Raw genomic sequence first — 119,139 nt, forward strand, 5'->3', positions numbered from 1 at the left:
AGATATTTATATATATGCACAAGATAAGAGGGTGAGGACCAGAAATGGCACATGCTACTGCAAGCCTACGGCCAATGTTTGGGGCCGTCCATCTGAACATTCATGAAAAGGAGAACAAGCCAGTCTAGGCAATTTGCTGAGAAACGAACAGAACAAGGCTTCCCACTAATGGAAATGAGTGGGTATATCAAGGGGAACGTGACAAAGTTTCCCACTTCAAAGCGAGAAATCCATTGCGTGGACGGTCAACAGACTGAATATAGCATTTCTTGGGATCTTGGTAATCTAGCTTGGTATCTTTGACATTCATATCTCACCTCAATACTACTTCTTGCAGTTTGACATCTTACCTGCAAGTTAACAGCTAACACACGTTCGGCGTGAAAGTCAAAGAGTGTCAATTCTCTAACTCCACGACACCTTTGGCTAGTTGCCTTTCATGCATCCAATGTGGTAGACTGAGGTGTTCATGCTTTGATTTTAGTGGCACTCCACTTATGCCATTTGGCTTTGCCAGAGTGCGCTTATAGCGAACGACACTCCCCGTAAGCACACTTAAAAGACTGGAGACACTTAATGTTGCCTTGGCATTTTCTTCTTTGTAATGATGCATAAATCATTACACCAAGTAGTATTCATCAACAATAATTGAATTTATAACTGAATTTCAACTACTATGGTGCTTCAGCTCGAGTTACATCAACCAAACGATGGTTGTCATGTGCAAGATTGTCATGTTTGTCATGGTTGTCATGTGTTTAAGTCATGAAAAAACTGCACTATTACAGTCTATACGCCTTTTTTTTCCTCATTCATTCCAACTCTTGAAGCAGGCTCACTTAAAGGAACACTAAATGGGAACACTAAGTGAGGCTAGACTGATAGGTTAGTGTCATAACAACCGAGTCATTTTTTTTTTGGAAAAAAATCTTTTATAAGAGAGAAAATTGCGTAAAATACGCACGGAGCCACCATGCATGAATTCCTACAACTATGGCTGGTGATGTACTCATGGGCTTTCTCAAGGGACGCTATTTTGCCTTCAATGGACATTTACCACTGAGGTACCAGAAAAGCGATGCAGAGAGCAGAGCTATGAATGCGAATAGTCTCACAATTAGAACAGCGCAAAGCAGAACGTGGAGATAAAGGCTGAATATGAATGCAACGACAAGGGCTAAATTTTCCGTCTCACATGCTAGGCGGTCAGTGAAGCAGTTTCGTTATTAGCTGCTGCTACTTTGTGCAGCGCTGCTGGCTACTTTGTGCAGGCTATCCGCGTTTCGAAATTGCAAAGTGTTGGTTTATTTTTTTAAACATACACTCATATACATCGTCCATGTGTGAAGCATACCGCTAGTGTGTGGCCTCCCTTTTTCCTTCACAGTAAGAAAAGCGGATATGCTTTGAGAAACGCTGAAAAAAATATCTCAGAAATACCAAATGCATGTTCCATCACGTCGCATTTCGTTGAATAAAGAAAAAAAAGTCCCAGGTGAGGTGTATGTGAGGTGCCGACACGCAACACCAAATTTTAGCACCTATCATTTGAGTGCTTATTCTCTACGGCGAAGCCATAGCACACAAAAGCGATATCCAGCTAAACTAGGTAATAAAGGTACACGCGCGCCCACAAGAAAAATGTTCAACCAGCTAATGTGTGTTCTTGGTGGATCTGGTGGTGTTTCTGGTGTAATAATCTGGTGGGGGTTCTGGGTACTGTAAACCTGCAACACTCCTGAAGATGGAAGGCAATGCTGCGTCATCACCGCTGGTTCTTCAGCAGCCACGTGATCCTTCTGTACTGAGTGGACAGACATCGAGGGATCGTTGGACCAGTCTGAGCACATGGCGACATTCAACAGATGGGAAGACCAAGCAAAACTACGGTACGTCTTTTTTGTCCTAAATGGTCCAGCTTAAAACTGGTACGAGAATCACGAGGCTTTCCCTGCGAACATGAAAGGAATTTAGGAAGCAACGCATGAAAACATTCACAAGCATCGTCTGCAAAGAAAAAGCCAGATTACTGCTTCGGACATAAAACCAACTGCCAAATGAGACGCCCTAGCGTACGTTGAAATGATGTGCCATCTATTCCGACACGAAGACCCTCAAACGTCAGAGGAGAAGAAGGTGTGCTTCTTGATGCGGTGTATCAGAAGTAATTTTTCGCCGGATTGGTCCGAAACCCACCTGCTTTTTCCAAGCGAGGATTGTCTCCGTTCTGTTTACAGAATGATGGCCTCGTGAATAACTTTGCAGCAAACAAAACAGCCTACCTCCTTGCTGTACCTGCCAGTCTTCGCGAAGAAGTTCTACAGCCTTCACACGACGAGCCGATAGCTGGACATCTCGGGTTTTCTTGCACCCTCCGCCGCATTGAAGATACGTGTTACTGGCCCTGACTGTCCGCCGATGTCGCACATTATGTGAAAACCTGCCGAGACTGTCAGCGACGAAAGACCCCTCCAACCCGACCAGCAGGATTTTTGAATCCTATGAACCCCCGATATTTCATGACATGTAACATAAATACCCCCCAAAGTGGAATGTTGGACAGCTGCTGCCGTAGCTCAGTTGGTAGAGCACCGGACATGAAATTCAGAGGTTGTGCATTTGAATCCTGCCAACAGCATGTGGTTATTTTTTCTTCTCCTTCCTAACAACCTTTTAACCCAACCCCCATCATTTTCGTTTCCATTGCAGGATACTTTACGATGAACTCCAAGGCTTGGTCCAAACAATAATTACTGGCCGAATGAAACTGTTACATACTTTCTTCTTCATAGATGTCAGCAAGCTGGTTCTCATTACCTTTAGGAATGCTTGCTAAGTGCACTTAAACCCATTCTTGTTCTCAGACCATCTCCTTCACGCAGTCTGAACCTGCAGTCAGTGCTCCGTACATCATGCAGGAATCTTGGTCCAAATGATGTTTTAGTTGCTACAGACTGCACTAGCTAAGATATCCTGACATTTTTCCGCACTTTCCTAGTACCTCGAGGCTCAAGACACTGCAAATGGCCCAAACTAGTCTGTGCGCCTGTGCATGCAGTCTCTACATGTGAACTCATCCGCATGGCATGGAAGATGAGTTCTACGGCCAGACAAACGTCTCTTTTCCTCAGAGTGCATGGAGCATGCAAAGCCAACGCTTTTATTCTGGGACCACCTTGCGTTTGGGCAGAGAGAGTTGCACGCAGACGAGACACAAATTACAAAGAAGTCACTAGTAAGCGCTTGTGAAGTTTTCCAACAACAGAACGGCTGAGAAGGCTTTTAGTCGACATGCTAATGATGTGTACCTAATAAAGGCTAGAACGATGAACCATTCTAGGAAAAAAACAAAAACAAAGAGTTGGAATTATATCTAAGCCTCAAATTAAGTGTTCTTTATTGTATTCAAGTGATGAAACTTTTCTGCCCAAAGGTACACACACTCCTTAGTCCAGAGACTTCAGTCCCAGCAAGGTTGCAGAGGAAGGGGAATGATTGGCTTTCACACATAATCACTCATTGTTGTTTTAAACACACTCAGATCGATGATTAGCTAAGAAAATACTCGTGTCTGCCCCGAATACAATGCTACATCGCCGATGTCACCCATCACTGAAGGCGACAGCACTAACTGCAGACGAGAGGTGGTTTCAGGGGACTACCGACGAACACCACGTTCAAGGCGCATACAACCAGCAACGTGAAGGGTGCTCGACTCTAAACCCTCTGCCTTGATGAGAGGAAGAACACTTATCGCAACGACCGCGTATCCTTGTCATTAGGGAACGGCTACCAGTGCTTTGATCAGTGCTCCGGAATCCGACGATAACAGCACCATCGATAAACCGTCGAGGCCAGTCCCTAACACTTATTTTTTTCTCCCGAAATATCGTTTCCGTCCATCTCTCCGATATCGAAAGCGACGATTTCGTTTATTCGTAGCGCCGTTTGTTGCCGTGCGGGTGCCGTCGGCATCCCGTCCACTGTGCACAGTGGCACCCGGTCTATTTTCGGGCACGCGCAAGCAAACAACGCGCAGCTCTGCTGTCGGTCATCGCACCGGTATCTATGTATTAATGACCGCAGCATCGCACAAGACACCCACAGGACGGACCTATTCGGGTCGTAAACAAACGGGCGACCACGCGACTGCTTCCTAACATGAAGGGACAGGTCGCGTTCGAAAAGACGCCAGTCACGACGCGCTTGCCCAACGCCGCGCTTCCGATAACCCGATACGCGTGAATCAGCGCTTTACCGGGGCCGCCACGGCGGTCGGAGCGCGCTTTCAAAGACCCGCAAGCCGCACCGCGAGAGCCCTATCGCCAAAAAGTGGGGCATCGCCGTGCGTATGCGACGAGAACGCGCTTTCGGGTCGTCGCTGCGGCACCGACGATCGCCCTCGTGAGGGCCGACGCGATGTTAGGGCCCGTCGGTGACAGTGGACCGCAATACGTGTCACTTGACCGGGCGGCGAGGAACGCTACGACGGTCACCGCACAACCGACTGAGCAAAACATTGCTAAGCGTTCAGCGAGCGTGACTGGCCAAGCAAGCAAAAACGCGAACCCGCGGCAATCCGTTTAGGCCTAAGTCGCCGCCTCTGTCAAGACTTTGGGGGAAAAAAAAAATAATACACATTCGCGTCATAACACACCACACTAGGGGGATTCGGCGGCCGCAGTCGCTGCTACGGCGCCGACCAAAAAAACCGGCGCGACTCACCGTTTCAGACGGGTCCACTTCAATTTTGAACGTCTGCTGCTGCAAGGTCTTTAACGTGACGATCATTGTCGCCCAATTTTCAGGCAGCCACGGCGACGGGAACGTATTAGTTGGACGCGATTTAAAACTCTACCCTTAGGAGACGGACTCTCGCCAGGAGAGTAGAGAACGGCCCAGCCGCACTGTCGTACTGATCGGCGAAAGTGGAGAAAGCAGCGTTTTAGTCAGTTTCGCACGCGAAATGATAACTAGCCAGATTTGAAAAGTGTGCCGCCTTCAACGTGCGCCAATGGGAGCGAGATGGTTGCCGAAACGATGAAAAACATAGAGGGCGCTGTCAGTCGCAGGAGCGCGTCAGAAGCGCGTGCGGCACCGAAGAAACGTTTGAGGCGTCTGCTCCTGCGGCTCGTTTCCTACGTTGATTCCGTTGCATCGGGTTGTTTAACTATGGTCTCAGAGTCGCGCTATGGTGCGATGTTGAGTGAAGAGAGATGATTGCATGGATGATTGGTAAAGCAGGAAAACACGTGTCTGCAAAGACCGCAGTCACAGTTCCAGTCCGTCTCGTTTAGCTTTCATGCAGAAATCAAAATGCAGTACTTGTTCTGCTCTGCGTATTACATTCCGAGCAAATCGTGCGCAATACAAAAAGAAGACAATGAATTCATCTCAAATTTCGACCACATAGGTCTTCTTTTTTCGTCTGTGGGGCTTGCAAAGCTCGTACACACGCTAGAAGAGTCTCAATTTTTTTTTTCAGTTCAAGGAATAATAATGCAAATTGCATGCGTGAATTTGCGATGTTTTTGCAAAGCGCAGAAGTTCCCAAGCTTAGATGCTCTGCCCATGACAGAGAAATGGCGCTTCGCATAGAAGAGTTCTATGTCCTCATTGGATATTTCGTTTTTATGTGAAGTCACCAAACCAAGAGCAGATCACTGTGGGGCGAGAGGGACCCTCGACCTCATTATCTGGGAATGTGCTAGCTCCCCAGGGGCTAAAGCAAATATAAATTGTAGAGAATCCCGGGAAGCCCTGCTGCGGAGCGAAGCCCCTGCTCCACAGCAACAATTGCCATATCCGACTGGCAGAAGAAGCCGCGAGGAGTCAAGACCACTTTGCCTGCTATGATCGCGCAGGTCCCGTCCCCCGTCACCCAGGCCTGCCTGCCGGGGACGGTGGAGTAGGTGGGCCTCCTTATCTGGTGGAAAATAAAGTTGGTATCATTATCATCATCAGCAGCAGAGCAGGTAATTAAAGCACCTGAAGCTGAGGAGGTGCAGATAATCGAGTTTGAGGGCTGTATTCAATTACTGCCTCTGTCTTACGTGTGTTTTCAAATTTAGCAACTTAATTCATGTGCTTCTAGTTCATCAGTGACATATTTTATGATTCTGTCGTGTTCTTATGCTGGCACCATATACTTGAACTATTTATTTATATTCACTTAAGTTGAATTGCTTATCCTGCTGGTTTTCGAGGTCGTCCGCTGTATTGGCTTCGTGCATTTGAATATGAGCTCTCGCTGATTTATTTCGTTTTGAAGGCAGGTATACCTGTTCATGTATACAACTATTATTCTGCATATTTATCGTGGAGACTTCAAAAAATTTTCTCGCCTCAACAGCTGGCTCGTTTGCGGTAAAACTGAGCTCAGAGCTTGCGTATTATGTAACTTTTTGTCTCGTAACAAATTTTACAACGATATTTGCTTGATTTGCTCGCATGATGTAACTCTGCAATCTTCTGCACCGAGATCGACGAACTGAAAACCGCCTGTGCCGGATTGCCGCGAAGGGCGGCAGTGGCGCCATCAAGGGATCTGTGCAGCTTGTAATGCTGACCTCTGCGCCCTTTGCGTCATGGCGCTTTTCTATGCAAACAACAGGTGGCGCCGCTAACGCCCTTTAGAGACGGAGTTGGCTGCTTTCGGTTCGTCGATTTCGAGGCAGACAATTACGAATTCGCATCATTCGAGGCTGAAACAGGTAAGTACTGGTGACAAACTTACTACGAGACAAAAGTTACCGCAATACCCAAGTTCTGTGAGCAGTTTCGGCGTAAACGAGCGAGCGGTTGCATATTTAAATAAAGTATTCAACAGCCCCTATTACAATTTCTCTCTCCATGCAATCTTCGCATACCTCTGTCTACATGTGGCTCAAACAAAATACGCTAGCCTAGAATAAAAAAAAAAAACCGTCCACTGAGTATTTAGCCTGCGCGAGAGTCGATGCACGACGTCAGTCTAGCCCGCATAAACCGGCGCATCCGATAACGTAAATTTATGCGATCATAAAAATACGTTAGACATTCGCCATTGAACCTTCCGTTAACGTTCGAGACATAAAGTACCCAATACGTACACGAAATGTCTTACTGTACTTATCACTTCATCGGTAATCAGCACCTAATTGGCTGTGCCTGCCACTTGTAAGTATTTTTCACGAGACGGCCGTTTTCATAGGGAGCTGTTGCTCCTTTCTTCAAGCACAGAATCAATTTTATACATCTAGTCAAGCGTATGAGAGCTAAAGCAACACGATTTGTTGCGCGCCTTCACGGTCCGAAGAACTAGCGGCGACGGATGCGGTTCATCCAGCTGTCCGCTCGGCACTCATCGCGCTCCACTTGCACGCAGCGCCCCTCTCATGCCGCACGGAGAGGTCATCGCTGAAACGACCAGCTCGCCGGCGGCACACGCCACACTTTTCAGTTCTAGCACACAGTAGCTTTGGTCGTACTGAACCGGACCGCAGCTGGTGACTAGAGTAGCAGATCTCTATGATTTATATGGTGCTATGAAGAACATATTAAGAGTATATAAAAGTATATTAACTCTATGGCTGTAAAAGGTATGCTGGCGCTACCTCGTGGCGGAAAAAAATAGTTGGCTGAATAGTACCAGTTGTTAGTACCAGTCGGCAGCACCAGCACCTCCGGCTCCAGAAAGAACTTGAGATGCTTGGTTGGAAGTACATACAGTTGGAAGTACGATAGAGGACGGTGGGGGGTGGGGATGATTAACGCAAAGGAGTTACACAGGGGAAGGGGAAAAAAGAATAGGAACTCTATGGGCTCCAGTGGCTTTACTGCCGTAGGAATATATGCTGTCACCGCGCCTGGCGGGCGGCGCGACCAGATCTTGTTCGCTGCTTCTTACTAGGGGTGTGCGAATATTCGAAATTTTCGAATATAATTCGAATAGTATATTTTTAGTATTCGTATTCGATTCGAAATCTAAGTATTCGTGTTGTTTCGAATATTCGATCCGACGCGATTATTCGTACCCAGCCGAATATTCTATTGCGATCACCGGCGTTCATTTCGGTCCGCAAGTCCTATCAAAAGAGACATAACAATATAGCGACGCCCAGAGCAATGCGTAAAGTTGGGCCATGCAGTAGCTGACTACGCTGGTGAGCTTCTTTGTGGCTATGCCTGCGAAGCTGGTATAGTCAGAGCTCTGCACGAAATACCTCGCAATACGTGCTTGGTCAGTGCCAAGTGAGAGGGCATTTTTGAGGCTGGAGAAATCGCTTCAGCTAGAAGGGAACTACTTCTGCCTGACCGTGTGGAGCAGCCGGTTTTCCTTCACAACAACCTTTTATGTTCATCCCGGCAACACGCTTTTGTGCTTATGGCAAGCTAGCCTTAATCAATGCTGTGTACTAGCCATCTTCTCTGATATTTCCACTCTTGTATGAATAATGTTCGAGACTTTGATACTTTTTGTGCAGCTACACACATCTTTTGCGTTCATTTCATCACTGATAGTTGAACAGTGATGTTCTTGGGTGCTAAAATAATGTTTTGTAGTGATTAAATGCGTCTGTCCTTGATTATTTGATATTCGATTCGATATTCGGAACGAAGTATTCGTATTCGATTCGTATTCGAAAAATTTTATATTCGCACACCCCTACTTCTTACACTTCTCTCGAACGCGGACACACGACACCACACGTAGGAAGCTTTTGCAAATGTTGCGTATTAGGTGCGCGCCTGGACAGGGCTGACCAAGAGAACACCAAACTAGCGTTACGTAAGGATGCTCTAGAAAGAGAGCCACAGGTAGAGAGGACAGAAAAGCGCAAACTTCAAGAACAGCTTGGTCAACTGGAAGCAAAAATGGCTGACACCGCCATCGGAAGCCACACTGGCGGACATTCCAGCGCCAGCCACGTGGATGGGGCTTGCACTGGTATGGACAGCGAAAAGAAAGTAATCAAGGGCAGGTTGAGATAGGAACAGCTACGCACTGATGGCAGCTAGGAAGTCTGGAGGCGATGGAGAGAAGTGGAACAAGCCAAACCCGAAGAATGAGGTCTGGGCCACTGATAAGCGGCAGCAGAAGTTAGGAGGGAGGAAGAGAGTACCCTAGTGCTTATCGCTGGTGACTCAAACATGAGGAGGGGCAAAAGAGATATAATGGAGCTTGTGAAGGGTGATAAGCGAGAATCAATCCGGGTGTTCCCAGGGAGGACAATGGACGCGGTACTGAGAGAGACGAAAAGTGAACTTTCTGAGGATGTTTCAGGGCGTAATTTGGTAGTGGTAGCGCGGTGCTTAATGAGGTCCTGAATGGTGACGCTGCACAAGTAGTGGAAAGATTAGATGAGGGAGTTGGCGATATAAGGGCAATAGCACAGCAAGTGCAGATCGTGGTGTGCACTGTGCTGGAGGTTCAAGGCCGGAACGGAGAGGTTGCCAAGGACGTGGTGATTCTTAATCGAGCGATAAGGAAGTTAAGCCTAGAAAAAGGCATTGAAGTAGCAGACATAAACAGGGAAGTGCATAGAGCAGTCTTTGGCAGAGGCTTTACACGAGATGGCATCCATTGGAATCCAGTGGAATAGTAGGAGCAGAGATCGACTGGCGCCTGGCAGGCAGGGCAGTAGCTTTTTTAGGGGGTCCACGGCGGCTCAGGGCGTAGGGGTAGGTAGAAGCAAAGTAGAAAGTGTAACAATGGTGGCCACTAGGAGGCCTGGGAAGAAAACTACTGTGACGACCCCACATAATGCGCAGGTCCACACGGGACGGAGAGGCAAGAAGACACCGTATGGCTCAGTTTAAACAAAGTGATGTATTCAATAATTACACATTGTACATCAGAGGCTGGGGCGTCCGAGCTTACGTGGCGACGCCTTCATGGGGGCGATGGAGGGGCTCCGGAGTTGCGATCCGTCGGTGGCTGGCAGAAACCGCGCGCCGTCCGGCTTCGGCGCTCAAGGACCCTTTTCGTGAACGATGTTGTTCTGAGCGTGCTCTTCGTCCGCACTCTCCAGCTATATCTGCTCCGCCGGCCACGCCCGATCTCCTGTCTTCCAGGCTGGATTGTTTCCTTCTTCCTCCTTTCCACGGCGTATCCTGCGGCACCCCCGACCTCCCTCGTTGGGATCTCGTTTGTCTCCCGCCGGCACCTTTCTTCTTTTGTCGGGTTGTCAGCCTCCCCTGCCGACCTGCCTCGTTGAGATGATGTTTGTCTCCCGTCGGCAGCTTTCTTCTCTTGTCGGGTTGTCAGCCTTTCCTGTGTCCTTGTACGGCCAGGCAGCCTAATTGGGCTGGCTTTCCCTCCCGCCGGCGTCTTTGTACCATTGTACCCCTTCAGTGGCTTTGCTGCCTCTGGGGGCTCCGTCAACGAGGCGCCGACGAACGCGGACCGTTTAAGGGGAGACGTGGGAGTAGGACGGAACGAGCCCAGAGAAAATTCCGCCGAAGGTATGGGCCCTGGTAGCTCACGCACGGAACGTCACACTCGCTCACCCTCCAGAAGAATGTTCTCCGAACATTTGAGTCCAGGCAGCTCCCCTTCTTTTTCTGAATCGCCTCGCATATTCCGTCCGACAAAACACTTTTCGCTGCACACAACACCACTGCACTGCACCATATGCCGCAGCTGTCATAACTGGCGTCTCCAGGGGCAGCACTGATCTTCTTTCACAGACAAACATGAAACTCAGCACCCAAGCCTCTCCTTGCTAGTCCAAACTGGACGAAATAAATTTACCACAGTTACAAAGGAGCTCCCACTTCCAGCACAATCACGGCACAGACAAAAAATATATAGATAACGAAAGGAAGTCGGGCATGTTCTGCATCCTGTGTAAAAGTGTTACTTAATGACAGAAAGGCTTAACTAGCAACTCCGATATTTTAACACATAAGCACATAGCAATGTTATGAGCTGCAGCATTACACAGTCTTAACCAGTCCCCAACTCCGCTCTCTTTACGCCATTAGTCCGACTTAGCTTTCCGATTTCGAAGCGGATATCGGCGTTCATGAGTCGTACCAAGTAATTCTGTGACCCCTTGTCTGCTTTGAGACTCGCGAGGGCTCGTGGCAGGAGCCTCTCTTGGCGTTATCTGCGCGGCAACCTCGCGCGCTCCTTCCTCCAGCAATGCATGAAGTAAATCCGGTGGCATTCCTGCCGTAACTTCTGGCGCTTGCCGAACAAATGCAGGAGAGGGCGTTCCTTGCGAACAATCTGCGCGCTCCGCTTCACTTCGGTCCCCATCAAAATCTGCGCTTTCCCCCTCCTCATTTCGTGAATACTGAACCGGTGCCGACTTGAGGCGATTTGCGTGTATCCTTATCAAGCGGCGGTTCACGTCTCGGACCCTGAAGTTTACCGGAGAAAGCTTCTCGACAACCTCGCACGGTCCTCTCCACCTCGTCTGGAACTTACGAGCCAACCCAATCTGTCTTTGGCAGTTTTCGATGTACACGCTGTCCCCCACATCAAACGGCGCGTCTCTAGCACCGCGATCGTGCACCTCCTTCCTGCGCTTCGCCGCTTTCTTTAAGGTCTCCTTTGCGATGTCCCTCGCCACTTGCAAGCGCGATTCTAGCTCAACCTTATAGTCGTCCAGTGAAGCGTATGGGACACGACGGGGGCCCTCTGGCACTTCACTAGGCTGGTCCGGGTCTCGGCCGTAGAGAAGAAAGAATGGCGATTCGCCCGTGCTCTCGTGTGCTGCGGAATTGTAGGCAAACATTGCATACGGGAGCCACAAGTCCCAGTCCCGCTGGTCGCGCGAAACAAAATGCGACAGGAACCCGGCCACGGTTTGGTTCAGTCGCTCCACCGCGCCGTTGCAAGCCGGATGGTACGGTGTTGTCTGCTTCTTAGTGATCTTAAGCAGCTCGCAAACTCTCCTCATTAGCTGCGACACGAAGTTTGTTCCCCGATCTGTCAAGAGTTGCCTCGGAGATCCATGTCGGAGCACGATCTGTTCGACAAATGCTCTTGCAACCGTGTCTGCTTTCTGATCTGGGAGTGCTACCGCTTCCGCGTATTTTGAAAGGTGATCGACAAATACTAAAATGTACCTGTTTCCAGAAGTGGTCGTGGGCAATGGGCCCATTATATCCATACCTGTCCGCTCGAAAGGAGCCGAAACCTCAGGGAACGGCTGAATTGGTGCTGGCCTGCGTCCCTTGGGTGTTTTTCTTTCGAGACAGGAATGACACTTCGCACAGTAGTCTCTAACATCCTGTCGCATGCCACTCCAAAAGTACAAACGCTCGACGCGCCTGCGTGTCTTCGCTACGCCAAAATGACCGGCGCACGGCGCATCGTGGAACGCGCGAAGAACCCTTTCTGTCCACGACCGAGGTATGACGACTCTCTCCCAAGCGGTTTTCTCTGGTCTCCCTTTCCTGGTTGGCCTCGTGCGCCGACACAGGGTGCCGTCTTTGCCAATGAAATAACCTAGCTGTTCGGGGTGAGATGGTGCGCCCTCTAAGCTTTCGATTATTCGCTTCAGGTCAGGATCTTTGCACTGCTCTGTGCGTAATTCGGCGGGGTCGACTACGGGGACAAACTCATCTATAGCTGACACGGCAGCTGTACGGCTGAGCGCATCAGCATTCAGATGTGTCTTTCCTGACTTGTGCTCCACCTCAAAGCAGTATTCCTGCAGCTGTAGATTCCATCTAGCGAGTCGCGAGCTAGGGTCCCTGACACTCATCACCCATTTCAGAGGATGGCAGTCTGTGACTAGCTTGAATTGGCGGCCGTAAAGGTAGCATCTGAAGTGCTTTACTGCCCAGACAACGGCGAGGCACTCCCTTTCTGTAGCTCCGTACTTCTGCTCTGTGGGGCTCAGCTGTCGGCTAGCAAAAGCCACGGGATGTTCTTTGCCCTCGATAACCTGAGATAACACAGCACCAACTGCGAACTTTGACGCATCTGTGGCCAAAACGAAGGGCAAATTAAAATCCGGGTGGCGCAACAGCGGTGCACTCATTAGCTTCCTCTTCAGGGCCCCAAAAGCATCCTCCTCGTTTTTGCACCAGCGAAAGGCGACATTTTTGGCTGTTAAGGCAGTGAGCGGCTTAGCGAGCTTGGCGAACTCCTCTATGTGCCTTCGGTAGTAACCGATCAGGCCGAGAAACTGCCGGACCTGGCGGACACTAGTCGGGGATGGAAAATCCGAGACACACCTTAGTTTCTCAGGGTCCGGTCGCACGCCGTCAGCTGAAACAACGTGCCCGAGGTATTTCACCTCGTTTTTGAGGAATTGGCACTTAGAAGGCTTCAGCTTGAGACCAGCTCCTCTTAGTCGCACCAAAACCTGCTCAATATCGCGCGTGTTTCTCAAAACTGTCACTGTATATGATTATGTCATCCATATACACGAAGCACAGCTTCCCCAGAAGACCCGCCAGGATAACATCAGCGGTTCTCTGCCAGACAGCAGGGCTGTTGGCCAGACCCATCGGCATTCTTTTCCATTCATAGTGCCCTGAGGGCGTGTTGAATGCCGTTTTCTCAGCATCTGCCGGATCCATTGCTATCTGCCAGAATCCCGCCGCCATGTCCACTACCGTGAAGTACCTGGCAGAGCCCAGCTGAGAAAGCGTCTCCTGTATATTGGGAATGGGGTATGGATCGATGCGAGTTACGGCATTTAGTTTGCGGTAGTCCACCACCAATCGATACGAGCCATCTGGCTTTTCCACCAATAGTGCCGGTGCTCCCCATGGTGACTTTGAGTGTTCGACAATGCCGCGATCAATAAGGTCCTGCACCTGCCGCTCCATCTCCTCACGTTGGGAGTAAGGAATCCTGTACGCACGTTGGTAAACGGGCGATGAAGTGCCGGTTTCTATCCTGTGCTTTATAACGCCACAGCAGCCCAAATCCAGGTTGGACGCGGCGAATACCTCTGAGTAGTCTTTCAGCAAACCAGCCAGAGCCTCCTTCTCCCTGGATTTTACGTGGGAAAGATCGAACAACGCATTTGGAGGAGTCGAAGGACTAGCATGCTCTACAGTTGCGAGTACCGTATCGGTGGGCTCATGGTTCTCTATCGCAGAGGTGAAGAAAGCCAATGTTTTGTTCCTGGGAAGGCTCAGTGGCTGCTGGCTACAGTTAACCACCCGTAGGGGCACTCTGTGGGCGTCATTAACAGTCACGAGGCACGCGGCCGCCTTCAGGCCATTACTAAGAGAGTCGACCGGTTCAAGCACTCCCACGGCGCCGCTCTCTACATCTGCAGGCACATAAGCGTACAAAATGTGCTCCGACCACGGAAGGACGACCGCCTCATCGACCAGCTTTACGGCAACCCGCGAATATACCTTCTCTAATGATCCCAATGTTTGACGGGTGTCAATATCGGTACTGCGAATCTCAGCCCTGCTCCTGTTCAAAAACGGAACTTTTGAGCCCCCCGCATTAACTTGTTCCTCAGAGAATGAGACTACTACCTTCCCTTTTCTCAAAAAATCCTGCCCTAATATACCTGACACTCCGTTTGGCAGAGACACCGTGTCCGGGCATACGTAGCAGGGGTGCTCCAAAGCAATTCCGCCGAGAGTGAAATGTAACCGGTAGAGCCCACTTATGCCAAGAGGATCCCCCGTTATGCCTACAAATTTGGTTGCCATACCACCAGACGCTTCCAACACCTCGCGATCCCCTTTCCTTCGAAGCGTGTTAAAGCTGCTTTCCTTAAGCAAGGTCACCTTTGACCCCGTGTCTATCAAGAATTCCATACAACAACCATTTAACTTGCAACGCACAACAGGGCATGCCTCGTCGGCCACACAAACCACCACCACCTCATTACCCACTGCTCCCTCCCCACACTCATCAGGATGGGGAGGACAACCTAGTTTTTTGTCCCTGTATCTGGAGCCTCGCTGTAGGCTTGCTTAGGGCGTGTCTCGCCTGCTTCTTTTTGTGGCTCCCCACGGCACACGTTTGGGCAGAACCTTGCGATGTGTCCGCGACCCTGGCACGCGAAGCACGCGATTTCTTCGAAATCTCGCATACCGCGCCTGTAGCTTTGTGGCGGTCTCCGGTTTCCAGCGAATGGGCGCCGTTGAGCGCCCGCTTCAACCTGGCGTTCCACCTGCTGAGATAGCAGCTGCTCTAAGCGATCTAACCGCTCTGTCAAGAGAGCAACCTCAGGGTTGGGCACCGCTCTCTCTATGACGCGTACTCTCGCTGCGGCCGCCGTTAGCGCCTCATTTCGCTCCTCATCCAATGCGGCCGCCACGGCTTGGTCGAAATTGCTCGGCTTGCGCCGAGAGCACGAACCGGCGCACGGGGTCTTGCAGACCAGCCACAAACAAAGCGGTCATTTCCTCTTTAAGTAGTTCCTCCGCGTATTTCTTCTTTAGCTGGTCTCCTTCCTCCTCCCTACTCAGCGTATCGCGCGCTAGGCGCTGAAGCCGCGACGCAAACGTTCGCACGTCCTCCCCCACCATCTGTCCGGCGTCACGGAACCTCTGCACCCGCACATGACGTGGTTCAGTGTCGAAATGCTCGAACGAGAGCTTCTTAAATTCCGCAAATGATTTTGTGGATTTTACTTTTTCGTCTCGCCAAGCAAAATCATGAGCAGCTCCTGCCATCTTACACCTCGCCATTCCCAGCATTTGAGCATCGGACCATCCCCCCATTTTCCCAATCTCTTCTAGCATGGAAAAGAAATCGCAGATTGGAACCCCTGTCTTATCCCCCGTAAACGTCGGAATGACGCTTCCTAATGCCAGCATGCTTGCTCCGAGCGACGGCTGTGGAGTGGGAGCTCCGTCAGTTACAGACATTTTTTCCGCTCCAGCCCTCCGGTGCCTCAAGCCTCTCAAATGGGGGTCAAAGTCCCACAATCAGTCCCGTGATTCCCCTTTCATTACAATTTTGAAGTCATGAATGTCGCAGCATTCAGAGGACATTTGCTTTTGAGACCCCACTTCTGACACCAGTGTGACGACCCCACATAATGCGCAGGTCCACACGGGACGGAGAGGCAAGAAGACACCGTATGGCTCAGTTTAAACAAAGTGATGTATTCAATAATTACACATTGTACATCAGAGGCTGGGGCGTCCGAGCTTACGTGGCGACGCCTTCATGGGGGCGATGGAGGGGCTCCGGAGTTGCGATCCGTCGGTGGCTGGCAGAAACCGCGCGCCGTCCGGCTTCGGCGCTCAAGGACCCTTTTCGTGAACGATGTTGTTCTGAGCGTGCTCTTCGTCCGCACTCTCCAGCTATATCTGCTCCGCCGGCCACGCCCGATCTCCTGTCTTCCAGGCTGGATTGTTTCCTTCTTCCTCCTTTCCACGGCGTATCCTGCGGCACCCCCGACCTCCCTCGTTGGGATCTCGTTTGTCTCCCGCCGGCACCTTTCTTCTTTTGTCGGGTTGTCAGCCTCCCCTGCCGACCTGCCTCGTTGAGATGATGTTTGTCTCCCGTCGGCAGCTTTCTTCTCTTGTCGGGTTGTCAGCCTTTCCTGTGTCCTTGTACGGCCAGGCAGCCTAATTGGGCTGGCTTTCCCTCCCGCCGGCGTCTTTGTACCATTGTACCCCTTCAGTGGCTTTGCTGCCTCTGGGGGCTCCGTCAACGAGGCGCCGACGAACGCGGACCGTTTAAGGGGAGACGTGGGAGTAGGACGGAACGAGCCCAGAGAAAATTCCGCCGAAGGTATGGGCCCTGGTAGCTCACGCACGGAACGTCACACTACTAAAAAGAAATTTATCACCAGGATCAGTTACATAAACATGCAAGGGGGTAGAAAGAGTCCAAAATGGTTAGAAATAGAACAGCAGTTAAAAGACGATATAGTAGGCGTGTACGCGCTATGCGAGACACATCTCAGGGATTTACAAGATCCACTGTTAATCGATGGCTATGTCTGGGAAGGCAGCTACAGAAGAAGGGAGGAGGGATAGGTACTATCGCGCGCAGTATGAGCTACTGCGCTAGCGCCTGCCCGGGCACTCGCGAGGTGTAGCTCATACTGAGCGCGATAGTAAATCAAGGAACAAATTGGCAAAGAATAAAATCAAATACAACGGAAGATACAACGTTTACGTTGTGTTTTCAGCCCCGAGCAAACTTCACCGTGCATGGGGATCGTAAAAGCGAAGGGAACAAACCCAAAAAAGAAAAAGATGAGTGGTTGACAGATCAAACATCACAGTCGCTTTGTCATGCAGTGTGGGGGTGGTGTACAGGATACCTTGTACTTGCGGAGCGGTTTACATAGGCCAAACGAGGCGATGCATAAATGTTCGTCTGAATGAACACTACAATTGCCGCTCCAACGATCCTTCATGCAATCTTGCCCGTCATTGGAAGAAGGTGCATGCACTCCTCTTTTCTCTACACCGTCATCATTGCCAAACATAAAGACACGTGAACACGTGAAATTAAAGAGACACATATTCACGATAACAGTGGCGGGTGCATCAGCGATCCTTCTATCGCTCTCAATGATAAATAGTTGTCTTGTTTATCCGGGAAAGACATGTGACTGTCTCACGCGCATGCGCCACGGCCATGACGTGTGTGTCTTGTCACCGTTATGTATGATCAGTAGTTTTGGTTGTCTTCTTTACTTTTGTGTTTTCCTGGATAGGAAAGCATTTGGACGAACGTTTTCGAATAAAAATCAGTTGCGAGTCAGCTATTGTGTTGTGTCATTCTTGTGTCATTCGTCTCGTTTTCCCGCGGTGTTTTCACTATGAATAAAATCAACTTGCAAAGAACATGTCTGGGTATCAGTCACAATTTCCGGTAAAAGGGGTAGTTTTCTTAGGGACAGGGGACAAATGCAGGCAGCAAAACAAGGATCTAGTTAAGTGCCTCCATGACGATATAAAGTAGTTTGGAGACGGGTATTATTCTACTGGGTGACATGAATGACCACATCAAGGATCTGGATGGATACACGGATTGTAACGGGAAGTTAATGCTAGACTTCTGTGAGCGCACAACCCTAGTTATTGTCAATAGAGAAACTAAATGTGAGGGGACAAATCACGTGGGAATCCCGTAACAGGCAGACAACCATTGGACTACTGTCTAATGCCGCAGGGCATCTACAGCAAGGTTGCAATAATGGAAATAGAAGAAGAGGTGAAGTACAGCCTGGGAAGGGATCATACACGTATTAGTCTACAGTTGGAAGCCCTGATCAAAAGAGAAATGCAGAGAAGTCAAAAATCGACGGCAAAATTAAACGACGAACAAATAGGGCTAATAGCAGCGAGGGCACACAGGAAGCAATAGAGAAACACACCATGGAAAAATGGGATTACAATCAGAACTATTCATCAGTACAGAAATAATGGTTTGGTTTAAGGGGTTGAACGCCCCAAAGCGACCCAGGCTATGATGGACGCCGTAGTGAAGGGCTCCTGAAATTTTGAACACCTGGGTTTCTTTAAACGTGCACTGACATTGCACAGTACACGAGCCTCTAGAGTTTCGCCTGCATATAATTTCAACCGCCGCCGGCCGGGATCGAACCCGCCTCTGTCGGGTCGGGCAGCCGAGCACCCACTGCGGCGGCAGTACAGAAAGGAAACAAGTAAAAGGAGTAAATCGCTGGAGAGGAAAGAGGAAGCGGCAAAGCTGGTGGAATATGGAAATTAAGGAGGCCATCGAACAAAGACGGGTACGTCTTCAAGGGAACACAGAGAAGCAAAGAGGGCACAGCTATCGCAAAGAGGAAATAGGTCAAAAATAGGAATCTTATCGACAAAAGAAACAGCAAGTGAAGGTCCTCGTCCAGGCTAAAAAAAAGCAGTCCTCTGATAATGGCTGGCTGAAATTCGCGATGCATATAAAGGGGCACCAAGACAATTCCGGAAACATAAGCTGGCTGGGTAAAACGAATCAAATAAAGCTGGAACAGATTCAAAATGCTGAGGGAAAATGTTTACAGAGAGACGATGCTATGAACTACATTAAATCAATTATAGCTGAGTCATTTAGGAACCACGATAGGGTAACCTCCCCATATCAGGGAGCAACAGAGGACAGCACAATACAGAACAGCTGACTAGTCTTAAGTGGAAAAAGGCGGAAGCAAATATTCCTAAATCAACATCCGCAGAGATAGACGAAATAGCAATCAAGCTGATTAATAAACTTGTCACAAGAAGCAAGGAAACGCTCATAAAAGCGTAGGAAAAAAGTCATAACAAATAAGCAAATTCCGCACAGCAGGAGACAGAGTAAAATGAATTTGATTTATAAAGGGAAAGGAGATAAGATGAACATAAAATACTTCCGACCAATTACGATAACAACCGTTATGTACAGGCTGGCAATGCAGGCGGTGAAATTAAAAATGCAGTCATGGGTAGAAAGTAATGAGACTAGGAGAACTTCAGAATGGGTTCAGAAGGGGTAGGTGCTTAGATGATAGCCTGTTCGTGCTTACCCAGTGCATAGAAATACGTTATAGCGGATGCTTGGGCGAGTTGGTACATTTTCCTGAATAACAGTGCGAACTTGCACAAGGCTTGAAGGAAGCGCCCGTCTATGTGTCTTCCTTCAGTCCTCGTCCAAGTTCGCGCCTGTTATTCAGGAAAATGGCATAGAAGTAGCTAAGGCAGAAAACAGACCTCTGTATTTATAGCCTTCCTGGACATAAGCGGTGTATATGACGGACGTGAACAGGAAACTCCTGTGGAACATATCAAAAGATGAAGGTATCGGTCATGAGGTAACTGATTTTCTACAGGAAATATACCAAGATAATAAAGCTGAAATTACATGGAAAGGGATAAAAGCAGGGGCGTACAGCCAGGGGGGGGTGGGGGGGGGGGGGGTGTTGGGTTATGGGGCTTCAGCTCCCCCAAAACTTTTTTCGAACTGTCACGCACCGCTCACCAAAAACAACCACAGGTGCCGGAAGTCATTCTGGATTTTGTCACCGTCAATGTCTTTTTCGGACTAGAAAAGACGTTTGGCGCGAACATTGCTGACTCGGGTTGGATTTCGTGGCCAAGCCCACGCACCTGGAGTCACGTGACGCAAGGAGCCCCATAATAGCACAAACTTTCAAGGGCCTATGGATGGCAAGTGGGGATTCGCCGGGGCATTTCGCGGCGGCCGTGGAGTCTACGGAGCCACACATTTCAATTCCGGAGCTTAATGGGTATAAAGTTCCCAAAAAGTTCTTACGTGAAAGCTGCACTGAGATTTCAAAAGTCGTGCTTTAGATTTTCAAATCGGGAACTTCAATTTATTATTCTTACATTTTGCATATTTTGCAGAACTCCTCCTTTACACATGTGCTCGCTGTTGCGACTGAAATTTGGTGCAATTACTCGGAAATACATGACCGGTGACAGCTGCTGCTGCGCAGTACACTGGAACGAAGGACAGCATCAGTGAGATTTTTCCCTGGCCGTTGTATATGTAAAAAAATGTAAAGTTTCTTGAACAACAAAGATTCATTAAAATATTTGTCCTCTACTTGCTCATTTCATGGCCTTTACGTTTTCAATATCAGCGGCATGCATTGCTTTGCTCGTTTCGGACTGACATAGTGCTCATGTGATACTTTCTTTACTTATCAAATACGCAAAAACATAGAAGCATTGGTATCAGTTATGTCTGCCACGATTTTCAAGACATACGAATACATTCTTTTATATAAAAATACATATTTCACTTTTCTAGGCAGTGCGCAGCATTATTTAATACACCATGGCATTGTCAGTGGCAATGCAGTTATTTTTTTTTGCGTTTGATCCCTCCACAAATTCTATGAGGAGGCCGTGCTGCAACATGAGCCCCCCCCCCCCCCCCCCCCCCCCCCCCCCCCCCAAACAAAATATCAGGCTACGCCACTGGATAAAAGTACAACTGGCGAGGTACACGAAGGATTAAGGCAAGGTTGTCCTCTATCGACTCTGTTGTTTATGCTTTATATGATAAACATAAAAAGAAGGCTACAAGGAACTAATCTGGGTTATAATCTGTCGTACAGATTAGGCGGAAAGGTCGTTAAGCAGCGGCTCCCGGGTTTAATGTATGCGGACGATACTGTACTGTTAACAGATAGCCAGGAAGATTTACAAACTTTGGTTAATTGCTGTGGAGACGAAGGAGACGCTCTAGGATTCAGTTTTAGCGCAACTAAATCAGGTGTGATGATTTTAACGATACAACTGATCAGGTGCTTACAATACAAGGCCACGAAATACCCAAAGTGGCTGAATACAAGCACCTCGGGATATGGCTAAACGAAGGGCAGATATACACGGAAAAGCATGAACAGTCTCTTAGGCCAACAGGACAAAGAGACGCCGCGATAATGAACCATAGGGCATTACGGGGGTACAACAAATGTGAAGTACTCAGAGGTATTTGGAAAGGAGTAATGGTGCCGGGGCTTACTTTCTGGAATGCGGTCTGTGCTTAAGGGCAGAAGTTCAGTAGAGATTAGACGTAAATTAGAGAGCTGTTGGAAGATTAGCACTAGGTGCCCACGGAAAAACCACAAACGAGGCAATACAGGGGGATATGGGCTAGGCATCGTTATAAGCACGGGAAGCTAAGAGTAAAATACTATATGAAGAGCGCCTGAGGAAATTGGACGATAGCAGGTGGACAGCTAAGGTATTTAAATACTTATACAGAAAGAGCGTTGACTCACAGTGGCGGAAAAGAACTAGAAAACTAACCAGTAAGTATGCCGGTCATGAGGACGGAGAAAGAAAGAGCATTAAACGACAGTTCAAAAACTCGGAAGTTAAAAATTGGATTAATTCAGTGGAAAAGATGCATAGTGTGGAACTATATCGATACTGGAAAAGGCAGATCAGAAAGGAATTGTTTTTTGATAACTCAAGAGACAGTTTCCTACTCTTTGAATCTAGGACAGGGTGTCTTAGAACGCGCAGCTACAAAAAGAAGTTTAACGAAGAAGATGATCCAAGTGCTGTGTGTGGTAAATCTGTAGAAACAGTTTAACACTTCATACTCAAATGTGATGATATCCATCCGGATGAAAAGCAGAACTTTTTGCTGGGCTAGTTGGTTCATTGTGATATGAGTGAAAACAGCGCGAAAGAAGCCCGAAGGCGACACGAAGAAGGGGCAGGAAAGAGCGCAGGAAAGAGCGCAGAAGGAGCAGGAAAGAGCGCTTCAGCGCTCTTTCCTGCATGCTCCTTCTTCGTTTTGCCTTCGGGCTTCTTCTTTCGCGCTGTTTTCACTCATGTCCATCCGGATGTCGATGCAGGCACAGTCACTCTTCCTGAGGCCCTAAAACGCGTCCCTGACAAATGACAATTTTGAGAACTGACGCTCTTAAAAAAAATGTTGCTGGTGTCTTCCAGCGAAATATTGAAAACATGCGACGTCAGTCTGATAGGCAGCCCTCCGTCTCGAAACGTCGTCACCGTTGGGACAGTCGTCCACAGACATGTCCAGAGCGCTCGAACTCCGTGCCCGGTTCGCAGCGCGAACTAAGTCTGCGTTGGATGGATAAGTGGATGAAAGATAGCAGCGTACCCTTTGAAACCGAGTGGGGCAGTTGCCACCATGCTCGTTTTTTTGTTTATTTGAATTTAACTGTGTTATAAATTGGTCATAAAATTCGCCATTTTCTTTAAATACGTTTTAGTCCTACACGTAGGTCACCTCTCCCCTCATGAGCCATCAATCTTTCAATAGCTTTTTTCTAACTTCCACCACAGAAATATTTACATGATCATCATCATCATCATCATCAGCCTGACTACGCCCACTGCACGGCAAAGGCCTCTCCCATGTCTCTCCAATTCACCCTGTGCTTTTCCAGCTGCGGCCACCGTATCCCCTCAAACCATCCTCCCACCTTACTTTCTGCCGGCCCCTGCTATGTATGCCTTCCCTTGGAATCCACTCAGTTACCCTCAAGGGCCAGCGGTTATCTTGCCTTCGCATTACATGCCCTGCCCAAGCCCACATCTTCCTCTTGAAGGGAACAAACGCGGGTTAAAGACATCCTAGTCGAAAGACAAGGATGTCTTTAACCCGCGTTTGTTCCCTCACCCACTCTGCCCGCTTCCGGTCTCTTAACGTTACACCTGCCATTTTTCTTTCGATAGCTCGCTGCGTTGTCCTTAATGAACCCTTTTCGTTAGCCTTCACGTTTCTGCCCCCATAGGTGAGCACCGGTAAGGTACAGATGTTGTATACTTTTCTCCAAGGATATTGGTAAACGTCCACTTATGATATCTGAGAGAACCTGCCATATGCGCTCCACCCCATTCTTATTCTTCTAGTTACTTCCCTCTCATGATCCGGATCAGCGGCCACTACACCTGCCTAAGTATTCAGGTACCACTTCCAGCACCTGGCAACCAACTGTGATCTTCTGTTCCCTTGCGAGGCTGCTGATAATCACTTTGGTTTTAAGACCTACCATTCTGCTCTGCCTGTTCAACTCATTGAGCATATGCTTTGTAGCACATGACCATTGCTATCTCTAAACCCTAGGGCCTCAGGGAGAGTGACTGTGGCTACACCGGGATAGGTACCATCACGTTATAGAACCATCACGTTATAGAATGAGGTGTTCAATTTTCTCTAGAGATTTACCACACACAGCAGATGTGTCATCATCTTCGTTAAATTTCTTTTTGTAGCTACGCGTTCTAAGACACCCTGAGTAGGGCACTGCCTCTTGAGTTATCATAGAACGATTCCTTTCTGATCTGCCTTTTCCGGCATCGATATAGTTCTACACTCTGATTCTTTTCCATTGAAGTAATCCAGAGTTTACCTTCTGTTCTTTTTTACTTGCCTTTAAAGCTCTTTACTTCTCCGTCCTCGTGTCCTGCACATCGCTGGCGAATATTCGGAAAATCTGTAATAACGAGTCCTCGCATCGAATATGAACCGAATTTCAACCATTCGTTTTCAAAATATCGATTATTCGCGCTCCAAAAAGCTAACGAAATTTCTCGCACGCAACTCCCTGGGTCTCCGCTGTCTAAGCAGATATGTAGTTCAGAAATCTTAGGTCGAGCTGATGGTTTTAATTGTTACTTTGGTTTTAGGTTCATTAGTTCATATAGTTGAAACTTGGTTCAGCGCGAAAGACGAACACAAAGAAAGGAAACGACACACACGGAGCGCTCCGTGTGTGTCGTTTCCTTTCTCTGTGTTCGTCTTTCGCGCTGAACCAAGTTTCAACTATGTCCCACCAACTAGCCCAGCACGAAGTTTTGTTATAGTTCATATAGCTAGCTTTAATTCTAAGACAGCGCGTGCGTCTTCCTTGCCCCTGTCTCTTATGGGCCGTCTTTAGAATCAAGTGGCTGTGTAGCCTCAGCTCTGGTCTTTTCTTTAGCGTTAGTCCTTTCGCCATAATCTGAAGTCGTTACAGCTATTAACTGACGTCTCATCAAGCCACCGCTCCCATCTTGTCCCCTGCCTCACCCCTCAAATCTGCTCGTATCTGGCGCAGCTAATCGCTCACATTGACAACACTCGAGCAATGGAGAGGGGACCCTCGCGGTGCTCAGCTAACACTTTAAGGCGAAAGCCTTTAATGCCTCATCGTTGTCTACAGAAGGTTGTCAGCAGAGGTGTCATGCTTTTCGGTTGGTCGAAATGGCTATGACGTCAGAGTGCGTGGATTCGAAGTAATAAGGTCACCCACGGATGCCTGACGCCCCCTTTTGGAGCAGACGACAACTAATAAAAAATGGTTGTCGTCTGCTCCGACGGGGGCGTAATGCGTCTGCGGGTGACCACATTACATACCTCGTTACTGCGAACAGAGCCATGAATACAACCTAACTCATCGAAGCAGAGAAAGAGTCGTGCTGAAGAAGCAGTCAAAGTCGGCAGTCGAAGTGTGCAGTTGTAATGTGTAGTCAAAGTGTGTAGTAAAATAAAGCACTAGTACAGCACGAACAGCCTCGCAATCAATGCCAAACAGTGCACCTGGAAAGGCTTTCGCCTTACAGCACTTTAGAGAGCCAAAGTGCCCCCTGAATTTTTTGACAAGATGACTTGTCTTCGCTTGAGCAAAGCGTTAATCACTGGCAGAGGCTAAAAGGCCACTTCGCTCCGATGAGGAAGTTACGGCGGGGCAGAAGAGTGTGATGTGGGTAAGGTGGTGGGATGGGGAGCGTGGAATTGAAATTCGGTGTCCAGGCGAGTTGGTTGCTAAAGAGGATTAACCTGTTGACCTGCAAAACAGCGATAAAGAAACACGCCAGCTCAGCATAACGGAAACCGGGGAGAAGGTGGCGAGATAGAGGGCGAACGTAGGCTTGAAAGGCTGCCCAATGGGTACTGAAACTCCCTCGGACGTCATGTGGACGTTTAGGACATCTCTGGGACGTTCAAGGGAGTTTAGGGAGTTTTAGTGCCTATTGGGTGTGTGTACACGAATTGGGAATGCGACATGTGGCCTGACTACCGCGCCGAACTTCATAAATTCGACCGCGAAAAAAGCAAAATATCTGGGCAAATTATCCCAATACCGAGTTTCAACTGCCAAGAAAGCACTAAGAGGCATCCTCTTCATTTTTTTTCTCCGTAGTTTATCGCGTGGACTGATCCGATTCGGGCGCTGTTAGGCTTAAAAATCATGCGAAACTCCACAAGTGGGCTTTCCCGCATTACACCCGATGAAAACAAGAGGTCAACCTCCTGCTTCGAATAACCACAACAGGAAAGCGCATTTTCAGTGCGCTAACACTTACAGTGGCCATTCCCCGGATTTAGCAGTTGTGTGTTTGTCATCTGTCTGAAGCAGTTTTTGTTGCAGGCTGCTCACCTGTTCCTCTGGCTGTGAAAAAAGATAGATCACCGATTTTAGCATTTGGAAAGGCAAATGACGCAGCCATTGTGGCATATCTCGTCCATGAATACGCCAATTTCCTTGAACTATGTATGGATGGTTCGTCAACCATTGATCAGGTCTGGGCATGTTTTAAGGTTCACGTCAGGCATTGCATTGACAATTTCATTCCCACTGCAACTAAATGCACGAAGTAAAAGAATCCATGGATGACACTCGATGCTATCCACCTCAAGCGTAAAATCAAACGACTGAGAAAATCAAACAAAATACGCCCGATTCCAAACTACCTTACTCGCCTTCACTCTCTAACTTATTAAAAAGCAAAATAAGGTCTGCTAAACTGACTTATTTTAATACCACACTTAATGGGTTCATTAAAACAGCACCCAGCAAATTCTGGAGATATCTAAGTTCGCAACGCACAAGCAGCAAGGCAAAATCCACCGAAGGACTTGACGCTGACACCTTTAACACTCACTTTCAGTCAGTGTTCAGACATGCTAACAACTGCTCTGACCTTACCCCCGCATTCAAATGTAAGACCACGCTGTCAGGCACTCCTTCAATATCCGAGGCGGGAGTGCTTATGATGTTGTTAAACATGGATGATAAGAAATGTGTTGGACCAGATGGAATCCCGAACAAATTTCTCAAGTGATATGCCGAGCCTATAAGTAAATACTTCTGCCTGATATATCAAAAATCAATCGACGAGTGTAGCCTTCCTGCAGAGTGGAAAGTAGCGAAAGTAATTCCGGTACATAAATCTGGCAATATTTCATCTGCAGCTAATTATCGACCCATATCACTGACATGTACATGCTGCAAATTACTGGAGCACATTATTTTGAAAATTCTGACAAATTTTGTTGAAGTCAATAACATACTCCACAGAAACCAACATGGATTTCGTAGTGGCTTGTCAACGACTACGCAACTAGTAGAAATTATGCATCATTTTGCGCAGTGCCTCAACAACTAGTCACAAATCGATTCCCTTTTCCTAGATCTGTCGAAGGCTTTTGACCGAGTCTCTCATGCTAAACTCCACTTTAGATTTATATTTGGTGATGGACCACTCGTACGATGGATTTATAATTACCTCTCTGACCGTTATCAATTTGTACAATACGACCATCATGCCTCCAAGTAAGTACCTGTTCTTTCAGGAGTACCTCAGGGTACAGTTTTAGCCCCGCTGTTGTTTCTGCTTTTTATTAACGGCATATCAAATGAAACCGAAGTAAAAATGCGACTATTCGCGGATGTCTGCGTGCTGTACCAAGAAATAAGATTCTAATGACCAGGAAAAACTTAACAATGCTCTAGGAAAAATTGCAGAGTGGTGTAATAAATGGCAGATGGTAATTAATTAAAAAAAAAAAACGGTCTCTATGTCTATTACTAAGAAAAAGTGTAAATTAGATTATGTATATTCTTGGAATAACATGAATATCCGTAGTGTGACCGAATATCTATACTTGGGTGCAGCCATCACTTCTGACTTAAACTGGACTACGCATGTTCAAACCATAGACAGCAAAGCATTGAACTAGTTATTTTTCCTTAAAGGGCCCTTCGTCATTCTACATCCGATACAAAACTTCTTGCTTACGTCACTTTTATCCGTCTGGTCTCAGAATACGCCAACATAGCTTGGTTCCCCCACACTAAAAACAACGTTAATGCGCTCGAGATGCTGGAAGGGAAAGCCGTGCGCTTTATCTTCAACTGCTATGGCCGCATGCATTCAGCCACAGATCTTTTACGCACGGCAGGGCTTCACACGCTGACCAGCCGTGTCAAATTGCACCGTTTAAAGTTTTTTGTATCTACTGCTTAATAACGCATTCAAGATGTCTCCCACAGACTTTGTTCGTATAAACACTACACGAGGAACACGTCACAAGCATGCACTCACCCTTGAAGAATATTTCTGTCGCAGTAATACTCTCCAATATTCTTTTTTTCCACAAGTTGTTCGAGATTGGAATCGCTTGCATCCATCAGTCACAGCCCAGCGCACTATAGACAAATTTATTACCCTCGCCGAGAGCTCTTCACTTTCATTCCTCTCATCATAACCTTGCTCGTATTCTTGTATTACAGTACTCTTCTCAGTGTATTTATTGTACTCAAGTGCCATCATCAGTATGATGACACGATTGCTTTATTTATTATTGCCATTTGTATTGCATGTTTTGCCTTTATTTTCTACTCTTAAAAAAATTAGCACTGAACCTGTATTTGTATGTTTTGCCCTATCCTGTAAAAATCCCAAGAAGGAATTGACAGTATTCCGAAATAAATAAATAAATAAATAAGCGATGCACCACTGCAAGGAGAGAACGACCAAAATGAATATAAACTCATTACCGCTATTTAAACAACTGAAAACCTTGAACGCTGGATCTGAACACCGAAACCAAAGTGATCGTTGGATGGATGGATGGAAGATGGCAGCATCCCTTTTGAAATGGGGTGGTGGGAGTTACCACCATGCTCGGCCTTTTGTCTTTATTTTTGATTAACTGTGTTGTAAATTTTTATATTAAAATTCGTAGTTTTCTTACATTTTCGTACACTTCTAACCTATGTCACCTCTGAGTTTAAGCCGCCAATTTTCCAATCGCTTTTTTAATTTCCATCGCAGATTTATCCCCTGTGCCTGCATCAACATCAAGATGGATATCATCACATTTGACTATGAGGTGTTCGACTGTTTCTACGGATCAACCACACACAGCACATGTGTCATCTTCTTGGTTAAATTTCTTTTTGTAGCTGCGCGTTCTAAGACACAATGATCTAGCTTCAGAGAGTAGGTCACTGCCTCTTGAGTTATTGCAGAACGATTGCTTCCTGATCTACCTTTTCCAGTTTCGGTATACTATTCTACACTATTCTTCTTTTCCATTGAATTAATCCAATTTTTACCTTCCGAGATTTTAACCTGTCTTTTAAAACTCCTTCTTTCCACGTCCTCGTGTTCGGCATACTTACTAGTTAGCTTCCTAACCCTTTTCCGCCATTGTAAGTCAACGCTCTTCCTGTATAAGTATTTAAATACTGTAGCTGCCCACCTGTTATCGTCTAATTTCCTCAGGCGTTCTTCATATAGTATTTTGCTCTGAGCTTCTCGTGCTTCGAATGATGCCCAGCCCATATCCCCCTGTGCTGCCTCGTTTGTGGTTTTGCCGTGGGCACCTAGCGCTAATCTTCCAACAGCTCTCTGATTTACTTCTAATCTCGACTTCTGCCCGTAAGCACAGAACCGCATTGCCGAAAGTAAGTCCCGGCACCATTATTCCTTTCCAAATACTTCTCAGTTCTTTATATTTGTTCTACCCCCTAATGCCCTATGTTTCGTTATCCCGGCATATCTTCACCTTTTAGCCCTAACAGACTGTTCGTGCTTTTCCGTGTGTATCTGCCCCTCGTTTTCCCATACCCCGAAATATTTGTATTCGGCCACTCTGGGTATTTCAGGGCCTTGAATTGTAAGTACCTGATCAGTTGTATCATTGAAAATCATCACACCTGACTTAGTCGCTCTAAAACTGAATCCTAGAGCGTCTCCTTCGTCTCGAGAACAATTAACCAGAGTTTGCAAATCTTCCTGGCTATCTGCTAGCAGTACATTTTCCGCATACATTAAACCCAGGAGCCTTTGCTCAACGACCTTTCCGCCTAATCTATACGGCAGATTATAACCCTGATATCTTCCTTGTAGCCTTCGTTCCATATTTACCATATGCCCAATAGGCATTGAAACTCCCTGGACGTCCCATAGACGCGCCCTAAACTTCCACAGGACGTCCAAGGAAGTTTCAGCACCCATTGGCACAAAGCATGAACAGCAGCAGTGATAGAGGACAGCCTTGTTTTAATCCTTGTGTGTACCTCGATACTGGTCGTACTTTTTATCCCTTCCCACGTTATTTAAACAATATTCAACTTTTTAACTTCAAAACCGAATTGTTAGCGCATCTAATTCGCATTTGGCCTAGCAACGCAAATCGACCATGATGTTTTTAATCCTTCCATAATGCGCTGCATGCCTAAGCCCATACCCACAGCACTCGTTCTGTCGCTTTCACAACTGTTCTAGCGTAATCTCCGCCACTGAGTTTTTGTTAACATTCGTATGCGGCAAAGCCCCACTTGCAAAATTTTGCATGAGGCTGAAGGGCGAGTATAGGTGTTAAAGCAAGGCAAGCGATCGTGCAAAAATGTCACCCATTGCATGGTGCATTGTAACTAGCGCACCTATAGGGGATATTCAAAATTCCGCAAGTGCGCTTTCCCGCATAACAATGTTGCCCCTAACAAGATGGCGGACCATGCGTTTCCAGCTGAAACAAAGCAAGAAAGACTGGTTTTTTGTTTGATTCTTCCAAAATACGTTTCTTACATTCTATCCACACCTTTAACGCCTGTCCTGTAGCCCATGTAGTTCCTTTATAGCGAGGTCGGCCATCTTGTTAGGGGCAACATTGTTATGCGGGAAAGCGCACTTGCGGAATTTTGAATATCCCCTCGTAACGGCAGGCTTCACGACGACCGGCGGTCCCTGTCGCTTGGTGAAAAAATGATCTGACGCCGAAGTTTCTGTTTCTGAGCTTTGCCGCTTCTCCGCGGTGACGGCAGCTATCGGTACGCGCCGCTTCGGACGCCTACTGGTACAGTCGTGAAAAATACGAATAGGAACACAGTTGGAGCATTGATATATTGGTTACTCCTCAACTATGTGCGAAAATCACAATTTTTTACTCTTTTTACCTAGAGTTCTTTTCCGGGTGTGATATCCAAATGTCGTTCTCCAATTTAGTAGAGAAATAATCGAGAAATTCGGGATTTTATGCCAGAAGTTTGTTCCCTCTCATATTTTTCACGGCTGTACGTCGCTGGATTCCAGCGCGCCGAAACTGTGCGCTCAACATAGTATCTTCTGTGATTGTGCGATACCGCACTTTCAACACTTTCTTTTTTTTTCTTCAGAGGCGCGGGACATTTTATAAATCGACCATCGGACAATTCGGGCATTTCTTCCGGTCTTTTGAATCCCGGGTTAAGGCGGTTTTACTAGCCATTACGCTATATTGAGTTGCCAGCCATGTGCCAATTCATAGACTTCATTTTTTTTTACTCATTTTGCATGTCTGCATTACAAGTTGTATGCTGTGTACATTCTTGTTCCCATCATGATTTTTATGTTTTGTTTGTTCACAGTCTTTTTATAGTCTTGTTTTGTTGATTTCAGTTGCAAAAAATGTACGCTGTTTCGAAAAACATAAAGGCAACATTCGCCTTTTATCTTCTACTGAAATATCTTTTTCATACTGCACAGGTGTTCGACGTGATTTTTTCTTCACATTCGTATTCGATTGGAATTTTAAATCGCAAATCTACTCTAGAAGAATGCTGAGCTGGACTAGTCGGTATGCAGCATCCATACTGAAGGAAAACCCGTGTACAAAACGGGACGAAGAAAAGGATCGACGTCCCACACCATAGCGCTGGTCGTTTTTCTTCAACATGAATCCGCAAATTCCTACTCTGGCCGTTGAGGCCGCTCAGTTGTCGTATTCTTTAAAGCCCCCCTATAATCATCGATGGGCTTTACTGTTCATTAGGGTATACATTGGAGGTTTCCTCTGTGTCCGCGACTCCTCTTGCAGGGTGGAGACAGCCTTTGAAACATCCTGCGCCACCCTTTTCAACTCGCTGCGCCATGTTGATTCGGCGGTCGCCATTCGCTTACCAGGCGCTAGGCATGTGTTGTGGTGTCTCTGCGGCGGCGTGACCACTGAAATATGACTGAACTAGAAAGAGGCAGTAGATAATTGTTTTACTCGTGGCAGTAACCATCTGGCTAACTGCAATGTGTTTTGCGAGAAATGCAGTCGCTGAGAGTGAACGGAGACCAACATTTGTATCACGGGAAATAGTGCAAACTCTTACCAAATCACCGTGAGACCCCCCCGCGGAGGCTTAGTGGTTAAGGCACTCGTCTACTGAGCCGGAGTACCCAGGTTCGAACCCAACCGCGGCGGCCGCGTTTTGATGGAGGCTAAACGCAAAAGGCGCCCGATTACTGCGCGATGTCAGTGCACGTTAAATATCCTCAGGAGGTCGAAATTATTGCGGAGACGTCCACTACGGCACCTCCATCCTTTCTTCGTTCACGACCTCCTTTACCCCTTCCCTACGGCGTGGTTCGGGTGTCCACCGAGATATGTGAGACAGTTACTGCGTCATTTTCTTACCTCAAAACCAATTTTCATTTTATCTAAAGCGCAGCGCTAGAAGCCTTGCGGCAGCACCCAGTGGTCTTCCCAGCGCAGCTCGAATCCAGCGCGCAGGCTGCCAGGTTACATGGCAGGAATTCCTGGGTGAAGCCAAAACCACTGCACCACCCACCACTACACTGCGACCGTGCCACCGTGACCGTGCCATAGCACCGCTGCTTCTCAAGTTAGTCGCCTCCGCTTTCGGTAGATGGCGACAGTGACCCATAACGTGAACGCCCCGCGCTGAGAGCCCGCAAGCGCCTGAACAATTGAGGAGCCCGAGATCATGCCCTAGTCGGTCGCGGATGCTGTAGATTTCGTACCGGTGTTTGGCTCTCTCAGGTGACCAAGGTGTGGCACTAGCGCGTTGTGAAACAAGAAAGCGGAGATGTGTCGGCGAAGACTTGAAAATGAAAATTGGTTTTGAGGAAAGGAAGTGGCGCAGTAACATATCTCGGAGAACAACTCAACCGCGCCGAAAGGGAAAGTATAAAGGAAGGAGTGAAAGAAGAAAGAGGGGTCCTAGTGAAGGGCTACGGAATAATTTAGACCACCTGGGGATCTTTAGCGTGCAACAGAATGGAAAACTGGGCTAGTTGTAGGTTGTTCATGATGGAATTTGTGGGCGCGAACAAACAAAACACAGAGAAGATACCACAGGACAGGCGCCTTTTAGCCCGGAATACATGCAACGTTTTTTTCGACGACATTCGCGCGGCAGAAAACGTCGCGGCGGCGCGACGCCCGGCTGGAGATACAAGCAGCGTTGAAGTTAACACTCGACGCGGAAGCAAATGTGATCAGCAAGTGGCAAACACCACTGTGCAAGGAGGTCTGTGAGAGCAGCGACGTTGACCATTCTGTTAAAACCACTGAAGTGTTCACTTCGACACCACTGTACGAATTTTAGCACGCGTACATAAAAAAGATGTGCGTGCTCGAATGCATGCCGTCGCGTACCTTTGGACGCCCGCACAGCCGCGGACACCAGGGGCTGCGGTTTTCTTCGGCACATTCGCTTCAGGAAGGAAACGCAGGCATTCTGATCCAAGATTCGGCCGTGTTCTCCTAAAAAAGCGACATTTCATGTCTGATGAAGCATTTATTTTCACGACAATAACATTTCTGTGCCAAAATCACTGCGTAGCGCATCGGCCATGGCGGCCATGTTGGCGGCGGCAGGCAGAGGCGGTTAGTGGTTCTTGTTGGTTGAAGAATAGTTCGTGCAGTGCTTGCTGTTGTTTCCTCTGAGGGTCACGCTCACTGCACTGCACTGGGATTGGGGTGGGGAAGTAAAGAAGATAGAGTGGCCGGCAGGCAGAGGCGGCCAAACCGGAAGAGCGGGCTTTCTGCGCTCCGGTGTCACCGGACGCCGCGCGTCAATAGAGTTTTAGCTGAGCGGGTTTGTGCGCTCGCTCCGCTCAGCGAGCTAGCGGGAGCGCTACTGCGCATGCGCGACGCGCTCAGGCGGGAGCGCGCGAGCGGAACGGCTCCTCCGCCCCGCTCCCGCGCGAGCCAAGCGGAGTCCGGAGCGGGCCGACGAGCGGGCCTCGCGCAAAGCCTTCTGGGCTCGCGCTAGCCGAACCAAACGTAAACATTCAACATGGCGGCCGCCAGCGCTGGTCTTGCCGGATACTTTTTGGCATGGCGAACAGATTGCAGGCGGTGTCGGATAACTTGCGAACGTAACTCGATCACGATCGACGCTCGCACGCGTAGAGGATGAATGCACACGCTAGACAACGCTACAAATGTGTACACGCGCACGTTGCGAGGGGTGACTTGCGTGGTCTTGGCTTGGCTCTCGCAGTGGCAGACATTTAATTTTTTTTTGTAATACGAAAGCTTCATTACTAAAACCAAATCACTGTTCTTACCAGAAAGCATACAGCAAACGTAAACAGCTATCATTTATTTATTCACGCATATATCAGAGAGGCTTACTTATAACCATTTTCTGGCAAGTCCAGTTACCACCACTAGGAGGCGCAACGAGTCACCTCGCATTAGGGTGCCTCGATGCCAGCCCCGCCGTACAGGGTGGAGACAACATCGCGGGCGCCGCCATATTGAATCACACGGGATAAGCTGCGCTAGCGTGTGTAACGGCGCCACTCTTACTTTCTGCGGGCGTGAGAGTGCTTTTGACTGGAGCTGTCTTTTTGATCAACATTGCACTGCGTATCTTTTCACTCATAATAGCCATTTTAACATCCGAGGGTCGAAGAAGTAATTGCATGACTTAATTTTACAGCCCCATGTGGTCGAGGTTGAACATTTACTGTTCCGTCTGTTGGTTTGAAAAACGCGCTAATATTTTAAAGATCTGTTGCCGGGCAGGTGCTGCTGCTCCATGCGGATAGAAGAAATTGCTGCCTATTTTTTTTTCACGATATTTTAGATTTTAATTCCCACGTTCTGTTAACGCCCGCGTGTCGTCAGCCGCTCGAGCGCTGCGGCTGGTTTCGCTATCGTCGTGCGGGCTGTTTCCGCTTCTTCTGCTCGCGAAAACTGGTGTCTGTTTGCTTTCTAATCTTTCAAAGGGTAACTGCGAGTTGCTCGCCCGTTTATTGCTCACAAGGGCGCAATTGCATCTGCTTATGGGGCGTTGCCACTGCTCCTGCGTTTTCTTTCTCGAGGCCAAAGAAAACAAATCGCCCCTCGTTGGCGATAGTATAAAGGATTATTGGAAGTTTCTCACTCGTTTCATTTTTATGAGGGGCGCACAACCACCGAATGTTCTTGCGTGCGCACGCATGCACACTTCGCTTGCGCCCTGGACATACCCACCGGTTGCTCTCCTGCGATTCCTCAGTTTGTGAAACACAATTCTACATATATTTTTCATATTTATTTTATTGAAGCCAATCGGTATTCATTAATAAACCATGCATGTAAACCTGCTCAAAAAAAGATTGGATTTTAGTCATTAAAAAAACTGCAGTAATAAATTGTGTGCTGATGGGTTAGGCTGTTCGAAAAATAACTCCTACCTAAAAGTTGATCTTTATTACTGAGGAAGACAAATATGTAACATAGCCTTTCATCCTACCCTCTTACAGAGTGTACAGAGAACAAAACAAAAGATAATGCAAAATAATCATTTAATGCCAACTGTAATTGCAGGTAGCCGGCGCGGTGCCTCAGCGGTTATGGTGCTCGGCTGCTGACCCGAAAGACGCGGGTTCGATCCCGGCCGCGGCGGTTGAATTTCTTTGGAGGAGAAATTCTTGAGGCCCGTGTACTGTGCGATGTCAGTGCACGTTAAAGAACCCCAGGTGGTCGAATTTTCTGGAGCCCTCCACTACGGCGTCTCTCATAGCCTTAGTCGCCTTGGGACGTTAAACCCCATAAACCAACCAAACCAATTGCAGGTCATGAAAAAAACACGAACTACAATATAAGCAAGCAAGACATTGGGACGGAAAAGAGGCATGTACCGTGGGGTGTAACCTTAAAGGAAAACATAAAAAGCAAAGCATGAAAAAAGGTTCAAACCACGAAATAAGTCAACAAGATTTAGGGGGAAAATGTTGTTGTGCACAGTGTGGTGCAACCTTCGCCGCAAACATGAAAACAAAGTATGAAAAAAAAGATGCAAACCACGAAATAGCAGAACGAAACAGAGTGGTAAAAAAGCACAGTGAGGTGTAACATTTAAACCAATGTACTCTAGAGCTGATCCCGCTTTACTTGAGCTTCCCATTTTTTCCTTCGCTCGAAGTCTCGGGGGAAGCGAAAACAGCGTAGGCCTTTACGCGTTGACCCGGCGCACATTGGCACACAACAACCCGTCATGCTGTCTCGGTGGACTTGACAAGCTCCTCAGTCATGCGGTAAAACACTGTCAAACAAATAAAGCCACCACCGATCGTCCGCAGCCACTGGGCCTCGAAAAACGGAAGCTCAGCTGCTTGCACCAAGCAACTGAGACCAGCCCGCCCGACCGCTGTGATTCAAAATGGCGCCGCAAAGGGAGAGAGGCGGCGTTGGAGCGGTCAAAGGATGGCACCACCCTGAACGGCGGCGCTGGCATCGAGGCACCCTACCTCGCATGAGCGGACGGAGAAGACGCTGCGCTAAAACTCTACTCTTGCGCGACGCTCCGCTGTGGCTCCGCTGGGAACTGCGAGCGGAGCGGACAGTAAACCCGCTCAGCTAAAACTCTCATCGGCGGCGGCGGGCGTTTTGTATTGTTGCAAGTAGGACGGAACGCAGTTAATTGCTTAATTGCGCCGGTGGATGTCTTCCCAGAGGAAAGACGAGGACTTATGGGCAACCACTACCGCTGCACTAGCTAAGCCCGTTGGTCCGCGCGCGGGTAATCTATACGAACTCGAGCGGGAACACGGAAACATCGGATCAGTGAGGGATAGCTGGTGGCTACAATTACCTCTACGCCGACTGCGACTGTCCACGGAAACTTAGTGAAGGGAAGTTAGGGCCAATGCTCGCCTGCAGTTTAGCGACTACTGTCTCCCTGGGCTCCGTCCTTTATATACCTTCAGATTGCACACTCATTGGACGGACCTCAGCCAAGGCTTTTCTTGGGTTTATTTTTCATTCAAGACTCTATATAGGTGGAGCTGCCAGTCCACAATATTTTCAGTCTTCTTTGCGCAACAGTAGGCACCGGTAATTATGCGAGAAATGTTAATTCTTTGCAACAATTTATTCTACAAACGTATGCACAGTAGGCGAGAGTGCTGGCTTCTGCGCCTGCCTGTCTCAACAGGCAAACCATGTCGGTGTTCCTTGAGGCTCGTGTCCCGGGAGCGATCAGGAACGCGCCATTTATGTCATGGAGCGGAGCACCCTTTAAAGCCTATGGGAACCAAAGAAGTTCGGATATAGCAGCATCCGCTCGCTTCTTCAAAACAACGGCATAATGGCCAGTATCGTTTATGGCGTCGACACGGCCTAGCCACGAACAGCATTGAGATAACACAAGCTAAAAGCCTCGCCAAGTCCAAGGGCGTCAATCTGACCTTCAAGAGAGACTACCGTAGATGAAGGGTAGCCAATTTCAATATGCAGTTTGCCCATTCGTCCCGAAACCGCTTCAGTGCCGGAGGTGCATGAAAATCGGGCATGCGAGGGGCGCGCCATGGCGCGCCCGCGGATTTCTGAGCCACATATACAGAGCAACATTTGCCGCGCAACTGCCTTGATGTGCGCCAACTCTCGTGAATGCCAACTCTCGTGACACTTCTTCGAATGTCTGTTCCCACTTTAACAAGGAAAGGATGCTATGCTGCATCAAGTGATGTGTGATAAATTCAGCACAGAGACGCCGTTGCCAGGGTGCGCCGACGCCATTCCCGTCGCCGACGATCTGCTAGAGAAGAGGCTGCCGGCAGTACCCAGAGAAGCACTTTATCATTCATAACGCGTTATCATTTATCATTTAACTTCTGCAGGCTGAACGTTGGAAGATACTTTGTGTACAACTGTATCCCGAAACCCTCCGTCACGCTTTTGAAATTTTTTGAGCGGGTAATGTCCGCTCAAACACCACGGTGTTTCAGGGAAGCCGATCACTAATTTTATTGCGAAAGCAATACTACTCCCAAGAACGGCCTTTCTCGTGGCGGCGGCCACTTGGCACGTTTGAGCTTTAGAATGACCCCTGACGTCATACCAAGCCAAGTGACGTCACAGCGTGACGCCATACTAGGAGCGAGAGACGTTCTACCAACTCGGCTCGTCGGGTAACGGCGGCCGCTTGGCACGGCGCGCCGCGCTCTTCCCACTAGAGGCGCTGCATATGCAGTATAAAACACCTGCTTTCGCTACCAGGCTTAAGGAGTATCTGTTCTCGCTTCGGCGAGCGCGGATTCAGCCGCTTATCTGTTTTTTTCAGCCGCGTCCGCTCCGGCGGGCGCAGTTGTTGCTGTGACGCGCGTCTTTTCTTTCCTTTTTCTCTTTCCTCTGATCTTTTAACTCTCCTCTATCTGCACGTGGCAGCGGTGGTGGCTTGGCTCGAGCCAGTAGGCAGGCCCATGCAATTTCCTTTTCATCCTTCTCTCAGTCACAACAACAACAACAACAACCTACCAGGCTTAACCAAAGCTAAGCCCCCGCCAATTTTTTTAAATAGGGATTTTGAGGTAAGAGAAGTTTTTTACGGTCGAGTGATGCTAGTGTTGGCGGACGGCAAAAAAAAGGCGAATCATGTCAATTAGCGAAGTGGTTAACCAAATTTTAATAGTTATCTTTTTAACTATTACCGATAAACACCTGGTTGCAATTAAAGGTTTGTAGCCGGCCGTTAGTTATAAGACATATAAGATTTTAGAATAAAAAAAAACGCCATTACTCGCGGCGCTGTGGCTCGACAAAATCTGGCTAATTCGACTATAGTAACTTAAAGAAAAGCAGTTGCTAACACTGGGCTACAGTCTACGGCGTCCTGTATTACTCCGCTAGCCAACCACAACAGTGAACGGAATTGGCTTTTTAATGTTTGACTATTAAATGAGCCAGATATCAACATTCTAGAGCTTATAATGTTTCTCTTGTGGTTAGTTTCTTGTTTAGGTAAGAATAAAAGTTTTAACTACAAACTATTTTTTTTTCGTGGAAGAATTCTGCGCGGTGGTCCTGTATGTGGGCAGATTTTCACTGCATACTATAGTTTCGTGCACTGGAGGGATCGCTTTACCTGCATGCTTTTCGAAAGCACGTGTATTTTGGCTCGATGTAGCCAATATTGGTTGAGCCACAGCGGCGGGTGTAATCGCATTTTCGAAACTGTAAAAACATTTATAGATATTACTAACGGTTGGCTACAAATCTCTAATTGCAATCAGGTGCCTATAAGCAATAGCTAAAAAGTTAATTATTAGAATTTAGTTAATAGCTTTAGTAGTTAGCATGATTCGCCTGTTTTTTGACGTACGCAAACACTGGTATTACTGTCCGGGAAAAAATTCTGTTTACGTGAAAAAACCTTTAAAAAAATTAATGATCGGCTTCCCTGAAATACCTGGTATAACAAGGGTGGAGCATGATAGTTAATTGCTCCAGAAAAGCATTGTCACTTCTTAAACAAATGATCTAAGGTCTCTGTTTTAAAATTTCTACAGTAATCATTTCAAAAATTACCCAGCTTAGCATTACAAAACGTCCTGGGACCTTTTGTAGCGCTTTAAAAGATATAGATCTCTCGGCTATGGCGGAGAAAAATCGGTTTGCATAAAAAGATTTTTTTGTTATCTCTCTACTTGAGCAGCAAATGACTGTTGGAAACTATGAGGCAAAAAAAAAAAAACAGTTAGAAACCCGGAGAAAGTGGCTTTATCCCTCATATTTATGGAGTAAAGATCAGCGGTGCTGTAATTGCAGGCTTGTTGAACAAAATCATGCACAGTTTGTACACTGCGCAGATGTCAAATCTGCTGATGTGTCGGTGCTGTCAGGGGTACACAAGGTTCTGTACTTGGTCCCTCATAACTTTTATTTATACAAAGAATATTGTTTGTAACGTTGGTGACTCTGTTACCATAAAACTTCTTTCCGAGGATTGCGTAATGTACATTGTTATTAGCAGTTCTTCTTGCCAAGGATTACTCAGCGGTGACCTCTGTAAAATTATGGACAGGTATGAACGAAACGGCGTGCAAGTTTGTGTAGATAAAACAGCTTTTGTGACAGTAAACACAAAGAAAAAACCACTGTCCCATACATATTAGATTGACAGTGAACATTTTTAGTCAGTCGTCTATCAAATATCTAGGAGTGACTATCACACGAAAATTAAAATTGGATAAATTTGAAGAACCTTTGCACAATAGAATTTAGTAAACTGCGCTTTCTGCGCACAAAATTAAAAGATTCACCACCCCGCCGCGGTGGCTCAGTGGTTACGGCGCTCGGCTGCAGACCCGAAAGACCTGGGTTCGATCCCGGCCGCGGCGGCCGAATTTTGGTAAAGGGGAAATTCTTGAGGCCCGTGTACTGTGCGATATCAGTGAACGGCAAAGAACCCCAGGCGATCGAAATTTCCGGAGCTTTTCACTACGGCGTCCAACAAAGCCTGAGTTGCTTCGGGACGTTGAACCCTAATAAACCAAAACATCCACCCTTAACTGTCAAACTGGAGGCATACCCCGCTGTAGTTCGTCGAGTCCTGGAGTACACCTCAGCAGTGTGGGACCCACACTATGTTAAAGATATTGCGCAGGTGGCACGAATTCATCGATTTGCTGCTATATTTACCGTATCTCACTATCGATCATCTTCATCTGATGGCGATATGCCGCAGCAACTGAATCTAGAGCTACCATGTGCACGCCGAAAGACTGCGACACTTGAAATGCTTTATTTGATCTGTCAGAACAGAACTGGTTTGCCGCGCGAAACTTATCTTTCCCCTGCACAACACAGGTCGTCTAGAATCAAACACTCGAATGTTGCTTGCCCGAACTGTGCGATAACTAAGATATTAAAGAAGTCTTTTTTCCGCTTGCAATTGAACAATGGAACTGTCTGCCAGTGTCGGTTGTTGATTGTATCAATGTAAATACCTTTGTAAATGTGTTGTCGCTGCACTTGATACAATCCTCTCCTGCTTGCGCACCACTGAATGGCTGCAGTGTTCTGAAATAATTATATAGAAAAAATAAATGTATTTGAGTGATCAAACCTTATTCCCTTTCACACTGGAGGCACCTGCACTTGGCCACCATCACCTGCACCTGCACTCGGGCCCCAAATTCAACACGAGCGGAGGAAGTCGCAATAGCTCTCGCTGCCGCCGATCCAAAATCAAAAACGGTTATCACAGACTCTCGCCGGGCCTGTGAACATTATCTTGCAGGCGAAATATCACCTCTTGCCTCGCAAATTCTAAGACGCGCTCTCGCCAATCCAACTCGCACAAAAGTGATCTGGGCTCCTGGCCACCAGGGTCTACGAGGCAATGAGGCCGCTGATGCGGCCGCCCGAGCGCTCACACGCCGGGCTCCTCATCCTAGCTCTCCTGGCTCAGAAGCTCATAAACCGCTTCTGCGGTTCCGCGAAATCCTAATTTATTATTGCGACAGCCACCGTCTCTACCCGGCACCTGCCAAGGGGCTGAGTAAGGCGGAGGAGCGAACTCTGCGGCGCCTGCAGACAGGAACCCTTCTCTGTCCTGCCATAGCAAAACACTTCGATCCGAACACAGATGGGCGCTGCCCGCACTGTGGAGAGATCTGCGATATCTTTCACATGGTGTGGGCATGTACTCAGAATCCTCACCTTCCCCCCTCCCCCACCCCCACCCGAGAGGCATGGGAGACTGCCCTCCTCAACTGCTCCACACTGGAGTCCCAAAGGGCTCTGGTCAAGCGGGCGCGAGACGGGGCCTCGTCATGCGGTGTCCCGGACTAAGGATACCGACCATGCAGCAGGGTTTTTTTTTACCCTCGAGCTCTCTTTGATTAAAGTTTTTCACCACCACCACCACTTGGCCATTTCATCTTTTGGTACCACATAGTTTCAATACACTTTATAGCGCGACTCAGGCTCGTTGTGTTTACTAGTATATAGTCAGACGGAATGAACCCCTAAGTCATGATTGTGTCCCGATGGATGAGCAAACGCGACCAGGCCATAGTGCAAACCCTATGACACTATTTTCTTTGCGAACACCGCACTTAATTGGCGTCTCGTCCTAAGCCTCGTGGCCCCTTTTTTGTCAGGTTGAGGCAGGCGGTTGCGGAAAGCCGCCTCCTGACTGGTATTTTGAGTAGTTTGGTTGCCCACCACTCATTAACAAGAGCAGTTTGGATATTTTACTCTCATTTACCACACTACGTAGCAAAGAGAGGGTGGTGGTGGTGGTGAAAACATTTATTAAGAAAGGACAGGAGGTATGATTGGATCAGCCCGTAAGGGACTGATCCTTGCAAACACTAGGTGGAGGTCCCTAGTATGGGACCCCAGTGGCGGTGGCCGCCGCCCGGGCGCGCCCGACTAAGTCTTGTTGGGCCTGCAAGTCGTGGCAGCCGAGCAGGGTCGCCTCCCAGTCCTCCCGGGTTGGGTTGGGGATGGGGGGAATAGCCGGGTTGGAGGGGCAGGCCCACACCATGTGATAAGAGAGAGTGTCGCCACGGGAAACCGCTCGCAGAGACAGAGTAGGAGTGCCAAGGATTTTTCATAGAATGGTTCTCTATGTCCAACGGGTGATCCAAGTCGGCAGGGGAGACACTATAGGGCACGAGTCTCTTGTGCCGTGGACGAAGTTACGACAGTGGCGGAGGTGGCAGTCTAGGAAGCATTGCTACTGGCGGCATGAGGTGGCGGAAGCTGCATAAAAGACGATGACTGGAGTAGCAGCAGGAACGGCACCATGAAAGCAGCACAAGCAAGGAAAGCGTCGGCAAGCAGGCGTCGCCGCAGCAAATACAGCGCAGGCGAGGTAGTCGACAAGCTGTGGAGCTGGCACAGATTAGGATGAGCTAGACCACGGTGAATTGTTTAAAGTCACCGCGCGTAGCTGAGGCCTGGGGTCACGATCAACAGTCAGAAACGCTCCCCGATCACCTGCCTGCGTGCTGCTCCTGCGATTCACATATCGGACAGCCAACGTAGGTGGAAAGAGCGGGACGATTGTGATGACACGTTTAGCGGCGTACGTATAGTTTTTGTCAAAAGTAACCAGGCTGCGTGTTTTGCTTCTAGCTCGTACAGTGGAGCCCTTACAGCTTCCCTGAAGCTGAAATGGTGGTTAAAGGTAAGGACTGGGGGTCTTCTTACCTTACAACACCTTTCGATCTTTAGGAAAGCCACAAGGGCTCCACTATACAAGCTAGGAGCAAACCATGCAGCCTGGTTACTTTCGACAAAGACTGTACGTACCTCCTGTGAAATCTGACCATTTCTTGCGCATTATAGTGCGTCGAACACAGAAACCAGGCGCGTGTAAAAGGCGGGAGGTTGTAGCTTGCGTTCAGGCTTGGCAGTTCGTTCACATGTGCATGGCAGGAAATGATGCACAAATGAGGGATGAGATCTTCGCGTTGCTGCGCACGGCTGCCTGTCGCTGGCGTCAATGAGGCGGTCTCCTGTCGAAAACCTTGTTGCGCAGCAAGGAGCAGGTCGATGGGGTGCCACACGTTTAGGCTGCTTACCCGTGTTGGGCATGCAGCAAATCGTGCGCAGATAAAGCGGGCTGCGGGGGACCGCGGGAACAGCAGAGAGGTCGACGGGAAGCGGCAGCTGCCCTGTGAGCTCGCACCCAAAGCTATAGGTGACACCGACGAGCTGGGAGTCTGCGTAGCAGTTAAAGCAGGAGGTAGCTGAACCATGGCGTCTTCACAGGGCTGCTATTGCGAAGGCATGGGGGACGAAAGGATGCCCGAAGCCTCGGTAGTTGGTGGCCGCCGTGGTGGAGCAGATGTGAAATAAAGTCGGACCTGAGTCTATTAGCGTAGTTTGCAATTCGCAACTTTAACAGCGTATAGACCTCTTTGCCTATAGAAATCTTTGTCATACACGCTCCCCTCTCTGTTAAACCGTTTGGAGCAAGAGTCGTTCGATCTTTTTTCTAACCCGAATTTTAAGATTAGGTTATTTCTATCGTCTTTACCTCTGTGAAGTGTGTAGCATGTTTTTAGTCTTTGATAATTAACGTTTTTTGATGACTACTGTTTATGTCTATTCGCATTCATTTTCGAAATTTGCTGTGCGTTGAGTGACTGCTCAAAGGTTGTTAATACTTGTGTGTTCCTGTATTTTTTTTTCTTGACCTGTCAAACACTTGTGCCACAAAGGTATCTGTATGTCTGCCAATTTGTAAGGGGGCAGGACCTGCGTCAAGCCGTTGTCATGGCATTTTTGTCCTGTCTCCTCCTCTGAAAAAGGAAATAAAAGGATTTGAATTGAATTGAAAGTTGCCCTTCTGGGCGCAGCCATATTTCCAGTGGGCTTTGATGGAGTGTTTTGATTATGCGGATTTCATACAGAAATTCTACAGCGCATGCGCAGTGCAGTCCAAACCATAGGTGCACTCAGCCCAGCTTTAAACGGTGAAAATGTACGCCACCGAAAATGACTATTGTGAAACATTCCAGCGGCTAAAAAGACAGGGACGAAGGTAGACGAGACAGGAAGAACGCCGGACTTCAACTGAGGTTTATTTCACAAACAGGTATTACGTACAAGGCGGGCGCAAAAAGATAGTAATCCGCGACCAGATAAAAACCCATTATCAAACAAATGCAGAAGGCAACAGTGCCATGCCACTCATGTTTGACACACCTGCGCACCTCCTATTTATCGCCTACCTGGCTGAATCAACACGTTTGCCTTCAGGTAATCTATTTCTTTTTTGCGTAGCGCCACAGAAGGGCTGCTGATGCAGTTTTCTTTGTCACTGATTATGCTGAACGCTTCAAAAATTTCTCGGCTCTTTTCAGTCTTAAACTTAAGCATCACACTTGTCCGGCGTTCGTCCTGTCTGCCTTCGTCCCTGTCTTTTTGGCCGCTGGAATGTCTCACAATAGTACTAACAACCAACTAGCCCAGCTTTTTACGCTTAATGACCGGAAATTAGTATGGATACCCAAGCAATGGTGCGGCGGCTGCGCTAGCCTTGCGCTGCTCGAAGATTCATTGAAAGGTTATGCCTAGTGTGCCTCAGGCGAAGAAGCCCTCGATGCAGGTCCCTTTTGATTTCATTTATTTTCCCTAAGGACCCATAAGAGGGCATCCCATGAGGCGGGGGGGGGGGGGGGGGGGGGGGCGGTACGTTAAAATGCAACTGGAAGAGCACAAGAGCGTCTGCACAATAAAAAAATCACAAGAGCGACTGCACATAAGCGTAGGCATATCAACTGAAGTAGCTGAAAAAAAAAGGTTAAAGACATCACGTATCCGATGACGAACGCCACACACTCTGCAAAGCCTAGTAGTGCAACAGTGAAGACAGGAATAAAAATACGAAAATACGCACTTGTGTTTTGCATCTACTACCTCCTACAAAATCCTCAAGTTGTGTCATGAACTTCTCTGGAATTGTTGTCTCGGCCATCTCTTTCCGTAGCCATTCGTTGATGGCTAATCGCAAAAAAAGAAAAAAAAAGTAATTAGGCCAGTGGGCGTATGATAAATACGAGCGAAAATGCTCAAAGCAGGTGTGATAAGAACTGCAATGGGGGTAGTCGAGTTATAAATCTTGTGAATGAACCTAAGACGGGATATTTTTAACCTGTTATCCCAATAAAGCAGGTCATTTTTAATTGGAGAGATGCTGGGGCTGAGTGAGTATTGTCGAGAGATAATTTGGACAGCCTCATTTGGTTAGAATTCTAGCTTGTTATTTAGACATACCTTATGGGGACTCCCTATGAATGACGTATAATATAATTTAGAATGGACTAATGAAGCATAAGCAAGAGGCTTTGTGTCTTTGTTTGCTTGATGAAGTGCGCGACGAATAAATCCGAGTGTTCTGCTGGTTTTGTAGTATGTTTTCAATGTGCACAGTTCACGATAAGTCCGGAGTTAGGTAGACAGCTAAGCTCTTATAGGAAGCTACAGATGCTATAAAATCATTATTAATTATTAGTTAAAGGGACCATGAAATATTATTTACTGAGGTTATTTTGCTTTGTTTATAGGGTTCAACGTCCCAAAGCGACCAAGGCTATGACAGACGCCGTAGTGAAGGGCTCCGGAAATTTCGACCACCTGGGGGTTCTTTAACGTGCACTGACATCGCACAGTACACGGGCCTCCAGAATTTCTCCTCCAAAGAAATTCAACCGCCGCGGCCACCGCGGCGGCTATTTTCTGAGGTTAGGAAGAGCGCACCAGCCATCGGTATTTCATCACTTGTCACCGCACCGTAAAAATGTTTAAGCTAGCATCATTAGCACCGAAGATATCAGCGATTAAAAGTGGAGCTCCTCCTTGCCCTCCTCAACTCATACACGCGCATGAGCCAGAAAACAAAAAGATAAGAAAATAGGTCGGGACTGCGCCCCTCCGCCTGAACACATACAAACCGATGTGCCAGAAAACAAACAAATAAAAATAGGTAAGGGCCGCACCTTTCCGCGCCCCATCCCGCCCACGCCACCTGGGCACACCTAATGAGAAGTACCGCCCAGATTGACCACTGACGCAATTGGGGTAGGGGTGGTTAAGAACGCGCGGTGAGGTGTCGCCCTAATCGTTTGCGAGCTACTGCAAGGAGCAATTTAAAAAAAAAATTTGTAAATTTTAGGGTCCACGCAGAGCTTTTAAATTTCATTCAAATACACACAAAGACTAGCTCTACAGATCTGTTGCGCTAGAATGTGATCATCAAAATCACTTCAGGGTCCTGTTAGACAGAAATACCTCGACGCGTTTAGTAAATCCGATGAGCTGAGTTTTTTAGATCGCAGCGATTAGGAATTCTTCCTCGGATTCCATATCATAGTCGTCGTCGTCGGCGAAGTCGGCGCCACACGCCACCTCAAAACCGGGGCATGTATGTACGTACAGAGTGAAGCGCCACCTGACGCAAAGATAACGGAGGAATGGGCAACTGGAACGTGGCTGCCACGGGAAGATCCCGGAGGGTGGCTACACTCTAAACACGAATACGCCCATATGGGGGTAAAAAGGGGGTAATCTATCCTCTAGCACACACCCCTTTTATGAAAGGGAGTGTGTTAGAGGAGAGCTAACTTTCTTTTAAGGCGAAAGCCTTTAATGGCTCATACTGTCGTCCGTTAGCAGAGGGTGTCGCACAAGTCTAACTCGGGAACTAAAAAAGGTAGGAGAAAACCAAAGGTAGCATCAGATAGAAGAGGAAAAAATGAACCTCGAAGCCTAGTTTGGGAACAGTAGATTAATTATTTATTTATTATAGGCAAAAATGTCGAAATTGCGTTGAAATAGCTCGGACGTCGATATAGCCATGGGAACGGTGTGACGGCACATCCGCCGGAAGCCGTCACGGCATAGTGAAAATGGTCACAGAACGGTCGGAAAAACGCCCGATTTGTGTCTAGACGGAGAAATGTGTAATTAAGCGTAATTAACACTTAAGATGCCCGAAAGATGTACAATTTGGGTGTCGATATAGCCACGGGAATGGCGTGACGGCACATCCGCCGGAAGCCGTCACGGCATAGTGAAAATTGTCACAGAATGGTCGGAAAAACGTCGGATTAGTGTCAAATTAGACGGAGAAATGTGTAATTAACCGTAATTAACACTTAAGATCCCCGAAAGATGTATAATTTAGGTGTAGATATAGCCACGGGAATGGCGTGACGTCACAACCGCCGGAAGCCGTCACGGCATAGTGAAAATTGTCACAGAATGGTCGGAAAAACGTCGGATTTGTGTCAAATTAGACGGAGAAATGTGTAATTAAGCGCAATTAACACTTAAGATCTCCGAAACGTACAATTTGGGTGTCGATATAGCCACGGGAATGGTGTGACGGCACATCCGCCGGAAGCCGTCACGGCATAGTGAAAATTGTCACAGAATGGTCGGAAAAACGTCGGATTTGTGTCAAATTAGACGGAGAAATGTGTAATTAAGCGCAATTAACACTTAAGATCTCCGAAACGTACAATTTGGGTGTCGATATAGCCACGGGAATGGTGTGACGGCACATCCGCCGGAAGCCGTCACGGCATAGTGAAAATTGTCACAGAATGGTCGGAAAAACGTCGGATTTGTGTCAAATTAGACGGAGAAATGTGTAATTAAGCGCAATTAACACTTAAGATCTCCGAAACGTACAATTTGGGTGTCGATATAGCCACGGGAATGGTGTGACGGCACATCCGCCGGAAGCCGTCACGGCATAGTGAAAATTGGCACAGAATGGTCGGAAAAACGTCGGATTTGTGTCAAATTAGACGGAGAAATGTGTAATTAAGCGCAATTAACACTTAAGATCTCCGAAACGTAATATTTGGGTGTCGATATAGCCACGGGAATGGTGTGACGTCACAACCGCCGGAAGCCGTCACGGCATAGTGAAAATTGTCACAGAATGGTCGGAAAAACGTCGGATTTGTGTCAAATTAGACGGAGAAATGTGTAATTAAGCGCAATTAACACTTAAGATCTCCGAAACGTACAATTTGGGTGTCGATATAGCCACGGGAATGGTGTGACGGCACATCCGCCGGAAGCCGTCACGGCATAGTGAAAATTGTCACAGAATGGTCGGAAAAACGTCGGATTTGTGTCAAATTAGACGGAGAAATGTGTAATTAAGCGCAATTAACACTTAAGATCTCCGAAACGTACAATTTGGGTGTCGATATAGCCACGGGAATGGTGTGACGGCACATCCGCCGGAAGCCGTCACGGCATAGTGAAAATTGGCACAGAATGGTCGGAAAAACGTCGGATTTGTGTCAAATTAGACGGAGAAATGTGTAATTAAGCGCAATTAACACTTAAGATCTCCGAAACGTAATATTTGGGTGTCGATATAGCCACGGGAATGGTGTGACGTCACAACCGCCGGAAGCCGTCACGGCATAGTGAAAATTGTCACAGAATGGTCGGAAAAACGTCGGATTTGTGTCAAATTAGACGGAGAAATGTGTAATTAAGCGCAATTAACACTTAAGATCTCCGAAACGTACAATTTGGGTGTCGATATAGCCACGGGAATGGTGTGACGTCACAACCGCCGGAAGCCGTCACGGCATAGTGAAAATTGTCACAGAATGGTCGGAAAAACGTCGGATTTGTGTCAAATTAGACGGAGAAATGTGTAATTAAGCGCAATTAACACTTAAGATCTCCGAAACGTACAATTTGGGTGTCGATATAGCCACGGGAATGGTGTGACGGCACATCCGCCGGAAGCCGTCACGGCATAGTGAAAATTGTCACAGAATGGTCGGAAAAACGTCGGATTTGTGTCAAATTAGACGGAGAAATGTGTAATTAAGCGCAATTAACACTTAAGATCTCCGAAACGTACAATTTGGGTGTCGATATAGCCACGGGAATGGTGTGACGGCACATCCGCCGGAAGCCGTCACGGCATAGTGAAAATTGTCACAGAATGGTCGGAAAAACGTCGGATTTGTGTCAAATTAGACGGAGAAATGTGTAATTAAGCGCAATTAACACTTAAGATCTCCGAAACGTACAATTTGGGTGTCGATATAGCCACGGGAATGGTGTGACGTCACAACCGCCGGAAGCCGTCACGGCATAGTGAAAATTGTCACAGAATGGTCGGAAAAACGTCGGATTTGTGTCAAATTAGACGGAGAAATGTGTAATTAAGCGCAATTAACACTTAAGATCTCCGAAACGTACAATTTGGGTGTCGATATAGCCACGGGAATGGTGTGACGGCACATCCGCCGGAAGCCGTCACGGCATAGTGAAAATTGTCACAGAATGGTCGGAAAAACGTCGGATTTGTGTCAAATTAGACGGAGAAATGTGTAATTAAGCGCAATTAACACTTAAGATCTCCGAAACGTACAATTTGGGTGTCGATATAGCCACGGGAATGGTGTGACGGCACATCCGCCGGAAGCCGTCACGGCATAGTGAAAATTGTCACAGAATGGTCGGAAAAACGTCGGATTAGTGTCAAATTAGACGGAGAAATGTGTAATTAACCGTAATTAACACTTAAGATCCCCGAAAGATGTATAATTTAGGTGTAGATATAGCCACGGGAATGGCGTGACGTCACAACCGCCGGAAGCCGTCACGGCATAGTGAAAATTGTCACAGAATGGTCGGAAAAACGTCGGATTTGTGTCAAATTAGACGGAGAAATGTGTAATTAAGCGCAATTAACACTTAAGATCTCCGAAACGTACAATTTGGGTGTCGATATAGCCACGGGAATGGTGTGACGGCACATCCGCCGGAAGCCGTCACGGCATAGTGAAAATTGTCACACAATGGTCGGAAAAACGTCGGATTTGTGTCAAATTAGACGGAGAAATGTTTAATTAAGCGTAATTAACGCTTAAGATCCCCGAAAGATGTACAATTTGGGTGTCGATATAGCCACGGGAATGGCGTGACGTCACATCCACCGGAATTAGCCGCGGCATAGTGTCCTCGGCTGTCGCCTCTCAACACTTTAGTTGCCAAAGTGTGCGCGAAATTTTTTTACACCTTTCTGTTCAGAGTGTAGCAGCATAACGCGCCACCTGCCAGCGATGGCAGACGGCAAGTCAAGAGCTGTGCTCAAATTTTGTATTAACCACGGCCGTAATCGTCTGTCATACTTTTTTTTATTTAGAAACTGGCCCCGGTGGTCTATACGCATGGAATTGCAGTTCTGAAACTGCGATAATACTTCGTGCCGCTGCGTGCAATAACTTACGGGTAGACAAGAAGTTCATGGCATAAAATATGTATCACCCCGGAAGTGCGCAACAAAACTTATTTCTAAACCACCCCGCTGGTTTTCAGCGACGGGATATGAAGAATCACAAACGGGCCTTCATTCAGGTATCCAGTGTGGATGCGAAGCGCGGACATTTTTTTACGACCTCAATTTAAGGCCGCTCTTCGAGCCGTCCGCTTTCATTCTACCGAAACCCACCGATCTCTGGTAGCCGCGCGCACTCCATTTTTTTTTGAGAACGCGTTCAGAGCATCGACAATAGAAGAGGACGAGCGCGGCGCGTTCCCAGTGGCGCTGGTGGTCACGGACGGCTTCCGTACAAAAGGAACTGCGATTCGTTGGGGATCGCGAATGTGCCAGCGCCTTTTTTGTTGAAAGAAATAAAAGTGTTCCCGGTTCGCAAAAAGCACATAAATGCGTCGCGGTCACTTATTCTTCCACGGTCGTTTCATTTTGACAATTCGAGAAAATATTTTCTCCTGCATCGCTCTGAAAATATTGCTCCTTCCGCGTCGTCCGCCACCTCCCTGTTGTTGAGTCCGCGAGAAAGAAAAAAAAAGAACAATTGGATCAACGTGGCAAATAAAAAAAGACAAGCAAAACACAATCCAAGATGGTGGTGATGATCGCACATCGGCGCATGGACTGTGTAAATTATGATGCAGCGCTGTGTACTCTCTTGTGTGCACGTTCTCAACCCAAGCGATCTTTTCTTCAGCGCAAATCTCTTTTTACTCGGATTCTAGGAAGTTCCAACAAAGAACATGCTTAGAACGTGCAGCCTTAAAGGGGAGCTGAAACGGTTTTTTGAGAATTCAAGATTATTCAAGAATTCGAATCTATCGAGCTTCTAGATAAAGCATGCAAAGTATTTTTACACTAGCGTTTAAAATGGTGACATAATCGTCGATTAAAACCGCGACGATGTTCAGACTTCTCCTCACTACATTGGAGGAGTGCGAGGAAACTTAGGAGTGACGTCATTGTTGCCGAAATTTCAGATGTCCGCTGCCTACGTCTGAATGCTGCTGTGTGTCGTCAGATGGCGCCATACAATGCATCGTGAGCTTCACCTTCAATGGCGCCGGTTTTCTTCCATGGAATTGCAGTGGCTGGACCACTGTAATGAAATAACCGTTTCTTCGCTGGAAACGTAGTGCCGTCATATGTGACGTCATTATGGGGGCCTCTGCCCGCCGCTCTGCACTCCAGAGAAGCTGAACGCCGACGAGGACTATATTCGGCGATTACGCCACCATTTCAAATACTAGAGCAAAACGATTTCGCAGGCTTTACTTGCTCATTTCGCACATTCGGCAACCTTAAATTCATCAAATTCTAAAACCGCTTCAGTTGCCCTTTAACGTTAGCTTTTAGTTAAGAGCTCTCACTGTGACTGCATTGATGTCATTGTAAAGCCCTCATTTCGCTACTACTTCGGCTGTTGTCATGTGGGGTGAAAGCATCCGAAGAATGCCGGTTTGCTGAGTGTCGCGCATTCGTGACAAACCGGTTATAAGCTCCTGCTTTTGTTCTTTAACCGAGAAAGGCATTTTTCATCAAACTTCAGTGTTATTGAATTGTGTAATCGTTTGCTAATAGGGTGAAATACGATACAAGTTGTTTTTTTTTAGTTCCAGCATATTTTCCTTGAGACACCTGGAGAGGTACATCAGGTGGTTGTTGACTTTTGCTTCGAGTGCTGTGATGTCATGAGATGTGAAAAAAATATTTGTGTCATCGGCATACATAATGATCTACGGTGATTCGGGTATCTTGACAAAATCATTCATATTCGGGATGGAGAGCAACGGTCCCAATATAGATCCCTGTGGGACACCCTGAGTTAGCTTCAACTAGGATGAACTTGAGCCATTATTGCGCACGATTTGATGGTGGTCATAAAGGTAAAGTTAAGGTAAAGGTCATAAAGTATGACCCTAGAAAAGTTCTAGGGCAATACCTCCATCGAAATTCGACCGCCACTGCCGGGATCGAACCCGCGTCTTTCGGGTTAACAGCCCAGTGCCATAATCACTGAGCACCCGCGGCTATAGTGCGGGAAAGTTTCTACCTGTTGTAACTTTTTTCTGTTATTATTGTGCACTGCTCTCGAACACTCTGATGCGTTAATGTGCTGACTGTGTGATACGTTATTATTGGGAAAGGGAACGTGAAGAACACTAGAAAAGAGTCTGAAAAAGAAACCACAGGTATGAAAAATACCACATCATATCACATCGCTTTATTACCTTAAAGACCCCCAGTTGGGGGGTATTACATAAGGAGTGGGTACTGATAGAACCAAACTTTATGTACAGAGATGTTATTCGTTAAATATGGCAGCTATACAATTCGAAAATGAGGATGGACAGGCGGTTGCAGTGACGCCGTGTGGAAGGCTGTTCCAGTCTTTGGCTGATCGAGGAAAGAATGATGCACCAAACGTTGTGATGAAACGCGTGCTGGAGGGCTAATGTAGGGTGGAATACGCAATGAGCTAGAAAAAAAACTTATGAAATAAGCACATACTTGCTATACGACGACGACAGGCAAGATTTGTTAGGCTCAACTTTGCTTTTAAAGATGATATGCTGATATCATATGAACAGCATGAATGAATGAATCTGGGCCTCCGCGATGGCTCAGTGGTTACGGCACTCGGCCGCTGGCCCTAAAGACGCGGGTTCGATCCCGGCTGCGGCGGCCGAATTTCGATGGAGGCGAAATTCTAGAGGCCCGTGTGCTGTGCGATGTCAGTGCACGTTAAAGTACCCCAGGTGGTCGAAATTTCCGGAGTTCTTCACTACGGCATCCCTCATAGTGCTAAATTAGCGCGTTTTTGCTTCACAGGTACACGGAAATTGTGCTGTCGCGGAAACCACATGAACATATTCCGCTACATAAAACACACGAAGTAAGGCTTAATATTCCGTTCTAATCATTCTCTATTCCACTTTTAGTAGGTGCGACTTAACATTTACCAAGCAGTCCATTACGCTTTTTGTTTTCGTTGCGGGCCCTCATCATGCGAGCCACAGGCAGCTGGACGTTTTCATACACGCTGCATTCCCACAAAAAGTCAAACAACTGCGTATGCAAGACGCCAAATACGCAAGCAAGGAACGTTCCCCCGTAGCGTATACACGCGACGAATTCACCGAGCATGAGTCGCCAACGCGTCCGACTTACAACTTCCTCCGCCACCAACGACGTCGTCCGCAAAGCCACACGCATTGGGGCACCGCTCCTGAGCCCGCCGCAGCGGAGCGGCCCTTTTTACAACCTCGCCCTATTTTTACGAGCATGGGAAGGCGACAAGCGGAAGAAAGCTGTTCGGCGCCGGATCGCCTGCGCGCCCTTTTTCTATGGCGCCCGATGGTCCGAGATGTCTTCCCTCGGTGCGCAATTCATAGACACGTCGCGCTCTATTCCACGCACTCCGAGGACATGCGGCTGTTTATTGCTTTATTTATTTATGCTTTTTTTTTGCTCGCTGCCTGAATGTGGCTTCATGGTGGCGCTCCCGTTGAGCGCCCGTTGACGACCGTCGCGTCGACGACGCGCTTGGCTCGGCCCGCTGAAGCGTACAATCGTATCGAGCACTTGCGGTTCTGACCGCTGCAAGAATTCCTGTCTTTTTTTTTTTGGTTACACTCGAAAGCCTGTGCTAAAACGACCGTGTAAAGACAGTTCGTTCGCTAACGTGCCTGAGATAGACTGTTATGGTTGTGTCAGGAAAAGGACGCAGGAAAGAAGGTAGCTGCAATTGAAACAAATTGAAAGTGCGATGGTCATCAGGTTGTGAGAGTAGTTGCCTATAACGACGATATTTCGCCTGCAGCATCGTGAGTATACGTCAGCGGTGACTTGTTTTAGCCACCACGTTGCTATCTTTTTTATGCGAAGCATACTACTTTAGCTACCACTTCAGCCCTTCACCGTGGTTATGCGCCTCCAAATCACGTGATTTGGAGGCGCATATTACTCTTTACAATATTACAATTTACTCTTAAACTTGGACGTGAAAAAAGCAGTGGGGCCAGACAATATTCCTACAGCATTTCTGCACCGTTACGCAGAGTGGATATCGCACTACTTGCACGCAATCTTTACTGCTTCGTTATTGTTGTGTCCCCTTATCGCTTTTGTGTGTGTTTGTGTGTGTGCGCCCCTAACGACCACCCGCATCCTCCTAACGACCACTCAATCCTCCTCCTAACGACATTTGCCCCTCGTCGCACGCTGTCACCAGATCCCCCCCACGGTGCGCCCCCGCACCCTTCTCCTGTTCTTGGAAGCCACTCCCTCCCGTGGACGCTTCTCCGCTCCGTCCTTTCTTCGGGCGGCCAGTTCGGCTCCTACCTCGGTCGACGCTGGTCGCACCCTCTTCAGCTTTAAATAAACGAAGTCTTAAAGTACCGTGTGCGTCTTCGCTGCATTCAACACAGCGACCGGACACGACAGTGGCGACGAGAAAGTGGATTCGACCCGCGCTACGCAACGCTATTGACAAGCCATGGCTACGCGAGGGTTTCCCAATCAGATACCAGAATTCAACGGCTCATCGTGGTCATCGTGGGTTGGACGCCTTCAGTTCTACTTTGAAGCTAACAACATCACAGACCCAGCCTTGAAGAGGGCCAACCTGCTGACGCTGTGCGGGGAGCAGACCTACGATACTGTCTGCGCCCTTATTCAGCCAAGCACACCAGCGGCAGTGTCTTACGACGACATCGTAAAAGCGCTGCAAAAGCACTACGACCCAAGGCCATCCGAGGTCTACAGCCGGGCTCGCTTCCAACGACGAGATCAACTGGAAGGAGAAACAGTGAGCGCCTACGAAGCAGCGCTCAAGAAGCTCGCTGCCGACTGCAATTTTGGAACGCTGTCGACAACAGCTACCGGGCAGGAGGGAGACGCAGCTTCTTCTGCTAACACCACCATGCTTCCCTTGGACGTGATGTTACGCGACAGATTTGTGTGCGGACTGAGTGATGAGTCACTGCAGCAGCGCCTGTTCGCTGAGAAGGACCTCACATTCAGCAAAGCTTACGACATCGCCGTTCGAGCGGAGAGCGCCGGTCACCAGCAGAGAGGGATTCGCCGGAACACCGAGCCGGTACACCAAACAAGCAACCAGGTGCGCAAGCCTTCTGTTGTTGTAAAATCGGTCAAAAAGGCACAACGCTGCTGGCGGTGTGACGACCAACACAACCCCCAGGGATGTCGATTCCAGTCAGCCACGTGTAATTTTTGCCACAAGCGAGGGCATATCGAAAGAGCATGCATTACGAAACGGAGACTTGCCAAGATAAAGTCACCTTCCCAGCCTAATCACAGCGTCAACGCCTCAGAGAATACGCCGCTATCTGATCTCCATGGAACAACATCAGCAACACCATCTGTGTTGTACGACCTGAACACCATGAATCTCGGCACGCGACCGAAGATTTTTACAGAAGTAAGCGTACATCACCAGCTGATTAAGTTCGAGGTGGACTCCGGCGCAGCCTGTACTCTGATCAGTGAGGACACGTTCCGAACTTCATGGCCATCTGACGCACCCGCCCTGCAACAAGACGACACGCACCTGCGAACGTGGTCAGGACAGAATCTGCCACTATTGGGCTCTGCCAACGTGCAGGTTAACTACAACGGCCAGACCCATACGCTACCTCTGCTTGTTGTGAAGGGCACAGGATCAAGCCTTCTAGGGAGAAACTGGTTTTCTCCACTAGGCGTGATGATATGCAGTAAACATCAAAACGCCGATGCGCTAAGCCGTCTGCCACTAGACGCAACTGTTGACGAACCATTTCCACCAGGAGACGTTCTGATGTTCGAAGCACTGCCAGAACCTCCGCTTACAGCAGGCACAGTTGCAGCATCTACGCAGAAGTGCGCAGCTCTCCGGCTAGTTTACACAGCTGTTCAACAAGGCAACGTGCATAAACTCAAAGGGGACAACTTCGACGCTTACCGCAGGCGAGCTACAGAGTTGAGCACCCATCGCGGCTGCATCATATTTGGGTCCCGAGTTGTGATGCCGAGAGAACTACGCGCACAAGCTATGTCTCTCATCCACGCCGGACATCGGGGCATCGTTGCAATGAAAAAGTGTGCCAGAAGCTACATGTGGTGGCCTGGCATTGACAACGACATCGAAACAGTGGTGCGAGAATGCAAGCCTTGCCAGAGCAGCCGGAGCGCCCCGCCGAAAGCTCCTGTCCCAGAATGGGAAAAGCCAGACACACCATGGCACACACTGCACATTGATTTTGCAGGACCAATTGAGGGCTGCACTTTCCTTGTGGTCGTAGACGCCTACACAAAGTGGCTTGAGATAAGGCAAATGGGACCGACGACTTCGGCAGCAGTCATTGACAACCTCCGATCACTATTTGCAACGTTCGGCCTGCCACGCAAGGTAGTATCGGACAACGGAACACCGTTTGTGTCTGCGGAGATTCTCAAGTTTTATCGCGACAACGGGATCTCCTCAGTTACATCGGCCCCCTACCACCCAGCGACAAACGGACAAGCCGAGCGCTACGTAGCCGAGCTAAAACGCGCCCTTGAAAGAGATCAGACAGGCTCGCTGCAGCGCCGCCTTGCGCGCTTTCTCTTCAAGCAGCACACGACGGTTCAGAGCACAACAGGCGAGACCCCCTCGAAAATGATGTTCGAGCGTGAAATGCGAACCCAGCTCACAGCCATCCTCCCCGAGCCAAAGGCAGAGACGTTCCGGGAAGAAAAAGCAATTCCGCGCTGCGGCACGCTTAATGAGGGGCAGCGCGTCCTCGCCCGACAGTTTCTGAAAAAGCCACGCTGGGAGGAAGCTACAATTGTCAGACGCATAGGCCTGCGCTCTTGGCTCGTCAACATACATGGCACAGTAGCACGCCGACATCTCAACCAGCTGCGTAGATTTACGACGCCGTCTGAGAGCTGTCCGCCAGCGGAGAGAACACGTGCACCATTTTCCCACATAGCCTGGCACCTCTTCCCGGAAGAAGAGACTTCGCCCAGGACAGACCCAGGAGACACAGCGAACAACAGCCAGCCTACAAGTGTTTCTCCCCCGAGCGCACAAAGCCAGCGCGCCTCCACGCGTGAGCGCCGACCCCCTGCACGATACCAGGCAACTTTCTAAGGGGGAAGGAAGTGTTGTGTCCCCTTATCGCTTTTGTGTGTGTTTGTGTGTGTGCGCCCCTAACGACCACCCGCATCCTCCTAACGACCACTCAATCCTCCTCCTAACGACACTTGCCCCTCGTCGCACGCTGTCACCAGATCCCCCCCACGGTGCGCCCCCGCACCCTTCTCCTGTTCTTGGAAGCCACTCCCTCCCGTGGACGCTTCTCCGCTCCGTCCTTTCTTCGGGCGGCCAGTTCGGCTCCTACCTCGGTCGACGCTGGTCGCACCCTCTTCAGCTTTAAATAAACGAAGTCTTAAAGTACCGTGTGCGTCTTCGCTGCATTCAACACAGCGACCGGACACGACAGTTATCAAGCTCAGCACTTCCTGCCGACTGGAAAAACGCGCGTGTTGTCCCTATTTTCAAATCCAGTGATCGTACAACGGTATCCAATTACCGCCCCATTTCCTTAACCTCAGTTAGTTCGAAGCTATTGGAACACATAATTTGCAGAGAACTAGTTGAATATTTGGAAGAAAACCGCTTATTGTCAGATGCCCAGCATGGGTTTCGGCGCGGGCTCTCCACCATCACACAGTTAGTTACTACCTTCCATGACTTTTTTCTTGCAATTAATGACAGAGGTCAAATCGATGCAGTGTTCCTGGACTTTGCCAAGGCGTTTGATAAGGTGCCACACAATAAACTGATAGAAAAGCTTTATAACTTTGGAATAAACAGAATACTTATTGACTTTATAAAAGCCTATCTTGACAACCGCGCACAGTATGTTAACGTAAATAATAGTTCTTCAGATAGCCTTCCAGTGACATCAGGTGTACCCCAGGGGTCTGTCCTGGGCCCGGTTTTGTTCCTTATTTATATCAATGATATTGTTACCGAGATAGACCCTGGAATAGTAGTTAAACTTTTTGCGGACGATTGTGTTGTGTACACAACGGTCAGGTCATCACACGATCAAGAACTCCTGAACGCGAATCTTGGCAATATTTACAGCTGGTGCGAAAAGTGGGAAATGGCTCTGAACATAAAAAAATGCTCTGTTCTTCGTGTCTCAAACAAGAAGCAAACATTAGCTCACACATACAATATTGGCGGGGATGTAATTAACGAAGTATCAGCTGTAAAATATCTAGGAGTCACAATAACATCAACTTTAACCTGGAACAAACATATTGACAACATATGTTGTACCGCACGTAAGGCCTTATGGGGGATTCGAAGAAAATTGGCGACAGCCCCAACACAGGTGAGGCTCACTGCATACAAATCCCTGGTTAGACCGATTTTGGAGTATGCGTCATGCATATGGGACCCCTACACCAAAACAAATATAGATAAGTTGGAAAAGTACAGAGAATGGCCGTCCGTTTTATTTGCAACCGCTACAGACGAAGAGATAGCGTAACAAAGATGATTAATCTCTTGGATCTTCAGACCCTCAAATCCAGACGCACAGAATACAGGCTTAAGTTCTTGTACCTCCTGTACAATAATAAGACAAAAATAAACAAGACTCTCTACCTTACCCCTGCACCTCGAGCTAACACACGGTCTAACCACGGGAAAATCTTAAAAGTATACCAATCTTGCATCGATTCATTTAAATATTCCTATTTTCCTACTACTGTGTCCGACTGGAATAAGCTGCCTCAGAATGTTGTCGATTCTCCTGACGAAGTGGAATTCATTGCTGCGTTGAAAAGTTTGAATGTATGACTTTTTTCTTTGACTTCATTTTGTATTTTTGGTAGTATTCATGTGTCTTTTTGGTATTATTCATGTATTTTTGGTATTATTCATGTGTTTCCCACTCCTGCTTGGACTCCAGAAGGAGTCTGCAGTATTCCTAAATAAATAAATAAATAATAAATACATGACGTCACAGCACGTGACACGATGACGTCACGACAGTAGAGAAACGGGGGCCCACTTCGCGCCGTCGCTGTGATTGTGCGCCTCCAAATCACGTGATACATGACGTCACACCACGTGACACGATGACGTCACGACAGTGGAGAAACGGGGGCCCACTTCGCGCCGTCGCTGTGGTTGTTCGCCTCCAAATCACGTGGTACATTACGTCACACCACGTGACACGATGACGTCACGACAGTGGAGAAACGGGGGCCCACCTCGCGCCGTCGCTGTGGTTGTGCGCCTCCAAATTACGCGACACGATGATGCTTCGCATTCTCCAGGCTTAACCAAGTTAAGCCTCAGCCATTTTCATTCCTGTTCCGGCCGTCGCAGTGGCTCAGCGCATATGGCGCTCGGCTGCGGTCCCGAAAGACGCGGGTTCGATCCCGGTCGCGGCGGCGGATTTTCGATGGAGGCGAAATTCTAGAGGCGCCCGTGTGCTGTGCGATGTCAGTGCACGTTAGAGAGCCCCAGGTGGTCGAAATTTCCGGACCCATTCACTACGTTGTCCCGCATAGCCTGAGTAGCTTTGGGACGTGAATATCCCCGGAAAAACCATAAACCTTCCTGTTCCGTTGTAGCAGAAGCCGCTTTGTCTCCTGCACCGTACTGATCCAAAGGGAGCGCAGTATTGAGCAAAGTGGTAGTATGGGCTAGTTGATAAGTTACGATTTGGAAGGGGCCTTGAGAAACAAGGATACGACAGGTACACAGGGCGAGCGCCAACTTTCAACTGAAAGAATTGGAGAAGAAACGACGTGCTCGTGCAATCAAGCGCGCATGCCCAGCTATTGGATAGCGGGGCATGAGCGTTTGATTCATCCATCAGTGATACATCGACGATGATAAAGGCCGATTCACGCGACGGACGAAATCACTGACTCCGACCGCGGACAGAGCACAACGTCATCCGACGTCACTGGCTCCGCGTCGTCCACGGGCTGCAGTAGATCGCATGCGCATGACTAACAGCGATACCGGACGACGGCGTAGAGATGTAAATTTTCTAGAAATTTTGAATGGCATGAAAAAAAAACCGTTTTTTTTTTCAAGGTTTTTTTCGTGAAAATTTGGAAATTTTGTAAAATGTGACAAAAACAGATTTATTTTCAACAGCACAACGATCAATGATAATGCTCCGAAGTTCAGTCGAATATGCAGTTATAGATGTCGTATTGTGAAACGAATTTCTTGTTCTATTGCACCGAGAAGATAAATAATGATTTGCACTTGAGGTGAATATGGAGATATAAATAACATATTTGTGGAACGAACTTCTTGTTCTATTGCACCGAGAAAGGGAACATGAAAACTGATCTATAAGTGACTCCATATCGGACTCAGAGTCACTGTCACTGGATGCGTCACTATGCGCAGCAGAACCGCTTACGTGCACAGCAGTCTATGTTATTTATGACGTGTGTGTCGGGCTGTAGAATTTGCAGCCATTTTGTTCTACTTCAGCCGTGAGTTCAAGTATTAGTGTGTTTTTAAGCCAAGCCTGGATCTTATATGTGACCTGGCCTTCAAACCGCGTACTTGCAGCACGAACGTTTTAAAAGCACTACCTGGCACCGGCGATGACGACTGCTCTCCAATCGTTCAACGATGCGCGATGTAATGGTTTTCAAAGCACAAACAGAAACCTAAACTGAAAGCAAGCAATCATAAAACCTTGAAAATGTATTGTGAATTTTTCGATGTTTTTGTCATTTTTTCTCATCTGAAAGAAAGAACGAAAAAAACGTGTTTTTTTTTCTCCAAAATTGCAGTGTTTTTTTCAGGCCTTCACATCTCTACGACGGCGCGGACGGACGGGAAAAGCAGTTGTGGCATGCTGTGGTAAGCCTCTCCCTCCTTCGCCGTCCCCATCGTGTGGCTTTCCAGAAGAGGCTATATATGTTGGGTTGGTTTGGTTTGTGGGGTTTGACGTCCCAAAGCGACTCAGGCTACGAGGGACGCCGTAGTGGAGGGCTCCGGAAATTTCGACCACCTGGGGTTCTTTAACGGGCACTGACATCGCACAGTACACGGCCCTCTAGAATTTCGCCTCCACCGAAATTCAGCCGCCGCGGCCGGGATCGAACTCGCGTCTTTCGGGTCAACAGCCGACCACCATAACCAATGAGCCACTGCGGCGGCTGGCTATATATGTAAACATCAGTTTTATTTGTCTCTAGTCAAGCGAAGAGGCTAAAATCAATAATTTCGTGGTTCTTAAGCTACTGAATAAATAAATTGACAAAAGAAACTGAGAAATGAGTAAACTTTTGTTGGACATCCATAATACCCTTAGTTGAAGTGAGAGAAAACACTGGGCAACAAAAACATTTCTGCAAAAAGCTAAGAATTCAAATAATACAAACTCATTACAAACTTTTCCTTTGTGAAACCAAGGGCGATGCAAACTGTGGCTGTTGGTTCCTTTTAGTAGACGTGAAGATGCTTTCATTTTTGTGCTCCCTGAGGAAAGCTTGCAAATAGAAGCTTTGGCATTACAGCGTGGAGAACCTTCAGCCGGCGCACAAGCGTTGTGATAGGTCCTTGGCTGCAAAATGTGCTACTATGTCGTGTACAGGATCTCTAGTAGCACACAAGGCGCTTGGAAACTTTCAGAGGCAAAGACTAGCATATACCCTTCCTCCTGAAATTCGGAGCGTTCACGAGGCTATGGGGGCCGCACTGCCGGCCGTGTAGGGAAACCTAACGAGATGCAAAAAGAGAGTGATATATTAACAAAACTTGAAGTCCTGAATTTTGGTAGAAATAATAGCAAAAAATAAAAAAGATGCCCAGACTTAGCTTGGTTAAGCCAAGAATGCGTTGAATATTGCGCGGTCTTTTTGCGCGAGGTATTGCTTGGCGGCACTCGATTTTCTCAGCAGCTTTTCCTCCGTGACGTATGGATGGATAGGAGCGCCCCCTTTGAAACGGGGCGGTGGCAACCGCCACCATGCTCAGCTGTCCTTTTTTTCTTTTTTTTCTATTTTTTTTCCTTTCCTTTTTCTTTTTTTACCGTGGTTTGGTGACGTCACGTCATCACGTGACGTGACGTCACCAAACCACGAGACGTCACGTCACGTGGTTTGGTGGCTGCCCGGCCGCACCCAAGGGCTGAACTGAGTGATTGCAATATGCTACGCATAAAAGACGCACATGAAAGGACCTAGCAAGACACAGGGCAAGCACTTGTCCTATGTATTTCTCGGCCTTTTTGTGTGTGTTTTCTGCAACATTATTTTTTCTAAGAGTGGTACGTCCGCGGTAAGAGGCTGGCTGGCAGCCCTTGACTGGTAGCAGCCTCTTCCGCCAGGTGGAGCCGCGGAAGCGCAACTGCCCGTCTTCCAGGCCTGTGTGCCGTGGGCGAGGAGTAACGTCTTTTCTGATGCAAATGAAAGTTGTTCAATCAATCAATCAATCAATCAATCAATCAATCAATCAATCAATCAATCAATCAATCAATCAATCAATCAATACATACATAAATAAATAAATAAATAAATAAATAAATAAATAAATAAATTATCACTCCGCACCAGTCATCATTTTCATGTGTCCCGTCCACTCTCGCGCACTGTCACCTTCGCCAATTCCCTTTTTCCCAGAACAGCTGCAGACTGGAACGGCCTTCCAAGCGACACTGCCACCATCACCTGCTCATCCAAGTTCAATGAAAATGTAACAAATTATGTGCAGTTGTAAGAACGTTTTCTTTATTAGTTACCACCCATTACGTAATACCCCAGGCATGGGGCCTTTAAGGAAATAAAATGAAAATGAAAATCAATCAATCAATCAATCAATCAATCAAAGAGCGGTGCTCTACGTGCGGGATAACAGAATTAATCGACTTGCGTTGAATCTTTTAGTGGCGCATCACTGTTTGAAATCATGATAGCGTTGACTAATTCCTTTTAAAAGGGAATCAACCTCACTTCCTTTTTTTTTCGTTCTGATTTCATTTACGGAGGTCGATACCTACGCCCCCTAGGCGCGGGTAAGCGAACACGTCTGCTTAAACACAACATGGCGACTACCGAAGAAGACGAGGTTCGTAGCAGCGTGCCTCGGGGGAGGCGCAGTCAGCGTGGGGCCGTGCGTCCTACGATGAGCCCTCCAGCCGGCACCTCGACCGGGGACGTGCTCTACACGAGCGCCGAGAGGGCGTCGCTCAACATCGGCCACTGGTCTCCGCCCTCGACGCACCGCCACTCCTTTCTGGGCAAGCTCGGGCGCCCAATGTGAGTCGCTGCTCTACACGGTGAGAAAACTTGGCAACGTCAAGAAACTGACTCGCTACGTGCATAAGAGTTATGTCCTGCCAGTACCCGTCACTAAGCGCATAAGAGTTGTGTCCTGCCGGTACTCGTCCGTATTAAGGGAGTAATTACTCATTGAGGTCCACCCGAGCGCAGCCATACGGCTACAAAGGAAAGCTACACCTCGGGTGGACGTCAATGAGTAATTACTCCCTTATTACCAATCTACTCCACCTTGGGGGATTCCCTTAAACATTTGACCTACTCGTCCGTATGTGGGCCGCGGCTTCTAGAATATTGCACAATATATGTTGAATTAGTTGACGCCAATAAGTGGAGCTATTGAAAGAATACTATTAGGTGTAACGTTACATCAAGGCGCGCATTTATCAGGCACTGTATCATCTAATCTCCACCCCTGCAGCGGACGTTGTAACTGTCCAGCTCAAGTAAGCATTTTGTACCCTGTTAAATACTGTAGCGCGGGTTGGAGGACCAACTATAGTGTTGTAATGCAATGCAGTCGACGCATAATGCTCGGTACAGGCTACTCATGGTGTATTATGGTAAGAGAGAGAATACCAATAGAAGCAAAATACATCCGGGGCCAACAGAAACTCATATAAGGAGGGCAGGGCCGATGAGTGCCGATGAGAAACTCATATCAGGGCAGGACCGGTGAGTGGAGCACATCATTAGGGATTTGACGGTTGGTACGTATCAACTGTAGAGCACGTACTCTTTGCCACGACCTCCTCTATAAACTTCCGACCTGTTCATGCTGACGCTCCCCCTGTCGCCAGATTTGCTTTTGCTTGTCTAGTTTTTTTTAGTTCGCCAAACTGCCGCCGCAAGCAGTGGCGCTGCAACTTACCCCTTGCCGGCTTTGCTCTCCGCTCTCCGCACGGCTGTCTCCGCGTGCTCCGCTTGTTGCTGCGTGCCGCAGGTGTTTGCTTTTGTGACATTCGGAGATGATCGTGTGTATTTCTGGGAAGCCGGAGCTGGTCAGGATGCTTCTCAGCTTTTTCTCCGTGCCTCCCTCACCTTCATGATGAAAATTAAAGGAGCTATTATTATTCTGTGTGGTCTCATTTGCGAATTTGTCGTCCTAGGTCAGTATGTTGTAGCCGCTAGAGCAGGGTTGATTTTATTCTGCCAGAGGAAGTGGGGAACTGATGCCTGTATACTTGCTTCCGATGTTATGTTGGTGGGCTGTCGGTAAATTGCTGGGGACTAGGTAGTTGGAGCTTGTATATATTCGATTAGGTCCTTAGTCATACAGCCTAATTTTAACTGGTAGCATACTGGTTGTACTTGGCAGTGTTAATGATGGTACATTAATAAAATATGTTCTGCTGGTCGGAAAATTTCAGTTTCGGATTACTGATTTTCCTGCATTTGTGATGCTTCAAAAGCAATGTCTGCAAATGTGAACAGAAATGGTCACTACAAGTACTGGTGCTAGAATGTACCATATGTTCAGGGAATAAAACTTTGCTTGAACTGTGAGCTTGCTTTTTACCTCTATTTCGTGCAGTGCAAAACTACTACATACAGCCGCGTGCAAAAGGTTTGCAGCATGGAACTTGCATGGAATTCCAAATTTTTGTCTATTAGTACTGAGCATGAAAATCGTGAAAATTTGTCGCAGTCATAACGAGATTTAACCGCTAAGCATTTCACTTTGAGAAGTAATGCATTCGCTGCAGCAGAATATCGTTCCTGAGTTTCATTCTGCAGAGGCTTTTAATTAGGTGGATCTAATGTTAATAGGTGGTTATCAAGATTAACCACCCAGGTTCATCTAGTATTGCAAACAACAGGATGTCTAAAAGTGTTCAACCAGAACACATGTCCTTTTTCAAGTTGAAAATCCTACGGAAATAAAGTTTTTCAGAACAAGATTTTCATAGATTATTAAAGTTGGTTATACTACATAAAGCTTGGAACATTCCTATGGATGAGAAGCGCTCACAAGAGTTGCTGAATGAAGTCCAGTTTGCCTCCTAACGCTTTATGTAGCCGCAGTAATGAAAGCTCGGGGCACCTCCCATGCGATCGAGATACGCGGCAGTAATGCCTGCAGTGAAGCTCCACCGACGCTCAAACAGTGGCCATAACCGCGAGAATTAACGCTGTTAGGGGTCATTTTCAAGATACTGTAGGCGCGAATAGTCGCTGTAGCACGTAGCGGCACGCCGACTTGTGTTGCTTTCGTTGTTAGAAGGTCGCTATTACTAGACCCCAACGCATAAAACGCGGGCGCCCCTACCGTTCTCTATTATCCTCCCTTCTGGACAGGATGATAAAGGTAAAGTTTACGGAACCTGGAATGAGCAGGTCGTAAAGGTAACCGATTAATACGGGTGACAGTGTACGCTAATTGTATTTTTTTTCGCGCTGCAGGAACTAGCATGGTTTTCAAGATCAATGTATTGACTACCCATGCACGAATTACTTTTGCACCAGACAGCGAAGCGTTGCTGCACAAAATGAAGCAAGAAAAGGAATATAAGACTTGCATTTTCCAGGCCATGCGCTGTATAATACTGTTGTTTGTTTTTCATACCTATGCGTTCCGACGGCAAAATCGCTCGTGCGCTGGATCAGGTAGTCAATCGTATTTCGGAACCCTCCGCTACGGTGCTTCTCATGGCCCGAGTGCTGCTTTGAGACGTTGAACCCCATGAATCAGTCAATCCACGCGCTAGGGACACGAAAAACAAACAGAAGAGCGCACACTGTAGTGCGTCAGGACCAGCCAGGACCGTCGCGCACGACATCGCATCGTCTGCTGTGGGGGTTAGTCCAGGCGACACCTGGCGGTAACTTCGGTCCCTACACAACAGTTTTTAGGTCCGCGCGCCGCCGTAGGGGTGGCGTCAGTGAGCAGGTCGGAAGTTTATAGAGGGGGTCGTGCTCTTTGCGTCAAATGCTCAAAGGTTACAGTTCCACAAGGTAACTGTGCTGGCGTTCCAGACTTTGGAAGTAAGGGAGTGTGTGCATGGTATGTTGGCGCACAAATGAGGCACCATTTCAGCGCGTGAGAGTACTCGTATGTCCATGCAAATACACGTTCTGCTTTTGAAAAGAACGGTGCTTCAGCGCTCATTACTTACTGAACATTGTCCACTGCAATTGGGACGCGACTTATGCTAAGGTGAGGGGGTTCCCAAATGATGTTTAGAGCAGCCCATCATCATAATAATCATCATCATCAGCCTGACTACGCCCACTGCAGGGCAAAGGCCTCTCCCATGTCTCTCCAATTAACCCTGTCCTTCGCCAGTTGCGGCCACCGTATTCCCGCAAACTTCTTAATTTCACCCGCCCACCTATCTTTCTGCCGCATCCATCTTTTTCCACCTTTCTGAAAGTTTACTGATTAACCGGGAGTACATTCGTGCCTAGCTAAAATTTCAAGGTCGAATGTTACTCGGCGTCAAATGCAGCATATCGCTTCATGAACTTTCCTGAACAAAATTATACTTTACATACCTAACAAAAAGTTAATCGGAGACGACACAGCCTTCACGCTGCTATAAGAATATGGCTACAAAAACTCAGTATTCACTTGCGACATTTTTTGAATCCGACAGCACTAAATCTGAATTTCGAAACAAAAGCCTTGCGCGTCACCACGCTAATTCAGGATTAGTCGGCAGAGGTCGTGACGTCACACACGGGTGACCAATGTGAGTGAGGTATGACGTCAGACACGCAGAGTCGAGGGCTTGGCTGGGTGCCAACTGCGTAGCAGCCAGAACGTGTGGAAAATTTCCGCTGCTCTGCGGTTGGCGCGTCGAGTCACGTGACATGGTGCATGACGTTGCTGTGGGAGTAGAGGAGCGGAGGAGCGCTTTCAGATGTCTGCTGCTTACGCTTGCATGCTGCTCTGCGTCGTCAGATGGCGCCGAACAATGTATTGTGAGCTTCACCTTCGATGGCGTCGGTTTTCTTCCATGGAATAACCGTTTCTTCCCTCGAAACACAGTGCCGTCATACGTGACGTCATTATCGGGCCTCTGCCCGTCGCTGTGCACTTCAGAGAAGCCTGAACGCCGACGACAACTTTATTCGGCGATTACGCCATCATTTGAAATGCTAGAGCAAAATGATTTCGCAGGATTTACCAGCACATTTCGCACATTCGGCAAGCTAAAACTCATCGAATTCTAAAACCATTTCAGTTGCCCTTTAAGTAGTCGCCCACGATGGCACAGAAATGCTTTTGATTCACAGGGTGTTATTAGTCTTAAGTGCCCTTCGTAATTTTTACCCGCACCATGAATCGCGTTTGTGGAATTGCGTGTCCTGCGCGATGCATCGAGTAACTGCATACAAATCAGAAAACATTTTCCGATTTGTATACAATTGTATATATAGAAACAGGTACAGCATTCTCCCTTACCGTTTCATACAGGCTAATGAAAACATCAGAAAGAGTTCATTTTGTGGTCAGCGGCGCTGAAGGTACTGGAGAGGCCGACTTAAATTAGACACCTTTAGCATATCGAGTACCGTGTTAGCGTTACCGCTACCGGAGTACCGGGAGCCCGCCAACCGCCGCTGAGCACGCGCTGATTGGCACCGATGCTGCAGGTGCGCGCGCAGCTCGTGGGTACGTGGCGCCATCTGCCGCCGTCAAGGCGATTTTCTCATGCGCATTGGCTGCGCGCGGGCTCCCGGTACTACGATACCGGTAACGATAACACGGTACACGGTATGCTAAAAGTGCCTATTATCTCACAGATCCTCGACCTCAAGTATGCATGCTTTTCTCTTTTTACCGCGAGAAAGACCAGAGCGCTCACTAAAACTGCTTTCCTGACTTCATGGATTCATGGAGATGCCGCCATGTGAGTATGCAGCGCGTTTCTTGTGCCACCGTTCGCAGAGGGCGCAAGCTTCGGCGCAAGCATCGCGACCCGGCGGGCGACCACTCGCCCGGTACGACGGAGCCAGTTTCCAACCCTGACTACCTCGACTACGAGCAGGATGTGCCTGTCGTGAGTGATCAACATCGCTTCCACGTCTCCGGTCCTACTAGAGTTTCAAAGTCTATGGTCTAGCTGTGAAAATTTCATGGGCAGTACTCAACAGGAAAAGTAGCAACCTAAGCCCTCAGAGATCTTGCTGGGAGACCGATAGCACCGTTGCAACCGTCGTCGTAGTGAAAAGAAGTTTTCAATGGTACACGTAGCAGTTTCTTTGCAAATCGTTTTGGAACATGGAAGCACAGCGTTACCACGTGACCCCTTCCAAGACGCACTTTCTTGCGCATAATCCACGTGTGCGGCGAGAGTCCGGACGACAACTGCAAAAGTTCGGTTGGTAGGCGTTACCTGGAACAGAACACAACATACACTGGGCAGTGATCATTACATTATACAAATGACTGTCCCGTACAAGCCACCCCGTCACGCAAATACAACACACAAACTCATTAACTGGGATGCCTTTCGCTCTGTACGCACCGCCCTCCCAGACACTCCCATCGCGGACATCGACGCATGGGTGCAATCACTCAGGCATGACGTTCACCACAACACGCGACACATTGAAACTACAACCGAAACCCCTACACTCGACACACGCCTAGCCCACCTCTGGGAAGCTTATCACAGCCTCCTGGAACGCTGGAAAGGCAACAAACTTAACAGGACACTTAGAAAGCGGCTGGCCGCGCTGCAGACACAAATCCAACAACACTCTGAGGAGCTCTGCCGCTCCAACTGGGGACAGATATGTGACGGCATCGCAGGCAACCTGTCCAGCAAACGCGCATGGCAACTCCTCCGACACCTCATTGACCCCACACGCACCAAATCAGCAACACTGCACCACGTTACACGCCTCACACACGAACACATTGACGATCCCGACACCCTCCTAGACACACTTCAAACCATGTACACCTCTCCAGGCGCCCCTACACCTCTACCGCACTACACAGGACAAGCAAATCCAACACTCGACACCTACATCACGGAGACGGAAGTCAGAGCGGCCTTCCTGATTCTCCGCGCTAATTCAGCACCTGGTGCAGACCAAATCACAAACTCCATGCTCCGTAATCTGGGTGACCGATCGATCACCCAGATTACGAAATACTTCAACCAGTGCTGGAGGGAGGGCAGCCTCCCGCAGTCGTGGCGTCACGCGAAGGTAATATTCATACCCAAACCCAACAAACCACTTACCATTCAAAACCTTCGCCCGATTTCGCAGACCTCATGCCTCGGGAAGCTCCTCGAGCATGTTGTATTAGCGAGACTCACAAGTCACATGGCGGACAACAATCTTTACCCGCATAGCATGGTGGGATTCCGCCCCATCTATCCGCACAGGACGCCATGCTGCAACTCACACACGACCTTTTTGACCCGCTTCTTCCAGGTCACACCAAGGCAGTCTTAGCTTTGGATCTTTCCAAAGCTTTTGATCGCATTGAACATCAGGCGATCATGACTGCCCTATCCCCCTTGAATGTGGGTGTGCGCACGTACGCCTACATTCAAGCATTCCTCACTGACCGCACGGCTGAGATACACTTCGGCCCACTGTCTTCCCCCTCCTGCACGCTTCAGAGTATCGGCACCCCTCAAGGGTCCGTCCTTTCCCCCTTTCTCTTTAACATTACCCTCATCCCCCTCGCCCGAAAATTGGCAACTATTCCCCACCTGAAGCACTCTCTTTATGACGACGATATCACCCTGTGGACCACTCACGGCAGTGACGGCGACATAGAGAACACCTTACCGGAAGCAGCCACCCTCACCCAAAATTACGCACGGACCATCGGACTGTCTTGCTCCCCAGAGAATTCCGAACTGCTCCTCATCCGTCCTAAGAACCACCGCTGTCCCCGCTCCCCCATTGCCATTGAACTGAATGGTGACCCGGTACCTGAGGTTGGCACCCTCCGTGTATTGGGCCTGCACATCCAGAACGATGGCAAAAACACCACCACTCTGAAGAAACTCCAGCAGGTTGTAGGCGCGATATTGCACCTCATCCGCAGGGTTTCGGGACATCATAGAAGCATGAAGGAGCGTGACCTATGTCGCCTCATTCATGCCTTTGTCCTCAGCCGTGTGCTGTACCCTACACCATACTTACAACTATCCAAACATGACATAAACGCTTTGGATGCTTTGATTCGCAAGGCATTCAAAGTAGCACTTTATCTTCCCCTCAACACACCCACAGAGAGATTACTAGGCCTGGGCCTCCACAACACGATCGGGGAACTGGTGGAGGCCCACAGACAGGCCCAATACATCAGGCTCACAAAAACCTCCACAGGTCGGTATATCCTGGACTCCCTCGGAATCAGAATGCCGGCCAACGACCCAACCCTCCTCGCCATCCCACGTTCCCTTCACCGGGAGCTCCTCATCAGGCCGCTCCCGAGGAATATGCACCCGTCCCACCATGAGCAGCGCCGCAGAGCCCGTGCGAAAGCCCTCCATCGAGCGTACGGCTCCCAGCCGGACGCCGTCTGGTGATGAAGCGACAGCAGCTGTGGTGGACTCCTCTTTATCTGCCCTCATCACATTACCTCTCCCTCCAGACACCTCCCCAGAGGCTGCAGAGGAAGCCGCCGTTGCACTCGCAATCACCCGCACGGAAGCCCGGTACATTTTCAGTGATTCAAAAACTGCGATTCTAAATTTTGCTCGAGGTCGCGTCCATGTCCCAGCTTTTGGCATACTGGACTCGCCCGATGCACCCCCGGCCCGCCAAGTGGAGCTTATATGGGTGCCTGCGCACTCCGGGAATCCCGGAAACGAGGCCGCCAACCTTTCAGCCCGAGGTTCTTTAAACCGGGCTCAGGTGGTCTCGGATGCGGGATTCCCGGAGTGCGCAGGCACCCATATCAGCTCCACTTGGCGGGGCGGGGGTGCATCGGGCGAGTCCAACTGGGGACTCATTCACTGAGCTGACCCAGGTATACAGAGACTCACGCCAGCTCTACCCTCCGCCCCACCCCTCCCTAGATAACAGACACGCAACACTCTGGCGCAGATTACAGACACACACTCTCCCCTCGCCCCTTACCCTAGCCCACTATCATCCCTCCTTCCCTACTCCGGCATGCGCCCTATGCCCAGAACCCTTCGCTTCTTCCCTCCACATCCTTTCCCTCTGCTCGACGGACCCTCTCCGCGGGACCTAGAGAACCTCAAGACCTGGGAGGATTGGGAGACCCTGCTGCGCTCGGAGGACCCGGCCGTGCAGACCACCGCCACCGGCCGGGCTGCCAGTGTTATGGACCTTAGGAACATAAACACTTGAGTGGAGTGGGGTCGTGCGGGGACCCTGGGGCGTGCCCCGAATTCCTGTTGTAATAAAGTTTTCTCTCTCTCTTGTTTTACGGGGGTTTAACGTCTCAAAGCAACTCAGGTCATGAGAGACGCCGTAGTGAAGGGCTCTGGAAATTTCGACCAGCCGCGGTTCTTTAATGTGCGGTGACATCGAACAGTACACGGGCCTCTAGAATTTCGCCTTCATTGAAATTCAGCCGCCGCGGCCGGGATCGAAACCGCGTCTTTCGGGTCAGCAGCCGAGTACCATAACCACTGAGCCATCGCAGTGGGTAGGAGTAGAAAGTGTCGCAGAATTATCCCCGCTTGAACAGAATAATGAAGAAGAATATGTACCCCGCACATCCACCAAATGTCACAACGTGTTTACGTTTACGGCTCTTCGGCGAGCATAATACAGCGAAAATGCTTCCAAAAGAAATTGTTTATTTTTCGGAAGCGCTAAAACAACACAGACAAAGAAGGAACAGACAGGAACGAGTTCTACTTCCAACTTCCAACTACTTCCAGCGTATCTAGGGCCGAAAAACACAAACTCAGTGGACCCGACATAGACTTTTATGCTCATTCAGAAATAAGCGTAACTCCGCAGCCGAAGAATAGGGAGCACGGTAAGCCCAGGTTGCCCATGCTCAGCATTTACTGACAGAGTGAACTTAGTCTGTAATTATCGATTTAGAGAAATATGCGTTATGTGTATTATTTCCGGCTGCAAATGAAAAAACTTTTGCGGGCATTGTTCCTTAGCGTTTGTTTCTAGTTTCCTTGCTGCATTATGTCTCTGTGTATATATGTTTGTGACTTCTGCATTAGTGTTTGTTTTGCATGTTTCCACTGATGTATTTGCGCTTTATTTCCCAGCATAAATACGTCTTTCTCAGTCCGCAACAGTGCGGAAGCATTGTCGCTATAGATGCATTATAATATTGCAACCTGGTCCTGTGTCCCGCTCCATGAAAAAGCTACTTTTGCTGTTAATATCACTTTGGTCAAACGTTTAACGGAATCCCCCGAGGTGGAGTAGGTTTTGTAATAAGGGAGTAATCATTCATTGACATCCACCCGAGCGCAGCCATACAGCTACAAAGGAAAGCTACACAGCTTTTCCAGAAATTTCGTAGTTAAAGAAAAATTCGTCCTGGTCCGGGGATCGAAGAACCCGGGACCAGGAAAAGCTGTACAGCCTTTCTTTGTAGCCGTATGGCTGCACTCGGGTGGATGTCAGTGAGTAATTAATCCCTTATGTACAAATCTACTCCACCTCGGGAGGTTCCCTTAAGCATTTGACCAACACAGTTCCCACTTCGAGTTATTGACCAATTCGCTCTCTCCCTACCATAAGCTTGCCGTCCCGGTTAGCTCAATTGGTGGAGCGACTGCTCCGGTGAAGCGGTGGTCCCGGGTTCGAACCTCGGACCAGGACGAATTTTTCATTAACTACGAAGTTTCTGTGAAAGCTGTACAGCTTTCCTGTCAATAGATATTAATGAATAATTACTGCTTTATTAATATCCCTTTATTCTCATCGCTAGACGTCATGTTATTGACATTTTTAGTTGTGGCTGGCACTACTCGCCGAGTTACAAACACTGTTCGTGTTATTTTCCCCGTGAATGGCCGCCATTATAATGACGTCACCCGCTCGGCGGCGATGCGTACAGGTGCGCGTGGATAAGCCGGTGTGCGAGGTATGCCACTCGCACGGACACCACCCGCCCCACCCGAAGAAGCTGCTCGAGGACATGCTCAAGTGCCGCATCTGCGGCAACAGCTTCCATCTGCGATGCCTGCGCGCCGCCGGGCTGCCCAAGATGCCACACGGGACGCGGCTGGACCGGCACGCCTGGTCCTGCATGAAATGCGTACGTACGATAGTTCGATAGTGCATTGGTTTCTTTCCCGCTTACGCATACAAGAAAAATCGCAGGGAAAGCTAAAGGCTTCGAGCATGCGAGAACACCACGCATACAGTTTCAGCAGCATTACAGTAAAATTCAGAAAACACACTTGTAGATGCAGACTCCTTTGCATATGAATATACACTAATACAATTTTAGAGGCCCGTGTACTGTGCGATGTCAGTGCACATTAAAGAACCCCAGGTGGCCGAAATTTCCGGAGCGCTCCACTACGGCGTCCCTCATAGCCTGAGTCGCTTTGGGACGTTAAACCCCATAAACCAAACCATACAATAAACTTATTGCCGTAGAGGAGACAAAGAAGATGAACACAGATGCAAAGCTCGGTCACCTTGACGAACATGTATACATATAAACAAGGTTACGTCAAACTGTCACTTTTTGCAGACGCTGCACAAAAATAAAAGAAAAAAAGTAACTGGTCGCGTTTTTTTCTACGATAATCAGTGTTTTAGCGTTTTCCTGAAATGTTTTGTTCAAATCTACATCATGCATCAGATTATTGAAAGTTAGCGTAACTCGTGAGCGTTCGAGGCTTTCTGTGCTCTTCCCTGCCAAGAGCGAGCGTGTGTGTGAGCAGGATTGCTAGTTACGTGGGGTTGGTTTTTGTAGATATTGAAGTATGTTTGCTCTTCGTACTTGTCTTCAGCGCTGTTTATTCATTATGAAATGAACTCCATCAGCTCGTAGTAAAGGGTACTTTGCAAACAGCGGGCCTGTTGGTAAGTCTTGATGATGTCCAACGTACTACCTCTAAAATAATTCTTACCACCTGGGGGTCTTTGACGTGCACTGAAATCGCACGGCACACGGGCACATTTTTGCTCAAATTAAATAAATTAAATTATCCTTGCACAAATTCTCATTCACGCGATTTGTGCTTGCTTTACTACGAGCATCACCCCACCGCAGTGCACCTAACTTTCTCAAGAGTGAAGGAGCAACTCGTTCTTAACCCTCTTTATATTATTTCTAAACTAGCATTGTCATAACAACTGTATGCGTTTCGTGGAATGCAACGCCATTAGTGCGTTTTAGATGACATCACGGCGTGTACTTCATTCGGCGCTGATACAGATCCGGACTTAGTTTCTGCATTCATGGAGGTTTTTAAACATGACACACATGCCAAATTCATGACGCCACCGGCAATGCTGATGTGCATTTGTATTGTAGCCGCGTGGAGCAGCGCGGCTGACATCTCTGACGCATTTACGCGTCACTTTTCGCAGCTGTTTGCTTCCGAGGCCGAAAGGCGGGACGACGCCTCTTTCACGGACTCCCTCCGTAGTTTCTGCGCTACGCTACCGCAGGTCCCGAGCGATCTCGGCGCGCAGCTGAGCGCTCCTGTAGGCACGGAAGAGCTCTTCGCCACCGTTAAGGGCATGAACGCCGCCTCAGCTCCAGGCCCTGACGGCATTCCCATCAGCTTTTATGCTAGGTTTTACACCGTCCTGGAGGATCACCTCCTCCAGATGGTGAACGCCTTCGTCAGGGACGGCGAGAGGCCGGAGTCTTTTCGAGAGAGCCGCGTAGTGCTCATCCTGAAGCCTGGCGGGTGTCGATCTGACCCGCAGGCGTGGCGCCTGATCACTCTGCTAAACGCAGACTACAAGATCGTGGCGTCACTGCTGGCTAAAAGGTTGAGTAAGGTTTTATCGGTGCTCGTAAGCCCTGCACAGACCTGCAGCGTGCCTGGACGCTCGGTGTTCTCGTCTCTCGCACTAACGCGTGACTTGTTCACGTTCGCCTCGAGAACAGGAATTCCGGGTTGTTTTGTCTCTCTCGATCAGGCTAAAGCCTTCGATCGGGTCGAGCACCGATATCTTTTTGGAGTTCTCGGGGCTTTCGGCTTTCCGCCGGAGTTCGTAGAGCGGTTGGAGCGGCTGTACTCCGATCTTACAGCTTGCTTGCTATTCAACGGGGCGTTGACCGCACGTTTCGGGATAGAGCGCGGTATTCGCCAGGGTTGTCCCCTGTCACCTATGCTCTTCGTGTTATGTTTAGACCCGCTCTTGCGTCGCGTAGCAGAGTCTCCATCGATTCGCGGTTTCCCTTTGGCTGGCCAGGGCCAGGTGAAGGTGTCAGCGTACGCTGACGACGTGTCCTTGTTTCTGAGGGACGCGGACAGCTTCGTAGCGTTTGTACGGCTTTTTTCCAGTTACAGCGAGCTGTCCGGCGCCCTCCTCAACAGGGGCAAGAGCAAGGCTCTGCGTTTCGGGGCCTTCGCGTCGGACCTGCTGGGCGAGGTGGAGTGGGTCCCGGCTTGTAAGGTGCTAGGAGTCGTGTTCCTCTCCTCGGGGGAGGTAGCCCGCGACTCGTGGTCCGAGTTGAGAGCGACCGCTGAGCGACGCCTGACAGTAGCAGCGCGTTTCCGCCTGTCGCTGTCGGAACGCGCGTTTATCATCAGGTCATCGGTGTGCGCGCCGCTCTATTATATAGCTCGCGTCGCTTGTCCGCCGCGCACCTTTACGCGCCGCTTGGCCACTCTCTGTGGCAGTTTTTTCTGGGCGGGAAAAACGGAGACCGTCGCTCGCGCGCTCCTCCGTCTTCCCACGCGCATGGGCGGGTTCAGCCTGCCCAACCTGCGCACAATGTGCAGCGTGCTTGCTGTTCGAGGCGTCCGCGACCTGGTCGACGCCACCGACTACCCGGGAAGAGGGCTCCTCGCCTACCTTCTCGGGACTTCGCGGCGGCTCTTTTTTGGTGAACTCGTAGGTCCTTCAGCCGAACGGCAGCCGGAGTTCTTCCGGTATGTCTGTCGGACGGCCGAGTCTCTCACCGCCACCCTGCCCGAGGTCGACGTCTCTCAGACGCAGGCCTCCCGCGTTTGCGAGCTCCTTGCCATCCAGGAGGCTACACCTGAACAGCGAGAGCGGAGCAGGCGGGTACGGTGGCGAGACTTGACGTCGCACTGGGTACCACCAGACGTCCGCGACTTCGGCTGGCTGCGAGGCTGGAGAGTCCTCCCAACGGGGGTCCGCATCGCCGCGTGGGGCATCGCTCCTTCTCGGTGTCCCCAGTGCGGTGCGACAGAGACCCTCGAACACGCGCTTTTTGAGTGCGTCGTAGCGCGCACTTTTTGGAGGCTGATGTCGCGCATGTTTTTTGTTAGCCTCGACTCGCACACCAGGCCGCGCGACGCATTTGTGCGGCTCTTGCTGTGTGTCGGGGCCTTCGTTTTGTGACGCCAGAGAGGCGTCGCTTCCTTGCAGGGCCGGCCTCAACGCGCCATGTTCCCCATGCTGCAGAGGGTTCGGGCGCGCCTGTTTCAACAGGCGTGTTTAGATCATGTGACCCTCCCAGAAGACGAGTTCCTGCGGCGGTGGAGCACCCGCTTCATCGCCGCCAGCGGGGGCCGCGTGACGGTGCGGCTCCTGCCGTATTGAGTGTGTGGTGCGCGGTGTCGGTGCGCGTTCATCGTATTCAGTGAGCGTGCTTCCCCGCGATGCCTGGACATTATGGACCCTTTGAACATTTTGTGCTGTGAATGATTTTGTGTGAACGGCGGCAGCAGTCGCCGTCGTGTTCTTGTTTCATAGCTTGTTTGTACCGAGCGACACTAGTCGCTGCCTTGGTGTTTTTGTCTTTGTGAGGGACTATGGTCCCTTTGTATGAATAATCAGTCCAATAAACTTCTCTTCAAGGCTGTCGTGATCCTGGGTCCGAGAAGTCTCAGCCTCTCCCGTTACCGAGAGTAGAGTAAGCATGGAACGTTTACGGGCATAACACGAAGCGTACGCGGATACGACGAGACGCAGGCCTGACAAGAATGTATATGCAGCGCGTTCGAAACTGTCCGAAGTGCGTAGAGGCGAAAGCGTTTTCCGCACCACTTTGCCTATGAGACACTGGTGACGTCACCACTGGATTACGTCACACATAATTGATGACGAAGTACTAAATACTAATTAACTGCTAAAATTCAGGGGGCACTTATGACTGTCTAAAGTGCGTAGAGGCGAAAGCGTTTTCCGCACCACTTTGACTGCTTCTGTGGCACTGGTGGCGTCACATGTAGTTGAGTGCTAATTACTAAGTGACGACAAATCACTAATTAATGGTTAATTACTGATTTCTGCCTGAATACTAATTAACTGCTAATTAATGACGCTTAAACTTCGCCTTTAGGAGTGGAACGCGACAGCGTGTTGTAGCGCTGCCAGGGTCCACGGAACGCCACCACCCGTTCGGCGCGATGCGTTGCCCTTTGAACGCTTTTTGAGGAAAGGAAAGGGCGCAGTAATTCTCTGTCATCTCGGTGGACACCTGAACCGCACCGTAGAGGAAGGGGGGAAGTGGGAGTGGAAGAAGAAAAAGAAAAATGGCCCGTAATGAAGAAAATGAAAATTGTATTTGAGGAAAGGAAATTACGCAGTAACTGTCTCACATATCTCGGTGGACACCCGTCAAAATTCAGGGGGGCACTTTTTTGACCTAAAGTGTGGTCACTGATGTGTGGTTAGGATGTTAGCTTCGCCTCTAAGAGTGGAACGCGACAGCGTCTTGCAACGCTTCCAGGAGTCCATAGAATGCCATTGCCCATTCGGTTCTATGCCTCGCTCGTCGGCAAATTGGTTTTTGAGGAAAGGAAATGTATGTGTCTCTCATATCTCGGTGGACACCTAAACCTCGCCGGAAAAGAAGGAAGGAGGATGGGAGTGAGCGAAGACACCGTATTCACTAGACGCACCTTTGTTCTTCCAAAAACCATCGAGCTGGCATGGCGGAGTGGATAGCATGCTCGTCTCACACTCCGAAGACCGGGGTTCGATTCCCGAGCTCGAGCAATTTCTTACTCGGTTTTATTTATTTGTATAGCCTGACTTGAAAAGTTAATTAGGCTAATTGAGCAATTAAGCAATTAACTAAGCTCAGTTCCACTTACTTGAAGCATCACTATACGATCCCTTCAATTGGTTGCCTGGTTACTAGCCGAAGTACAATTGGCCCCGTTTGAAATTCGCGCACTGTGACGTCACGACCGTTTGGACCAACTGAAAAGCGTGACATTTCTGTCGACAACTGCTGCTTACAACGATGAGACATTAAAGGCTTTCGCCTTAATACTGACGCTTAAGCTTCGCCTTTAGGAGTGGAACGCGACAGCATGTTGTAGCGCTGCCAGGAAGTCCACGGAACGACATCACCCGTTCGGCGCGATGCCTTGCCCTTTGAACGCGACGCTTTTTGAGGAAAGGAAATTGCGCAGTAATTCTCTGTCATCTCGGTGGACACCCGAACCGCACCGTACAGGAAGGGAGGAACGCCTCCACCCGCTCGGCGCGAAGCTACCGGTGCTTGTATGCCGGTCCTGTAGGAGGGCTTAGAGAGTCTCGTTCAATCTGGTATGGTGCCCGGGTGCTCTCGTTTCAGCTCTCGGATGAGTGGAATTCAGTGCCCGGATGTTGGCCCCCGGTCTCGGCGTGACGTCACCACACTGCCGACAACGGGAGCTAAAATCATTTCATGCTTAATAACCCAAGTAGGAGCTTCTGTAATTTTAGTATCATCGTCAGCCTTACTACGCCCACTGCAGGGCAAAGGCCTCTCCCATGTCTCTCCAATTAACCCTGTCCTTTGCCAACTGCGGCCACCTTATCCTCGCAAACTCCTTAATCTCATCCGCCCACCTAACTTTCTGCCACCCCTGCTACGCTTGTCTTCTCTAGGTCTCCGCTCTGCTACCTTTAAGGCCCGTCGGTTATCTTGTCTTCGCATTACATTAAGTCATTTATCTTTGGGGTTCTCTTAACGTGGACCGAAGTGCCAGCAGGCGACGATTCTTGCATCTCTCCTCCACATAAGAGCGGCCGGCAATCGTACCCATCATCATCATCATCATCATCAAAAACTTTATTGTACTGAGGAGTTTGGAGCACACAGTCTCCCGGGCCTCCGCACGGCCCCACTACATTCAAGCATTTATGTTCCTGCGGTCCATAACGCTGGCAGCCGGTCGGTGGCGATAGCCTGCACGATCGGGCCCTCGGAGCGCAGCAGGGTGTCCCAGGGTTGTCAGGTCTTGAGGTGATATATGCTCCGCGAGAGAGGATCCACCTGGCAGTGAGAAAGGAGATGGAGAGCAGAAGCGACACGTTAGGGACAGAGAGTACAGGATGAAGTGAGGAGACGCGTCAAAGAGTTCTGGTGATTTTCATTGCTAAGCAGTACTACTTTCGCTACCACCTCAGCCCGTGCCGTGCCGCGGCCGCATAGCCACGCTTGACCTTTCGCGTGACCTCGCTGCGTGACGTCATACCATCTGTGTAAAAACGGGGCCCCATCTCACACCGTCGCCTTGCGCGGCGCATAGCCACGGCCTGACTCCCGCTCCTCACCCCAGGGGCGCTGCGCGCTATGTGACGTCATACCATCTGTGTAAAAACGGGGCCACATCTCACGCCGTCGCCTTGCGCGGAGCATAGCCACGGCCGTGGCCCGACTCTCGCTCCTCTCACCAGGGGCGCTGCGCGCTATGTGACGTCATACCATCTGTGTAAAAACGGGGCCCCATCTCACACCGTCGCCTTGCGCGGCGCATAGCCACGGCCGTTGCCTGACTCCCGCTCCTCTCACCAGGGGCGCTGCGCGCTATGTGACGTCGTTCCATCTGCTTAAAAACGGGGCCCCATCTCACGCCGTCGCCTTGCGCGGCGCATAGCCACGGCCGCTGCCTGTCTGCGCTCTTCTCGTCAAGCCCATGAGATGCCGCCTCCAGCCTATACGCTGCGGCAGGTTGCAAAGAGAAAGCATCAGCGAGCTACGGAGACAGAAGAAGAACGAGAAGGACGGCAGCAGAACCACGTATTGCTTCGCAATTACCAGGCTTAACCAAGCTAAGCCACAGCCAATTTTTTTATTGTTTCTTTTTAATTCTTTTTTTCCCACCAATGTGAGTCATGTTGAATGTACTACTACCCCCCCCCCCCCCTTATGTAATACCCCCCCCCCCCCCCCCCAGGGGTCTTTAAAGGTCAAATAAATGATGATGATGAAATGATCCTGGCTTGTCGAGCAACAACACCTTCGAAGAGCGCGTACGCTGAGATGGTAGATCCTGCTCTCGAGGGGAAAACATATAGCAACGAGCAAGTGTCAAAAAGTTCAAAGAAGAGTCAGGGTGCAATAAAGGTGGATATCAAAAATGCGTATGATTTGTCGTGTCATGCAAAGGGGAATGAAGGGCCAATGCTACGCAGTTCCATCGGAACGGGCCATTAATCGCCTGTCATTTTGTTTAGTTCCGAACTAGCAGGCATCGCAGGCAAGCACAACTAATACACTTAATTAAACGATCGCGCCCTTTCTTATTATTCTCCATCTTTCTGTACACCTTACAGCATCAAACGAAGGAACAGGCTTTCACCGTGCCCCTGCCCACTAACATGCTGACCAGTGTGACATTGGTGGAAACTGCTTTGTTTCTTGCAGTGTTGAAAGTAACAGAATTCAAGTAAACTTTTAGTATACAAATGACACTGCAAATGGGCTGCATACCACTTCGGCATTTATGTGCGAGCTCGCTGCACATCTGATAATTCGAGTCCACTCTGCTTTTTTTTTTCCGCAAAACTAATGCCTGGAGTCCGCCTTCATTGGCAGACGAGCGCAATCCGATGCTGCTGACATTTAAGGTCAAGATATTTCTCAATAATTTTCATGTTGCGCAACCAAAACAGATGAGGACGTGCGATTCTGCATGACCATTTCTTTTTGGCTCCTTTCTAATTTCTATTTGCCCCCATTGAAACTCTAAATGCTGGAGGAATGAGGACTTTGCCAGTAGGCTATCCTGTGAACCCTTTGGACCCTGTTATACTCCGTTTAATACATAGCAGTCAACGCAGCCAAGGCTGCTGCGACTGTTCGCGCTCCTCGCCCGCATCGTAATGTAGTGCGTCAAAAGTAAAAATCGTAATGAACTCAAAATTAAAGTAAATGTTGGTTGATATTGCAGTGTAATGATAACGGTGTTTCATTTTGCAAAAATATTGCTTTTTCTTTTATGTTCTACAAAACAGAGTGCCTTAGTTTTTTGTTGTTTTTTTCGGTCCCTCCTGTATTAGGTTTTCGCCGCTAGGCCGGCCGCGCAGGCCGGCCGGTCATGTCGTCTGCTTGAGTGGTTCACCTGAAGGATTTCCTTCCTCCGAGACCTGGTGCGCTGTTCTCTTTTCTGTAAAAATCACCGACCGTACAACCGCTGTAGGCCACTCACATGATAAGCGTAGCAAATGTTATATATACCATTCCATAACTTACAGCACCAGTTTCTACACTCTTGTGATTGTGAGTTGTGGCAGTCGTGAAAAACAACGATAGTAGATTACGATCGAGCAGATGGACAAGTTTAGTTACAAAGATGATATTTACAAAGATTAAAAACATGACAGCGGATGTCAACAATTAAATGCCAGCCACAACGTTCACTTACGCTGCGCTTACATCTCATGGGTGTGTAAGAAGCCCGAATTTTTGCTCCTTTATATTGCTACCGCGAGAGGACGATGACGAGCTACTATGTGGAGAACGAACAGCGAGCTTCGTCAACCCCTTTTTGCGCCCTATTCAGGAACCACGGAACCTCGTCGTCGGCTTCTCACAATAACAATGTCAACTGCAGCGGCAAGTGCGCTAATATAAGACACCACTTGTTGCGTTCGATGACCTGCGCAGCGTAATCTCTGCTCACGGCCCAAATACACAGCTTTAAACAATCCCCATCTCACCGCCCTAGCTCACACCCATAACATACCGAATTCGACATCTAATGCAAAGCATTACTACGAACGGAAGCACTTCAAAGAATTTTCCTTGTGACAACAGCTCAAAAGTGGACACTTCCCGAATCAGACGCTGCTCACTTTTTAAAGCCGATGAGTACGTCGGTCAATGCCGGGTTGCCGCTAGCCGAGGCTGCTCGGAATAATCGACGCCGCACTGAATTCTATCCCCACACAATTAATGATTCATTGTATGCCGCATGCAAAAGAGTCACTGAACGCCCGAGAACAGCACTTTGCAATCACGTCCGTCGTCAATACACTACACTGCTTTTTCCCTTCGAAACAAGTAAGCAGCGCAAGTAAATAGCGCAGTGTTTTCCAAAGTAGGCATTACAGTTTGACAGTTTCGACTTTCTACCTAATGATAATTATAAGAAAAATAAAAAGGAAATAAAAAAACAGCCGAGCCGGGAGTCGAACCTAAGCCCTTTGTAAAATGAACACCCAGGCGCGCACTTCGTACCACTCAGCCACGACGCGAGGCGGACGGATACAGTTTGCTTGTTTTTTGCAGCGGACTACTTTCGTACCTTTGGCAGCGTTGACAGCTATGTATGAAACGGAGTATAGTGTTACGCGCCATGCATGTACAGTCTTTGTCAAAAGTAACCAGACTGCATGGTTTGCTTCTAGCTCGTACAGTGGAGCCCTTACAGCTTCTCTGAAGCTGAAATGGTCGTTAAAGGTAAGGACTGGGGGTCTTCTTACCTTCCAACAACTTTTGATCTTTAGGAAAGCCACAAGGGCTCCACTATACAAGCTAGAAGCAAACCATGCAGTCTGGTTACTTTTGACAAAGACGGTACGTACGTTAAAGTGAATCTGTTTTTGATCTGCTTATATAGCGACAAGGAGCGAAAGGCCTAGCCCAGAGGGATATGGGACGGGCCAAACTACCCATCATGAAAGTAATGAGAACAAAAAAAAAAAGGGAACAGCGTGACATACAGCTGCCGTAATGCCTTGTGCACGTGAAGTTATTAATGCACCTACCTACGCATGCTTTTGGTTTAAGTGTGCCAGCCTTTGCCCTCTGTCTTCCGAATCATTCGCCACATCGCAATGTCTAGCCATTTGACGTACTCCTAAGGCGCGCCGGGATTAAAACATAAAAACTCCTTTTTATCATTTCAAATACCCGACATATTTCTCCTCCCCTTCTCCTTTTGTGTCGCACAATCTAGTGCATCGAAACTCTGCATTTCACACATGACAGCTTTTGACACCTCTGCACCACGAAACAAAACATAACTGCAGTTTTTTGTACTCGCATTTATTCACTACTTCTGTCTTTATTCCTGTAGTCTTTGAGCTAATTTAAGCGGACACTTTCTTCCAGGCTTGTCTTCTATTCTGATAGAGCGCAGGCTATTGCTGAAAAATTCCTTAACTGTTTTTTTCACGTTTTGTTTGCCTGTCCTTCGTTTACATCTTCTTTGTTTTATTTGCTCTACAATTTGCTTTCTACTTTGTACTGCTGCATTGTCTTCTTTAACAATAAATTGAAATGGCCGCGGTGTGCAGCTCTGACCTGACAATCCAGCGTGACCTGGTGTCCCAAGAAAGATAAACAGCCATGGCCAATGAAGTCCTGCAATAAGGACACCACCCGCAGCAGAAGACTTCGTCTATGTTTTGAATCGCCAATAAATGTTTCTACTACTACTACTACTGCTACTACTACTACTACTACTAAACTCCCGCTCACCGTGCAGGAAACATTGGAGCTGCTCCTCAGCGACCGCGAGCTGCACGGGGCGCTGGACGCCGTGGGGGACGGTGGCGCCACCATCACGTGGCCGGCGTTCGTGGCGCTGCACGAGCGCCTCTACGCGGGCGACCGGGACGATCGGGGCGCGCTGCCGCACCCCCTGATGGCGCTGCTGCGCGAGGACTTTGCGCGCTTCGACCGCGACCACGACGGCTCCGTCTCGCAGGCGCAGGTGCTCACCCGTTTCGTGCTGCAGCTGCTGCGGCAACAGCACGCGGACGTGAGCGAGCCCAGCATTACGCGTTTGGCTTAACGAAGCCCAGTGTTTGGCTTAACGGAACGCGAATGTTAAAGTCACCGTTTCAGTGCCACGCAGAACGTCCCAAAGCGACTCAGGCTATGAGGAACGCCGTAGTGAAGGGCTCCGGAAATTTCGACCACCTGGGGTTCTTTAACCTCAGAGCACGTTAAAGAACCCCAGGTGGTCGACATTTCCGGAGCCCTCCACTACGGCGTCCCTCATAGCCTGAGTCGCTTTGGGATGTTAAACCCTAATAAGCCAATAAACCAATCAATCAAGTAAGGCGTGAAGTTGGGCTAGTTGGTTCTTGAGTTGAGCCATTTTGAAACTCCGCGAAGAAGACGGGACGGCAAGACGAGCCACAAACGGGCAGCAGTCTTCCCTTACAGTGTAAGAGCTGCGACAGCAATAGCTGATTACCTCTGTTGGAAAGAACAAAATGCTTATCGAAAGGAAAAATTAAAGACGGAGAGAGAAGTAATCGAGGCTTTCTACATCGCCAAAAGAGGTGATAGCTGCGTGAGCTCCGTATCGTTATGATTATGGAGAAAAGAGATTAGTGCTTAGGACATCCGTGCTCTCTATCGGTATTAGTGCACAAATGATATTGTTATTCTCTTATTTTTTTTTTGTCGTTCTCTCCCGCACACTTCATCTACGATTGTACCTTTTTGTTTTTCGGTTTTGTTGGAGGCCCTTAAAAGGCTTCTGCTTTCACGCAATCAACTAGTTTTCTTTGGAGGAGAAATTCTAGAGGCCCGTGTACTGTGCGATGTCAGTGCACGTTAAAGAACCCCAGGTGGTCGAAATTTCCGGAGCCCTCCACTACGGCGTCTCTCATAGCCTTAGTCGCTTTGGGACGTTAAACCCCATAAACCAAACCAAACCAGCAATCAACTAGTTGGAAGTCTGCACCTTGTGTGGCTCTGTTTGTGCCTCGTCTTGTTGTCCCGTCTATTTCATGCAGTTTTAAAATGACACAGGTGTTCTCCTCACTGGAAAAATTATATCGTATCACGCCACTCCGAACGGTGTAGCGGTCGCTCACAGTTTTGGTGCCCATGTAGTCGGGAATACTACCACCACATTGAAGCCAGCCAGTGATGGATTTATAAGACGAATCGAATAATGGTTGTCTGAAGCTGCGGCGCTCGGCTTGCTGTGGGTATTCTATGGCCGCTTGATGACGTCACCGTATTTTTCTCGCCATTGCTTGGATTTTCTGTGCCATTTGCGAGTACACCCACTAGCACACACCGTCGGCTTTTCTCATAATGTGGTTAGTTAGGTTTTCGCTTCAAGAGGTGCCGTGTTGGAGAGCTCCGAAATAATTCGAGCACCTGTGCGTTTATAACGTGCACTGACATCGCACAGCACACGGGCGCCTTGTGCGTTTCACCTCCATCGAAACACGGCCGCCACGGCCGGGTTCGTACCCGAAAACTTGTGAGGGTTTTAATTGGGGAAATAAATACGTTTCCCCGAGTTTAAGCGCGGCTGACACATTTAAAAGCCGCTGGACCCCATCCTGTGGTCGCGTACGCGACCGATCGCACGCCGACCACGGCAGGCCTTGCTCTGAGGGAACGAAGGAACGACACTCTGGCTGACAAAAACAAGGCATTTATAGCTACAACAACAATAACGCCAGGTAGCAACAAAATACGCTGAGGATTCGAGGACGTCCGCCTCACCAGCACGGTTACGAGTGAGCGTTCGCCCAAGGTAGGGCAGAGGGAGACTACGAGGCCGGACAGGACGAGCTGTGGGAGAAATTTCCCCTCCACGAGGCTTCACCATTCGCCCCGCCGACGAAGAGCGGAAAGTTACGCGTGAACGTCAGCGCGCTTTCCAGGTCCCGAGCAGAAGAGAGCCGTCTCCCCCCACGCATGCTCGCAGCAAACACGCCATCCGTGGCGCTTGTGTCGTTGCAACGACGGCGCCCTCTCTTGTTAGTTAAAGTCACACAGCTAAAGAGGGTGCATTGCGGGGAAGCGAACCACAGGGGATGAGCTGAGGGTGCATTGCGGGGAGGCGAACCACAGGGGACGAGTAAAGCGCTTCCCCACAAACTCTGGCACAATTGCCGAGCGTTCTAACCACTAAGCCGCCGCGGCGGGTATGCCGGGAACGCGATCGAACCTAGACGTCGCAAGCGGAAGAAGGCCAAGCATACACGTGCGCGTTTAGACGCCCGAACGAGTCTGAGAGACGCCTAAGCAGGCGGCCACTTATAAAATGTCAAAGTTGGCCTGCCACTTCATACCCCAAGGCCGCTAATGCCGGTCAGCTTTCGCTGAATAATGCGCTAAGCCGGTAAGCTTAGATCTAATAATTTTTTTCTCTAATGGGTCAAATGTAAATAAAAAAATATTTTTTGAGATATTAGAGGTTGAAGACAAATCATACATTTACTTCAGTTTTTCGGACAAACAAAATGCACTGAAACATCTTTTAGTCGCCGCGTCTGATGTAGTCAATATCCATGTCAATTTTACACTTCATTTCTCCTCTCTCTGTTCCTGTGGCATCATAGTGAACTGCTCTGCATCTTTCCTTGTTAAATACTTTCGACAGCAACGCACTTTACGCAACCGTACCACAATGTAGCACCTCAGGGATATCCTGAACATCTTGCGATATGACCGGAAATTTCACAGGAAGTTAACTATACTTACATCACTGAATGTGAGCGCTGCGTCGAGGGTGCAGTTATGAGATGTACAGTCTTTGTCAAAAGTAACCATGATGCATGGCTTGCTTCTCATTTGTATAGTAGAGCCTTTACGGATTTCCCTAAGGTCAAAAAGTTATATGAAGGTGACGACAGGTGTTCTCCTTACTGAATGCCAACAGCGCGAACGACGCAGACAAAGTAGAAGAAAACACAGGACAAGCGCTGACTCACAACTGAAATTTTATTTATTTTATTCAACATGTACCACCAACTCGCCCGTTTGGCTATAGTGTTCTTCTTACCATACAGAGATTTAGAGCTTGAGGGCTGGCCTAATAGTTTAAATATAAAAGCTAGAAGCAAAACCATGCAGCCTGGTTACTTTTGACAAAGACTGTACATTCGAATGGAGACATTCTTTTATGTGCATTCCAGGACCGAGGTGTCAACTGACTTTTTGACACTTTCGGTTTGCACTTGAGGGCATTCTTGAGAAGATCTGGCTGCTGGCAAGCAGACTTTATGACGCGAAGAACTGGTTGGTGCGAGTATTTATGTGCAAAATGCTGAAACGTCATCTCTGTACTACACGCGCACCAAGTGTATTTCCAACAAGGCACGTGACAGGCGTCACTGTAGGCAGGGAACGTGGTAATGCATGGCCTAAGCAGCTTTCCTCATGTCTTCTGAGGCACTAACAATAAATCAAACCAACTGTCGAAATTATGCCATAGTCCTTCACTATGGCACCTCTCTCTTTCTTCTTTCACTCCCACCTTCCTCCCTTCCCTGACGGCGCGGTTCAGGTGTCCGCCGAAATATGCGAGACAGATGCTGCCGCATTTCCTTTCCTCAAAAATCAATTTACCAACTTACAAAATAATCACACAGGAGTGATGAAATCGCGCCTCGCATGAGAGAGAGAGAGAAGGAGAGAAAACTAACATTCATTATCACCCGCAATGTTGACGATGGTGGTGAAAACCTTTTTTAATACTCAAGGAGAGTTTGGGGATCAGAAGACCCCGCTACATGGTCGGTATCCTCAGTCCGGGACACCGCACGACGAGGCTCCGTCTCGCGCCCGCTTTACTAGAGCCTTTTTGGACTCCAATGTGGAGCAGTTGAGGAGGGCAGTCTCCCATGCCTATCGGGTGGGGGTGGAGGAAGGGGGAAGGTGAGGATTCTGAGTACATGCTAGTGATGCAAAACTATCGATAGTTGAGCGAACTATCGATGGCAAAAAAGACTATCGATAGTACTATCGATAGTTACTACTTTCGATAGTACTATCGATAGCACTATCGATAGTATTTTCGATAGCTATATTGATAGTACTATCGATAGCCGTATGGATACTACTTGTTATATATAGCACTACAGATTCCATAAAATCAACCAGTACGCGTACCCACTGCATCCTAAACTTGGTTTCCCGAGTGTGTGGTATGGAGGTGATATGAGTAACTGACAGGACTCGCCCCTTTTCGCGGCCTACGCATCACCGTGCTCTGCAGACGCTCCCTACGTGAAGTTGCTGGATAAAATGTTAGCGTGCGAATGTCCTAGTTGCGAAGGATGTGTGCGAAAACCGTTTCTGCAACGGTTACGTCAGCAAGACGACGTGTGCAGTGCACGATAGTGTCGTGTAAGTCAGGACAACTTGTGCTGTTGGTTCTTTCACTGGATGCAGTTCCAGGTATTTTTCCGAACTGTCCCAGTGAACGTTAAAGAACCACAGCTGGTCGGAATTTAATTAACCGGAGACCTCCACTACGGCATCCGTAACAGCTTGAGTCTCTTTGGGACGTTAAGCCCATGAGACCGTGAAACCAGTCAGGTATCGCAAGTGTTTTGGTTGTATCGCTGGCCAACAAATGCATAATATCATGACGAAATTAGAAGGTGCCGACCAAAAGAACGGATGAGATGTACCATCCCGACCAGACGGGTTTCCGTCAAACGCTAGACTTCATGCATAATATCAATGTCGTTACTATCAATAGTCTTATGATCTTTAGTTTTACTATGGATAGTCTTGCTATCGATAGCGGTACTGTCGATAATAATACTATCGATGCTACTATCGGTAGTCTATCGATAGTAGCACTATCGATAGTTTTTTTACACTATCGGTAGTTTCAAAGAAACTATAGACCTATCGATAGTCAATTTTACGATAGTTTTGCATCCCTAGTACATGCCCACACCATGTGAAAGGTATCGCAGATCTCTCCACAGTGCGGGCAGCGCCCATCTATGTTCGGATCAAAGTGTTTTGCTGTGGCTGGACAGAGAAGAGTTCCTGTCTGCAGGCGCCGCAGAGTAAAAAAAAAAACAGCTGGAACAGCAAGGATTATTCTAACCTTGCGCGTGAATCCTGACTGCAGGTCGGGAACGGTCTGCCCTGCCGACAACAGTGGGCCTAAATCTGGTGAAGAACACTTACCTCGAATGCGTGTCTCGTTCATTTGGACTGGGTGCTCTGGCCGCACCGCAGAGTAACGTGGGCAGGAAAGCCGACAATGAATGCGGAAGTGCACTCGGCAGGCACGATTTTGCTGCACTAACGCCCAGCGCATGATCGCGGGTGCTGAACTTTGCACTGTCCTCTCTCTGTCTTCTCCCCTTTGCTCGTCGACATGGCTTTGTAGATGTTTTCCTCCTTTCGCTATTGACCCTGTAGAAATAGCTAGAGTCACTCCTGCTAGAGTCACTCCTAAAAATATCAGGGTACCGTATTTGTTTTCCCCGTGTCGCGGGGCTTGCAAGGCTACCACAGCCCCGTGTTGCGAGAATAGGTGAAACGAGCCATAGCAGGTCACTTGCATAGAGCGGCACCGTTCCAGCAGCTCAAGTGTCCTCTGGAGCACTCATAAGTGCATCCGTTGCTGCAATTCTCGTTTCCTGTACCTTGTAAATGTTAGTGCATGATATCACCAGTTAGAGCCATGACGACTGCGCAGGGTTTTAAATTATCACCTGAAATGATTGCGTTGTGAGGGCACATAAACTTGGCATCACAAGGGTGATTGCTGTACTGAATACACTTAGCAGTGGTTGCCATATACCTTTCAGAGCAGGAGGCGTGGACTGGAGGAATGCGCTACTCTGGCGAAGGTTGACGGGGATCCGAGGCACTTTTCGGTCCCAGCTAGGCATGTCATCCCCCTTAGCCGTCGACCGGGATCTCCTGGATCCCAGCAGCGGTCTGGGCGAGACGGATGACTTCACGTTGTCCCTTTTCTTCCTGCTTCAGAAGCGGCGCCTCCCAGGACTCATTTGTTTCGTCGGGTTCTCCAAATCTAGGACACGTCCACATCATATGGATCACGTCCTCTATGCTGTCGCAACGTTTACGCCTGAGGCTGAAAATCTCCTTGTGCCACTTGCTACAAAGCTGGGGGTTCGGGAATACTCCGGTTTGCAGCTTACGCCGCACAATTTTTCCGGTTTTGGTGAGCTGCTTACACGCTTTTAGAAGCACCGCTCTGCCTAATTTGTAACGATTTACGGTTTCTTGATACTGATACCGTCTTCAATTTTTAGGGGCTCTTCATCTCGTGGGGGGGAGGGGTGTTGCGTATGTTTGCCGATGGCCCACCACCGGTACTACAGGCCGCGCTCATTTGGAAACCGGCGCACCAAGGGTTGAGGGGGAACGAGAAAGCGCACATACCGGGCCGAGGATCTCGGGGAACAGTCCTCTCCTAAGCTTTAGGAAGACGGACATGACAGCTGTCGCCTCCTCACCTCATCGAAGGAGAGGCAAAGAATCTAGAAATTTTCCACGCACAGGATCCCTCATTCTTCCTATCACACCTGAACAAAAAGAACGATACACAAAAGGATCAGGCTATCGCTGGAGACGCCTTGGCATTAAAAGCTGACACAGCGTTGAAAGCAGTGCAGGGAGAAGCCGTGTGCCTTGCGAAAAGAGAGCAAGAGTGAAAGGAAAGGAAACTTGGAAGGCGACCGGCGCTCCACTCGCCGTTCTGACGCGAGCAGCTGACGCGCACTTAGGGCCGCACTCGTGAAACTGCGCCGGGATAGCCCGCGGCATTTGCATATAACGCGACGTGCCATTTCTCTCTCTCTCTCTCTCTTCTCCTGGGCACGTCGAGCTTGCGCTTCTATGCTTTTACCGCTGGGGGCCCCGAGGAACCTAGACCAGCTCTTGGGTGTCGCCGCTAAAGTGCATCTGCCACACGGGGAGCGGACGCTGAAAATGGTGTACCGTATCTGCACTTGGGTTACCCCTGTGTCTGATGTCAGCAACAGGTTCACATAGACTCTTCAGACTCGAGCAAGAGTTTGGTTCCTCAGGGTGAATTAAAGTATATTAATAAAGTATGGTTGTTGCCATGAACGTATATAATATAATTTGCAGCCGCAGCTACATTTCTCTGTTTACGATCTCTCTGTATGCACCTTTGAAGTGCTTGTACACCTTCGAAGAGTGCAACGACGTATTCTGACGAGTATTTAGTGAAATGTATGTACGACAAAACACAGGTTTAAATAAAATTAGCCCCACTTCATGAAACACGATAACATGAGCAGGCACGCAGCCAGGAATTCTTTTCGGGAGGGGCCCAAGACAGGAAAATTTCTTTTATTGGGGAGGAGCCGGCCGGGGCCGGCAGGTGTTGCGGGCGGCAAGGGGGGGGGGGGGGGGGGGTTAGTGACCTTTCTTGTGGTGAGGGTTGCCTGGCTGGGAGACTTAACCTGATTGAGCTAAAGCGACCAAAGTTAAAACTCGCCTAGCGCACCCTCACTGTGACATAGTTATTGACAAGACTACTACATGGTGAACACTAAACTGTTTCACTTGCGACGGCTCTTAGGGTGTAGAACGGATGCAGATCTGGACTTTCTCGACAAATTCAGAATATAGATGCATTGTTAGGCGCTAAGAAGTATTGAATCCTTTGGTCTAGTAGGGCACTATTGGCCGCTGTTATACGTATAGCACAAGGTACAAGCTCCACAGGGGGGCTTCTAGAAGCGCTCTTGATCCATGCCCATAAGGGTTAACCAGACAGGTCTCTAAGGCGTTCTTTCGTGTTCGGCGCTTCTGCTGGGTGCATTTGGGTGCACTGCGTAGGCACCCGACAGTGACAAAGAAAGGTACCTGGAAGCTAGCGAATCCTGTAGACGTCAACTGAACAGTAAGGAACTCCGCGGGCATTCAGGTGACCAGATTTAGCCAGAATAATATTGGCTCCTCTTAAAGGACGGAATTCCTTACTGTACCGGATTCCGCATCTGAATGATTTCTATCATGCGCACGGCTCTTTGCATTGCCATTTGAAAAACAAAAGCGCCTGTCGGGAAATTTGGGAGCAGGCGCTATATGTCTGCGTTGCGAATTTTGATATATATGCGAGTCGAGACAACGCTGTTAATGTCAATATGACAGCCAGCTCTTTCTTCAGTGCACTGAAGAAATATGGCACCAACTGAAGAGATCGTCCGTCATAGCGAGGTAAACGTCGTCATCTCGGCTCTCCTGAAGCTATAATGTTTGTGTACACGTATAAACAAAAGAGATGATGGCCAGACGCGTTGTAACGGAGCGCCTAGAAGAAAGCCGTTATTTAACAGCACAAAAAACGCGGTTTATTCCTTTCCGCTATCCTGTCTAGCAAAACTGGCGCTTAAAGATAGGAAAATATCTGAATGAGTGCCTGAAAGAAAGCGATTATAGCGTTAACCTATGGTCGCAGGAACTGTGCATGGATCCATAACTAGCCTTTGGCAAAGGATCCAGACAGTGATGTTATGTATTGGGTGGAAGAAATGATAATAATAAAGAATTGAATTGAATTGTGGGGCTGCTTTGTGGCTACTGCAACAATGCAAGTCAAAATGCTTGCCGGCAAAGTCATTGCGTAGCGGACACCCCCGCTGTGACCTGCTGATTGATCAGTTTGCGATGGAGAATGCCGAAGCAGTGGAAATACTCAGACAACATAGATGTCCGTCCATTGCCGCGACCGAAACGGAATCGCGGTTTTTGCAGGCATGGGGCACCCCGTGCAGCCTTTTTTTATTTTTTTTCTGGTTAGTATTCTTTGGCGAAATCAAAAGTGACCGAGCTTGATATGTCATTGTTTAATTTTCGTTTAAATTTCAGTTCGAGGGCAAATATTGTAGCGTCCTCGTTTTTCGTGTCATCCCGTGTATTTTGCGCTTACAATAGTCAGCCATAGCCAACCAGTTGGTATCCATATCTTAATAGCAACGTTTAAACTGCTAAAAGTCAGGATGAGAATTTGGCAGGCCGCACATTATCATGACGTTAGGGTGTCTGTGAGGGAGGGTCGAAGAAGTTATGACTAGAAAGGGTGAGCAAAATTAGAAAAAACATAACGAGAAAAAGGTCATGGAAGAGTCTATGGTTGAAAAGTGCGAGTGAGAGAAGAAAACAAAAAATAAAGGCATTTGACCACTTCGGGATTTTACTCCCACTCTCGGATATATAACTCGAACAATGTCCCAGGATCACTACTAAGTTTCCTCCCAAATAAGGAACCAAAATTTTGATTGGAAATGCGTTCATACACTGAATAAAAGCTTTTCATGTCCAGCTCGATTCAAGCCGACGGTCCAGACCACTCGGCTATCACTACGACGGCACGTTTCTGTGACGTTTCTGTGTTTTGTTTTTATTTTACACGTTTGTGACTTCGCTTTGTATTTTGTATTGTACTCTATACTTTTGTGTTTCTTACCCCCGCCCCCCCCCCCCCCCCCCCCCGCCCGTTCACTCTAATGGCGAATGGCGCTGTGGGCATGAGATAAATAAATAAATCAACAAACAAACAAACGAATAAATAAACAAACAAACAAACAAACAAACAAATCAATAAATCTTGTCGGCCACCCTTTATGTCTGCTACTCTCATTCGGTGAGTTGGCCGGCTTATCGGCACGCTACTGCAACTGGTTGGTGAGGCTAGAGAATTCGAGGAACTCTACAGCAAGACATGCGGGATTCCTATTCCCAAAACAGCAACAGCGTTTTCTCGAAATATTAAAACTTCGCCGAATACCCAGACAGCAACAGCCTTCTACAGGATTGCCCCGAAGGACAACATGCAGTGGCAAACACTGCTTTTCAAAATAAAAATATTATAGACGAACGATGAGGTTGATGCGGCAGAGAATGCGTTAGCATTATTGTCCCCCCGGATGGCGCAGCCGCTCCCTCTCATGGTTTCAGACCGTGCGAGTGGGGGTTGTGATACAGTTCACCAATCGCAGTGTGCCACACCGTTACCCCTTCTCTACTCTCCTTCACCCGCCACCGGTTTCCCCTTCCTCTCTCCGCCTTTCATTTCCCACTTTCTCTCTCCCTCTCAATATCCCTCTGCACTCTGCCACCTGCCTACCAAGGCTTCGGATGGACGGATGGACGCAGAGATTTTTCCGACGCGGGGATTTCAATGCTGTCGCAATAAAAGACACTGATGACCGAATGCGTATAAGGAACGTACTGCAGGCGTTGTAGACGCAAGCGCCATATTTTGGCCGGCCCTTATCGTGCACATCGACGCCAGCCTCCGAGATGACGAAACGTGAACGCGATTCCACTTAAGGGGATACTTTAATGTTAGTTACACAAAACTTTTATACTTTCTCTCAAGAGAAACGTATGAAGTGTACAACAGCTGTATCTTGCCGATACTCACCTATGGGGCAGAAACGTGGAGGCCAACGAAGAGGGTTCAGCTTAAGGACTACGCAGCGAGCTATGGAAATAAAAATGATTGGTGTAACGTTAAGAGATCAGAAGCGGGCAGAGTGGGTGAGGGAACCAACGCGGGTTAATGACATCCTAGTCGACATCAAGAGGAAGAAAAGGCACTTAGTGCGAAGGCAAGATAATCGCTGATCCTCAAGGGTGACGGAGTGGATTCCAAGAGAAGGCAAGCATAGTAGGGGACGGCAGAAAGTTAGGTGGGCGGATGAGATTGAAAACATTCTGGGGGTACGGTGGCCGCAACTGGCGAAGGACAGGGTTAGGTGGAGAGACATGGGAGAGGCCCTTGCCCTGCAGTGGGCGTAGTCAGGCTGATGATGATGATGAGTACACAAAACGAGTTGCTCCTCTCTCGCTGTACCATGGCCCAGTAAAGGATGACGCTGTCCCACCTCTTCTTTGCCCTCTTGGGAGGCGGTGCAGGTGGAGCTGGTGTCTCTGCTGAAGCCCGCTGAGGTGCGCCTGCTCAAGGAGGAGTTCGCCTTGCGAGACACGCACAACGGAGGCGCCATCAGCGTCGCCGATGCGAGACGCGTGGTGCACGAGTGGCGAGACCGCATGGCGTGAGTGCCCGTTTGATCTGAGACGTCTGCACGCAGCTAAGGCGCACGCATACCCTAACAGTTGTACACTTTCACGCAGTGATCAAGAACCATACTGAACAGAAAGGAGTAAAAAAGGAGTAAAGTTGTCCTCTGGCGCACTCCATTTTATAAAAGGGTGTGCGCTATAGGATAGTTTACTCCCTTTTTACTCCCATATAGATGCATTCGTGTTCAGAGTGTGGCGCACTACCCTTTTATAGCAGAGAGTGCGCTAGAGGAGTTTACTCTATTTTTATCCCATATAGGAGTATTCGTGTTTAGAGTGTAGCGCACTCCCTTCTACAAAAGAGATAGTGTACTAGGGGAATTTACTCTCTTTTTACTCCCATATACGGGTATTCGTGTATAGAGTGAAGGTTGGTTCTTGCTGATAGGTGGCGACGCTTTGCAGCGGTGGACTAAGTCCGCATAGGGAGTCAGTGGATGCAAATGCTGTAGCTTTCGCTTGAGTGTAAACAAGATACAGGTTAGAGATGGTGTTGTGCTTTCATTGAGGTGAAAATAGGAATTTAGATAACACTGTTGCCAGAGCTCCATGCTGCTATACTGGAGATCTGCTGGCGAATTGTTCCCAACTTCGAATGCGCTCCAAGTATGGAAAGCATTCACAATAATTTGTTCCCTAGATTGCAGTCTGTAGTAAGATGAGGAAGTGCAGTAGATTGGGTGCTTAAATGCCAACCGACTGGTTTTTTTTCATGTTGCTTTTCCATGTCCAATGTTCCCCTCCCCCTCTCTCCCCCGCCCTCCCCCACTTCGCTAAAGTGTTCTATGTGCCAGCTCAGTAACAGCTTCTGAAAGGGAGGTAGCAGTGTTGCAGAAATAAGTTTTTTTTTTTTTGGGGGGGGGGGGGGGGGCGGGGTTGAGCTAAATGCACCCAGGCAAAAATTGAGATCCTCATAGACGGTCGCTCTATCCGAGCTTGTATATATGCTTTATACGTAAGCCACAGCAATTCTACACCTACATGCGACGAAAAATTCTGCAAATAATTTTGTCACTATCGCATGTAATCGTTAGACTTAGCTTTTATCGATGTAAAACTCTAGATCTGACAAAGTTTTGAGAGAAAAGTTTTTCTACAGTATTAATTCAAACTCTGTTAACTGAAATAATGTTTAAAATATTTATACAGTGAATTAAGCTGAAAAACAATTAGAACGTTCATTGTATGCAATCAGGGGACTGCGGTGCTTCACCAACGCTAGCAAGAAAATGTGACTGTCGGGCATCTGTCACGAGCGCTGACTTGACAGCCTTCATACGTTCCCACTTCAGCAGGGGAAAATTAAAGTAGCTACAATATATGGTATCTAGAATTCATTCTACTTTACCGGAGCATCCTAAATTCGTTATAAGTAGTGAAATGGTAGATGCAGACAGGACAAGAAGTTAGAGGACAACTACTAGTGCTGTCATTTCCCGTCTGCGTCTGCCATGTCGCTAGAGCCATATTTACCCGAATGTGATGTGACCACGGTTGTAACGCGAGGGCTAGTTTTGCCGGCGCCAAACGGGGAAGAAAAAAACCCGATTATAACTCGAGGTTCGACTTTGCGGACACATAAAGCAAAAAAAAAACATCAACAAAAGACAGGAATATAACGTGCTGAAGGATACTGCAGTATACGGTCAGATGAGTATAGGGTTGCAAACAAAAATTTTCTTAACATATTGCTTTGACGTGCTCATTCTATTTTAAGACACGGACGCAGACAGAAGGAACAAACACAGCACTGACTTTCAACTACGTTTATTACTGAAATTTACATGTATGTATACACATGGCTTGATGCGCGAGAGGTGGCAAACTTATACATTAAGCAATAAAATAAAAGGAAAATGCTAATTTCGTGCCGCGCGCTTTGCCAAGTGCTCCCGTTCTTTTCAAGATAGCGCAAGAGAAGGGGTGCGGGCGCAAACGTCACCCACAGCTACGATTCTTTGAACTTCAATTATTTTCCTCGTGGTTCAGTCCTCGCTTCTTTTGATAGTTCGGCACTTATCGAACATGGGTGTGCACACTTTCTTACATTCTTTGTGCGTTCAGAGCAGTAAAGCGGCAGGCTGCGGTCTTTGGAGTTGTTGAAATCATTTTTGTGTTCCCTGAATCTGTCATTCAGGCAACTCCCTGTTTCTCCAACGCACATTTTGTCCCTAAATAGTGGACGCTCGTAAACTAGCCCTTCAGCATAATCTACAAACATGCTTTGATGATTTTTCTTGCATGCAACACAAGGCTTCGTCACGGGACTACTGATACGGCTAAGCATAGAAAGCTTACACGGAGCGGAAAAGGCTACGCGAACATCTGAACGTTGCGCTAACTTCTTTAGGTTGTGGGACAATGTATGCGTGTAGGGAATTATAGTCGTCCATTTCTGCTTTCTTGTTGACTCTCTCTAGCGGCGATGTTCAGATAAGATCGTGATCAGATAAAACCATACGAAGATAAACACGAAGTTTCGCCACGTCGTGCCCCGCCACGGTGGCTCAGTGGTTACGGCGCTCGGCTGCTGACCCGAAGGACGTGGGTTCGATCCCGGCCGCGGCAGTCGAATTTCGATGCAGGCGGAATAGTGTGCGATGTCAGTGCACGTTAAAGAACCCCAGGTGGCCGAAATTTCCGGAGCCCTCCACTACGGCGTCCCTCATAGCCTGAGTCGCTTTGGGACGTTAAACCACAATAAACCAACCAAACCAAACCAACCGCCTCGTCGTCACTGCGTCGACCGTGCGCTTTAGAGTCGTCGTGAAAACGAAACTTCTCTCAATCTCTCAACCGCACGGCGAGTCATGCCTCTCGAACGTCGGTCGCCGTTCTCTGCAAAATATAAACGAGTCGTCGTCTTGTGAGGAGCCGTCAGAAAATTGAGCGATGGCACCGAAAAGTGCGTAAGATTCCGCTAGCCAGGAATGCAGCGAGCGCGCCTTTTATCGTGCGACAACAATGCCCAAATTTGTCTAATCGAATATATAAAGCTAGAGCTAGTGCCAGCTCGCCCAACCAAACACTTCAAACTTCAATGTAGCAGGGCGCATCCTTGCTTCCTAGGCGACAAGGCCGTCTTCTGGGCAGGGATTTTCTGCCCATCTTTTCATATCTTAGCAGCGCTGGAGAAGGAATAAATGAAACCACGCTGGAGACAGTCCTAGCCCTGACACTCAAGCTAACAAAAAGGGGTGTCACGAGTGTACTTGGCTCATTTTTATCAGCACATCATCATGATGAGGCTCATTTTTGATTAAACAGAACTTGCATGCCGGTTTTCTATGAGTTACAGGGCCCCTTTTATTATCACATTTTTAGAAAGGAAAGTTGCATGGATGCATGGATTTGCTGGCCATTGCAGTATGATTTGATTTAGTTGCGGTTTCTGGATTTGGCTCATTTCGAAAAAAATATAGGTCCTCAAATAAGTTATGGTGATGACATTATTTGCAGAAGCTACTGTCACCAGAGCGGCACGTATGCAACATACTACGTGTCTACATATTAACACTGCCTTTAATGTTTCAATACAACGCAGCATGCATTTGCTTTGGCGATATTAGCGCATAAGACATGCACCGAAATGATACACGTTAATACCTTTCTTAGCGTTGGAATGTAGACGGCTGTTAACCAATGCCTCATGGGGGCATGAATCTTGCAGTCTTACGACCAGCGTGGAATTTCTCGTGGATCGAATTCGCGCCGCAAGCGACCATCCGGAGTCCGACAGACATTTGGGCGACGTCGACAGGTGAGAACACGCGCAGCATTCAGCATTCGACGCCTAAGAGAACAATCCGGCGTACATTGTTTCTTCTTTCTTGCTATCTTCATATTTCGCTGTCTTTTCTTTCTGTCTGTTTTCATTTCTTTTCATTTTGATGATCACTGTTAGAACGAGCGCTGGTAGCCGCACAGGACATTACACCTTTACCTTGGGACCAGTGGGCGCCGAACGCACCAATCTCCCAGCACGACGACCTCGGAGGGGATTACATGCCCTTTGGGTCGGGACGGTAGTGGTGGGGACGGGGACGGGATGGTCAGTAGACACCTTTAGCATACCGTGTACCGCGTTACCGCTACCGTTGCCGGAGTACCGGGAGCCCGCCCACCGCCTGTGAGCTCGCGCTGATTGGTCCCGATGCTGCAGGCGCGAGCACAGCTGCCGGGTATGTGGCGCCATCTGGCGCCGTCAAGACAATTTGCGCATGCGCATTGGCTGCGCGCAGGCTCCCGGTACTCCGGTACCGGTACCGGTAACGCTAACACGGTACATGGTATGCTAAAGGTGTCTACTGTGTGTTGTGTTGCTGACTTGTCGTGGTCGATGATGTAGTGTGCCGCCTTTTCTCCTCCATGGAACAAAAGGTGGTTGTTGTATTGCAGAAAAAGAATGTGTGTGGTGGCGAGTGATTAATAACACCGATCGGATCACTCCGTTGCTGCAATCACTGAGCCTTCACGACCACGCGCTTTTCAATATGGTCGGCTACAACTTAAGCCTGGAAGGCATGTTGTCTGTCTAGCTGGTTCGGACTCTTGATGAAAGAGAACAGCAGAACTTTTTGCTGGGCTAGTTGGTCACAATGTCACAATGGACCAACTAGCCCAGCAAAAAGTTCTGCTAGATTACCTTTCTTATACAGTGGGCCCTTCGTACAGCGCTCTTTCCTGTCACTTCCTCGTTTCGCCTTCGGGCTTCTTCTTTCGCGCTGTTTCACCAATGTCAAAGAGAACAGCGCGGTGAAAGTCCAGAACTGAAAAGAAGTCAGGTTTTTGCCATCCTCTGAATGTGTCAAGCTCTTCTTTTTGAAGCGAGAAGCTTCACTACCCGCATCACAACCGCGCCTCGCGTGAGCCGTCGGAGCCAAGATTTGCCACAGCTACGCATGCGCGAAACCGAGTGACGTCACGCGTGGCGCAGGTGGCCGCCGCCGCGCCGACTCCGCCGCCTGACCTTTCGGCGCAGCCGTGCGCTACTGCGCATGTGCGCCGCCTCCTCACCGCCGCTACTACTGCGCGCTCGCCTCCTCGCCACCTTTCACCTTTCGCACCGTGACCTTTCGTTGCAGCCGCGTGTTCACCACAGTTATGGTGTCTGGAAGGGGAAGTGTGACGGGCGCTGTATGCGCGCCATGCTTGGGAGGCGCACCAAACGCGAGGAAAACCTTTCAAATCCGCTAGGGGCGCTGCAGTCGGGAGGGGAGCGAGTTGGAAGCGGCGTCGGCGGCGGCCGGGGAACTACCGCATGTCAACAGTGCTGTGTTCAGGCCGCGCTGTGCAACCATTTGTCCGTGGTCCGTGTTTGTTTTTGGTGCAGGCTGTGTGTGTGTGTGTGTGTGTGTGTGTGTGTGTGCGTGCGCGCGCGCGCGCGCGCGTGTGTGTGTGTGTGTGTGCGTGATTGAATGTGCGGACCTCTGTGTCGTCTTGCAGGTGCGTTGTTTACCCGTGGCTCGAAACAGTAGTATAACGCGGCTGTGAAGCAAACCATGCCGCCGAAGCCACGGACTTGCTTCGTGCCCGGCTGGACCAGCGGCTACAAATATTGCCCTACAAAGGCATCGCTCTTTCGGCCTCCAAAGGATAATTTGAGAAGAGAGCAGTGGGCGCGTAATATTAAGCGAGCAGATAAAGAGCTGTCAGATAACTGCGGCATTTGTGGGCGGCATTTTGAAGACAAGTTCATAAAAAGGTCTTGGCGGCACATCATAAACGACGAAGTGGCGGAAGTACCCCGGGATAGGCCGAGTTTAACAGATGACGCCGTGCCCACTCTGTTTCCAGACGCCCCGAAGTATTCATACAATTATTTGTGGTGACACGGCTGCATTTAAGGCTCTTAATATAAGGAAAGGGTTGCACAGAGGGAGCGGCAAAAACTTATAAAGCTTCGAAGATGCCACTGAGTGCCCTTTATTCTTTTTTTACAATACTTGATATCTGCGAGGAATAAACTGACCTGAAACATGCTTATGAATTTGTGTTGGTGTGTACTTATGTGCTCAGGAAACTGCTGTCCTGAATCCGATGGTTTCTCTGAAGTTTCCTGCTTATAAATAATATTAGTGTTCTTGGCTGTGAAATACTTCCCTTTAAAAACAAGCTGAAAAAAAAAAAAGTTGAGAATCTCTTAGGCGAGGTAAGCTAGCCCGATAATAGTTTGCCAGTGTCCATTCTAAGGCTTTAGATGCGTAGCATAACGCTTGCGTTATTCACGTGGGACTAATAAGTTTGTGCGTGTTGAAATTTAAAGTTCCTTGATCGTGTTTTATTATAGTTGCCTGAGCACCGTTTCAATAATGCACGAATGTTGGCACCTGCTCATGCATAACCTTCCTTGCTGCTACACATGAATCGCGAGTTCGATGGCTGTTAGCAGCGTCTCTATCATCATATCAGGCGTAAAACAGCGTCATTAATGAACGACTGCTCTGAATAAACAGCTGTGACAACTCCCGGGAAGGAAGGGTGCCTGTTTATTTTTGCGTGCCCCAAAACACGCTACGCAAGTGAGAGCTACGTGGCCGGCTACACACGTTCTTATCAGCCTAGTACATATCTCACGCCATCGAGTGCAGCTGTTCGACAATTTAATATGCCGAATATGCGAAGAAAATGCAGAAATAACGCCCAGAAATTGTGTACTTTTGGCAGAAACGCGGTGGCGGAAGCCCGCTCTCCGTGCTTGCGCTGAACCGGTGTTAGCTCCCCTCCTAGTAGTGGCGCTACCTAGGCACTTCATCGCTAAACTGAGCACTCCCTCGCTGGCGCCCGTCACACTACCCCTTCCAGACACCATACCACAGTTGCTACGCATGCGGAAGGAGGGCTATACTATAACGCGCTTGCCTACACCGTTATCGTGGTGCTCCCAGTGCATTGTGCGCGAACTGCGACAGCCATGGCGTCAAACAAAGCATAACTGCAGCTTTTCGCTTGTATACCCAGGCTTAACCAGAGCTAAGCCACTGCCAATTTTTTTTATCTACAAATAAAGCCTTCAGTGAAGTCCCGCCAACATTCACGAGCGCCACAGTGAGCTCCTCCGCGACAAGAAAACAGTCCTCCAATAAAGCATTTCTTGTTACATAAGCGGAAAGATAATCGGAAGACAAAATTATAAATGCAAGAATTTTTCATGCCTTGCTCAGTACAGTGAAACGTTAAAATGATGGTTGCGCTTACTGCTCTGATTGGTTAACGGAGTACCCAACAACTTGTCGGCCGTAAACTGTTGTTGCTAACTGCTCTTTTTTTTAAAGTTTTTTCCGACTAAAGGCAAAGTGCTTGAAAATTTTCCACATTGTTGTTGTATGTGCATGATGAACAACTCCGGCCACTTTGTCCAACGCCGCAGGCTTACAAAAAGTACGAAGGCAAACGTTGGTGACGAACAAACGAGACTTGACGAAATAAACGTTTCGCTCTGTAGGCGCTTCGTCCTTTTAATTTAGTGCCTTCCTTTTTTATGTTCTTCTTTTTCTTCTCCCTTTTTCTCTTTCCTTTTCTCTTATGCTTAGTTTCGTAGTGAGTTTTTCTTCTAAAATCTTACATCTGCAACGACAGTCTTTTGACACGACAAGCCCTCCAAGTGTCCTCCCAGGCCGCAATAAAATTTGGCCAGCTGTTTATCACTCATACTAAAGTTGCTGAGATTTATTCTTGAGAACTTGCTGGTGGAACTCATTTTTTTCAAGTACTCCCTTTTTTTTACTTCCCGACCTGACCTCTATTTGAAAGAACTCCGTCACACGTCACATGAGGCCATGCCAGCTTTCGGGAAGCTGCCTCACTCCCTCGCTCATTAGGTAGCAGACGTAGGGTAGAGTGGGATAAAATGAGGAAAATGTGAGATTTTGGCGCACCTGCAATAAAAAGAAACTTTGAGAGCACTGTGGTGACCCGAATTGAAGCAATGCGGCAGCAAAACGTCCACATACTGTATCGACGTCCGTGGCTGCTCTCACGTCTAAGTGTATTTTTCGTGTTTGCTTCATTAATTACATCTCATCAACCGAATATTTTCCATCGCAATATTTTATCAGACACTATCTGTCCCAATCACACATTCACACATTTATCTTCAGAAAACGAAGTAATAGTGCGGACAAAATTTGCGGACACGTTTTGCGGACACTTCTTGCTGACGCGACAGAGCCATATAACGCTTTCGCATTAATAATTAGATATTTAGCTGAAATGACCAGCCTCGTGTGGGCTGGCAATCAACTTAGGGCTGACGCGGTATTTCTAACAGAGAGGAAACTATTTGTAAGTTAGCCTTGCTGTACGAGGAACTGAAAAAAGTGAATTTCTGCAGGCACTTTTTTTGATACTCTGCAGCATAACCGAAAAAGCGCCCTAAATTAAATTAGGCATTTATTCTTTCACAGTTTACCATTCGTCTTTGCTTATGAAAAGTTTAAGATGGTCCGGTCCTCACGTTCTTGCCGGAAAATTATTCTAGCTGCAGGCTACGAGTGGGGCAAAACGGGATGATGTGGCGTTCTTCGGAGTGTAAAGTAAATCTATTAATTACTTTATTACTTGTTCCGAAGCTCTGCATTTGTTTTGTCACTCTCTGGGACGGTACTAATGTAAAAAAAAACAAAAACACTGATTGCCAACAGGCAGGAAGAGGATATAAACAAATGCAGGAAATCAAGCAAGCAGCACTGATATCAACAACCGATTTCATTGCCCTAAACATGCCCTCCAGAAGCGATAATGAAAGAATGCGAAGGCCAGGAACTGTACGAAGTTTCTTTGGGATCTTAAGCGGCGAACTCTTTCTAACTAGCAAGAGCGGCTACTTGTGTGGACAGTGGAGCCACCTCTGTTCGGTCTGATCTGCAATCACGCCCAGGACCGCATAGTCGCGTACTGCTATCAAGCACTATCGCGTAGGCATTCGATATAGACGAAACGAAAGAACAACTGCGACACAAAAGCAGCAAAATTTGCGAAGTCGGCCGAAAATAAAAACAGGACGTGAAGCCAGGCTTTGCGCAAAGCCAGCCTGTGCAATCGGGAATTTTTAAGATGGTTGTGAGACGAAACAGTGCCGCTTTGCGCTTGCATACAGTGTGCCTATACCATAGGAAAGCCTCACAAAGATTGTGTTTTGAACTTAAACAACTTCGACGGAAGTCCGTCTGGTTGGGTTCTTGAGATAGTTGAAATATAACCGACGCCAACCAATATTTTAATTTTGTCCAACGTTTGGGGACCAACTCGGTCCCTCCTTCAGGGGTGACTTCAGGGTGAGAGTCAACCCTGAAGGAGGGACCGAGTTGGTCCCGAAACGTTGAGCAAAATTAAAATATTGGTTGGCGTCAATTCTCCCTCAACAAAGATTCTGTTGGTGCCCATGGAGCCAAATTCGTGACCAGTTGTTGCAAGACTGAGTTACGGACTTCTTTTGGAGGGCCGTCTCACTTCGCCCGCATACTCTCACAGTTCGTTCCGCGCGGGGCGTAAAATGCGACTTTTTTTTTCGGGGGGGGGGGGGGGGGGGGGGGGGTAGAGGAAAGGGGGGTGAGAGGAGTGTGTTCCGCATCGGCTGGACTTCTCATATTTACTGAGCGTGGTTCCTGGATGGTAGCAAATAGATCTGTAACATTTTTTTTTTGGTATTTGGGAAAAGTAAAATAAGGCAATGTGGTGCAGTTTTTGTCGGGTTCAGCCCAACTGTCTCCTAATCTTGTTTCTGGTCACACATTTCCCGCTTGGGCAACATTCTAAACAAACCTATCAGCAACTCTCCGCTGGACAACAGTTAGTGGTCGAACACCCAGACAATAACTGACAACAAATATTCGAACATGCGTCAGTCGTATCTAGAAGTTCGTAAAAATCCAAGGGATATACTCTGTTGTAATACGGAAGTCACTCGCAGAAGAAATGAGGCCTCAGAGAGAAGCTCACAGATGTGGAAATCGAGCGTTCACCAATCGTCTTCCTGCTCTAGATACCTTTTCGTGTATGTTGAATATGCTCATTTACTGTTTGGTTCCCTGTGATAGTCATTTTCTATCTACCTTGTTGACCAGTTCAAGAGAATGGTTGCCCCCGGCAGTGAACAGAGTGATTAGAAGCGGGCAATAAGAGGGACAATGAACGGAAAATCTGCTCACTTAATAGGCCTTCCGAAACAGGGTACCTCGAGCAAAGAGACTGGTAAGCGTAATTGGCACAACAACAAACCACTCCGTTCAAGGGGTTATTACAAACATGTTAATGTCTCGAAATGATCAGTACCTGTGGCTTCCACGAAAGGAGTTTCATGAGAGCGAGAAAAATTTAATCAAGGCACCCGTGCTGAAATTATCTCTTGCTCTTGATGCTGTCCCATAGTATGCACAGGCGTGCGTCAAGAAGAAGCGAAATTTGGCCCTCGTCTCTTATATTTCAGCAAAAAACAAGGGAGAATATTAAGGTTTTTTTCTTCATTCTCTACCCAGATGTGAGTACAGATCAGTAAATTGCTGCCCTTCAAGGTGTTGCTTTAGGTAGCAAACGTAGTATTTTATTAACAATAAATTATCAAACCGTACAGCCGTGGAACTGTGACAACAATATTATGTTTAAAATAACTAACGTGTGTTTATATAATAACCCTGAAAATTGTTTAATCATTGCGCTTTCTCTGTAGCTATAAGTACCGCCAACGGTATGCAGACAAATCAAGAAAAGGCATAAAACAATTCACAGTACGCACACAAACTCTGGGTCGGTCAGATTCCTGCTTTAGCGTAATACACACCAGAATTCGTTTACACGACCACAAAGGTCAGTGCCAAAGTAATTAACTGTAACGGCAGAAAGCCTACAAGTATTCAAGAACCTTTCAGACCTGCTGAAAGAAACGACCTGAAACTAAAATACCCAAATCAGACCCAGTCGTTGCAAGTGGAACCGCCACACGGAATTAGATTAACAGTGGACAAGTTAGCAGACATATTTTTACCCCAGAATGAAAGAAACAGAAGGTTCATAAAAATTTCTGCAACCAGTACCACTTTAAAAATGTGTAGGAAGTGCTGTGAAATATGAATAATCCCCAAAAAAGAGCAGTCCATGCAAGTCCCTCGTACACTAACTCCCTGAAATAACCAAAAAAAGCTAGTGTTAGACTGAAAATGTGACTGTTAACTTCGAAATACTTCCGCTGGCCCAGGAACTAATGAGCAGTTGATTGGCTGTGGTTGGAATTCGGCAAAAGCTAGCAGTGCACACAAGTAATGACATGTTTTCATCCACGATGACTGCACGCAAAGTCAGCATGATACAGGAACACTCGGGACCGCTTGAATCTTAGCGCAACACACAATTCAGTGGCATAATACAACACAGTAACATTGGAATACCAAAATTCGGTTTATGGGTTGAGGCCACTAATTAAAGAATTAAATACTCATCACCATCTAGCCACTGAATGCAGCCATGTGGCAACCGGGAAGGCGCACTGCTTTCTCGGAGAGCTCACAGTTGAAGGAATTCCGTATTTACTTGCATATAGGTCGACCTTTTTTTTTTCAGAAATGTTGCCCGTAATTAGTTATCGACCTATATTCGTGACCAAAGAACCTCGACCTCTTTTCGAGACCAAAGAGAGCAAAAGTAGCGAGCTAATGGAATTGTGTTGTCACGCCCGCCGTTTCAAGCAGCGCTTGTTCAGGGAGGCCACGTAGGCGCGCAGGAGCTTCCCAGTGCCATCCATGGATGGCGCCCGAAGTCGCAGTCTTCATCATCATCATTGGGGTGCACACAGCAATTCACCCGCATTGCTCTTTCGCTCAGTTCTGTGGTCTTATCGTGGTAGACAGCTAAGGAAGCCGTATATTTTGGCGTTTAAATAGGTACCAAAGCCAGTGTATTATAGTTTATAGAGGGGTCGTGTTCAAAACAAAAGCTCCGGCATGCATGTCGAAGCCGTAGTCGCGCATAACATAAATATTAAAAATGAAAAATTTGCTTCAGTTAAAATCTAGCAAAAGTGATAGTTCAATGGGTCGAGTTATATTCGAATATTTTTTTTTATTTCTAGGCGAGGCCAATGTATAGGGGTCGACCTATATTCGCGGTCGACCTATATGCGAGTAAATACGGTAGTTCTCTGGTCCACCCGGGGGTTTTCTCAATACATTAATCTGAAATCGTTACAGCTTCGAGTTATTGATCAATTCTGGCTTTGTTATTCCCGCCTTAATTCCCGGGCAGAGGCCTTCGCCCTGCAGTGAGCGTAGTCAGGCTGGTGATGATGATGGCGAAAGGCAATTTACCGTGGACGACGCTCGCATCCTCCTTGCTCTGTTTGCAGATCTTTGAGCCATCTCATTCCTCATTGCTTTATCTGAAATAAATTACATAGAAAGAAAGATTTTTTTTTTATTTGTTGAAGCAGAGGAAGAAACAATGTCAACTTTATTAACAGATAAGCATCAGATTCCCGAGGAAATAACAATAGCAGCTTTACTTTGTTGAACACATCGTACTTCCCAGCAGGTAAATAATGTAATCATTGTATTTCCTTGCACCGCACTCAAATGCGATGCCAGAATGAGAAGTTCTGTTTCACTCGAAACAAAAAATTTTCAGCATTGCTTTTAGACTTAGTTTCCGAATGCGCGATTCTTACCATTTGATGCATCAACAGACGGATAAGCCTGTAGAATGTCAGTAGGTATGCTGTCAATTAGCTTTTGCACTTGACATGGTACGAAGACATAGGCTGTAATGCCTGGCGCATATGAAGAAAAACCAAGCGAAATAGGAAATAGGAAACACTTTGTTTATATACAAGCTCTTTATATGCTACTGATAGAAGCAGGAAGAACTCCCAAATAAGGCATCCGGAAATTGGAGAGCCAGTTATTCAAAAAGGCAAGCTTTAACGCACACTTATGCCGTAAGAGCTTGTCATCATCATCATCATCGGCCTGACTACGTCCACTGCAGGGCAGATGCCTCTCCCGTGTCTCTCCAATTGGCCCTGTCCTTTGCATGTTGCGGCCACCGTAACCCCGCAAACTTCTTAATCTCATCCACCCACCTAACTTTCTGCCGTCCCCTGCTACGTTTGCCTTCTCTTGGAATCCACTCCGTTACCCTTAAGGACCACCGGTTATCTTGCCTTCGCATTACATGCCCTGCTCAAGCCCATTTCTTCTCCTATATTTCGACCAGGATGTCATTAACCCGCGTTTGTTCCCTCACCCACTCTGCCCGCTTCCGGTCTCTTAACGTTACACCCATCATTTTCCTTTCCATAGCTCGCTGCGTTGTCCTTAACTTAAGCTGAACCCTCTTTGTTAGACTCCACGTTTCTGCCTCATGGTTGAGTACCGGTAAGATACAGCTGTTGTAGACTGTTCTCTAGAGGTATATTGGTAAACTGCCATTCACGATCTGAGAGAACCTGCCATATGCACTCCACACCATTATTATAGCCCTGTCACACGGCCAGTTTCAATGGCCATCGAGTCGAGGGCCATCGAGATTTTCGATCGCCATCGAACTCGAGGGAGTTGTTGTGCTGCTACACGGCAAATATCAATGGCCATTGAAATGGTTCTCGCGTCTTACGCCAAGCTCGTGCGGCGGCACATTCGCTACGTTTGGTTTCGCGGAAATAGCAAAAATATTTTTATGACACCTAACTAAATGTTCACGTTCGCGTTGACACTTGTCCAAAAATCTGGCGCGCGAAGCTGATTCGCTCGCCACAAAAACTAGGACCTATTATCATCTGTTGACGCCCGGGTGAGGTGGAACTGCCGCGCCGCTGCTGTTTCTCGCTTTTGCACACCACGTCGCCGCTCGCGGCGTACACAGATACAATGAGAAAATAGCATAAATTTATGCTGTCTACGTACCACGAGCGTATGCTCGCTTACGTACGCTAAACGCAGGCGCATTCCCACTTTTAGTTGAGCGTATGCTGGCAGAGACGCAAAAATAAACTCAGCCTATAGTGGCCCCATCTGGTTGTAAAGACGAGAACCATCACTTTCAACAGACTCACTGTCCTCTTAGGCCTATCAGTGACAGAATCGTCTCTCTAAATACAAAATAAAGCAAGTTTGTCACTTATACGTTTTCTTAAAGGCAAGATGAGACGAAGCGAAAGACTGGGTCCTCATTTATGACCAGTGAACGGACTGAAACAGGCAGCAACAACGAGAATTCAGTCCGAAGCGAGGGGTCCGGCTTTGAAGGGCGTCGCCATGTTGAAGCAATGCTAGCAACATTGGGCAGCGCTCGAAGGCCCTCCAAATCTCGATAGAGTTCCGCGTTGCACCGTTGACTCAATAGACTATTGACTCGATGGCCATTCAAACTGCCCGTGTAGCAGCGCTCGATCGCCTTTGAGTCGGTGGTCTATCGGTTCAAGGGCCTTCGAAACGCCCTTGTGACAGGGGTATTATTCTTCTAGTTATTTCCCTCTCATGGTCCGGATCAGCGGTCACTAACTTCCCTAAGTAGACATATTCTCTTACCATTTCGAGCACCTCGCTACCAATTGCGAACTGCTGTTCCCTTGCTAGGATGTTGAACATTACTTTGGTTTTCTGCATGTTAATTTTTGAACCCACCGTTCTGCTCGCCTGTATTAACTCATTGATCATGCTTTGCGGTACAGCAAGAGCTTGATTTGTCAAAGAAAACATACACTCGCTAATGATGCAAAGAAAATAAAAGGAATTGCCGTTTCGGTGCCCGTACGGGTGCCTTGATCACAAAGAAGCGAAGGACGGGAAGGGGAGCTATATATGGTCGATTTTCCGAAGGGTGCGCAGGTATATCTCTGGGAGATTGCCATGGGTCCGGTTAATCGGGTTTGGCGCGGATTGAATGTACAATGATTCTATGAGAAGGCGCTTTGGTAATGATTTTTCCTTTGCAATTACACGTGCTGCGTCCTAGTCGATGGTATGGCCAGTTTCCTGATGATGTTGCGCTAGAGTGTTTGAGTTAGATTTTTTTTAGCGACGACATTTTGGTGCTGTTTGAGCCTTGTCTTGAATTTCCCTGTTTCTCCGATATAGGAAGCGTCACAATCACGACAGGGAATCTTGTAGACCACACCTGGATAGATATCGAGGTGAAGAGGGTCCTTGACTCGCTAGAGTCGTTGCCGAAGTTTCCACGACGGAACGTGGGCCATATGAGCGTCATACTCTGAAAAGATGCGAGCAAGGTTCTCACTCATGCCGTGGGCATACGGAATCGGCACCCGCTTTTTAGCGCATGCCACAGTTCGGATCGTCGAAGCAGAGGCGCGTCGTTCCGGTGATCGTAGTATTTGGGTTGGATAACCGTTCCGTATCAGGTCCTGCCTGACCTGTTTCACTTCTGCTGCTCTGCGCTTAGGACTTGAGCATATCCTAAATGCGCGGTTCAACAGAGACGCAGCGCTGAGCGCTTGTGCCCGATGGGGTGAGATGACTGAAAGTTTAGGTACCTTCCGGTGTGAGTGGGCTTTCGATAGACGGTGGTTTGCAGAGAATGCGGTGATTGTTCCACTAGGACGTCGAGGAAAGCGATGTGGCCATCCACCTCCTTCTCTAGGGTGAACTGAATGCTTTGCTAAAACGTGTTGAGGTGCGCTAGAAACCTGTGTTGCAGCTTGCAGCTTTGCAGTGAGGTTTGCAGTAAGAGCTTGTACACACGAACAAAAGATTATCTGCAGACAAAAACATGCAACCGCTTTCAACAACAACTCTGAACAGATGGCTCGTGATTTCATCTAGACAGTCTGAAGGAGACTTGCGAACGCTTAGTGCCAAATGAGGCGCCTACACGTTGAGCTCACTTTCGTGCACTAAGAACCTGCTGCCTGCGTGCTGTCCAGATTCGTCACCTGGAGCCGCTTCCTGTGCATCATGGCGCTGCCGGTGATCGCGGCGCGCCCCAACACCTGGGGGGGCCCCGACTACGTGGCCTTCCTGGAGGACGCCCACATTGGACTGCTGGGCTCCCTGCGCTTCCCCATGGACCTCTCGCCCGAGTCCAGGAGCCCGCCGGCCACGAGCCAGGAGTCGGAAGATGACACCGAGACCAGCCCGGCCCGAGCCGACTAACTGACGGTGGCCTCGAACTTCGTATAGATTAAGCTCCGCTGAATCGCTTCAGCGGGCAAAAAAATCTGAGAGGATAACGAAATGGAACAATGAATGCAACCTGGACTTAGACCTTCATGGCGGCACCAAACACATGTTGAAGCGCTTGAGGGTTGTGTGTAGCATGCTTCGTTCGCTTCTTTGTCTCGGCTCGCAGACAAAATCGGCGAGAAAAAATCGTAGAGGATAACGAAATGGAACAATCAATGCATCACAGACGTAGACCTTTTTGGCGGTACCAAACACATGTTGAAGCGCTTGAGTGTTGTGTGTAGCATGCTTCGTTCGCTTCTTTCTCTAGGCTCGCCACAATACAAGAATTTGTCACTAGAGAAGTGTTAAAAGACAGCCAAGCTCATCCACTCCAGTTGAAGAATTGTAGAGCTGTTGGATTCGCTGCGTGGCCGATGATGTTGGCGTGTATTATTAGCCTTGCAATCTGTTCGGCTCAACGAGAGCTTCGTGCCGTGCTGTTTTCCGTGTATTATGTCCACCGTGGTGTTATCGCCTTGAGTTTTAGACTGAGCTTATAGAATTGCTTGCGTTTTCAAATTTCGAACTTGTCGCCTATATCTTTATCGAAAATACTACCCGGTACCGCGCTCTTGCGGGATAAACCTGAGCAAATGCACGCTTAAAGTAAACTAAAGCAACTTGGTTTATGAGGGTATGAAACATGACTTATTAATTGTAGGCGATGGCGTTATATATAGGGATCGCCGGCTATGAATGTATTAGATATGTCGCTGGCTATAAATGAATTGGTATGTAACCGCGGAATTTTTATAATCTTGAACAACATTTTAAGAAACTCATATACAACACTTATCAGTCGCATATTTCATCTCAAAAATTTGCGTGAGAAGCACCCTCGTTTCCTTCGTTCATGTTGAATGTATGTTGTTTCTTTGTTATCGATGTAGTTCCCTGCCTCCTTTGACTGATATTCTTTTGTATTTCAGCTTCTGTCATGGTTCGAGACAGTACTACTAACATTAACGAGTAAATAAACTATGTAACCATGGCTCCATGACATGCTATGTTACTTCATTGGTTTGCTGCGCTATTTCAGTGCTTCGTTAGTCTTTTATCTTGAATCCTTTGCGCAGAGAACAAAGGCCAAGCCTTTAGTCTTCAGAAAATCTGCCTGCTGAGTGGAATTCTGAAATCTCTTGTCTGCCAAATCTACCGCTCCACAAGGTCTTCAAAAGATCTGCAGAATCTGTTGCAGCGGAATCTCCACACGACGACTCTATCTCCGACCCACCGTGGTGGCTCAGTGGTTTTGGCGTTCGGCTGCTGATCTCAAGGCTGTGGGTTCGATCCGCGCCGTCGTGGTTGCATTTAAATGGAGGCGAAATGCAAAAGGCGCCTGTGTACTCTTCAATGTCAGCGCACATTAATGCGCCCCAGATGGCCTAAAATTAATCCGAAGTTCTCCACAACAGCGCCCCTCATAGCTTCACGAGGTGCTTCGGGACATTAAACAATCTGTTTAATTTCATAAAATACTGCAGGTCTAAGGCCAAGCAGGAGGGGAATTCATGAAGCATAAAAAAAGAAGAAGCTTATAGTAAGCATACCGGTTGTTTCAGCGAACACTTTCAAAAATTTTCAAATATAGTCTTTTTGGGGTAGAAGTATGGCTTTTGCGGCATAGTATTACCCATGTTGGCGGACACCAGGAAACCGATGAACCCTCTTAAAGTACGCTGGTTAAATAGTTTTTAATAATTCACTTTTTAACTAGTAGAGTTAGGTGCCTAGTTGCAAACAGAGATTTGTAGCCGGTCGTTAGTAATAGCCATATCAGTTTTTAGAATTTCGAGAACGCGGTAACCCTCGCCTCTGTGGCTCGACAAAATTTGGCGGCATCGTACGAAAATATATGCGCTTTCGAATGCATGCAGGAAAAGCAACCCCTCCAGTGCACGTAACTAAGAAGCCAAATTTTGTCGGCGCCAAGAGTAATTTGCCCACCTGACACTCTCTCTCTCCCCAGGCTAAGTATTCCTTTCCTGATAATCACCACTCACCCGAGACGGCCATCACTTACCTACTCGCCGCATTACATGGAAGCTCGCACAGTTTTCGTGTTCAGGCTATTTTATGTACTCGCGGAGGTACCTTTTCATTCTCTAGGCGCATGAGCGAGAACCCAATCTTCAATAACTGGAATTGTCACAGAAGTGTCAATTTCAGTTCACTGTACCTTTCAGTCCATTTTGGCGGAAAAAAATTTGCATCGGTGCATATTTTTTCCCGTACATAACAAGAAACGGATAACGACTGGCATGGCAAACAACTGCACGCTATCAAGGGTGTCATAGAACGCAGTTTTCTCGAGCTTTTGGATTTCTGAAAGGGCAACTGCAGCACTTTTTTTGAGAATTTCGCGACACTCAAGGATTCAAATCTATATAGGCTGTAGGTAAAGCATGGCAAGTGTTTTTGCACCAGCATTTAAAATAGTGACGTAATCGACGATTTAATTTTCCGCTTCTCCTCAATACTCCGGAGGAGTGTAGGAAAATTCAGCATGACGTCACGGAAGGTATGATTTCAAATTACCGTTGTCGTCAGATACACCCTGCCCTGATTCAATAGACGCTGCCAAACAACTCTCGGCAGGGTTCGCCTTCGGTGGCGTTGGTTTTTTTCCTTCAAAGCAGGCGTTGTGCGTTGGAAATGTACCGATACCTTCGGCGATGTCATCATGAGCCCCCCCCCCCCCCCCCCCCCCCCCCCCCCCATCCCCACTTGGTGTTGTGTGCTGCGGAGAAGCTTGAAGGGTGTCCGGATTTTAATCGGCGATTACTTCACTATTTCAAGTGCTAGCCCAAAAAGACTTCGCATGTTTTGCCTACAGGTTTCATACATTCGACCCTCTTAAGCTCGTTGATTTCTGAAACCTATGCAGTTTCCCTTTAAGATGAATCAGCGCTAGACGGCACAAACACAAAAAGTGTGTTACGGCCATGCTTTGGGGCTTGCCGGGATAATAAAGACGGCGATTTTATCTCAGTATGATAATCCAATATCAACGTCATTGCCAAAGATCTGGGCAAAGCAAGGTAAACCTATCAATTGCAACACATCACACTCGTTTATTCCGCTGAAATCAGTCATATACCTTAATACTAGTTCTGTAGTGACGAAATGAAGGGCAATGACAGGGACAAGCCGCTTTCGTCACGACTGCTTGTCGCTGGTTGATTGGCAGCCCAACGAAATTCCCACGTCGGCGCTCGCTTTCAAAAAACACACTCAAGGATATATACACATAAATATATAAAGCTAAATCCGCGACAACAGCGTCCTCTGGCTCTCCAAGAAATTTATTCACCGACCGTCCATCCTCCTCCAAGCTGACACGCCGGGGCGACGCTTCTAAACAGATTGCGCGAAAAACGTTGAAATTCATGAGGCCTAAGCCGCGCCATCGACACACGGGCGTGCGAAAGCCGGCACGGGTTGCGGAGGCTGAGGGGAAGTGGATAGAGGAAGAATGTGCGAGGGAAAGGAAAGGTCTTGCAAAGAAGAAGAGTCCTTCATAACGCAAAGCCGCCTATAGCTGGCTGGCTGTTCAAGTTTCTCGTGTCGACAGCAGCGCGAACGCAACATGCCACTGCAGCGCCGTCAGATGTAGCCGTCCTCCGCTAGGGGGCACGGCGGTCGCCATGTGCGGGCCGCGCCCGTCAACGGTGGCGCCGCCTGCGGGATTTAATAACGCGGAAGGAAATCTTCGCGCCGTTGCTTTCGCTTCCCCTCGTTGTTTTTTTTTTGGGTCTGCCTTCTTGCCTGCTTTTCCTCTCGAAAGACGCCCGCTGGCGCGTCGCTAGCTTGCACGTATGCGGCAGACTCGCGGGCGCGTTTGAAACACGGCCTCATAATTAAAGTCCGGGAGCGTTCGCGGTGGGTTTGCGGAACGATGTTTCGCTACGTTTGCGTGCCGCCCCTCGCCAGCCGTCGTCGGTTCGCGGTTTGCGCGGTGTGGTCGCTATTGGGTGCAGACGCGAGCGCGGTGTCTTACATCTTACCGCTGCCGTCTATGCTTTTGCTTTTTCCCTTTCCCGGATTTTCCGCCCCGCTTTCGTTCCCTAGGCTGCAGTAAGCGGGGGAAAATAGGCGTTTTCCGCTACGCGCCGGCGTAAGCGAAAAACGCTTCTGAGAGGAAGTCAAGATGATTTGAGGTGCAGGTTGTGCTCTGGAAGCGGTTTCTCTAGATTGCCAATGCAGGGAAAGAGTGCGGGGAAGAGTCAGAGGGAGAGGGACGTATACATAGGGGAATCGGGGAGTAGGGAAAATTTGAAAGCTAGAGGTCGCTTGGGGACCCCGCGAATGTCTTTTCTCCGAGTCACGTCGAAAGTGGCCTCGGTGCGTCAACACGCACATATGTATGAAGGCGGTGCCGAGTCGGTTCGTTGAGTCGCTGACGTATGCGACGCGTGCGGCGTCGCGCCTTTTTTCGAGCAAATCGGCGTCATTTCTGCCGCCTTAAGCGAAACAGATTTTGTGGCCTGAGCGGCCCATTTTTCATTCCTCCTGACTGTCCCCCCTTCCTCCAACCTCCTCTCCACCTCCCCGCCCCTAAAGCGGCCTTGCGTTCTCGCTTTCTTTCTACCAATATCTCTGTTCCGCTATTGGACCTATACCTCTTTTCTGGCGCAGACAAATTGCCTTTTGAGCGACGACTTTTTCCGGGACATTTATTTCGCATTCGCACGTGCTCGATGTGACCTACGCAACGCATATTTGCCCGGCAAATCGAAAGTGCATGTCTCTGTGTGTGTGCGTGCGTGCGCGTGTTAGATTTTGTGACATTGTGTACCATCTATATCGGTGAAAGGCGCCATAAAAGAATAATGTTGACCTGTTGTTGTCTTCATGTGCCTGGAACATGCATAGGTACCACACGCGACGTAACCACCGTCATCAACGGCCAAGCGACATTTCCCACAGGAGGCAGATATCTAACCGTTTCTTCTGTGCGGTGTGGCGAACGTAACCAAGCAAATTTCCCAATCCCATTCCTACACTTAACTATCCACCAGCTCCGTTCTTTTTACGCGGGAATCCTTTCCTATGCCACAGCCTAATCTGATGTGCCTAAAGTACATACAAGTGTCAGCAAGAAACTGCTGTTTTTTTCCCTTCTTTTTATGTTCCCTTCTAGAGAATCATTTCTTTAGGGTCAGTCAACAACTACAAGCGTGTGCCGAAAACGAGCGCAACAATGTTTCTGCCGCCTCCATCCAACCGCCAAGGTCAATGAGCCAAACTTCCAGAATTAAAATTTATTCACTTACACATGACACACAGAAAAGCTATCAGTTCTGATTTGTGATCGAACACGCATGCTTATTCAATATGTTCGTCAGCTCGATTTTGGACAAATTTTGTTCTTTACGATGTAAGGCCGGCATATGTTCTTGCAGGTTCAAGAGCACAATCCTTTTTCTCTTCATCGCAAACAAAAATGTCAAAAATGCATGCTTGTTGAATCCTGCCTAAAGGTGGTCAGACCGGCTGAGCCTTGTATGCACTTGCCCTGAAGCTTCGTTTCCTTTTTTTATATGCAAAACATGCCCAGCGGCATGTGGAAATTGACGAGCTGTAGAAATGACGCTGAATTACTGGGGGGGGGGGGGGGGGGGGGCAAAAGGTAGCGACAATGCGGGAACCAGATTGAGAGTGAGCTTCTAGCTGGCGCAGATTGAGTTAGACACCGTATTAGAACGGAGGGCAACATAAAAATAACAGCTGTCAACAACAGCTCACGTCCCCTAGGAAAGCTGTAAGGTCCTAGGAAACTCGGCCAGCCAAGTCGGCGCAGTGCACAAGATCATCATTTTGATCCCCGACTGTAACAAACGAGTACAGAGGAATAAAAATTCGTGTGGTTTATTTTCGTGTTGTGGTGGTCTTTTTGCTTCGCTTAGGGCACAAGGAAAGTTTTTTCGAAGAACTATTTCCTTGTCACTGAGGAATTCTGGGCGGCGGTCATGAATATGAATGGAGCTTCAGAGCAGAGTCAAATGCAGCCGACTATAGTGCATATATACAATATGCCGGAGGGAAGCCCGGAGATGCAGAAAATTTGTAATAAGAGAGCAATTACTCATTAGCATCGGCCCAAGCGCAGCCAAACGGCTACAAGGGAAAGCTATACAGCTTTCCTTCGCTGAACAAGTGCAGGCGTGCATATATGCCACGTGCTGCGCAGTTTTTTGCAAGACGAAGTAGCTGCAAAACGCCGTGAGCTTGACATCGCCATGAATCGGAACGCAAGGCCATCCAAATACCACTGTTAAGCAGACAAGAAAAGGAAAATGAGGAGCTCGTTATACGCACGAAAGAAGCCAACAGCCACAGAAACCAAGGAGCACTAGGGATCTTTTTTTTTTAAATTGTGGTTTTCATCAATGGAAGATCAATAAAAGCAGAAGAAAAAAATAAACGCATGCTGCTGGTGGGATCCGAACTCACGTCCGAAGAATTACGCGTACGGTGCTCTAAGGAGGTCGTCGGTTTGGATCCCATCGGCGGCATATAATTTAAGGAAGTCGGGGGTTTGGATCCCATCGGCGGTATGTGATTGTTTTTTTCTTTTGCTTTTAATGATCTCCCATTGATAAAAACCACAAATTAAAAAGAAGACATCCGCTATGCTCCTCAAAAAAAGCCGCGCAAAAAGATGTGGAAAAAGACGAGACGACGAGGACGGGCACTGAACTTACAACAGCCTTCATTGTGAAAGTATTCGCTCTTATAAACATTCTGCACAGACGTGGCTATTTTTCACGCATGTGCAAATAGGTAAGCTCTTTTTGGGAATGGCTGATAGAGGCGGTGCTGACAGAGCCCTCCTATTGACTACATATCTGTTCAGATTCTACGATTTCTCTTGTGATGCATTCTTTGTTCTTTCTGATTACCGAGGTCTTATCAAGTGCAGGCGAACAATCCTCGCAAGTAAGACAATGAATTACGAGGAAACCTTCAAAATCTTTTCTCTCGCACGCATTTTTGACGCTCCTGGCATGCTCTCGTAACCTTTCGTTCACTCATCGCCCAGTTTTCCCTACATACGTTTTTCCACAACTTAAGGGAACTTGGCATACTACGCCTTCGGCGCATTAAACGTAGATTCTGA

General features: G+C 48.2%; 2 protein-coding genes across 2 annotated transcripts in view; one reads left to right on the top strand and one right to left on the bottom strand.

Moving 5' to 3' along the window:
* Positions 1 to 4,932, bottom strand: part of Rad23 (UV excision repair protein Rad23) — a 35,917-nt gene extending 30,985 nt beyond the window's left edge. Inside the window, exon 1 of the mRNA XM_089554760.1 lies at positions 4,726 to 4,932. Within this exon, the coding sequence (XP_089410886.1) occupies positions 4,726 to 4,791 (66 nt within the window). The 5' untranslated portion in view covers positions 4,792 to 4,932. The remainder of the gene's footprint in view (positions 1 to 4,725) is intronic.
* A 63,734-nt stretch (positions 4,933 to 68,666) lies between these two features.
* Positions 68,667 to 113,775, top strand: LOC149367254 (PHD finger protein 24-like). Its single transcript, XM_089566922.1, has 6 exons — positions 68,667 to 68,773; positions 73,756 to 73,956; positions 84,515 to 84,790; positions 95,680 to 95,819; positions 99,518 to 99,607; positions 111,716 to 113,775. Exons 2-6 carry the CDS (start codon positions 73,837 to 73,839, stop codon positions 111,942 to 111,944), a joined length of 855 nt encoding a protein of 284 aa, XP_089423048.1. The 5' UTR covers positions 68,667 to 68,773; positions 73,756 to 73,836; the 3' UTR covers positions 111,945 to 113,775.
* Positions 113,776 to 119,139: the final 5,364 nt, after the last annotated feature.

The sequence above is a fragment of the Amblyomma mixtum genome, chromosome 1 (assembly GCF_055824585.1).
Source record: "Amblyomma mixtum isolate Tamu chromosome 1, ASM5582458v1, whole genome shotgun sequence".
Lineage (NCBI taxonomy): Eukaryota > Metazoa > Arthropoda > Arachnida > Ixodida > Ixodidae > Amblyomma > Amblyomma mixtum.

Bases quoted from the DNA above. Each gene is read 5' to 3' on its own strand.
- LOC149367254 (XM_089566922.1), top strand. From the start codon at position 73,837: ATGCTCAAGTGCCGCATCTGCGGCAACAGCTTCCATCTGCGATGCCTG. The intron at 84,791-95,679 runs GTGAGCGAGCCC...GAGGCGGTGCAG, and splicing joins TGCGGCAACAGCACGCGGAC to GTGGAGCTGGTGTCTCTGCT. The intron at 95,820-99,517 runs GTGAGTGCCCGT...TGAATCTTGCAG, and splicing joins GAGTGGCGAGACCGCATGGC to TCTTACGACCAGCGTGGAAT.